The 121,896-nt window shown below is 40.5% G+C and overlaps 2 protein-coding genes across 4 annotated transcripts; one reads left to right on the top strand and one right to left on the bottom strand.

Annotated features, from left to right (window-relative positions):
• The first annotated feature begins 265 nt into the window (after positions 1-265).
• BRI3 (brain protein I3) lies at positions 266-25,673 on the top strand. Its single transcript, XM_073362132.1, has 3 exons — positions 266-719; positions 3,839-3,947; positions 25,281-25,673. Exons 1-3 carry the CDS (start codon positions 548-550, stop codon positions 25,411-25,413), a joined length of 414 nt encoding a protein of 137 aa, XP_073218233.1. The 5' UTR covers positions 266-547; the 3' UTR covers positions 25,414-25,673.
• A 5,618-nt stretch (positions 25,674-31,291) lies between these two features.
• BAIAP2L1 (BAR/IMD domain containing adaptor protein 2 like 1) lies at positions 31,292-100,445 on the bottom strand. Of its 3 annotated transcripts, XM_073362129.1 has the most exons (14): positions 100,111-100,445; positions 86,038-86,113; positions 72,825-72,911; positions 51,727-51,788; positions 51,563-51,634; positions 50,959-51,096; positions 47,729-47,881; positions 47,001-47,168; positions 46,128-46,245; positions 44,231-44,438; positions 43,799-43,876; positions 42,922-43,087; positions 32,967-33,007; positions 31,293-31,867 (listed from the first exon to the last, which is right to left on the bottom strand). In XM_073362129.1, the coding sequence occupies exons 1-14, from the start codon at positions 100,159-100,161 to the stop codon at positions 31,792-31,794; spliced, it is 1,494 nt and encodes a 497-aa protein (XP_073218230.1). In that variant the 5' UTR covers positions 100,162-100,445; the 3' UTR covers positions 31,293-31,791. The 3 variants fall into 3 exon arrangements, with proteins under 3 accessions (XP_073218231.1, XP_073218230.1, XP_073218232.1); XM_073362130.1 differs by lacking the exon at positions 72,825-72,911 and having other exon boundaries at positions 31,292-31,867; XM_073362131.1 differs by lacking the exon at positions 42,922-43,087 and having other exon boundaries at positions 31,779-31,867.
• Positions 100,446-121,896: the final 21,451 nt, after the last annotated feature.

Genomic DNA, 121,896 nt, shown 5'->3' with positions numbered 1-121,896 from the left:
CGCTAACCCCCAAAGGTCTCCGTGCCAACGCGCCCGCCTTCCTTCCCCTCAGGAGGCTGAGCCCCGCCTCCCACCCCCTGCTGCGGACCCAGCCTGGCCGCACGCGCGCAGCGGCTCGGGGCCGAACAGGTGGGTGCCGCGCGCGGGCGCGCGGGCTGCTCCTTTAAGGGCGGGTTTCCTGCGGCGGCCAGAGAGTCACCGCTGATCGCTGGCGAAGGAGGAGGGCGGGCGAGCGGGCGGGGAGAGAGAGAGAGAGAGTCGCGTCACGTGAGCTCAGTCTTGTGACTGGCCCGAGCGCTGGGAGCCGCCGCGGCAGCGGGCACGTTGCTGCTGCTGGTCCGCCTGGCTGGGGGCGCCTGGGCTCCGTTCCCCCCGCGGATGCGCTGGGTGCGGGGGCGGCTGGCTTGGCGGAGAGACCCTCGCTAGCGGCTCGCTTCCCCCCCCCTCCGGCCGGGGGGCGGCACAGGGAAAGTTGGGCGCCGGGGCGCTGCCTCTTCTCCCCCCCGCGGGGTCTCTGCGCTGCTCCCCCCCCCCGCCGCGCCCCAGCATGGACAACAAGCCTCTTCTGCAGGAGCGGCCCCCCGCCTACACCCCGGCCTCGCAGGGGGGCGACTTCGGACAGAGCAACTACGGGGCCATCCCCCCTCCTCAGCCGGGCTTCCAGCCTCCTCCGCCCTACCCCTACCCCAGCGCTGCTGCCGCCGCCGCCGCCCCTGCAGGTGGGTCGCGGTCCGGGCGAGGCCCGGAGCTGGGCGGTGGTGCCAAGGGCCCTGTTTTGAGTGTTAAGCGGCGTGCCCCTGGCTCCGGCCCGGGCAGGGTGGGGATGTGAGACGCAAAACAAACTTTGCGGAACTCTGCGAGGCGCAGCGCGCAAGCCCCGCCGCGGTGGGCTTGGTGTGTCGCTCCACTCCGGCGGGGGGTGTGTGTGTGTGTGTGTGTGTGTGTGGGGGGGTCTTTCTGGCGGCTGTTGCCGTGTGCGAGTGAAAAACTAACGTGGAAAGGGGAAATGGGTTACTAAAGCTTTGCAAGCAAATCCTCCCTCTTCCCTTCCTCTCCCCGCCAATGAAACGAGTCATGGTAAGCCCGGGAATTGCCGTGCAGAAGGCAAGTCTGCAGAAGCCTCTCTCTCGTTGGCTGGGCTTGCAAGTCGAACAAGCTCTTCTGTTGAAATCGAGTTAAATATCCTACATTGGCCGTGCCAATAGAAGGGCTGGTTGCTGGAGACACTACCTCTCTTGGAAAAAGTTTTGTGGCATGTCATACCAAAACCTAGCTGCTTGTGTATGAAACCATGGCATTGGGCTGTAGCAGGAGAAATTCACAGTCTCTTTGCTAAACGGTTGTGTGCCACTTCCCCGTAAAAACCGTATGTTTGCCCTCAGTGACTTGGTTAATACTCAAGCTGGAGTAGAAAACAGGTTGGTCAGGAGTACCAGATGTTATAAAAGCTGCTCTCTTCTTCCCACTTAAGACTGATTGTAGGGCACAATGTGTGTCCTTTTTTATTTACCTAGCTGTATTTGTGTTCTGCTGTCATTAACTGCTGAGATACTGTATTGCCATTATTTTGAAGAGGGATGGAATTATCAGGACTTCATACAAAGATGCACACATTAACACTTGGCATTTGACTTCCTCTTCCCAAAGCTACAATTTACCATGCACACATTCCCTCTGTTCCTCTGATTAAATGCGATGTTTTCTAATGTAAATGTCCCTGGAACTGAGTGTAACCCTTTCTGTTGACTATGAAATTTAGCATGACTTGGATCCAGTTAAAGAAACAAAACTAGACTACAGTATTGGCAATTTCTCAGTGGAAATTCTCCCTATCCCCACCCCCCCCAACATTTGAGGAAAAACTAGTGTGTCAAGTAGGTACTTAACCCCAGGTCCTGTAAAGACTCAAGCATATACTTCATGCATTGTGAGTAGTCCCAAGTGACTTCAATAGGTCTATTCACAGTGCATAAAGTTAAGTACGTGCCTTCAGGCCTGGGACCATAGACATTTGATTACCATTTACTCAGTCACAGCACGCTCACCCCCAAAAAACCCAAGAATTATTTTTGACTTTTTCTTTGCTAGTACACTTAATGGATTTCCTGTGATTCCGTAAATTAAATGTTTTTTGCCCTTATTCATTAAGAAACTCCCCAAAACATCACTACTTGGCTGGTGTAAGGCACCTCATCGTCTGATGTCATAATAGCCCAGTTTCTCTATATGGCAGGATATGTCATTGCATAGTCTCTTGCTAAACAACAAGCTTGTAATTGTTGTCGTTGCATTTCTGAGGCTTCTGTAGTAATGATTTGTAAAATAGTTTATGCTTTCTAAATATAGTTTTTAGAACATGCACAAGCTTGCTGGCTGGGTTGGGTCTTCCAAGCAATTTCATTTATCAGTTTTCAAGATTTCTCATCCATTTCCTTAGTTCTACCTCTTTCTCTCCACTCCTGCTATTGTATATTAGTCACAGTTTAACTAATGTGGAAGTTTTCAGCCTGGCAGCCAGAGAAACACTGCATCCTGTCTCCACCAGTTTGGATGCCTAAAACTAAAAATTGTGACCTTTTTGTTCAGTTAACTGTTTTTTCATCCTCTTCTCCAGTAACATTAAAACAAAATCTTTGAAGTTAATTATTAGCCTTATGTACATTTTAGACTGTGAAATTGTATTAGGTATTCAGGCCTATGAAACAATTTTGCAAAGACGTGCTAATTAGCATGTCCTCTTCAGAAGGATTTGTTTTAACTCTATCTCTGATTCAAGTTCTGGTATGTGTCCTCCCAAGTCCTGAGGAATACACCTTTGGGGCCACAGTCTTGTCTCATACAATGAATTTTTTTAAGTGTCTTATTCAGATTACAGTTCTGTTGCTTTGTTTATGTTAAGCAGATCTTGGGCCATATCTAGAGACTTCTGTTGACATAGTATGTTGGCCCCTGGATGCGGGGGCGGGGGTGGGAAGGAAGAGGAAAGAAGAGATGCTGTGCTGTTATAAACCCTTAGTGTAGGAGTGGGCAAACTTTTTGGCCTGAGGGCCACATCAGGGTTGTGAAACTGTATGGAGGGCCGGGTAGGGAAGACTGTGCCTCCCCAAACAGCCTGACCCCTATCCACCCCCTCCCACTTCCTGACCTCTTACTGCCTCCCTCAAACCTCTGATCCATCCAACCCTGCTCCCTGTCCCCTGACTGCCCCAACCCCCCCCCCCCCAACAGGCCCCCTGGGACTCCCTCGCCTATCCAACTGCCCCCTTACCATGCTGCTCAGAGCAGCAGGAGCTTGCAGCCACCCCGCCTGGCCGGAGCCAGCCATGATGCCGCGCTGCCTGGCAGGAATGGCAGGCCAGACCACAGGCAGTATAGCAAGCTGAGGCGGCGGGGGGGAATGATAGCAAGGGAGGGGCCGGGGGCTAGCCTCTCCAGCCAGGAGCTCAGGGGCCAGGCAGGACGGTCCCGCGGGCTGTAGTTTGCCCACCTCTGCCTTTGTGTATGCATGGTAAAGCCAGCAAAATTGTGCTTTTGCTTATATAGTTTGTTTTGTTGGGGAGGGGGTTAGTGGCTGGAATAAGCTATAAAGCACAGTTTTGCTGGTATAAGATATGTACACACCAAGAGCTCTTTGCCATTATAGTTATACTGTACCAGCAAAGTGCTTCTACTGTAGAATTGACCCTATGATACCAAGTGTCTTTCTGTTGTGGAAAATGAAATCTACCTTCCCAAGTTACCATTGTCTAAGGAATCATTGTGTCCTTTACCTGTTTTTTTTAAAAAAAAAAAAAACACTTTATGACGAAAGGTTCACTTGCATTTCTGTTTGTTCTAGGATATGCTGCACCACCACCACAGCATAACTATCCTAATATGTACACCATCATTCAACAGCCAGCTACCACCACCTCCGTTGTAGTGGTTGGAGGTTGCCCTGCCTGCAGGTACAGTTCTCTCCAGTTGTTTTTCAGCGTTTTAAAATAAATTACAGATCTCTGGCCTTGAAACCATAAACATCTTGGTTTTAAATATCAAAATGAAATTAGTTGAATATTTATATATAAAGTAGTGGTGGGATGTTGTCAGTCATCCCATTCAGCCGTAACACTGGAATGAAACTTACTGTGTTTGGTGATGACCATAGTCCCTTTTGTCACCTACCCTTGCCATAGAAAGGACTCCTACATGATATCCACATGTGGGATCCTAGTCAGCTCTGTTGATTTTTCCTTCTCTAGGTTGATGAAGAAAACCTGGGATTTTTCCTTCCCTTTTACTTACTTAAACTATGGCTGAAGTAATGGGCAGTGCTCTCTTGGCAGGGGTGGTTTCTTGTTTGTATTGGTACAATATTGATGATTCTAGGAGTGTGGAAGTCCGCTTGCTGCGGAAGAGTTGTCAGATTAAAAACATAGGGGGCTTGCAGCAAGGTGTTAATCCAAGATAGAGCCTGGGAGTCAGAAAAGATTAATTGCAAGTTCCTCCACTAATTAATAAGACCAAACGCCCTTTTTATTATTATTTATTATTAAACCACTGTTCTTCACTGAAGAGAAGTTAGGATGCTCTAAAGAAAAGGATAGAGAATACTGGACATATGCCACCATATACATTCATTATGCTTCCTCTCCTGGAATTCCGCATTCTGTTCTGGTCAGCCCAGCTCCAAAAGAATATGAGAGGGGGCATATTCACAACAGGTGATGAGATCAGATCATTTCTGAGGTAAATCCTGGGCTTTCTTTATGATCTTTATAACACTTGCAGCTGTGGGGTGCTGAGCTCCTTCAACTTCCACTGAAGTGCATGAGAGCTGTACTTACAGGATCTTGCCCAGGAGCAGCACCTTGCAGGATTGGGCCTTTATTCAGAGATCCATGCTTAGGAGATGGACCCATCAGAATAGCACAAGTGGTATCAAGCACTGTTGTGCTAGAGTAATGCTCTAATGAGTCTCAACACAGTAATGAGATGATATGAATGAAGCATCCTCTGGCCTTTGTGGAACGGAATTGTACTGTGAGGAGTCAGAGCCTGCCTTCTAAGTCTGACTTCTTCCTAGAAAGGTGGGTCCAAAAGATGGAGGCTCTTAGAATGCTGTGTAAGGGCTGATGCTGTTGAACTGCATCAGTTTAGAGTGAAATTGTAACAGCTAGATAAAGTCAGGCTAGATATTAAATGCACATCTTTAACAGTGAAGGTAACTAACCATTGGACTGCTTAGTTGGGAACGTACGTGGTGCATTCTCTGTCACTCCAAGTTCTTAAATCAAGATGGGAGGTCTTTTTAAAAAATGTTGTAACTTAACCAGAAAATAAAGCTTGATAGAATGTCACTTAGTAATTCCTCTGTCCTTTTCTGTATAGGAAGTCAGACAAGAATGATCATAATGGTCCCCTCATGCCTTAAAACCTGTAAATCTGAAAGGGAATTTCACATGAAAATAGTGAATCTTCTGCACTAGATTAAACATCAGTGGCCTCTTACAGATTTTTATACAGTTCTTGTTTCTCTTTCTGTTGGTAACTCGCTCAGCATGGTATAGAGGATTCCTTGAAAGCTTCAGATCTGAAAATGTAACCTCTAGCGGAAAATCCCTCTCTAGGCAGTGGAACTTACTTGAACACCATCCTTGTGCTGAGCATTGCTCAGACTTTTGGAGGTGATCACTGTTTGGTCCAGATGTGTGGTATACTGGTTGGTGCAGATTTGATAAAATGAAGCAGTCTGAGCCTTGCAGAAATCAGTGTTAAGTTTTTGCTTAAATAGAGTCCCTCTTCTAAAGTGCCTACTTGCCTCTCTGATGGACACATCCAATGTTCAGCATGCTGCTTTTCCACTGTCTGATTATTCTCTACAGAGGATAGGAGCAAGAAATTTTAGCTTAGTCTCCTCTGAGGTAGGATCCTGAGAGTCCCTTTCCTTCAACTCCTCAGGCTCTGTTTCAGCCCACAAAAATGATTGGGTTGAGAGGGAGAATATATTTACTCCAAGATACAATGATTACTCTACAGGGCCCTTTTTAGCTTCTGTAAGAGGCATACTCAATTGTAGGAAGTGAACCGTTGGGACCAGTAACTGTAGCCAGAGATAGGCTGATGCCATGTCAGCACCTTCTTGGCCTTTTTTTAATGAAGTGCTTGAACTGCTATAGTGTTCCTGGCATCAGAAGTGGTAAAAGCTGTGTAAGTGTCCTGAAAGGGCAGTAGAATACAAAACCTTAACTACTCCTGCTTTGACCAGCTGTGGGATTGATAGTCTTGTATTGGGATCTCTTCAGAAAAGAGGATGGTTGTGTGCAGGGAGAAGGAATGGAAGCTCAGTCCATTCTGGGAAGCATGGAACTTCCACCATGAGACATAAGTGATGCTCTCTTGTCTGAATCCTTTCTGCCTTTAGCTAATTTGGGAGAAGAGTTTTTAATCCTTCACTTTTCAAGGACTGCAGCAATGTTATTCCTAGTTCCTAGGCCTGAAAAATGTATTCACAGAGATGTTGTCTAAGCCAGTGGTTCTCAACTTTTCCAGACTACTGTACACCTTTCAGGAGGCTGATTTGTCTTGTGTACCCCAAATTTCACCTCCCTTAAACTACTAGCTTACAAAACAAGACCTAAAAATACAGAAGTGTCACAGCACACTTACTGAAAAATTGCTTGCTTTCTCATTTTTACCATATAAGTACAAAATCGTGACCCCCCCTCCCCCACACCGGTTGAGAAACACTGAGATAGCATATAGAGCAGTATAAACAAGTAATGGTCTTTATGAAATTTTAGTTTGTACGGACTTTACTTGTGCTTTTCATGTAACCTGTTGTAAAACTAGGCAAATACCTAGATGAGTTGACATACCCCCTGGAAGACCTCTGCGTACTCCCAGGGGTATGCATACCCCTTTTTGAGAACCACTGGTCTAAGTTGGTATGTCTTGGTCTTTCCTTGGTCCTTGAAGATGTTTGGCCCAGTTGCATCTTTTCGGTATCCTAAAGATAGCATAAATTGGCAACAACCAAGTACTGTAGCATATGATGGGTTGGAGAAAGAACCACAAAATCATGATGCTAAGATGAACTGTGCTTTAATACCCTTGGCTGTATTGTTTGACTCAGACTCTAGACAGGAGAAACTGCCACTGATTTTGTTATGTTTAGTACTTTTAGATTTTTCCCTGCAATAGCTGTGAATCTGAGTGTAAAACTGGTGTTAGAGGAGTGTAAATGTGCTCTGATTAATCCAGTAATCTAGTTAGGATGTGGCTTTGGATATTTCACCCATTTTTGATAGTGACTTTCTTAGGAAATCTCATAGTGGGCACACTAATCTTTGTGGGGTTTCCCAGATACTGAACTGTGTGTATTGTGATACACTTGGTACGCTGACTCTGTGCTTGTACTAGCACTACAAATTGGGTTATTGAGGCTCTAGAGACTAGCTTTAAATGCCCTCATTTTGCAGATTTAAGACCCACACTTAAGCATTTTAGCTGATTGTAACTTGTCTGAATGGGAGGGGATGTTGTATCCCATGTGTGTTCATATATTGCACTGTATAGGATGTGGGTAACTAATATAAAATGGTTTAAGGCAATTTTTTTAAAATAAACCATAAATTGTAAATATAAAACCCAAACTCCACAAAGCTAGCTTTCCTTTCATGACACTAAGTTGTGTTGCCGGAAAGGTCCTGCCATGTTAAGAGAGAGACAAAATTATTAATGTTTGTGGATTTGTCTTGCTTGCAGCTGGTGGGTAGGGGAACATAATTTATGATGAGGGTTCTCACTATCATGAGATGAACTAGCATCTTCAGGCATAGCTGTGGGATATAACTTTTTCATCACGGTGTGGGTGTATATGTGTAAATGCTGCTTATCCAAACAAAAGTTGCTCCTACCCAGAACATTGCACTGTCAGAAGCCAGACTTCAGCAAGATCAAATACATACAGTACTTGCCTGCCGTCTGGATATATTTTGAGATCGTATTCTACTTATTGCCACAAGTCTTACTATCCTGAGTGATTATCATAGCATGATGCATTAGCTGCAGGAAGGAAGGACTAAAGGCTGAAATTATGAAACATGGGTATCTAAAACTAGGCACCTCTCAATAAAAGTGCCCAGACCTTAGAGGTGATCAACATAAGTAGTGTACCCAACTGGCCATAATGTGGTGTGTGTTATACTTTTTAAAATCTGAAATACTGCCACCTTGTGATGGGGATACAGATGCTATTTGCAAACAGTGAGGTAACTCTTGTGCATTTCTTCTCTCACCTTGGCATGGTAGGTCATTCTTTAGTTAGATCTTCAGCAGGATCCAGTGCTTGTGAAGCAATGCAGAACCATTAGTTGCTCAGCAGTGACACTGCAATGCATTATGCTCGTTTCCTAATGCAATGATGGTAGTGCCTAGAGACCACCTTCCCCTTGTGTTAGGCACTGTGTAGGCATAACTGTCTCTCTTCTCCTGTCCTCCCCACCACAACCCCAATATCTAGAACATTAATGAATACTGAGCAGCATGTGTCGTTCTTGGGAATCTGTTGTCAATTAAATCATTTACTGCTTGCAATTGAAATAATGTTCAAGGGATACTGTCAATCTGGTCCTGCCTTTAAACCATTTTATATCCCCAAGAACCGCTTAAAGCTGCAAACTTCACCAATCTAGCTTCTTGCCATGCAGTCACTCATTGGCCCTAACTAAGAAATGCCTGTCTACGTTGCTCCTTGGACAGTGTGCTCCGCGGCATGGGTAGGCAGACAAGCAGTAGCTCTGTTTTGAACTAGCGCACAAAAAATAGCATTGTGGCAGCTTGGGCTAGCTGCCAGAGCACAAACCCACCTGATCCCCCTGGGTGTACGCTCAAGCAGCTAGCCTGGGCTGCCACCCATGCTCCTGCGATCACACCGCAATTTTTAGCGCACTAGCTCAAGCAGAGCTAGTGTGTGTCTCTGTCTGCTTGAAGTTAGAGGTACCTTCCCAGCTGCAGTATAGACATAGCCTTAAATACTCTTCAGTTTCTCTACTTTCTTGGTGCTGCAGTGTTTGGTTGGGACAAACTGAAGGGAATTTATTTCTTTTTAAAACAAATTTTAAGAAAACCAATGCAAGTAATTTTTCTTGGCCTAATGTTTGCAAATGCTTGTTTTTTAAATCTGGACCAGTAGGGGATTCTCTTGGTGGCGTAGAGCTGGGGTTGCCAGCTGTAAACTGCCACCTTGCATTCCTGGGTACAGTGACGGTGAAAGATGTGTGGCTAGAGTACTGCTGTAATCACTCACTACTTAGTGAAATGGCCACTTGGGAGCTGTTGCAATTGGGCAAAAATTTGTGCAGCCTTGAGGGCTGCTTTAGGATTGGGGGATGAGGTAAAGTGGTATTCAAACTGTATTAATCCTCTTCTTTGCTCCCCGACTCCCTGGCCTGTATAGGCTTGTCTGGACTGAAGGATATTGTCCCTTAGGTTTTGGCCCCTTTCACCCAAGGTTTCCCTTAGGTTCACCCAACCTTTCCCTTAGGTTTTGTTGCCCCTTTCACCCAAGTGCCTCCTTCCTGAGAGAAAGAATAATGAAATTGTACAAAATGGCATCTGATTATGAATAAACTCAAGATTCCAGGCTTTTCTGCACGTTTAACATCAGAAAGGACCCACTTTTGTGGCATATCTAAGGAAACTCTATGAATGAAGACTGTAAATGCGTCCCTTTTTCCCCTCAGCAAAAATGCATTTATTTAGATTTAACACAGACTTTCAAAAAAGTGAAAATAGCTATTAAGTAGAAAAATAGGAGCGTAAATTTTTTCTCACATCAGTCCTTTGCTACATTTTGTGGCAAATGTGAATTTCACGTATGCAGTGACTATGTTGACATTGGCAATAATCATGTTATTGCACCTTGTAGGAAGTGAAGTCCCTTTGGAATTCTATTTAAGATTGATGCTGTAACCAGGAACCCAGTAGGAATAGGAGCTGGTGACAGAAGTTGCTGCAAAAACAAGATCCAAATGTGATTGAAAACTAAGTAGCTCACTAAACTGTATTGCATAGCATGCAGTAAAAATGTGCTGTGTTGTGTACACAAATTGCAGAGACCAAATTCATCCCTGTTAAGGGTTAGCAGTGGTGCTCTGCTGTAGTTTGATGGCTGGAGAGGTTAGGACAAGGAACGCGCTAAAGCGTTATGTAAGCTCAAGTAAAAAACCTTGATATGGCAAATCTAGCAGTTGCCATAAACCTGTCATTTGGAGTTGCTGTTCATGACGCAGTTGTCCACCTGGATATTTAAAGTCTTTCCCAATCCTCTAAGAAAACTGCACCAAACACATGCCACTGGTAGAAGCAAGCCTGCTTTCTGAGTGTAGAAAAGAATACAAGGGGGATACTAGCACTCAGTAGGTTCACAAAAGACAGCTGAGCACAGATATTTCTGTATTTCCTGCTAGGATATTCATCCTCCTAGGACTATCTGGTTTGAGAGAAATAAATTTAAACAATTAGATCTCTTGCTAATAAAAATGATTTTCAGACATCTGTCTTGTTAATTGCATGAGTGCATCACTTAATAGGCATTTTATAAAATGCCTCAGAAATTTAGGTCCCAGCCTGTAGTGTGGATGAATTCTTCCTTTGTTCAGTCTGAGCTGATGGAGAAGTTGCTGCAATACATTTTATCCAGGTGTCTAATTGGTGCAGTGTGCACAGGCTTTACCACTGTGGTAATGGGAGCTTGTGGTAAGGAAGAACAGAGCTTTTCACCCACTGGATACGCCTATGAATCTTGCTCAGGACAAAAGTGACCAAAGATCAGCCAAGTTTGGCTGTACACAGGCTAGGTGAAATGAATAGCTAAATCTCAGGCCTGTTCCTAGCAGGCAGGTATCCATCTTGCAAAGATTGTGCTGTCTAATTGGCCCACTTATTGGCAGTCTCTGTTATGAGGCCAAGGAGTTACAGGGGTGGGGATTGACATTCTAGAGGTGGCCTATCTAGAAGGGGGCTCAGCTGTGTCAAAAATCACAATTTTTTGTTTTCAGTACTCGGGATATTCCCTAAAGTATGGGGAAGCCTAGGTAGCACTATCTGTTACAAACTCAGATATTTTGACTGATTAAAATATTCAGCCTAAAAGTGCCAAGTGTGTGTTAAATTGTAGTAACTTTTGTGTACTTGGTATCTTTGATCAGGGCAGCTCTGGCTCTTACAATGTGTTTAAGATGTTAATGTTCAGAGACTTTTCTTTCAAGCTAACATATTTATCAAAAGGTTAATCATTCTCCTCAACGAGCCTTTGAAACTAAATTACTTTTCCGAACCGAATGAGCAGGTGTAGTGTAGCTTAAATGTGAGACTCTGCTGTAGTATAAATCTTCCCTTTTTATTTTTAGACCCTAGGAGTGGTGTCGTTTTTTAAACCACATTAAAGCTGATTATGCTGTAGGACAAAAATTACTTTTGGCTGGATTAATCTTCAGATTGAGTACAGTAACTCTCTGTAATTTATTATCTAAGATGAAGAATAACTTACTGACTAAGGAACGGACTAAAATAGTGGTGTTCTGTAACTCCTTTTAAAAGTAGCTTCCCCTTCTAAACGTAGTAACAGGCTAAGAAAAGACAGTTTGCCTAGGCATGTTCCATCTCTGATTAGGAGATGACCTGAACTAATAAATGCCATGTCAAGTGTCCATGTAGTCAGAATATCACTACAGATAAGCTTCTGTTGTGGGAATTGATCCTGAAATAATTGTGTTATGAGGAAGTCCTCGCAGCATGGTGTGCTCCAGTATGTTCCCCAAGTGGTAAAGTGCCACATGCAACTGGCTTAATTTATAATCCATGTTTCTTCTTTGTCCCTGGCACTTATGTCTTGCTCTCTCACTGATTGGTTTGTCCCTGTGTCTGATGTCTGGCATGGATCAATGAATGTTTCATTTATTGGTAAAAGGTTGTACTGGGCATTTTGCGCTGCCAAAAAATGGCCTCCAAATAACTTTCATGTAGGGGAGAAGGGAGCTTAAAACAACTTTACTGACTGCATCAAGGACATCTGCTTAGTAGCAGAACTGGACTATAGGAGCTGATTCTTAAGAAGATTAATTGTAATAGCTTAGACTGCAGCCTTCAACTCTGAAGTTTGTAGCTGTTTAGGGCTGACCAGAAATACCCTGATTAGTCCTGCTTATGTATTGGTTTAATCGTAGTGTCTGGTTTTTAAGGCTAGCTCAGAATTAGGCTGCTTATTCCCTTTATAATTAAAGGTAATGGCACACAGGTCACAGAGGGGGTGGATGCATGAGTGAGTGGGGGGGGGGGGGGAGAGGGAGAATACATTTATAATTAGCAAAGTGTAGGGAACCAGGAAACTGACATTTCCTGTAATGAAACAGAAAATGCATATATAGGGGATGGGGACAATGAATGTGTGTGAAATCCAAAGATGGCATTAGTGTCATGCTAAGAATGCACAGTCAGGAAATGTCAGAACCTTAAACATAGTGTGTAATTTTTCAAAAGTCATTTTATTTATTGACTCCTATAATGGAGCTCAACATTCTGTTCTCCAGAGGATGCATGCTTGTCCCCTAAAATTGAAGCACCCCAATGCAACAGTCTTTCTAGACAATGTAGGGGCATATCATAGGCCATAAAGTTAGTGTGTGTGATAAGTTGCACAGTTAACCAGGAGGGAAATAGTGAACAGTTGTCTGACTTCCAGAAGTCCTGAGCCAGCTGCTGTTGACTTCAGGGTTGGTGAGTGCTTAGTACTTCTATAAATCTGGTCAGATCCATGTGTAAGTACACAAATATCTCTAACTTCAAGCACCTAGGCTTGCAGTTTTTGGCCCTCTATTTCTGTGTTCCCTCTTTCCCCTTCCCTGTAAGCTTTGTCCAAATAGCTGTGGGTTGCCTGTCTTAATATTTGACACATTAGCTGACTCTCCTCCCAAAAGATGTTCCTTCCAGCTTTGTGTATGTGACAATTACAACACTCTTTACTAGTTGTAATTAAGGAACTGGAACAGAATTGGATTACAGTAGTGGGAGTCAAAGGGCACTGGACCCATGGCAAAGATGTCGCAGTGAAAGGGCTAACATTGTACACAGACCTTTCCTCCTGTTACGTGTCAGGAGATGGATGTTAAACTCCACTCCTCCTTCCAAGAAACATGCTGTTGAGTTCCTAATCCCTAGTCATACAGTTTCTCTCAGCTGTGTCCTGTCTCATAGACACTGTTTCTTAAAGCTGACTGCTAATGGCCGTGCTAGTGTAGTCCTGATATTGGCATCTTAACTACAGCACTCCAACCTACTCACAGCCAGTCTGGCCAATGCTCAGATGTGTCAGTGTCTTGCTGTTGCTAATGCTGTTGGGACTGCAATGGTGGGAAATCTTAAGTCTTGTGTAGACAAGGCCCTTTATGTTTTAAAATAAACAAAAACAACCCTGCTGTGAAGTGCAGGAGGCTGCATTCTGCTGCTGTTGAGTAACGCCTTCCGTGACTTCAATTAGGCTGCAGCAGGCCAGTTCTGTAGCACTGTGCAAGTGCAGCAGTTGCATTTGTTAATTACTCCATTTTAAACTTCCTGCTTACAATAAAAGGGCAGTCTGTCCCTTTTACCCCCCTCCCCCCCCGTCTTGGGCAAAACCACAAGGTCTGAAGGGTTCTTTAGAGGGACTCTTTTTAGAGATGTCTGTTGTCCACCTGGAATGCACTCTTGGTGTGGATGTGCACTGGATGATTTTTTGCCCAGCAGCATCTGTTGGGGTTGTGCCTGTGCCCTAGGTATCATCTTATCCTCCCTCTTCTCCCCACCCCCTGCTCCCCAGTGGAATGAAGGGCAAAGAACAGGCCCAACCATTTTCCTCAGTTCCTCTGGGATTCTGTATTGGCGAAGGAATTGGACTCAGTAGTAGTGGGGAAGAAGGCTGGGTAGTGGAATCCATGTGGGTGACCTTATCTCTAAGAGCCACACTTGCTCTAAGGGAAGCAACTGTATTTACTTCTTCCAGTGATTGTTCACGCGGATTCCACCCTTGCTGACTTAACAAGCAGTTGTCTGTTTGCTTGGAGGTGGATAGTAGGAGTTCTGATTTACACAACGGCTGCAGGACAGCCTTACCAAAATGGCCATCTGATCTAGAAGCCTCTACCAAAGAACAGTGTCTTGTAAGTATGTAGACTGAGCTCCACAAGCTGTCCTACTAATTTCAGAAATAGGGATATTCTCAAATTGACTACAGAGGCTGCCTGAGCTCTAACTTGGCTAGCTCATAACATTCTTTTGATGATCTCTGTGAGAATATTGCCTGACCTTTTAACTCTATCAGCAGAGACCACAAACAGAGGCTCTCGGTTTACTCCTGAATGATTGTGCTGTTGGTGTAGTAAGGGCACTGTCCTATTACCTTTAACTGTATGAAGTTTGGCTTCCTCTGGAGTTGAATGAGGCTTGGGGAAGAAAAACTGGGAGATGAAAAAATTGGTTAATATGGAACTTGAGGCAATAACTTAGATCAGGCCTGACAGTGAACCACTCCTTATGAAACACAGTAAAAGGGGAGCTCTCCACCCCCTCACCCCAAGGGTCTGAATCTTTTTTTAACCTTCCAGCTGCTATAATGGCTACTAAAAAGGCAGCCTTTGTTAATAGGTGGGATAGGGAACAAGTTGCTAAGGGCTCAAAGGGCCTTTCAACCCTGTTAACACTGTACTGAGGTTCCAAGAAAGAAGGGGCTCCCAAACTGGAGAGGGGGTGGGGAAGCGAGGGACATGCTTGAGTCCCTTAAAGAATCTAGCCACTGTAGGGTGAAAAAACAGTGTGGCCTGGGGTAGGTGAGTAATGTGCAGATATCACTGCTAGATGGACCCTATGGAACTAATAAAGCCTAGATCGTTGCATAGACCAATATTGCTGCGGTTGGTGTCGAGAGACAAATGGTGCTGAGATGCCCAAACAGAAAACGGTTTTCTTTTAGCTTTGTAAGTCGGTTTCGTTGAGGCTTTCCTGCTTTAGAGCAGAATGTTCTGAACTTCAGCTGAACAGCTTCTTTTGGTAGACGGCAGCCAGCCAGCATCCAGGCTGTCAGATGCAACAATGCTGAGACTGGGTCTAGGATCTGACTGTTCTCTGAGGTTGTTGGACAGAGTAGGCAAAGTGATCGGGGGCTGTGTTGAGAGGTTAGCAGCCAGGGCTCCCAGGGATTGCCAAGGAGTCGGAGGTTGGTAGCCCAGGCTTGCTACTGGACTGGAGGGAGGATCGAGCCTTAGCTATGTCTGTCTGTCTTTGCACCAAAGCAAGCTTCCATGCAGTGCTTCTGAGTCTGCTTGGAAAAAGAGGGGCTGATGGAGCAGTGGTCAGGGATTTGCCCTTCATCTGAAAAAAAAGCACACATCATGCCCATTGAGGGGCATGTTGTAAATCTAGCTTCTGCCATAAAGGTGTGAGTCCTGCTACTCTGGGGTAAGGGCCGGGGCAGGATTCTAAACCTACTAACGAACTATGGAAAATTATAAAAAAAAAAAATAAAAAAAAAAGGAAAAATTAAAACCCAACTGGAAAACTAGGTGTAAACCTGCCCTCAGGGTCAGCAATTTAAAGGCCGCAGCAGCACAGCTGTAGCGCTTCAGTGAAGCCGTTACCTGTGCTGACCGGAGGACTCCTGTTGGCATAGGTATTCCACCTCCACGAGAGGCAGCAGCTATGTGGACGGGAGAAGCTCTCCTGTTGATGTAGTGCTGTCTACGCAGGGGGTGAGGTCGCTGTAACTACGGTGTGGATTTTTTTCACACCCCTGAGATTTAGCTCTACAGATGTAAGTTTGCAGTACAGACCTGGCAAATAGACCTTGCTGTACCTGCACTGCACTTTGTGCCCTTGGGTTGGGGCAGCCAAGCACCAGGTACTGCGGGTGCAGGTGTAGCCCCACCAGATGCTGCAGGCTAAAAGATTGGCGTGGCACATGTGCCCCAAGGGTGAATCTGTGGGCTACCACTTGAGGGACCACCTTTCCTTCTCACTCTGTTCCCAGGGAGGAAGTGCACTTAGGGGTGTGATGCTAGGAATGCCCCAAATAATTACTGCTAGCATTGCCTCTACTGTGGAAACTTTTTTACTGTGACTGGGTCAGTCAGCTCTTATGTCATGAGTGCTTTCCAGGTGCTGATGTTGAATAACTTAAATGTTCTTTTTTCAGCGTAGCAGCCGTGTTAGTCTGTATCCGCAAAAAGAAAAGGAGTACTTGTGGCACCTTAAAGACTAACAAATTTATTTGAGCATAAGCTTTCGTGAGCTACAAGTGGAAAAACACTAAAGGCATCCAATGAAGTGAGCTGTAGCTCACAAAAGCTTATGCTCAAATAAATCTGTTAGTCTCTAAGGTGCCACAAGTCCTCCTTTTTAAAATGTTCTTGACATTTTAGGTGTTAGGCACATTGTGCTGTCTAAATGCCCCTGGGTTGTAATGCAGTTTGTGAGGTGAGGGGGATGGCTTTTTCCTAAGCTATTCAAGAAACTAAACTTCAGTAGACCCTGTAGGCAACAGAAGAATTGCTTGTGGACTCTGCATTTTTTAGCTCCCCCTCCTCTTTCATTCCATTAGTTTAACTTATACAATAGGTGCTTGTGATTGCTCTTCATCATTAGTGAAACCACACAGTTCAGCACACTGGCTCCTTGCCTGTCAAATAATGCTTTGACACTACATCAAGGCCACTCCTTTTGGCTTTCTTTTGTGCAAGGGAGTCCAAGAGGACACACCTTGTTAAATCAAGTAAGTGCAGTTGCTAAACCTAGGTTATAATTTCAATCTATTTAGTGAAACTGTCCAATTTACTGTTGCCTAAATCTGAAAGTTCAAGGCTTTGGCTGAGATTTTCAGAAGTGATGTCATTTTTTTTTTTTTGGATGCTCGGAGAGAACACTCTGTATTAAAGCCAAGCACTAGAACTGAAAATCCTTATTCTCATTCTCTCTGCTGCCGACCTCAATAGAAAACTAGCTATAGAAAGAAAAGCACTAAACCAAAGACTGACTATAAACCAAAAAAGCACATCCAGTGTGGGAGAAAGTGCAACTTCAACGTGGCCCACCCAAGGGACGTGCATCTGGGCTGGGTGGAAAACGGCAACAGACAGGTCCCCACCCAGGCATTCCTATGGCAAGTTGATAATGGGGATAGGAACAGGAAGCCCGTTCTGAGCACCTGGATTTTTCTAATAGGTCAGTAGCAGAAACCATTGTTGTTAATCCATGCATCTTTGAGACTTATTCCTGTAATTTGTAAAGCCTGCACGTGGGTCTCTAAGATAATAGCCCTGTGTGTATTTGGGCTTTTTAATCAGCATTTCCCAAGCTGAAGTGCTGCTGATGAAAAACCTAATTGATTGCACATGCAAAACTATGAATCTTTTCTTCCGTGGTAATAAGTCTGTCTCTGTCGTCCCACAGTGGTGTGAATGCTGGCATGTAGCTTTATCACTTTTTTTTTTTTTTTGGTCAGAACCCTATGTGATCGATGTCCATAGTCATTTTTTGCATATGACTTGTAATCCTCTTCTTTTTGTAGAGTGTGTTGTGTTCCACATCCTCTTCCCAGAGCAGATCTGTGACCATTTTAGGGAGTGTGCAGACAGTTACAGGAAGCAGACGTACCAAAAGCTTTACAGTAGCATGAAGCAGTAGCTTATTTGAATGTAGCTGGCTTCACTGCTGACTGTACTAGCAGCTATGGAGTACTTGCAGGATCATGTTGCTGTTGGGATGGGGAGATTGCTGTGTGCTCTCTTTCAGGGCCCAGTGAAAGACTGAGCTGTGTTATGTATTGCAGGGAGACAGGACCTTTTTCTAGCTAGACTTTTCATTCAAGAAGTGATGCTTGAAATCAGCCTATCTTCATTGCACTCTTTCCTGGCTATTTCTGGCCTGTCTAGATAATGCTAATTATGTTCCTTAGTAAAATGCTCTGGGATTGATTGGATAAAATTTCCAAACATCATTTGTTCCCATTTTAAAGAGAAACTGAAGCACAGAGCCTGTGTCCAAGGTCACACTGATTGAGTGGCAGATCTAGAAATGGAAACCAGATTTCCTGGAGGCAGGACAGCATTCATGAGGTTGATTCCTACTAAAGAGCTATAGTAGAGCCTATTCCATAGTGCCCTTCGGGGCAACGGAAGGCTTTGGTGTCTGGCAGTATAGATCTGAATGTCACCAGCCATGAGGGGAAATGTGGTGGTTTTTTTTTTTTGGTTCGTTTGTTTTTTGTGTGGTGTGGCCTGGGCATTCTTGATTGCTTTCAGAGCTTCCAAACTGTGATGAGGACACCTTTATTAAACTCTGCTTTGTCTAGTGGAGATTCCATATCTCTTCTGTGAAGTAGGATGAGCTTTCATGGTGCGATAATACAGAGATTAGAGGTTGGACATAGGCAAGCTGAATTAAGTGGTTCCTAATTTGACTTGGTATATTCTATTGTTGATTAGAATGGTCTCTTGGTTTCCTTCAGAGGTAATAAAGGCTTGTGAGAGCTCCTTCAGCCTAGCTGTCTATGTATGACTTGTGCTCTACTTTCCAGTCTTCATACTTAATCTCTGTGTCTGATCTATGGCGTGCATCTGGGAGTGGGTTTGCTCGCCACTGGATTGCAAAGCTTTAGTGGTTGTAGTGTTTAGACTATCAAGTGTGGTGTGGTACTTTCCATAGCATCTTGCAAACTCGCTTGGTCTCTGAGCTTTTGGGGATGTGCCATCCTGGTTGGTCTAGTTTCCAAATGGGAGCAATGAACACTAATTTCTGTTTGGGACGGGGACAGATACTTGCCCTTCTCCCACTCCAAGCAGTTTAGGACCAGGATGAAGATGAATTGCAGCTGTGTGAATGGGGATGGGCAAACGTTTTGGCCTGAGGGCCACATCTGGGCATGGAAATGGTATGGCAGGCCATGAACGCTCATGAAATTGAGGGTGAGGGCTGTGGCTTGGGGTGCAGGCTCTGGGGTGGGGCTGCAGATGAGGGGTTTGGGGTGCAGGAGGGTGCTCTTGCCTGGGGCCGGGGGTTGGAGTGTGGGAGGAGGCACAAGCTCCAGGTGGCACTTACCTCAAGCAGGACTTGGAAGCAGCAGCATGTCTCCCCTCTGCCTTCTACCTGGAGGCATGACCAGAAACCTTTGCAAGCTGCCCCATCCGCAGGTGCTGCCTCCACAGCTCCTGGATACAGTGGCATGTCCCTCCTCGGGCTCCTACATGGAGGCGTGCTGTTGGCCAGGTGGCTCTGTGTGCTGCCCCATCTGCAGGCACCGTCTCTGCAGCTCCCATTGGCCATGGTTCCTGGCCAATGGGAGCTGCAGGGGTGGTGCTTGGGGTGGGAGCAGCATGCTACGCGCAGGACTGGAGGGGGGGATGTGTCACTGCTTCCAGGAACCACATGAAGCCACGGTACACAAAGAGCTGGGTAAGCCTCAGACCCCGCTCCCTGGCTGGAGTGCCAGAGTGGGGCAAACCCCAGAGCCCGCTCCCCAGCAGGAGCTCGAGGGCCAGATTAAAATGTCTGGCAGGTCATAATTTGCCCACCCCTGGGCTGGAGACTACTTGAACTAACCCTATGGTTTGTGGAGTGGGTATGAGGGCTTGAGCCTGTATCGTTAATTAACCAAACAAGTATTCAGTTTTCTAGGATGATCGTTTAAGTTCTAGTTCTAGATTGAACAGCAATACTTTAAACTATGATTGGAAGATGGAAGAGCCATTAGGTGCCTGTACAACATGGTGGATTAATGCTTAACCTTTGTCTGAAGATTCTAAATTGATTGTCTTTCCTTTTTGCATTGGAAGCTGGAGGAATATGCTGGCATGGTGTAGCTGACTTTTAGGCTTGAAGTGTGCTAGGATGGGCCAAAGGAAGATTAACGATACCCAGTAACAACCCAATCCCTGTTTTTCCCCTTTGGAATTTTGCTGCAGTTTAGAAAAGTGTAAATGCATTGGAAGGAAGCTTGGACACAAATTGCTCTTTGTGCCATTGGAAAATCTTCCCCTAAAGGAATTATGTACAAAACAACTGTTAATTTAAGAAAAATGACTTCAGTACTGCTTCTAACTGTGATATCTCCTTGTCATTTGACTTTCTTCCAGGCAGGAAGATCACATGTCTTAAATAGCAAATTTAGATTTGTTTTTTTGCAAAACCAAAGCAAATCTTGAAAAACATCCTTGTCAATCAGCTGACTACTTAGGAACTAAATACTGAAACCTCATGTGGTCATGTGCAATTTACTAAGAATATTTTCACTAGGACTGAATTGCCAGGACTGTAGGATTTGAAGAGTGGCAAGGTATAAAAATATTTAATAAAAATTTCAACGAAGTGCTTGTGTCCAGTGGCAGGATCAATTTAAAAATAACTTTGATTTAAAATTTGAAAAACATTTTAAATTAGAATTGCATGTTGCCAAATTGGATGTTGAGTACTCATTTCTTTAGTTTCCTGTGAGGTGGGAGGGTCCCAGAGTTTGGGCTGCAGTCCAAGCCAAAACATCTACACTGCAGTTCAACAGGCCTGAGCCTGAGTCAACTGCCACAGGCCAGCTGTGGGGTTTTAATTGCAGTGTAGACATTCCTAAGGGCACATCTGCACAGTGTCAGCTATGAAAGTTAAATTAAATCACTTAAGCCTCCTTGATAATCCCACCTTTCAGTACCTAAACAGGGGTTCAGGAGCCCAATTCTGGTGCTACTATTTTTGCATATTTTATCCTGTGTGTATTTGGAATTGAGAAAAGTTCACAATAACTAATACTGAATGGTTAATATTTCATTAACACTGAAGCAACTTGCTTTTGAGGTGACAGATTTTATGCCACTAAATTTTTTTAACAAAAGTACAATTTGTCCCTGATGCTATAAATATACATATGTTTAACTAAGCAGGTAAATAGTCCAATTTGAAATCAGTGGAACTATTCCTGTGAGTAAAGTTACATGTCTATTTGAGGCCTCAATGAGTCGGTAGTAAAGTTAAGAATGTATACAAGAAGTGTTTATCGTGTCAGAACTTTTAACTAGCTACATTTTTGTTTTATGTAGAATAGTCTGGTAAATTAAAATGAGGTCCTACTAATGGTACTGGTGTTTTTTTTAAAATTATAATGTAGAATAAAATTTATAACGAACTAAAGTTGCGATTAGCACACTTTCAAATTAACTTTACAAAGCCTCAACTTGAGTTAAAATTTAAAAAAAATATATTTTAAATCACTTCACTGTTACATATGCTAAACTGTGATATGTTTAAGGCTTTATTTACATATGTGAACCATAAGCCTCCCTAAAACAAAGAGGGAAAGAGCATCTGACTAAGCTTTCTGATACTGTGCAATTTCATTTTGTTTGGGAAGACCTTTTTATGGATGACAGCTGGACTGCTCACACTGGCCTGAAACTTTTGCATAAATTATCATCTTGGATGATGATTTTTTTTATAGCTGGTCACATAGGGTGGTGGACACTGGTGCCTTGTTAGCTATCAAAGCAACAGTTTAAAGCCAAACTGTAATGAAACTCTGCACTGAACAAATAAACACCTGGCACAAGCTGCTTTAAAATCAACATGTTACAGCAGAATTGTTTTGATAGTATCTGCTCTAAATGAATTATGCGCTTAGTCACATGCTGCTTTTTAATAATGCCCCTAATTATGCAAAGATTTAAGCATGTGCATAACTTTAGGCCCCACTACTCATGTGTATGTAAGTCTTTGCAAGCCTGGGGCCTACACTTGTTTCTCATTTTAGTTGCCCTGCATTGATTATGATTGTTCCTGAGCAGCGACTTGACCTCTTCTCGAGTATAACTGTTTACACTTTCTCTGGCTTTGTTATGGCAATGTCTAATCCATATCTTTAAATCAGTTCAGTTTGATTAAGAGTCTGGCATGCAGGCAAGCTTCCCACCCACATCCCCACTCTACCCCACTAATGTCACTTACCTCGAATTAGCCCTCATGGATCAATTGCACTAACCTTCTTTGGGGAGGAAAGAAGGTTGTATGGCTAAGGTATTGGACTGGGACTGGCGAGATGGAGGCTCAATTCTGTGGATCTGCCATGAATTTACTGTTTGACCTGGAGCAAGTTACTTAAGGGGAGATTTTTTTCAAAGACACAAATGGCGGTTAAGAACATAACTACCATTTTGTGACTGAAATCTCCCCCTTAATCTCTGCCTCAGTTCCTGATCTGTAAAATAGAGATCTGCCTCTTCCCACCCCTTGTCTGTGTATTGAGCCCTCTGGGCAGAACTCTCTATGCGTACATGGTCTGCCACAATGAGGCCCCCCCCGTAGGACATTCCTGACCAACACACGGGTCTGTTCTAGTCTTGCTTCTGAGATACTGTTGCGTAAGTGCAAAACATGTAATAAGTACACCCTATCCTGGAAACTGTGCTGCAGTGCCTATGAGAATTTTTTTCAGCTAGTGATGGTTAGGTTGAGGGATAGATGACAATACTTGACTCTAACAAAATCCAAATGTATGGATTTGATTGCCTCCATGCTGTTTGTCGCTTACTCGAAGCTCTGTAGAGGAGGAATCTTGCCCCTTTGTATAGTTCGTAGCACTGTAGGGCCCTGATCAGGTTGGCTGTTTGAGAGATGCTCCAGTAGTTTTAAAAGGAATTATTCTGGGGGAGTTTTAGGGCCTGTGTTATACAGGTCTGACTAGATGATCACAATGGTCCCTCCTGGCCTTGGAGTCCAGGAGTCTGTGGTTGGTTTATGGGTTCTATTGCAATATAAATATATTTAATTACACGCAAAGTATATTCAAAGAGTATTAAGGTTGCAAAGTCACGGGCTCATAAATTAGGAAATGCCAGAACTGAGGCTGCCTGTGCAAACTTAATCTGGTCTCTTTGTGCTCCTGCATTATGATAGATTTGTTAATTAGATGACAACTGTTTTTTCCACAGGACCCCTGCTTTATTCAGTGCAGAGGATGGACAGTGTTGAAATAATGAGCAGCTAGTCAATTTTTTTTCCCCCTCATTCAGTAGATGGCCCCATGCCTTGTTTACTGCACTCTACTCAAACCTGGCTCGGAAGACTGAATTATTAATTTCTTCATGAATTTTTTTCCATGGTGCTCACCCCTATGTTATCCAAGTACTTCATGAACTATTTTTCACAAATCTCTTAGATGAGGGGGTTTTTATCCCCATTTTATAGATAGATTACGGTCAAACATTTCGAGTAATTTTGGGTGAGACACCTAGAATTTGTTCTCTCCTCCCCTCTCCCCCCCCAGTGTACTTAACATTATAGAGCCAGGGTTCTCAACCTCTTTCTTTCTGAGGCCATCCCAACATGCTCTTAAACTCCATGGCCCACCTGTGCCCAAACTGTTTTTCTGCATATAAAAGCCAGGGCTAGCATTGGGGGGTAGCAAGCAGGGCAATTTCCCAGGGGCCCTGCAAAGTTAAGTTGATCAAGGTTTGGCTTCAGCCCCAGGTGGCAGGGCTTTGGTTTTCTGACCTGGGCCCCAGTGAGTCTAATACTGGCCCTGAAACCTGCTCGTGGTCCCTCAGGAGGGCCCAGACCCCTGGTTGAGAACCACTGTTATAGAGTCAGGCACAGCTCTCATTGGCTTGCAGCTGTGAGTGCTCAGCGTTTCTACAATTCAGACCGTAGGCTCTGAAGGCCAGCACTGTAAAAAGTTTGGCTTAAGTGACTTGCCCAGCATCACACAGGAATGCAATGGTAGAGAGAGAATCCAGGTCAGCATGCAACTTTAACCATCAGAATATTCTCTCTTTTCTTCTGTGATCACCTGCCTCCTTCACTGCATACCTTCCAACTTCCTCAGTAAATGAGGCAGGGAGTCTATGGACAACCACCTCCTTTATACAACTGATACATCCCCAGAGCAATGTTTCCTGTGCACTGAAGGAGGCTGGGGTCCTGTGGAAAAAAGTGTGTTGTAATTAGACTATTACAAGGCATACTGATAGGAAGCCCAAAATACAGTTACACAAACAGGAAATGCCAACATTAACCTTAACTTTAAATGCTTGATATTTTTTTTTCAACCTTACAGTTCTTTGTATACACAACTACATTCAACTCCCTAGCTCTGAAGCAAACTGAAAAAAAAACAAATTCCATTGTATTGCACCATTTTGACACGCACGGTTCATTACCAGGGTTGAAGCTCTAGATTCACCTCACAGACCTCTGCCAATTGAGCAAATGGAGTAACAGATAACAGTAGTAGCTTTGTGGAACAGCACTGGAGGGGGATAAGATACCTTGCCGGTGGCTTTTACAGATATTCACTAACAGCAGAGGAATGGTAAGACTTGGAAATCTTGGCTTCCATGGGGAGTGTGTTGTAGTGGGCATAGACTCTTCTGTCCATTTCTCCAAAGCTTGATCCCTTTTGTCCTGTCCCATCTTTTCCCCTCCTCTGGCTCCTTGTCCCAGTGTCCTTACCCATCCAGTCCAGTTTTCCCCCTGCATCCATGCTCCTTATCTATTCTTTCCCCACCCTGTTTTCCTCCTTGGCTCTCAATTCCACTCTCTCCTCTCCTTCAGTTCCCAGTCTACCATTTCCCTCCTTGGCTCCAAGCCCTGTCAGCCTCCAGTTCTCGTCTTCCCCAGGTTCCTTATCCCAGTCGTCTTCTACTTCTTCCCTCCCCCGGTCTGGCAATTGCAGGCATCCTGAAGGGCAAGGAAACAGCTGCTTAGGCCTAGGCTGGAGCATGCCCAGTGTGGACAGAATATTTGGGGACTGTCGCTGCAAAGGTCTAGCAAGTTTCTACTAACCACATGAAAACTGCAGGTTTTTTCCTTCTCTCCCCCCCCCCCCAAAGGTTGGTAACTTGGTCAAAATTGGGCAGATTTTCAAAAGGCTGGCAACAGGCACATCCTTAGCACAAAGGCAATCCAGTGTCAAATGTCAGGTTCCTGCTCCAAAACATGAGAATGCTATAGCTTCTCAAAGAAAAGGTCCTCCAGAATTTAACATGAGGGGAAAACTTATTTTTCCTTGTTCACAGGAACAGCTGAACCATTTTGGCTGAAATTTCCCAGAACAATTCAACCTCAAGCAGACACCTGACATGTAAAATTTCAGCCCAGAGAGTTAATTTGGCCAATTTATAAGCAACTGAAAACACTTCTTATAAACTGCGGGAAAACTTTAACAGGAAGAGCTGCCAGCTGTGCCTACAGTGTCAGCAGGCATTTTGTGACTTAACTCTTTTTCTTTCCTCCTACAGAGTTGGTGTATTGGAGGACACCTTCACCTGTCTTGGTGTCTTGTGTGCCATCGTATTCTTTCCCATTGGAATTCTGTTTTGTCTTGCTCTGAGGCAACGAAGATGTCCTAACTGTGGGGCAACTTTTGGTTAAGGGATCAACCTGAACAGGCTTATGGAGGCCACATCTATTGTAGTACTTGTTTCTAATGTAAATGTCATGTACAATCACTTTATTTGATTATGCTACAGACCTGTTTTGTAAAGTGTGATGAAATTATAGTCTTGCATGTGATAAACGTAATCGGTTTTATGAGCATGTGCATTGCAAAACATGAAAACCCCCCTTGTTTCCGTGTTGAATGGCATCTTTAAACTTAAATAAAACTGCTTCTCTTTTTGCAATCTTCACAATTTGTGGCAAGGCTGAATCTTGTATCAACCTATTCTTTCATGTCAGCTGGTTCTGTGTATGCACACTTTCAGCATGTACCTTTTTGTTTAAAAAAGGTTAATCACTAATGTCCTTGGTGTTAATAGGCAGATTAAAAACCATAAACTTTGTATGCATACAGTCATCATACTAGCTGCAGTGTTGTGAAATTCCAGAGGTTTAAAGTAAGAGAAATCTAGAAAGTAGCGATTCTAATCATAGAAGTGATCTATTGTTCTGGAGACTATTGGGGCAGCTTGGGACTGAGGACCAGTGCTGGTCAACGTTTTTTTTTTCAAATTTTTGAAAAGGGTGGAGGGAAAGACTAATACTCATGTCAACTTCTTGCATTTTTTGACCAACTATAAAGCTGGTCCAAACTTCTTGAAGTCTCAAATCATGTTTTTGGATTTTTGTTTGGACTAGCTCTGACTATATGCTCCACAGGATACAGAAGTACTAGAAACTTATTTCAGGAAGGGAAGGTATGTAGAGAGATACTAACCTGCACAAGTTGGAAAATTCTGGGGAAGTTCAAGACCCTATTTAAAAATATGCTGTTGTATTTTCTCACTTCAAAGACCTGAAGTCTCTCGGAATACTTTACAAGAAGTAGAAAAAAGATGAGACCACAAAATAGCAACTGAAGGACTACAAAAAAAATCTGTTAGATGTGAGTAACAGAACGGATATTCACAAATATGGAGGTGGAGATAATACAGCAGTAAATAGATCTATTAAGAATGGTATGCAACTAATGGCACTACTTTTTAGAAATACATAACCTAACCTGTCTAAATCACTAAGAAGACATTGTCAAAGTTTGGTATGGTACTCTTCCATAGAGACTCATGTTGATGAAATATACCCTAAAGCATTAAAGCTAATGAACTTGCTTGTACTACGGAAATCCCCCTCCCGACATACACAGGATGAGGTGCAGTACCAGAAGACATGAAGCAAGTGTAGCAATGACTATATATATAATTTACATTTTCTAAATAGGAAAAGGGGTAACTTACCTCTTCCTTATTGCAACAGAATGCACAAAAGAAAATTGGACATGACAATGCAGCCATGAAGATGTAAAAACTTGTCTGGCATGATCTGATCTATTTTAATCTCTGAAAAATGGTGATTTGAGCCAATATCAAATGCTTTCAAGTTACAATCTTGCAAATCTCATTGGCTTGCTAAGTGAGACTGGCAGCTGGACTGAAATAGCTGGGGTAGTAAATGTAAGGTAAAGTGGAAAAAGCATCAGGTTATTTAATAACCTCATTGATATGACTGATTTAAAATAAAAACTCTCAAAGTGCTTGATCCAATGTCCCTTGAAGTCCAATGGAAATGCTCCAACTAATTTCAGTAGTCATCTGAAGTTCAGTGGGGAGGAGTAAAAACAGACAGAAATAATACCAAGGAAACAAGACAGATTAGAAACATGAGTGGAAAGTAATGGATCAGATTAAATTTAAACTTGTATTTATCTCCTTTTTAGGGTATGGAAGAATAATCAAACAATTAAGGGGAAGATAAAACCTGTAAAGAAATGCTGCTTTTTGCTATGATCTTAAGTAGCATTGCAATTTTTGGGCTGCAGAGGCACATCATGGAGTCCCTCTGACAGCATCTTAATATTAAGTGTGAGTTCCTCATAGCTAAATATGCAGGTCCAGAAGTTGAGGATGAGCAATAAAATCAGAGCCAGACTCATTTTAATCTTTCCTGAATGTCAGATATACTTTGGCTAAGAAATGGGGGAAGAATTACAACTATAAAAAAATAAACACATTAAGAATCTCTAATAGAGGTACTTATACAATGAGGTCTCATGTAGAATAATGGGCTAAAATTAAACATCCCTCAACAGTTTGACAGAATAGACAGACCTCTTTCAGGCGCAGGTAGAGGACACAGCAACTCTGGACGCTAAGCTAGTGGGCTCTCTCAGCCCAGCAAAGAACTAAGACTACACCAAAATCTTCTAGACCCTTGTCTCAGGGCACAAATTTATTTGAACACAACTCAAAGTAATGTACAACAAAGCTACTTCTCTGACCAAACCGGCTGCAGGGTCTCTGGGGCTTTCCCCTTGCACCTCTCTGCCACGGAAAAAGGAGGATTCGCCCTTTGCTTTAAACCTCTGCTGAATCATGTGACAGGCAGGCACACCATAACCCTTTCCTGGTTGTTTCTTCCTGTCAGACACTGAACACCAGAGTTCACAATACTCTTGAAAGTAACTACAGAAAAATCTCGCATTAGTGGGAAAGGAGTTAATGGACCAGATATTAATAGAAGTCTTCTACAGTGATGTATTTTCCAAGGCAGCGGTGCTAATGTCTGAGTGTACTTCATCAAGCTGACTATATATGATAGAGCAACTAAAGCTACCCCTATTGTGTTGCTACTTGATAAATATGTAAGCTCTTTTAAAAAGTGGCTAATCAGTATTGTATTTTATTTGGTGTCTGAAATCAGTAAGCTCTGCAGGAGGCACATTCTCTTGCTTATTAACATACTGTCATTGTTCAGGCCCATGAAATATACTGTTGCATCCATAACTTTTTAAGACCACCAATTGAGTATTAAAACAGATCAGTGAAGATTACTTCCATTAAATTGGTTTCAGAGGAACAGCCGTGTTAGTCTGTATTCGCAAAAAGAAAAGGAGTACTTGTGGCACCTTAGAGACTAACCAATTTATTTGAGCATGAGCTTTCGTGAGCTACAGCTCACTTCATCAGATGTTTACCGTGGAAACTGCAGCAGACTTTATATACACACAGAAATCATGAAACAATACCTCCTCCCACCCCACTGTCCTGCTGGTAATAGCTTATCTAAAGTGATCAACAGGTGGGCCATTTCCAGCACAAATCCAGGTTTTCTCACCCTCCACCCCCCCCCCACAAATTCACTCTCCATTAAATTGTTTGGTTTTTTTCCTTTTCTTATATAATTTAACCATTTCTGAGAAACTGACTCTGGGAATAGACATGTTCACTATTTACAAAACTATACTTTATAAAAAGTACTCTGTACTCCAGGAATTCCAAAGTGTTTCATAATAACTAGATTCTGGTGGCAGTGATTATGCAAGCTCAAACAGTGTGTTTAATGCTAGCAGAGATGGCCTTTGCCAATACTCAGAGGCAGAGTGGGAGCATTGGTCAGGACATCCACGTTAGTCCCTTCTTTTTGAAAAATTACAGAAGCTATAACTACCCATTCACAGCCACCAGAGATGACGCAGGGCCATCTTTGTACAAAAATACATTCCGTGTTTGGCAAGAGCTTGATTCTTGCCTTCTAGATCACCTAGCAACCTTCTAGGTCACAGGTGAGTGTCACAGATAAAAGGATAAGGCTGCTTATTAACAAAGCTTTAAAAGGTTCATGTGGGCCAATGGTTTTTCAAGTGTGATGACATAAGTGGATTACCATATGGTTAGGAAGTCAGACTCTATGGTCTAATATTGCAGAATTTGGTGCAGTACAGCATCTTTAGATCTGCTGAAATATTTGCCAGTTGGCTACTATCCAACACAGTAAGTAACCTGAACAGACTGACCACTGATCCAGTTCAGTATGGCAGTTTGTGTTCTTCGTTTTACCTTTCTGCCTGTTCCCCTCGGACTTTTCAAATGATCATTACCTATTTGTTTCATAGTTAGATGGCTTTTTATACAAATCTCTTTCCAGATCACTGTACCTGACCTTTCCAAAGTAGAGCTGCCATAAATATAAAGGGAAAGGTAACCACCTTTCTGTATACAGTGCTATAAAATCCTTCCTGGCCAGAGGCAACATCCTGTTACCTGTAAAGGGTTAAGAAGCTCAGCTAACCTGCCTGGCACCTGACCCAAAGGATCAATAAGGGAACAAGATACTTTCAAAACTTGGGGGGAAGAGGGAAGGCTTTTGTTTGTGCTCTTTGTTTACGTGTTTGCTCTCTCTGGGACTGAGAGAGGCAAGAGAGAAATCCATCTTCTCCAACCCATCCTAATCCAAGTCTCCAATATTGCAACCAGTAGAGGTAAGCCAGGCAAGGTGGATTAGTTTATCTTTTATTTTATGTGAATCTTCCCCGTGTTAAGAGGGAGGTTTATTCCTGTTTTCTGTAACTTTAAGGTTTTGCCCAGAGGGGGATCCTCTGTGTTTTGAATCTGAATACCCTGTAAAGTATTTTCCATCCTGATTTTACAGAGGTGATTCTTCTACCTTTTCTTTAATTACAGTTCTTCTAAAAACCTGATTGATTTTTCATTGTTCTTAAGATCCAAGGGTTTGGGTCTGTGTTCACCTGTACAAATTGGTGAGGATTATTATCAAGCCTTCTCCAGGAAAGGGGGTGTAGGGCTTGGGGGGCTATTTTGGGGAAAGACATCTCCAAGTGGTCTCTGTCCCTGTTCTTTGTTTAAAACGCTTGGTGGTGGCAGTATACTGTTCAAGGACAAGGCAAAGTTTGTACCTTGGGGAAGTTTTTAACCTAAGATGGTAAGAATAAGCTTAGGGGGTCTTTCATGCTAGTCCCCACATCTGTACCCTAGAGTTCAGAGTGGGGAGGGAACCTTGATGAGTCAATATCCATGAGTACAAATTCAAAATCTTACATTTCTATAGGGCTTTTAATGCTTAAGGATTGCAAAGCACTTTACAAACTAGATACAAGAATACTTTACTTAACTCTGAAATTTTGGCTATTTACAGCATACAGAAACAATATATACCAATTTCTCCAAGGGAGTGACTAAACATGGTAGCCAAGTGATACAACAAGACTAACATAGGAACACAAAGCAAAATGTAATAAGTTTGAATTGGACCAGTACTCTCATGCAGATTTCCCTACTCTTGCAAAACGTACAATGGGATTTTAAGGACCAAAAATAGTCAAATCTGTTTTACTTATCTGGGAAATGGCACCTTGACAGTATGGTGCTGCTTAGAACTGTGGTGGATCACTGGGTCAACAGAGTTAGAGTGAAACAAACCACGCAGTAGGTGGCTACTGACTTTTCAGCACTAGGGTTTTTCCTTGGTCATTATTTACCAGAAATGAGAAGGCCCGACTCTGCCTCTTTTAGGAGATTAGACTTTGGAGCAGTAGGGTGAAAGGCACAGATGAGGATTTAAGGGTTCAAAGTATCAATATCACCATGATTAAAACTCAGTTTTCTGTGGTCAGACCACCAAGCCTGTAACATTATTAAATATAGCCATATAATAATACCCCTTTAAATACAATGTTCAGAACAATCCTGCAGTTGCAGGGGAATGGACAAGATAACTAAATTTCTTCCATTTTGAATTTCTGTGACTTGAAGGTGTACTGTCTATTTAGGTGTAGGCAACAAAATGTTTACTTATATTACTAGGATAGTACCATACTGCAAATGGGTGTGTTTTTCACACTTTAAATAGTTATTTCATGAGAACAATAATACTCCTTTTTCAGAGTAGAACATTACTGAACTAAAAGTCAGACTTTGTATAATTTTAGTAGCTTTATACTGATACTTCAGATAAATAATTTGCATTTTAACATCAAGCAAAGCATACTACATTTGTCTAAGCTCTTAGAGGATAAATATTTATTTATAACCTAAGGCATCTATCTTAAACAAAACAATGGAATACATAATCATTTTATACAGTCAAACTTATACTCTTATTATTAAGGCAACAGTTGCATTGTTCCTTTTATTAAAAAAATGCAGTTTTTTCTTTTATATATCTACTAAATCATATATGCAGACTTAAACACAAACTTATCTGTGGTATTTTCCATATAACAGAGCATTTTGATAAAATATTAAGTATGCAGGTAATTACAGTATTCAAACTTCCCCCAGACTTTCACAACTTTCTTCCTAAAAAAGGCATGTAGTGTAAAATCAAGCCAAAGTTCTCAAACATTTTAACCCAGAGCAATTATCTCATTGAGAATGCAGATGGATTGTTTTAAAATCAGAAATCCACTTCAATATTCTCCTAATGTACACTAGTTACATTTAAATAAACAGCCTTTGTAAATCATATTGCTAAACATAGTGTTTACAGGGAGTAAAAATATTTTCATGAATGATATATTCATCGAATTATTGGTGCTGATCTGTCATTTGTTACTGTTGGTCGGAGTTTCACAGTGGTAAAAGGATTTTCTCCGCTGTGAAAAGAAATATGAAATTACTACAGGTGTGAGGGCAAGACAAGGTGTATGGGTAGCATGACTAAAAAGTAACTCTCATAAGCTACCATTCAGTAAAACACTTAAGTATGTACTTGTGCTTATGTGTTTTACTGAATAGGGATGGATTTAAGTATATGCTTGAGTACTTGGTTGAATGGAGGCTATCGTATGCATGCACTTGTTTCAGGGAGTTATTTGGATTTTTTTCCCCAAGGTTGAATTTTTTAGAAAACACACTAGGAATTAAATGCTGCAGTAAAATGGTATTGTGCAACAATTTAAGACTAAAATTTACATTTCCTTCTCTGCACTGACCCTTACGTGAAGAATGAAATGAGTGTTTCAACTCCAAGACACTTTACAATTATTTTTAACTTAACTAGAATGAAAAATATTTTTATGGGTTCAATTTGAGGACTCTTAACAGAGCAAACTCTTTTTCATCTGTGTAGCCCAAGAAGCTTTCACTTTCTGTATTTGGGACTTTCTTAAAACTGGTTGAAGCAGGAGTGATGTTCTCATTGCTTTTTCTTTCCAATCTTTTGTTTCCTCTGTTTAACCCCAAACTAGGAGCTTGACCCTGCTACCTTTCATGTAAGGGGAAAAATCCCCTTGGCTTCACTGGGGCTAATTCCCCACAGAAGGACCAATCCCCTGTGCCGGGGGAGGGGGGGTAATATGGCTACACTGCAAAGGTTCTCAGGGTATGTCTACACTACCATTAAAAACCTGTGGCTGGCCTGTGCCAGCTGATGCAGGCTTGTGCTAAGGTGCTGTTTAATTGCAGTGCAGATGTTCAGACTTGTGCTGGAGCCCGGGCTCGAGGACCCTGTTATGTTGGAGGACCCCACAATGTTTTTAATTGCAGTGTAGACTTGCCCTCAGAAGGGATCATCAGCCTGCTCCTAAGTGAAAGCCTGATTTGTAATGTGTGCCATGCTATTTTACTGCTGCCCAGTAGGGGAAACTGCAAAATGGACATCTATTTTCCTTTTAAGATAACGACCAACTATTACTGCATTAGCCTGTTATTTTAACATTTGTTTTATTAAATTATAAGCTGAACAAAACATACCTTAGGAAAGGTGGTTTTATAATGCCATTTATAACCGGTTTCTGCAAAGGAAAAGAGAGGCTATTATCAGTGTTATACAATTTACCACATCAATTCTGAAAATTGTTTAGAAAGATATGCTATCTGCTTGCAGTTGTTTGATAGTCAAGAATAATTTTATATTTAAACAAATTAAGTATTCCCAACATTCACCATTCCACATTATCTGGCTGCACAATGAAATACTCAGTTAACAGGAAGGGACAATAGCAGTTCAAATGCAGAGGGGTACGGAGAAGAAAAAACAGTAAGACCAATGCTTGAATATCAAACTTAGAACATTAAATAAAAAAGTCAAATACATGATGGAGACCCGCAGAGATCTTCACCCTATTACCCTTCTATTGTTTTCAAATGTAAGGTCTGCACGGGTTACCTGCATATTATAGATCAAATCAGGAGTTATAAAAACACATTGGAACAAAAACAATTAATCAAGTAAAAGAAGATTCTAAAATAGGTTGGGAGAAATCTACTGATCTGACAGGTTAAGAATCCCAAGATGCTATATCTATCTATCGCAGCATATTACAATTCATTCCTCTAAATTTATGAGCCTCATTACTTGCAGCAGTCATTAACATAACACACAATTTGTAAAATGCTAGTGATTTCAATAAGACACCAATGCATGACTGGCTGGTCTGGACCTGCTCAGTTGTAAGAATACAAATGCATATTTTAAATGTTATTTCTATAAACAGGATGTAATCGATATATCTGCTTGATACATTGTGAAATCATGTAAAACATAAAGACATCACCCAATTTAACTGCAGGTTTGAAATTAAAAACAGTAGGGCACCAATTCTGATCTGTTTTATAGTGGTTGCACGCTAGTCTATCTGCATTTACTTCAGTGTAGCTACTGCAGAGTTACAATGGATTGAGTTCAAAATCAGACCCTTCCATTACACTTTTGCACTGAAAAAAATATAATTTTTACATGGATCTGTGCTTTCTCTACTATCTGTAGTAGTGTGAGACAATAAAAAGGAATAGCCATATCTTTACCATTTCATTACTATTCGTGGTCACATTTAAATATGAGACAAAAATATTACTGTATGGCTAAAATTATCTGGTACTGTACATTACTTTTCCTCCTGAAATCCATATTCAGTTGTGAAGTTCAGATAATTACCCAAAAGATGGCAGTGTTGCACTGCCATAATGTTACTACAATAGTCAGTTTTACAGCTGAGATAAGGAAAGCTATCATAGCGGTGACATTTCAGACACAAATCTGCAATGTTTTCTTGAGGCCATTAAACTTGTTCCCCTTTATACTGCCTATTAGGGAGAAAAATTATACTAAATCAACTGTATAAGTCAATGCATAAATCAGTTCAATAAATTTATACTGTAGAATAAACAATCATGTTGCTTGTAACAGTTGTCAACAGAAGAACGAAAGCAGTTCAAAGATGATGAAAAATTGCCATTACTAATATGAAAAATTACTGTTTTATATTTGAATATACACACACACTTGAATAAAATTATAGGAATACAGGATTGTCAACCAGTCCTCATTTGGTTTACACTAAGCATTTCCTTTGCATGGCTATTCTAGGTGTTTAATTTTTTAAGTATACAACAGTTAGAAAGAAAATTGGTTTGGTAAACAAGGGTCTATAAAACCTTAAACAGTTGTATCAACATAGTTAAATCTAGATGTATGGATTCTGATTTCACCAGTATGGGTGAAAAGGTATTTAGGGATCCATACTCATTTAGGCCCCAATTCAGCAAGGTACTTAGGCATATAACTAACTTTCTGTGCATGAGCAGTCCCATTGAAGTCAATGCGATTGCTCACACCCTTGAAGTGTTTAAATACCTTGGTGTATCATAGCCTGAATCATGGGTTGCTTGTTATGAAACAAACACGCCATGCCTCCCCTCCCATCAAAATGAAGTATTTTTAAAACCTGAACTGCTATACTAATCCTTTTAAATGTAATCGTTCTGTAAGGAATCTTTCTGCCCCATGAAGTGAAATATCAGAGGGGTAGCTGTGTTAGTCTGCATCCACAAAAACAATGAGAAGTCTGGTGGCACCTTAAAGACTAACAGATTTATTTGGGCATAAGCTTTCGTGGGTAAAAAACCCACTTCTTCAGATGCATGCAGTGAAAATTACAGATGCAGGCATAAATATACTGACACATGAAGAGAAGGGAGTTACCTTACAACTGGAGAACCAGTGCTGACAAGGCCAATTCAGTCAGGGTGGATGTGGTCCATTCCCAATAACTGAATAGGAGGTGTCAATACCAAGAGAGGGAAAATTGCTTTTGTAGTTTTGTAGTGTAGTTTTACTCACTCACTTAGCCACTCCCAGTCCCTATTCAAGCCCAAATTAATGGTCTTAAATTTGCAAATGAATTGTAGCTCTGCAGTTTCTCTTTGAAGTCTGTTTTTGAATTTTGTTTTGGTTGAAGTATGGCTACTTTTAAATCTGTTATAGAATGTCAAGGGAGATGGAAGTGTTCTCCTACTGGCTTTTGTATGTTACCATTCCTGATGTCTGATTTGTGTCCATTTATTTTTTTACATAGAGACTGTCCGTTTTGGACAATATACATGGCAGAGGGGCATTGCTGGCACATGATGGCATATATCACATTAGTAGATGTTCGGTGAATGAGCCCCTGATGGTGTGGCTTGTGGTTGGGTCCTCTGATGGTGTCACTAGAGTAGATTTGGAGACAGAGTAGGCAACAGGTTTGTTACAGGGATTGGTTCTTGGGTTAGTGTTTCTGTGGTGTGGTGTGTAGTTGCTGGTGAGTAGTTGCTTCAGGTTGGGGGGCTGTCTGTAAGCGAGCACTGGCTTGCCTCCCAAGGTCTGTGAGAGTTTTCATGAAGTGAAAGTAACTTTCATTGCCTCAGCTTTCAACCAAGAACACAGAAGCAAAACCCCAATACTTAAGCCACTAAGCTATCCACTCTTTGTAAGTCAAAATACTTCAATGAGTTAAACTGTGCTTCAGTATAAATTGCATACCGTTGTATATTGTTCCATTTGAACACTAACTGAATATTGCGGAACATTCTAGATCAGCCTGGTGTTACATGGAGCCAGTTTCTATGGCTTCACAGGGAAAGGGGTTTAAAAAAAAAAACTGCCACAGAAGTGGGAGGGACAGGCAGTAAGTGCTCTCCTTTTCCCTGAATATGTGCAAGCTCCTCAGTGTGAGCTCCACTTGGTCTGAGGTTTTGTGGGTTCTTTTAAGGGAAGGAGTTGGAGTAGGCAAGGGGTATAGAGCAGGCATGACTCTCCACAGCTGGCTTCCCTTCTAATGTAAGTGGCGGTGATTTCTCTCTACAACTCTATCCCTTCTGGAGTAGAAAAGGTTGGGGACAGCAAGTGGGCATTGCAGAAATGTTGCTGCCAGGCCTTAGGGGCACCCCAGACAGAAGTGATGAAGATCACATCCTCAGGAACTGTGGAACTCACTTTTCCCTATGTACATTTAGTATCTACAGAGCTTGCTTGTAGTGCCCCTCTCTCCTTTCTAAGAGGCTATAAACCCATCTTTTCCTCTGAGGGGAGCATGCAGCTCTAACTACCCAAGGGGAACATACCAGAATTTTACAGGTGATTTTGCTCTTCCTCTGGGTTTTTCCATGCAATGACAGCACAGGGGACACTATCGTTATGTTTAGTGATTTTTTAAAAAAAATCACCTAAAATGAATGGTCTCTAAAAGTCACCAGAGGTAAATTAACCATATGAAAAACTACACAGCACAATGCTGCTGAGACAACTTTACTGATGCAATAATTTAACAGAACTACAGTAAGTCACCTCCTTCCCTGTCATGGCAAAGAACTCACTGTACAGCTTGCTTAGCAACTTCCCCTGGGCTAATAAATCTTTTAAACTATTGCAAACGTGATTATCGTCAAAGGACACGTTGATCTAGTAGGACTCACCAGTTAGCCACAGAATAAATGAACCAATATATAATTCTGACATTATATAATTGTTAAAGCTCATTTATTCTTTATCCAAAAATGAAAACTGCAAATGTTTCATAATGTCAATGCTTTGTTCACATCATCATTTTGGAAGTTCCTAGATACTTTGTCAAATCTTTTTTCAAAACTTTCCCAGTATTTTTTTTAACACAGTACTGTACCATATTTGCTTTTTTTGGGGTCTCTGGTGCTTCCTGATTGCATATTTCCAGTTCCAAATGAGGTGTGTGTTGATTGATCAATTCATAATTTTGAGGTTCTACTGTAGTTGATTTACAAATTCACCCAAAGCTAGAATATAAATCTTATTATTTTGGAAATTGATTTTATGGAGTGTAAGAAGTTTTATTCTCACGGGAGCAAGTTACCCTAGAAACCCTGCATGGTAGTGAGGTCATACAGTTCTATGCAATAGAACTAATTACTTATCATTGTAAGTAAGTAAAACCACTTATTGAAGTTTGGCTTCAAACGTAGCTTAGAAAATGGTTTGCTCAGAGCACTCAATGAACAATCTGGATGTACTCTTTTAGTAAGAAGGCGTCAAGTATGTATGGGCCATAGAATTTATGAATGACTTTTCCTCCTTGAAATATATAGCAGCTAGTCACATCTTCTGTTCCAAATAAAGAAAACATCTGGCAGGTCAGCAACAACCAGCAGTGCAAGTATGCCGGTATGCTCTGGTACACCGTACCAGCAAGCTGTTTATAGCTGGTATGGAGTATTGGAAAGACACAGCAGCAGCCCCGCTGGAGAAGAGGGCTGGGGGACAGGGCTGGGAGTTCTGCTCCTTTCCCCGCTGGGAGGGGCAGCAGTGGCAGCCCGGCACTGCTCCGGCGGCTATACCGCCCGCCCCCAGCCTCGCCTCCCCAGCACTATCCTCTGGCGGGGCTGCTGCTGAGCCTGTAGTACACAGATGGAGAGACAGCTCCGTGGAAGGGCAGGGGGTGGGGTTAGGGGTTCTGCTCCTTTCCCCGCTGTGGTTCCTGGGAGAGCCCTGCCCCAGTGCAGCAGGAGGACAGGTAACATGGGATGGATCATGGGGAGGGGACGGGGAAAGCATGGGGGCCCTGGGCTGGGGGTGGGCCGGTGAGTCACACAGAGGGTCACGTGCAGAGGTCACACGCCCTCCTTAGTTGGTGACCCCACCCCATACCAGTAAGAAATGGATTTTACTTGCACCACTGGCAACAGCTGTTTACCACATCTAATAATAAATCCAAAAGCAAACAAAGAAATAGCATAACTGTCTACAGAGTTTAACAACAAATGCACTATGGCTATTGGAAGAACATTTACATGTACAATGTTCGGAGCTGTAGCCATGCTTAAGTGTATAAATTGTTTTGCTCATTGAAGCAGTGGCATTGGAACAATTGATAGTGGGAGTACTGAAAGCCACTGAAGAAAACTAAACCCTGTAGATGATGGAAACCACTTCAAGCCTGGGGGGTGCTGTAGCACCACCATCACTCCTACATTGAAGGAATGGTCATGCACCCCCAAAAAAGCAATGTTCAGCCCTAAAGGAACATGTAAGCCAGGAGAAAGGAGAAGTAATATTTGGATTTTTTTTTTTAAATAACTAATTCTGTTTCCCAGTCTGAAAATATTTTTGAAATGTAAACATTAAGATTACACTTAAATGCCTTGTGAGAAGTGACATATAAGCAAACAGATAATATGTTCAATTACTGTTTTCTATTTAAGGTTGTAGTTCTGGTGGATAGACTAGGATCTGTCCCCTATTTTATACCCACATAACAAATTAACATTTGAAAATCAATAAATACATAGGTAGGAGAGTCATGCACAAGTGGATATATATCACATTTTAAAATATTTTAAATATATAGGCTTTAAAATTCCCTTTTATTAATTGCATATCATAGGTCAGTATTTTAATGTCAAGATCAGTTTCAGTATGTGTACTGTAATGAGGCACCATTTGTTTTAAATTTTTCCCTTTATAAATCCATAAATACCATATAAAGGTGCTTATTCCAAGGTCTAGGCATCTTTGATACATAAAACACAAACCACATCAGAAAAACAAAACCAGCAGCAAATGCCACCATGTACTGGCAATAATCAGTTAGCCCTTTAACAGCAATTAAAAAAAAAATCCATACTCTCAAAAAAAAGCACTATTTTAGACCAAAGACTCCGCTGTTGCTGCCGTGACTATACTGCTATCTCGCTGAGAGCTAGCGCAAGAATGCATACGCAACCGGGGGAATCACTCCCCAGCTCATAGCATAGCCTTTGCAAGAGTCAGACATTTACTTTTCATGGGAAGTATTGAATTATTTATCAAACATTCTCATTTGGTAGTAAATCTTTGAGTTTCTGCATCTGCAAGTGATATATATTTTGGCTTGTCACTACAAGTAATTCTTCTTGTGCATGTATGGATATTCTTGTGGAACTCCAAAGCAAGACATCAAAGGGAAGCTCACTGCATTGGAAACTATATGCAGTAAGAGAGGACATTTCCAGGAGACCTAGCTAGCTGAACTTCTGGCAAATCTTTAGATTCTTTAAAGGAATCAGTCATATACTGTAGGTCATGTGTTTTATTTAAAAAAAAAATTATCAAAATTTGGATTAGCATGTTATGACAATTAATTCTTCAAAGAAATATTGTTTCTTCCTCAAGGAGAATTCAGATAAATTTTTCCCCTTCTGGGCTTGTCAAACTTCATTATTTCATATGTAAATGCTCCCTCCTTTATTTTATTTTTAAAGGAAATAACCCAACTTTCAGATACGTCATCATAACTTGTATTTATAACTGGTTAACGTGTTTTATTTAAATCTTTTTGCCTGAGTTCATATCTTCAAAATAACACTATAACATTTACTTAGTGTTTATTAAATCATTATTAAAACTAGCATTTACTAGTTCATAAATCTCCAGAAATATTGCTCATTCTCCACTTTTTGAGATACACGTGGACAGAGAACCACAAATATATATATGCAGACACAAATATATAGGCTAATCTATTTTGTCCAATCTAAAAAGGTGCCTACCACCATTATATCTAAGGACTTGCACATATCTAATTATATTAACAGATTAATTAAAAAAGGAGAGAGAGAGAGACCTCTTTGATAAAGATTATAGTTTTCTGATGCCACCTGAAAGTCACCGCTCTCAAGTACTATCATGTACATATTATTGATCACTAACTGAATATTTTAATATTAATCAAAAAGATGTAACAAACTTTCAGTTTCTGCTTTTCACTTTCCCAGCAGGATGTTCTGAGACTTCCATATTTCACATTGCCACAGTATGAGATTTACAAGGGCATTCTCATTACTACTATATATGCCAACAGATCACTTAGCAAGCACAAACATGACACCTAAAGTGCTAATTAAATTTACAATAGTTATAAAATATTTAATTCAGTCCTACTAGTTTTTTGTTTATTTCTGGTGCAGTAACTACATGTGAATTCTGTTTAGTTAGTCATTTGTGACAGAATGGTATGCAATATGGAATTTAAAGAAACTCACTCTGGAATTATACACTTATCAAGTCTGGCATCTTACTGTGGTACAGCATCTCAGTTTTAGCAGAGTTTCAACTACTGCCTTATGGACTGTTATATTAAAGCAGATTTTTTCTCCCCAAAGCATGTATTCTGTTTCAGGAATTTTGGAAACAATCTGCGCAAAATCATTTATCAGAGTTAGGTATACAGCAATCAGCATGCATCGTTTGTATTCAGATTTAATGGCTAAACTACCAGGCTTACAAATGAATAGGTAAAAAATGCAGTCCATTCAGTCGTGCGTGTTTGCAGGGTATGGGACTTAATGTGTGTGTCTAAATACTCGCCCTGGCCAGTGTAGCATTATTTTATAGACTATGAGCTATATTCTGCTGTCAGTTATACCCACCCAATACCATTTACTTATATGGGGTTGCACAGATCTTTCTGAAGGCAGAATGTGGCTCATTACTCTCAATTGCTTGGACTATTATAATTTTAAAATGGCGTAAGTGATGAGTTTTCCATCACCTTCCTTGAGATTTTATTCAAGTGTTTAATATCTTCCAGTGCTGGGAAGTTTTTTCAACATTCAGCCTCAATTTCACTTCCAAAAAATCATCATATTATTCCTAGGTATGCGCCTAAACAATTCCTCTCCCTTCTTAACGTTAGCTGAAAGACAAGGACTGAAATGGAAAAAAAGTGGTGTTTCCTAAAAAGGCTTGATCCAGTGTCAACAGAACTAAATAGAAAGCCTCCAACTGACTTCAGTGGCCATTGGATCAGGCCTCCAAGGACACACATTAACTTTGGCATTGTTATTTTTAGGCCTGTCTGCTATTGATTAGCAATTAAAATAAGATGTCAGTTTTTAACGTTTATTACATTGTTATTTTTTGAATGTATTAAAAACAATGGGTCTGTCTGTCTGTCTAATCTATCTATCCTTTTTACACATGCTAAGAAGCATCTCCACTTTCTGAACTGAAATAACAACACAGAATTGTTTACATTAAATGCTTATTTTGTATTAGCAACAATCTAAATAAAGAGTAACCAATTTGATAAAATGACAGGGATGCATGACAAAGAGAAACTGGGTATGTCTGTTTTAGAGAAAAGTAGATGAACTTGTAAATGTAGATTAGAGGATGTATTGTATAACAACAGTGAAAAGTAAAAATTACTTCAGGTGGTTAAAGGTAGTTTAATAAGTAGTAGCCTGAGCTTCCAAAGGAAAAGGTTTAAATTAGACTTCAGGAAAAATAATTCTTACAGTGGGGACAGTTTGGCAAAAAAAAAAAAAAAAAAAAAATTTGTTGAGAGCAATTGCTGAGACTTTGACACCAGGGGTGTGTGATGGGGGCAGATGTTGTTAATGTAAGCTGTGGGCTCAATCAGCCTCACCCGGCTACACCTGCAGTGTGCGTGTGGGGTGGGGGGAAATTAAAAAAGCTGAACCTGGCAGATCTCTGGCTTTCTCAACAAGAGAAGCCTGGCTGGAGTCAGGGAGGTGAGTGGGACTGCTGACAGACAGAGCCTCCGTGAAGGAAGGTAGAGCTGCTGCTGGGAGTCCAAGGCTCTTTGGAAGGAAAGTGAAAGGAAGGAAGTCTGCCCAGGATTCTTGGTACTGGTGAAGAGGCCTGCGGGGAGCAGGAAGACTCCTGCTGGGATAGGGATTGCCCTGTCAGGGGGGTAGAGCAAACTCTCCTGCAACAGAACCAGTTGGATGACAGACAGTTCTAACAAGCTCTGCAGTGAGCCTGTGGAAGAGATTTGGAGAGGGAGAAGCTGATACACTTTAATCCTGGGAAGAAGCTATGGCAAAGGCTCTCAACAGGGGAAGAGGGTAGGAAGTGGTCTAGGGATGGAGCAAGGGGTCTGTGTAGTCAGGCTGTGACTGTTTATTAAAAGGCACAGGACTGGAACCCAGGGGAGAAGGAGGGAGGGAGGGAGTGGGACTGTTGTCCCCACTACTAGCCTACTGAAGAAGGTGCACAGGTCAGGACTACTGAAACTTCTGGATACCAGTGGTCAGGGCTAGTGAGTCCAGAGTTGGACTGAAGGCCCAGTGTAAGGCTGATGGACTATTACTTGTTGGACTATTGGTTTATCCCATAAGGCGTGGAAATGTCTGTGATCTGGCTGGAGGGCTGAGTTGCAAGAAGTACCCCACCATGGGACTGCAATGGCTGTCAGCAGGGGGTGCTAAAGGAGGAGTGCTTGCTACACCATGCCCGGACAAAAAAGGTTTGCTGGCTGATGAGGCACATGTATACATGGTGTTCAAGAGTGAACAAGAGTAAACAGTACACTGAGCCTCTGAGGAGTTCAGTCAGATGGCCAGACAAATGATAAGGATGGAAAAGAACAGTTGGACCCATATAATTGATTAAATGTAGTGCCATTTTACTCACAGGAGTTGTGCTTTCTGGTCTGGCCACAGTAGTACCTTTGGAAGAATCTACTCTCATATCTGAAGTTGTGCCTCTTTGCAATGATCCCAGATAATCTGGTGGGGGGAGTACAACACCACCTTTCTCTGCTATATTTATAGAACTGATACTTCTGATTGGTGCAGCGCTAAAAGGGAAAAAAAAGCACATAATAGCTTAATTAAAACAACAACTGATACTGGTTTGGACCCCAGTCCAGCAAAGAACATAAAAACATGTGCCTAGTTTTTAATACACGAGTCGTTCCATTAACTTCGGTGGGACTACTTGCGCTTAAAGTGTTTTAATAGATATGGGTCTTTGGTGAAAGAAGATGGTGTGTAATCAAGGCATATGAGAAAGAACATATAATGTTCGAAAATATGTATAGTATAGATCATATTACTGAACAATAAAACTCTAGGAGAAATTAATTTAAGAAGAAAAAAAGTTTATTAGAAACTGAACACCTCAACAGAATGTGGTGGGTCTTTGTCTAGCCAGCAGAAAAAAGCAGGAGAGACTCATTTAATGGTTCCTACTGCATTTGGATTATGAGAGAGGAGAAAGGGGGATGGATTTAACTGAGTGGAGCCCAGGGGGAGAACAGGAAGTGACCAGAGTAGACCAACCCATCATGTGCACCAGGGAGGAGAGAGTGGGGAAGACAGGAGGATTTACACCGAGTGCATTCTGGAAGGATTTCTCTCTCTTTCATCAGTCGCCGACAAGCAGCACCCACCCTTCCACCTCTGGGAACAGAGCAGGACTAGGTAACTGGCTGTGTGCATCACTAGGACAAAGAGTTTCTGTAAAGTTTAAAGATCTTTAAGCAGTTCAACAAACCCCATAATATTACCTTCGCACTGGAACATGTACTGTTTCATCACTTGGTTCTTCTAGTAGCTTTGTGTATGATGATGGAAACCATCCTTTCCTGTAAAAAGGGAAAAAATGGACAACCTGATATATTTACTTGAGTATTTATACTTTTAAATTGATAGCACTGTATGGAAGAGCAGGCTCAACAAGGCTGGATGAAGACTTAGCTTTTATGTGTGGCTTTTGGTGATATTGTTTTCAGGGGATTTTGTATATATACTACTTTTTGTATGACAAATTTGCCTCCACAGTAACACTTTCCTGGTTGCTGAACACTTCTCTCAGAATTCCCAATCAATGACAGTGAGCAGGGAAGCAAAAAACGACTTGACAATTTAAATAGACAAAATAGAATAAAATGCATGTGTCCCTCTAATGCTGGAATCAGGTAATACATTGACTGACTTACACTTTAGTAAAGTCATGTTCCCCATAAAGCCATCCATCCTTTTCTTCAGCTATAAGAAGTGTGATGACATCTCCCTGTGCAAAGCTAAGTAATGTCTTGTTAGTTCCAGCAGTATGCGGAAAGATAGTTTTTACTTTCTGCCTTTTCATTATGTTCAGTCCTGTGGCAACAGAAGTTGAATGTGATAAACTGGCATCGTCTGAATTATCTGTTAAAAAAATCAATATAACAATAACCACAGGGTAACCGAGTGAAACAGGTACCTAAAAAGAGAAAAGCAGCAGCACCAAAATTTCCACCAAACAGCACTTCCAAACTGTCTATTGTCCTGTTACAGTAAAATCTTCACAACTGCCATTTGCAAATAATTAACATTACCACAATATTCCTTCTGCTAAGTATAGGAAATACTATGGCTAGTGCAATAACTCTAAATTAGTAAATGTAAAACATGTACAGAATATAATGACCATGACTGGTTTCCTCTAGTGACTGGATGTAGCTAAAGTATACATTGATAAGAAACCTTACATGCTATCATTTCCGGTTCCAGAAGATTTTAACTGTGTTCAGAAATTAAAGGCCTATAAAATCTGACTTTTCAGATGTAACAAGAACTCAGCTTCAGTTGAAGTCAGTGAAAGTTGCAGGTGTTTGACACCACTGAAAAATCAGGCCATTAATGTGATGACAGGGATGTCTCAAATCTTTGTCAATGACATAACTACCATACATAGTAAATGGTTTGTGTGTGTTTGACCAAAGCAGAAGAGCCAAGCATTATTTTGATTATCTTGGAGAATTTTGTGCATTCCTTAACTTAAGCTCTTGCCCTAGGTTTTTTTCTAACAAGCAGAATATAATCTGGAGGTAATGTTTTAACACCACTACAACATACCCTAATCTTGATGGGATTTCCCAAATCTTAATGGGACTTTCCATTTGAGCAGTGAGAAACAATGAAATAGTAGACCCATTTTCCCCTCACACTTGTTTTTCAAAACTACTTTTGGAACCCTTTTTAAACAATGCAATATTTGTTCATTTTTACTACTTGGATGCACTGAAATAATCACTCAGATTAAGAGAGAACAAGCTAAATTAGAATGCTAGCCATTTTCATTTGGCTTTACAAAATGGCACATCAATATGCCAAAAATGCAAAGTGACAGTCATGTGACTGACCAAATACTGTAGTTCATGAGGATGATATTAAAACACTTTCATCAGAGAATCTCAAGAGTTTTACAGCACTGCACTACTATTTTTCACCATTTTATAGTTGGGGAAGTTAAGGCAAAGGAAGGTTAAAGGTGGGATTTCCAAAGACTCTGTTAGCCTAAATCTACTCCCACTGAAGTGAAACATTAAGTGCTTTTGAAAATCCCACTTTGAGTCTTGATCACAATAAATCAGGAAGTAATTGGCAGAGATTGATAGAGCCCTACAAATCTGCGGATATCCACTTTATATCTGCAGATATCTGTATCCAGACCATGTTTGTGGATCATGGATCGGATGTGGATACAAATTTTGTATCTGTACATGGCTCTAGAGAGTACAACAGAATCTAGATCTCTTGACTTGTGCTTTTACCACAAAACATTCTTCCCCCTTCAGTATTTTAATTTTTCTTATTAGACAGCTACCTACTGCAATATCTTTTTACCAAGAATATCACTAAAATTTTGGAAAGACAATTTTTCCTTCCCCTAGGATTTTCCTGCTGGAACTCCAAAGATATATCGTATAGTGACTACTTTGGACAGCAAGACAGCAACACTAATTTTTGCTAGATAGCACAGTATGTCATTTGTATTTATTGTATATCAGTAGCAAAACAAAAGTGAAGCCCATTTTCTATATTAAAATAACATTTCAACAAGTAAAAACTCACCTGCTGAATTACTTAATCTTTCCGAAGGAACCTTTGGAACTGCTGGTGGATCGTTAAACATGTCAACTAAAGGACTAGTAAATGCTCTAACTGTAGGAGCAGGGGGCACTCTTCCAACCTACAGACACAAAGTTTTATTAAGATAATGTTATCATAGTAACAAAATGACAAGGACCTCTTAGATTACTTGCAGCACTGAATTCTAAAAGGTAATAGCCAAATATTCTTAAATTATACAAGCTTCAAATTTTGGAAGGTCCTTAGCTGCCCAACTTCTTTGATTGGAAAAAAATAAATTTGAAAGAGTCCTCTACCACTGGACCCACATGGGTGCAAGGACCTTCCCCCACAGAACCAGTTGCAGGACTGGGGCCTAGTTTCTAACGTAAGTATTCCATTCAGTTACATTCTGGTTGCTATATATTTCATCAGATATATAATCACCATTATCTTTTCAATCATTTGAAAATAGAAACTTAGGTTTCTTTTTAATTCAGAAAAAATACTCTCAAAGTAAATTATAGTACACATAGGTGTCCTCTGTTCCAAGTATATTATGACCGTTGTATGCTACCAATTTAGTTGAGAACTCAAGTGTTTCCAAAAATTATTTTCCCCACAAATAGGGGTCTGAACATGAGAGCCTATGGCTTCTTTTTCCTGGCAACCCAGAATTCACTGGAGTCAATGGGGCTTTGTGAAGATACAAGAATCTACCTGATGCATCTATTTACTGGACTGAGGTTCCAATTTGTAACTCATTCCAGAATCATAATTCTGGTTGTTTGTTATGGCTTTTGAGTCCAAATATTTTTGTACATGAAGAGATCAGGGAAATCAATCCAACCTTGAGAACTTGTAACCAATGCATACCATACTATTTCTCTCTGTCACTGGTGAAGGTTGTGGAGTTCCTGAGATTGGAGTGGAACCAGGCGTCTTCATATCTTCTATCATATTCATAACTTTTTCTGGCACTTTTGTGGCATCACTACACATTTCCTGCCATCCAGGCAACTTGGAGTTAAGTAAATCTGCACACTGTAACCAATAAAAAAAGTTACATAATATGTATGTCTTTTTTGGTTAAAACGTTTGAATTGTAAAGGGGCACATTCTGCCTTTAATTACATTAGTGCAAACTCATTTGAAGTATATGGGGTTGTACGTGTCTCAGCCTAATATAAATAGCCTCTTAGCCTAATATAAATACTCTTGTTAGGGAGTCTTTAGATACAAATTTAAAGTAATGCTATGTGATAGAAATAACTGCCCTACTTCAAGACTGAGATATTGGAATATTTATTCTGTCAATCCATAGATCTTTCAATAATATTTGGTTTCTGGTCATAATTTATTACAACAAGAGGTAATGGATTACTAACCGAAAATACTACATTGAAAACATTTTTCTATTAAATAAATAAAATTTTCATGAGCTACATAATGTATTTTATATTATCTTTATCATTTATGGACCTCATCATACACTAAGGAAATGAGTTTTGTCTCACCTCATTATGCTCTATGAGTTTTACCTCATCTGATTAGGCCCTATGACTGTTTGCATTCATGCTACCTAGATTTCCAACCACACTGACCTGTTTATGATAGAAGTGCATGTGCTGAGTTAAACTGCAGTGCTTGTCAACCAGAAAACAGAATCTTCTTTTTTCTTCAAGTAGAGCTTCTCTGCAACCTTCAGCAATAAATCTTTGAATATCACTCTGTCGAGAACTCACAGTTTTCAAATACTAAATAATAATAATTAATAAATTAATAATGAATTATGCATAGGCTACTCATGAGCTTGACTTTTCTTACACAACTCTACTTATCTAAGCATATCTTGTTCCTTTGTGGAATTATTTTAAGAAATCTAGTAACCTAAATTCCTGTATGTAAAGGAACATGAAACTTTTGCTTTAAACATCTTTTACATTTCAGATAATTATTTATCCTTAGTATGCCCACCAAAGTAGACAAAATTGACTGTTTGCCAGTAATCCTCCACGTATTAGAAGGCAAAAAAACCAAAATCCATACAGTGCAGTAGCAAAGGGAAAGAACTTCTAGCCTCTACACAGAACTGAAATAGGTCATAAGATTACTTCAGAGTAGCAGAAAGTGAGCAGAACAAATCAATTTGTGTATTTTTTTTTAAACTTCAGATGTTATCTATTATCTGACTTTTTTTTTTTTTTTTTAAATCCCACAGGTCCTGTCTTTGGGCTCCCATCAATATAGTCCATCAGTGATTCACAAATATTAACAAACTTATCCTCATAAAACCACTGTGAAGTATGGAACTATCACTACCTCAATTTATGGCTGGGGAACTGAGTCACAGACAGATTGAGACCTCACCAAGGTAATCAAGGAAGTCTATGTTGGAGGCGGGAATTAAACTTTGATCTTCTGAATCCCAGTCTAGTACCTTAACCACAAGACAATCCTTCCTCTACTGAATGTAGGTTATTGTACAAATAACTAGAAGCTGTAGCTAAACATTATGTTCAATATACTTGGCTAAAATTTCAACTATTTTATAAAGAAAAAACATTGAAAATAGGAGATAAAGAAAAAAATTAAAAGAATAAGTAACATGAAATGAAGACTGAAGTAAGTGCAAAGAAAACTGCAAATAAACAAGTATTTGTGTATATCTTTTACATACAAAACATTTACATTAAAATTTGTACCATTATTTGAAGCAACAGCACAATCTACGTGTTTACTTTAACAATGTTACTATTTTTTATTTTGCATCAAAATGGCAAGGCTTTTTATAGGATCCTAGGACAGGTACTACTAAGTGATAATATATTATGTTTAGCGTAACACCTTTCAGAATAAAGGTTTCCAAAGCACTTCAAAAACTCCAACTGATAGATCAACTACACACAGGTCTAACTTCACCCACTACTGTTACTACAGGCAACTGTTTTGGTACACAAAGGAGTTACAAAGTTTATCTTTTACAAAGATTACCAGGTGATCTTTAATGAACACAAATAGTCAGTCCTAAGTTTTACATCTCCCCTCGAAGATGGCAGCACGATGTCCCCCAGTAGCATACTGGAACCTCCTGCACCTACTCTGCCACTTGCTGACACCACCTGCTCCATTGGAATTTGTGTAAAGGGGGTGGGGGTTGGAGATAGAATGGCAGAGAGGGAGTTTGTCAGTGGAAGGAAGGGGAGGGGTGTGCGATGAAGTGAGGCGCCACTAGTCCTGATTTTCTGCTGGTAGATGGTCTTCTGCCAACAGCATCACTTAAAGCTGTCCCCCTGCAGCTTTATGTTATGCCAAGGCCAGGCAAAACAGAAGAACGGCCATTCTGGATCAGATCAACGGTCCATTTAGCCCAGTATCCTGTCTTTCGACAGTGGTCAATGCCAGATGCCCCAGAGGGAATGAACAGGTGATCACCAAGTGATCCATCCTGTCGCCTTTCACAGCTTCTGGAACAGAATCAGGGAGCTGTGACTGGCCCTCTGTCAACCCTCCCCGCACCCACCCACCCAGCCCCTCACTGTGTCTGAACTTGCTTTGGCAGAGTGAAGAATTCACCCTTGTATGTACTGGAATACATAATAAGTCACAATTAATTGTGGCTACAGGTAATAGTATTCAGATGTCCTACTATTTGAGGCTGATTATAAATCCAGTAGTCAGAAATCCAAATGCCATTACTACAACCCATAATTAATTGCTAGTACAAAAACAGAAGCTGCTACGTTAAAAACAAAATCCAGGGCTTGATTCTACAAAAGCGTAATGCAATCAGTGGGACTCCATGTAAGGAGTATAGGATTGGACCATAAACCTCAATGTCATTTTTTTTTATTACATATGCTAGTAATCTCCTTAACCCAAAATAACTTGGGAAAAATCAAAAGCAACAATCACTGCTTTGAAGTTCTTCTGTCTAACTGCTGCCAAATAACTAATATAGGAATTATTCTATATGACAGAGGTGGGCAAACTACGGTCTATGGGCCACATCCGGCCCACGGGACCCTCCTGCCTAGCCCCATAGCTCCTGGCCAGGGAGGTTAGTCGCCGGTCCCTCCCCTGCTGTTCCTCCCTCCCCCACAGCCTCAGTTCACTGTGCCGCCGGCGCAATGCTCTGGGCGGCGGGGCGGCGAGCTCTTGCCGGGCAGTGCAGCTGCAGAGCCTCGGCCTGACCTGGTGCTCTGTGCTGTGCGGTGGAGTGCCGGGCTGGAGCGCCGCCAGCCACCGGTGCTCCAGGAAGTGCAGTAAGGGGGCAGGGAGCGGTGGGGGGTTGAATAGAGGGCAGGGGAGTTTGGGGTGGTGGTCAGGGGGTGGGGGTGTGGATAGGGGTTGGGACGGTCAGAGAGTGGGCAACAGGGGGGTTGAATGGGGGCAGGGGTCCCGGTGGGGCAGTCAGGAAGGAGAGGAGTTGTTGGATGGGGCGACAGGGGGCAGTCACGGGCGGGGGTTCTGGGGGCGGTCAGGGAACAGTGGGGGTTGGATGGGGCAGGAGTCCCGGGGGGGGGGGCCGTCAGGGGGCGAGAAGCAGGGGGGGTTGGATAGGGGGTGGGGGTCGGGCCTGGCTGTTTGGGGAGGCACCAACCGGCCCTCCATACAGTTTCGGAAACCCAATGTGGCCCTCAGGCCAAAATGCTTGCCCACCCCTGCTATATGATAACTAAATATATTGCAGGCTTAGCAATCAAGGTCAGTTTGCACTAAAGTGGATTCAGGAAAACTTGAACTAACAGCTGTAAGTTTTCTATTGTTGACCAGTTTCCCTAAACTGGATAGAAGAGAAAAGCCAATAAGTAAGAGAAGTGAGTACACTAACCTCAAATTCTTTATTCTCATATTTCATTGCGTTTCTTCCACCTTGACTTTTCCTTTTGATTTTTTTCAGCTCAGCCTGAGATTTTTCCAATGAATCTAACTTGCTTCTGTGTTCTGTTTGGTATCGCTTTAAAGTTGCCTGCAATCAAAGCATTGAAGTATCTTGCAGTGCATGCAACAATACAACTATCAGAGCACTTATGCGGGCAGCTAAGAAATCCACTGTATTGTTATGATGATTAACATTAAAGCTACAAATGTATCAACTATTTTTCTTCATGTTGGAGAATCTAGTTCAAAACAAAATTCCACTGTTAATTCACTCTCAGGTTTTTCATTTACAATTAAAATAAATGAAAAATGTTACAGATTTTTTTTTTAAATTTAGGATGTAGATAATATTCTCTAATATATAGTTGTACATTACAAAATAACTTATAAAATAAACCAAAGAAGTTGAAAACGTCCCTCAGTAGTTAAAGATCAAATTCTATGTATGCTCCTTTTGTAAATTATCATTTTAAAAAGACACAAACAGTTGCTATGGCTACACACAATGCAAATAAATATATGATCTTTTCTGGTATTTAATTCAGTGTACTTACATTCATATATTTTACATCCAGTTCTGTTTTCTTCTCCAGTTCAGATATAATCTCTTTATGAAATTTTTTGAACTTTAAAAGTAAGCAAGTGATAATAGGGTTATTTAAAATTAAAGTAAAACTGTTTTTTTATTTCAAAAAGGTTAGAGTAAAAAAATACTTACACTTTCCTCTAGGCTGTCATTAAGTATCTTGTTTGTGCTTGAAATCTCTATAAGAACATGTCCTGTGGATAAACAAACACCCCTTTTTCTTGTTTCTTTACAGATGTTTGAAGTTGTCAACACACAGTAGACGTGGGATGATACTTTTATAACTAAGATTATAAAGTGAACTAAGAATTTAAGCAGGGCACCTTCTTGCAATTGTTAATCATAGCAATCTTATCCTGAACAAAATAATTTTATCTGGCCACAGTTTTACCAAGCAGCTTACACACACGACTTGAACAATCAATTATCTATGTGAAAGCAACACTGAACCTGTCTCCATGTTTTCTTGCCTACTGCCCTATATGCATGGAACTCCCTCCTTGGACTAGTCAGCAAAGCCACTGTCCTTTCGTCCTTCCTCCTTTAGACCCACTTCTATAACTGCTGTAACTACATGAAATCAGCCAACCAGGGCAAAATCCACAAAGGCATTCAAGAGAAAACAATCCCTCTCAAAAGAGAACAAAAATACAAACAACCCCCTCCCACAACAACCTCCAAAACAAAACAAACCTTTCTCCCCAGACTACATTTAAGGGATCTGGAACCATCAAGCTGCAGACATAGCTAGCCTATGTAAGTGTGTGAATGTATTGTTCATATCCCTATCTCCCTATCCTCCCTTCCTTATTGTTTGCCATGCTCAATTTACGTCTGTCTTAAATCAGGCTGAAGTAGAAACCATGTCTTTTGGGTTTGTAAAACACCTCGCACACGGAGCACAATGGAACCGGTGCTAAATAATGTAAAATATGGGGTGTACAATCTTTTCAGGGGGAAAGATGTGCATCTCCCCCTATTTCTTGGACTGCCCATGTCTGCCCCATCCCACCCAGTCTCCATCCGCTGCACGGATTGCTTCATGGGATTTGGAAAAAGGAGAGAGAAGAATGCTATGGAGATAGCTGAGCTCCAATCCTCCTGGAAGGAAAGAGATCCCCAGTTGGAGGATCCCCTTTGTGCCCAGATCTTGTGGGTGGGAGAGCTGGGCTATCGTTAAGGGGATTTTCATGTATCTGTTTTTCTGGGTCATTACATCCACCTGACAGAATGCTGTGATTGTTTCTCTGGGTATTCTCTGTTTGTAGTTAATACAGCGTGCAGGGGTAAATACCATGTGAAGTGAGAGTTGCTATAGTAACTGGTTATTTATATGCAATAGAAAAAGTAAATACAGTGCAGTTGCATAAAAGCACGTCTGGTAAGTAGATGGCATGAGCAAGTGAGCCTGTTATTTTAGGACTTCAGGAGTGGATGCACTCTCCTGTAGTATTCCTGTTAACAGAACTCCATCATCACAAAGATATTGTACATGTTAGACTGGTAATCCCAAACAAAAAACTAGATTAAACTGGAGAAAGCCTGGAGACATTTATCAATAACTTAAAGGGAAAAGAATATTGCTAAAAGAAACTTAAAAACAAGAAATTCAAATTTAAGGTTACACTTAAAACTAAATGTTTGAAAACATATAAATGAAAGGGGTGGGGGAAAAAAAGAACTGACAGTACATTTACTTTAAAGGGCATTTAAACTTGCCTGTGCTAACTTCTTTTAAGAACTTACTTCCACTCTCTCGGACAGCATGTGAATTTGCTGCCACAGCTAATGGCTGGTGGCGTTGTAAAGATTAATGCAGTAGACCTTGGAGCTCCAAGTACTGACAGCTATCCAACAACACTAGGTGCTGGCTCACTCTCTCATCACCCTTTTACACTCCCATCCTCTGGGTTTCCCCTCCCACCACAGTGTAAATGCTTAGTAAAACAACCCTTTCACCTGGTGTGTCAAGAATGGAAAACCTGACATGTGAATGTTGTTTTTCTTGTCTGAAACAGCACTCAGGCTGACTGTAAGCCCTCAGTTTTAGGGTCTGAATACTTAGTTAGAAACACATTTTTTCACCCTTATTACAACATGTATCTTGCCAAAATTTATCTTGAAATAAAAAATATTTTAAAAATTACATGTTAATTTAAAAGCTTGCACTAGTTTAGTTTACAAATTTATTTTCTTCATATTTGTATTGGTTACAAAATACACGAGTACATTTTTAAATTAATATTTTTAAAGATTAGTGACCATCTGTTGTATAACATTTTTTCCTCTTTTAAGCAAATTCAACCAAAGCAAATCCTTGTATTCTTCACTCCAGATATAAAACCAGTTTTCATGCTAGAATCCCCTCATTGCTTCCAGTAATCCAGCATCACTCATATGTATTGGCTCACCCATTTCATTTCCTGTTTCATGTTTTGAGTCAACATTTGGAGCAAAAACCCATAGTAAGTGCACTGTGATCTAAGAAGATGCGTGGCCAAATTATAGGCCAAAATCTACCTCAGATATAAATCTGGAGTACTTCCACTAACTTCAAAACTTGGCCCTGTGTTTTTAAAGGGTACTTTAAAAAGAATTTGGCATACTTTTAGATTAAAAACAATATCGATTAAAATAATTTGAAAGTCAATGGGAATTAGGTTCCTAAGTGCCTAAGTAACTTTTGATGACTTTGAGCAAAGCAGCACCTCAATACCTTTAAAAATTTAGGATTTATGGATATTTACATGGGGAAAAAATATGGACTCAAACTGCTCACATGTAGTTGCCCCATTTTCTTAGTATTGCAGATGAAAATTGGTAAAGTTAAAAGCCATTATATTTACAGAGCATGTGCCGAGTGCTCTACAGGAGACAGAGGAAGACATAATCCCTACCTCAAAAAATGTACAACAGTACCTTTTACCAGAGTATTTCAAACTGTTTCACAAAAAGGAAACAATCTTTTCCCCATTTTATAGGTGGGGGAACCGAGCCACCAAATGTAGTTGTACTCTGAAAATTGACAAGTCAGAATGGCACTACCGTGCTAATTTGTGAATTGTATGTGCTTGATGTACAATTACTTCTGATAACTCATCTTGGCTTTTGAGAATCAAGCTGGCCTCTTTCCATCTCATTCCCTTAGTAACACCTGTGCAATCCCATTCCCATCACATGGGTTTACAGAAGTGCAGTGAATCGGAACTCAGTAAACAATTCTCTTGATGAAACACAAAATGGAATAGAATCCCATTAACTTAATCTTAGCTGTGTTGGTTCTGCAAAGCTAGCATGAAAAACACTTATTTATTTCAGTAAAGCAAACAGATATGACTCTATGCACAAAAAGAAAAAAAATCTGAATCATTTGTACTTCGTTTTCAGAGTAGACCTGCACTTTAAAGAAACTTTCTTAGAAGAGACAAATGGAGCCTCACCTTAAGAGCCTATGGATAAACACACTCCTCTTTAGGGCTGGTCTACACACTGTTTTTGTACCATTAAACAAGCTGATTTAGTTAAAATGCAATCCCCTGGTGTGGTCACACATATTGATTTAAAAGTTTGTATATGATATTAGCTTATGTTAATTGTTCTTAATATGAGAATTAGTTTGACTGAAAGACAAAAATGGAACATTTTTAATACTAAAGAGCCTACCTATAAACAAATACTCATATTATGCAAACTATGTAAGCCACTTGAACACGCTTTGAAAATGTCCAATGCCTACACCAGAATTAATAAACACATTATATATGTTACTTGCTGAGGAGAACACTTAAGTATTATTTCTATTAAAGGCAGATTGTTCTGGAAACACCATTCTGGAAACACATATTTTCCAATATGTTGGGAGTGGTCTTCAAGTACCTAAATTATTTCATTCATCCATCTCCTGTTGTTTCATCCATGGTAGTTCTAGTGCCTTAAATATGAAGCACCTCACCATTTTTATTTCATTAGACATGTGAAGAAGAGGCTGTATCTAAGTCATAGGCTACAATGGGAGACAACAAAGTTAACAAGTATTTTTAGGTCCCATTTATATTAGGATCAGTCCCTTCTATAAATTACTCTTTGTCCAAGAGGAAGAATTTTATTGTGAAAGAAAGTTGAAAGTAAAGTCCTTTGAAGCCATTAGTCCCCCAAAATGTGGATAGGATAAAGGGTGCATCAAAGAAATATAACTAAACAAACAAATGTTATTACTAACTGTGTTAAGTTTGTCACCCTTTCAAAGGAAAGATTTATTGCATGAAGATGGTGTGACCAAAAGGACCACTGTATTCACATCCCACACACTAGTATAGCCACACGCACACACACTAGTATAGTATAGAGTATATAGTATATAATAGTATAATAGACTCAACTATAATTAATTTGCAAACTAGATACCATCAGATTAGGCCTGAATAAAGACCGGGAGTGGTTGGGTCATTACAAAATCTAAACTTCATTTCCTCATACTAATTTCTCCCTACTGTTACTCACATCTTCTTGTCAACTGTCTATAATGGACCACTCTCTTACCACTTCAAAAGTTATTTCTCCTCCCTTGGTATCCTGCTGTTAATTGATTTATCTCGTTAGACTGACCTAACACTTGGTAAAGCAACCCACATCCTTCCATGTATTTATACCTGCTCCTGTATCTTTTACTTCATACATCTGATGAAGTGGGTTCTAGCCCACGAAAGCTTATGCCCAAATAATTTGTTAAGTCTCTAAGGTGCCACAAGGACTCCTTGTTTTTTTCGCTTTATTTAAAGATTATATTTTGTGATGAAATCTCCAGAAATACTTCCAACCAAAATTGGCAACCCTAAATCCCATATGCCCAAGGGGAAACCCACTGAAGCAATAGAGTACATGTTAACAGACTCTACTGCAGAATGAGGGCCATAGTTTAGTTTATAATGGTGCCTGTCACAAGGGAGATGGCTCCTTAAGGGGAAATGGGCCCTTGTCATCCCCCTCCCCCCAACCTATTTGCCTCCACAGGTGGAGGAAATGAATTAATCATGTGACATATGGTCATGTGACAAAACCAGGCCTCTAGGAGTGAGAAAAAGAGAGGCCTGAGGCTGTGGATGATCAAAAGCAAGACAGGCAGAGAGCTAGAACAGAGGAGTGACCCCTTATGAAGGAGGGGCTAGTCCAGGCTAACCCTAGTTGGAAACTGGTACAAAGAAAGCTCCAGGGAACAGCAAGGCTCTTGCAGAGACCCTGAAAAACCAAGAGAGCGCCTGAAGACAAGGTTTGCCCCGTGACCTCTTTGAACCACAGAGAGTTGGAAAGGTAGGCAAAGGCTGGTGGAAGAATTCCAGGTAGGAGTGTCTAGGAATGGCTGCTTGAATTATTTTGAGACTCTGAGAATGGTCTGAATTGTTTTCAACTTTAATAAATCAGACCCCAAGAAGGAAAGTACTTACTAGACTTATGAAAGCTTTTTGTGAGCTCTTGATGAATCCAAGAGAGCAGAGGAAGGGAGGTTTCTGCAGAGCCATGGGGTTGAGGCAGGGGGGCACTCTAGAAATGACCGACTCTCTTACAGTGTCATTCTCATAATCAACAAAGTTTTGATTTTTATCAAAGTAAACTTAATAATGTGCTGAAGCACTTTCAGGAATTGCCCTTTAAGTCTCTTCAATGTTGGCAAAATTACAGTAAATTAAAATGGAGTCAAATACACAAGCCTTACTATCCTTTTCATTCAATGCAAACTGGTATAAAAATCCTATTGTATTGTAGCATAGGTTGTCTGGTTTGTTTGCAGTTGAACACATAATACAAGTAGGTGGCCTTCATTTTTTAAAGAATGCTGCAATAATTATTGGTTTAAAATATAAATCTCAAAATCCTGAAAGCATCCCTTTAACTGTAGAAGAGCTTTGTATTGAGCTGGTTCACAAATAATTTTCTCAAAATTTGCTCTCAAGTTACATTAGCCACCATGTTTCAAATAAGTATTTCTAAATTGAATTGTTTAACAAGTTATTAACTCTCAGACAATTCATCTCCTTTGAACTAGGGATAAATTCAGACATTTTTAATTTCATATACACTCTCTGATTTTTGAATTATTTTAATCAGCTGTGGGTTGCTTTAGTAAGGTAATTATTTTATTACAAAAAAATCTAAAACGTTTAAAATATTTGGAAATCTCATTGAATTTGGTTCAGAAGACAAGATCCACAACCTTCTTAAATCCATAAGGCCCTGGAAGCTGCCTGGGACTAAGCATATTGGCTCAATGTCCAGACAAAGCTACAGTATTCAACAGCAAGTCAAGCAGAATTGTAACAGCTACTGTTACTAGTTTTGTGGGTAGGGCTCCAGTGTTATTTGGAGGTGACAAGCTCCTGTTGCTATTCTTTTTTTCTTTCTACAGAGTTTCATTCTTGATTGAGATGAGTAAAAGGCTGATCCTCCACATTAAACCCCTCCCCCCACCAATAAATTCTTCTAGCAAAAGGGAGTAGTAATCTCTTTGTGCACACATACACCCCTTTTCATATGCCCGATTTGACCAAACTCTCAATATCTTGTACAAAAAACAGAAGTACAACTGTTTTTACAATTCTTAATTTTTATTATTTTTGCTGTCTTGAGGAATTTCTACACCTCTAAGAGTAGGTCTACACTGCAATTAACAACCCACAGCTGGCTTGTGCCATTTGGGTCAAGCTCATGAAGCTTGGGCTAACAGGCTGTTTAATTGAGATGTAGACATTCAGGCTTGAGCTCCAGCCTCAGCTCTGGGATCCTCCCACTGCACAGGGTCCTAGAGCCTGAACATCTACACCACAATTAAACAGCCCCTTAGCCTGAGCCCTGCAAGCCTGATGCAGCTGACATAGGCCAGCCAGGAGTGTCTAATGGCAGTGTAGACCTACCTTAAAAGACTGAAGGGGACTAGACTAAGGATAATGTCTTCACTGCAAAATTGACTTACCTACACTCTAGTTACTTCTCTTGAGGTAGCCTAGCTTGAGTAAGAGTGGCCACACAGCCAAATAACACTGGAGTTGCTGTGAATTCACTCATACCACACAGGTCTGATTGACTATACTGATTCTAACCACTACTCCTAGGAATTAGATTACACATTGCTCTAAGAGTTATGAATGCAGCCAAGGATTCCTGATACCCCAAATTCTTCTGCTGTCTCTCAAATTGTTGTGACACACACTTTACCAGTGGGCTATACATCTACTCTAAAGCCTGATCCCAACAGGGGACTACAACCTACTTCTTCTACCAGTTACTCCTATAGTTCAAGTGGAAGTGGCTGTAGATTTGAAGGTCCTGTGTACAAACCCTGATGACCATGTGGTGGTGGCTGGGGAACAGTATACAATGACAGAGTATCCTAATGTATCTGCCTAAAAGGGCAGAATTAAAGTTGCATAACTAACCTTAATTCTGGCTTTTCTTTAGTTCTGCGTGCTTTGACTTTGTAACTTTAATGCTCTCAACATTTAAGAGTATGACTACACAGCTGCTGGGAGCAAGTCCTGCAGCCTGGGTTGACAAGCTTTTGTTTGCAGGGTTTATGCTTGTGTAACACTGACAGACCCTGGTCATCAGTGGGCAGGATTGAATCTGGGACCTCTGGAGCTTAGTACATGAGCCTCTACTGCATGAGCTAAAAGCCAACTGGCTGTTACCTTAGGTTGTAGAGCAGACTCATTAATCTCTTTCTTTATGTGGTCTCGGTGCCACTAGATGTGACAGAACACCACACCCAGGAAGTGTGTGGGTTACACTAGCATGCTAAAAATAACAATGTAGATGTTCTGACTCAGGCTGTAAAGCATAGGGAGGAATGTGGGGTTCAGAGTCCAAGTTCCAGCCTGAGCCTGAACATTGAAACTACCTCTGCAAAGTTATTTCTAACACGCTAGCCTGAAATCTGCTAACATAAGTCCATCTACCTGGGCTGCGAAACTCACTCCCAGCAGCTGTGTTGACATACTCTAAATGGCCCAAGGAGTTGCTCATGACTTACCACCTGGGGAAGCTTATAGGGGGCTTAATACAGCTACATGTAACTAATAAAACTCAGTTGGTACTACATGACAGATCAATCAGAATATTTTACATAAGTTACAGATGAAAATCAATGCTGAAGAAAGGGTTGAATGTGCATTTTATGGATTTTTCTGTCTAACTTCATTAGGCCTGACCTACTAAGTGGTTTAAATAAAGAAAATGAAAGTTCTTAACTAATATGCTTTACATACAATATAATCATGATGAACTGCTTACAAATAGTCACTCCCACACAACTACTCGCAAGAGAAATAAAATATTTATAATGAAGACTTTACTAAACTTTCCATTTATCCAATTTAAGAACACTGTCCCCAAACCAATCTTACTACTTTTAAATATCAGTGAAAGATACTTGTTAACATTCAACATTCTGTACAACATTGTGTACACAACAATGTGTACAACATTCTGAAAAGGAAATGTTTTTATTTCCTTCTGTCAATTTTCTGTTAACTCAGCTTTTTGCCACTATGGTTTGATCTCTCAATCATTATTCAGACAAACTGCTTGATGGACTAACCACGCAGCAAGACCAGGCCTATGTTAGTTTCCACAGTATGTCTTTTAAAAGAAAAAATCAGTTTTACACTAATATTTTTTTATCTAATGTTAATCAACCAGATGTAAATGAACATTAAACTTGTTTTAAACAATTGGTAAGTTTGCATTAATTTTAATGTTAAAAAAAACAAACAAAGCAGGTGCACTATAAATAATGGATGAAAAATGGCAAACTTGTTTTCCACCTGTCACACCATTGCTAATAACTTTGATCAAAAATATGCCTGTAGCAGTCTTTAAAGTGTACAGGAAATAGTTTACATTAATACATGTGTATATAAAAGACTGACCTTTTATAAGGCCCTGAAAACATTATATGTAATGGCTTTGTTGAGCAATGTCTGAGTTCTAATCTTGTTGTGGCTGTAATGATTACACAAATCAGGCACAAATAGAAAATAAAGTTACAACACCACTATAGGTCTGAACATGCCTGCATGAAGCCATGCTGTTCTTTAGGCAGATAGTAAAGGAATACTAAACATGTGAGTTGGTCTTTACTCTTGCAAGAAGACTAGAACAGGCAAAGCATAGTTAATAGCTGGAACTGAAGGTTTCCGGTGCTTAAAAAATAAAACAGAAATGGTACCTATAAGCTATAATGTGGTTCTGTTCTGGGTGGTCTGGTCCAATTTTTAATATTGGAGCTCTCTGCCTATCTTATCAGTTTCTCAGTCCCAGCATTGTCAGAAACCTCTTAACTCTAAAATGAAGAAATTAATGAAACACAAATGATATTGTAAAATCTCAACTGGTAGAGTCCTAAAGAAGTTGCCTTCCATTAGTAATGGCCGACATCCACAATTTCTTGATTAGATCATATATTCCTCAGGCAAGAACAGTCTATATTTTGTGTCTTGTATAGGCCTTAAAATATTGTCATCTCTTTATTAATAAAACATATGGACAATCACATACATATATTCAGTGACCTTCTCCAGGGCTGGTGTTAGGGTTGCCCACCCTTCAGGATTGTCCTGGAGTCTCCAGGAATTAAAGATTACCCTTTAATTAAAGATTATGTAATGTGATGAAACCTCCAGGAATACATCCAGCCAAAATTGGCACCCTAGTTGGTGTCATCTAGGTCTCCTATTTTTACCCTATTACTCTCCCCTGCAAGAGAAGCTTCAATAGCACACAAATATAATGAAAGCTCAAATGTCATTCTATATGTATATGTAATTAGTTACTTACTCCCTTATGCATTAGCAGAATAATGTTGGAAGGAAACGCATACTATCAGATGTGGCCAACAATGGACATATGTACAGATCTGTGGGAGTGGCCCGCTGCATATGACACTCAATACCCCAATCTAAATATGTGACCACACCCTGTTTGGACAAGCCTCACAGTTCAAAGAGCTGCGAGAGGGAACAGAAGCCACAATGTGAAAACCTGCATCTAAATATACTAGACCTGGGCACTGGCCAGTCAGTGTGTTGTACATATATGCAAGCAAGGAACACACCAAAGGTTTGTTTGGCTCCTATGGTTTACATGCCAAGCAAACAAGATGCCTACAAGACTAACATATATAACACAATTATCCAGCACAGCCAGACACACTACAAGACAGCACCCGTTCAGTGTCTTTGCTGTTACCCACAAATCATGCCCAAGGCATCAGATTAATATACACCATTGCAGGTGTGTTAAGGTTTTTTGTTGTTTTACCTTCAAGGAGTCGTCACACATATGACAGGTTTCAGAGTAACAGCCGTGTTAGTCTGTATTCGCAAAAAGAAAAGGAGTACTTGTGGCACCTTAGAGAAAAGAAAAAGGAAAAAAGAAAAGGAGTACTTGTGGCACCTTAGAGACTGACCAATTTATTTGAGCATAAGCTTTCGTGAGCTACAGCGTAGCTACAGCATAGCTCACGAAAGCTTATGCTCAAATAAATTGGTCAGTCTCTAAGGTGCCACAAGTACTCCTTTTCTTTTCACACATATGGTTACAGATGCATTGTACTGTGGTCTGTACAGTCAGGGTTCATACATGAGTGCATGTACAGTAGGTGCTTGGATGTGGTGTGTATAGAAATGAGTCAGAAAGGGGTGAATATGCTAACTAGTACAGCCTAAGAAATCTGCATATCTTTAAATTAACCACCCTGACACTAAACAAAGGACAGTATACGGTGAGGCTACTCGTTACCCCACAGCACTCTCACTGGGGCCAGGAAAGCCCACTTTAGAGTGTGGATTGTAGGGGCTCTTAAGAAGTTGTTCAAGCTAGCACATTTTTCCAGTTATCTGTTTAACATTATAGAATAAAATCTTTAGCAGTCCATTACATGCCTTCTCATATTGAGTAGCAGTGCCAATTTCTTTTTGTGTTCTCTGCTATTAATACTCTCTTCCCTAACATCAGTGTCCCTGGAGTTGGTCTCAGTGGGCTGTCTTGAAGGACACAGTCTATCCCTTGGCTTTTTGTTTTTTTTTTTCTCATGGCTGTAGGAGTTACCAACATTATAAAATTCAAGTTTCATAATGGAAGTTTTAAAACTGAAGTTAAAACAATGCAGCTGTGTATGGAACAAACATAATTCTCCTGTAACCTTAAAAGAACCAGCTGTAGTAGCAGAAGCTTCTAAGCATGTGCACCCCTTGAAGTGCCCTCCCCACTATCACTTGTGGTGCCCATATTGCAGAACTTCTTGTGCTCTGTGTTTTAGGAAGGGAAGGATTACATAATCTGAAGGAAGAAGAGGGGTACTTTAGGCTTAAATTAGTGGTGGTTTGTCCTGCTTCGCTGCGGATGTTAGCCTGGAACATGAGGGCTGACGCTATTTCCTAGCTTCCAGTGCTAACTGCAGTGTATGATTCGCTGACTATTCACTGGCTGTATTCTATTACTTGTGATCTCATCCTGCTAGCAATGATTGTATGCAATGAGGGATCATGCATTTCTTTTGCTTTCTGGTCATTATTTGGTTGAAACGTTCCTAGTCTATCTATGCAGCAATTTTGGAGAAAACTTCTGAAATCTGAGAAATTGGCTGCTAGGATTTGAACAGTAGGCTCCTTGGGCCATCATTGGAGGATATACATGGGCACCATCTGCAGGCTCCTTTTGGGTGTGCTACCTTTAGTTGACAGAAATGTACACAGCTACCTCTATCTAAAGAGAAACATTCCAGTTCTGCGGTGGCATATAATGTAGGGACCTGTTAAGGTTCTTACAAAGCACATGCCTCATGTGAGCAATGCAAAACTTCAGCTCCTCTAGACAGCTAATCTTAAATAACTTTCTCTCAAACCTGTTCATGGATTTAATTTAAGTACATAAATCTGGTTAGTTGCTGAAATACAATCTGTCTGATTTTTTTTTTTTCCCACAGTTCCTGAATATGTGTAGCTCCCACTAGGTGCTCAGCATCTCTAAAACTCAGGGCAATGATTAGGTGACTAAATATGGACTTATTTGCTTACATTTAAAGATGCAGGTTTGAAAATTCTGCACATAACCCCTACGGCTACACAAACTTCCATCAATTTGTTATATACAAAATAAAAAAGGAGGAAGGGAAAGGCTCCAAGCAAAAATACCTATACTACTTTTTTGCCAGAATTGGTGTATTTATTAGGGCTGTCAATTAATCACCGTTAATTTACATGATTAACTCAAATTAATCGTGATTTTAAAAAAATAATCAGTTTTAATCACACTGTTCAACAGAATACCAATTGAAATGTATTGAATATTTTTGGAGGTTTTTCTACATTTTCAAATATTTTTATTTCAATTACAACACAGAATACAAAGTGTACAATGCCCACTTTATATTTTATTACAAATAGTTGCACTATAAAAATGAGAAACAAAAGAAATAGTATTTTTCAATTCACCTCATGCAATACTGTAATGCAATCTCTTTATCATGAAAGTGTAACTTACAAATGTAGATTTTTGTTACATAACTGCACTCAAAAACAAAAGGTTGATTTTCTCTTTTGGTGGTTCAGGTTCTGTAGGTTTCACATCAGAGTATTGGTCTTAAGGCTTCTGAAAGCATGCTCCACACCTCATCCCTCTAAGTTTGGAAGGCACTTCAGATTCTTAAACCTTCGGTCGAGTGCTGTAGCTATCTTTAGAAATTTCACATTGGTACCTTCTCTGCGTTTTGTCAAATCTGCAGTGAAAGTGTTCTAAAAATGAACAACGTGCTGGGTCATCATCTGAGACTGCTATAACATGAAATATACAGCAGAATGCAGATAAAACAGCAGGAGACATGCTATTTCTCTTCCAAGGAATTCAGTCACAAATTTAACACATTTTTTAACGTGCATCATCTGCATGGAAGCATGTCCTCTAGAATGGTGGTTGAAGCATGAAGGGACATATGAATCTAAGACATCTGGCACCTAAATATCTTGCAACATTGGCTACAACAGTGCCATGTGAACACCTGTTCTCACTTTCAGGTGACATTGTAAACAATAAGTGGGCAGCATTATCTCCTGCAAATGTAAACAAACTTGTTTGTCTCGGGGACTGACTGAACAAGAAGTAGGACTGAGTGGACTTGTAGGCTCTAAAGTTTTACATCGTTTTGTTTTTGAATGGAGTTACTACTTGTACATAAATTCTACATTTGTAAATTCAACTTTCAGTGATAAAGAGATTGTATTACAGTACTTGTATGAGCTGAATTGAAAAATACTATTTTCATAGCAAATATTTGTAATCAAAAATAAATATAAAGTGAGCACTGTACACTTTGTGTTCTGTGTTGTAACTGAAATCAATATATTTGAAAATTTAGAAAACATCCCAAAATTTTAAATAATGGTATTCTATTGTTTAACAGTGCGATTAATCATAAGATTCATTTTTAATTGCTTGACAGCCCTATTTATAAAAAAAAAAAATGTTTTTACATTCTGAATGACCAAGTAAAGTAGAACCCTCAAAAGGAAAAGAGAAAAAACCAAGCTGTGCTTCCATGTTTGGAAGACAAGATCTAGGAAGCCTGCATCTCTTCCCCCCCCACCCCTTGCATTATCTACTGTGGATTGGAAGTTATAAGCGGATACAGTATGATACCAGATCAGTCATGACAAGAGTGTTTTAAGTACAAAATGAAGAGCTTATCCTTACAGAAACAGAGGTCAGCCATGCGATGATGATGGGATATCTAACTGGTAGGTGGTGTATGGACACATACTTGTCTGGATGAAGTATTTTCTCTCTCTCTCCCTACACCTGCACACTATTGTTTGGCCAAAAATCTGACAACATTTGAGCCAAATAACCATAGAGGAATAAAAGTCTCTCGAAAACCCAGTAATTCATTCTCCATAATATGCCACTTACATCAACACATTTTTCTTTCTAAAGAAAATAATTATCCATAGCACTGTTTGTTTTTTGAAAAAACAGAGAACACAGTACAAATATTGGGTGACTCATATTAATGAGTCACCAATAGGGAATTTATTGACAATTATTTGTCACAATTTAATACAAAATGACACAATTTTTGGACTTTAAGATGAGTGCAAATGTGTAAACACAGTTGGTTTAACTTAATAAAAAAATTTTAAACTTGCTGTACAACCACTTTGAAACTCCAATTTCAAACACTTTGACAGTAAAACTTATTCTTTCAGACCCACTTTGTATCTCGTTTTCAAGATAGCTTCCTGTAGCTTCCTTAATTTTTTTTTAATTAAGAAAAATGTTAGTGGCTAGTTTAAATTTAACTTGAGTTAGGAGTGTTCCTTAATCTCTGTTTTACTAATCCTTTTTTAAAAAGAGCTGGTCCTATATAGTAACTCGTGCTACAGCAGCAGGTAGACTTTTGATTTTTTTTTTTTTTTTCCAGAAATTTCAGTTGACTGAGGTGCTGGAGTGCTTCAGTTTTTGTTGGCATCACTTCATTTGCCTGTCTGTCCACAACTCATTTTATTTCAAATAGTAAAATGCTTGTCATTATACAACAGAAGAGAAGTCCTGTGCTAGCAGGGAGATGAGGCCAGATAACCTATAGGCTTTTCTTTAGAGTCAATGAGCTAATAAAGAAAAGGGCACTCCGTGCTTAGCTTTCTAAGGCAGGTGAAACAGGATTACAGTTCAAAGGGTCTAATTATACCCTGGCTTAATGAGGCACAACTCCAGTAAAATCAATGAAGAAGCACCTACTTAAGCCAGGGCTGAATTTGGCCCAAATTGTGTAAGCAAACTGTTCTTTTTCTGCTTGGCTCTCTCACTAATGAGTGATACCTAAGCAGTGTATTCTGGTAGGTGTGGAGATAGTTAACTCTCCAGCTTTTTAGGTTAGAGCTCAAGTAACTGTCTTGCTTATTACTCAGGAAAGGAAAAAAGTAGTCATCTGTATGATGGAAATAATGGCAAGATAACATTTTGGGTAAATGTTTCAAGAAGCTAATGCCCTCCATTAAAGGTGTAAAATGGGAATTTTTCAAGGATAAACTTCATCCTTTGTTTTAACTAAGGATACCCCCTTTAGTGTGTGTTTTTTTACAAACAAAGAAAACCTGACAACTTATTTTCTAGTTTGTACTATTTCTAAAATTGTTGGATAGGAATTGCTTCTCTACATGCTCAAGATTCCTTGTAAGTAAAGTTCCTGATCGCTACAAGCGATGAGGCAGAACAAAGCCTATTAGAACTGACATGTATTTGGATTTTCAAGAACTTTCCTTTCAGTGTATCATTTTCATGTCTGACATCACAACAGACTACAATAAAAGTTTGAATTTACAATATTAGCAAATACAATCCTATTCACTTTTGAAAGATTAGTGAAACTATCAGAATCACACAATCTTCATTCGCTAATGATAAACACTTGTTGTGCTGTTTAACATCCCAGATTAGTTAGATCTGAGAAGAGATTTTTAAAAAAGATTGTAATCTGGATTTCACAGAAGTATCCAACTCACACTTTTTTAAACTATCTTACTAAAAATATTATTGCTTCTATTTCAACTGAAAATTATTGCAATAGTTATAATAAGCCAGAGGATCAAATAGTTCTATTTTTTTAAAAAACTCACTTGAATCAAACTAAGCTTCACTCTAAATATAAAAGCACCATATCTTTTCATCAATCTTCATACAAAACTTTCATTGGCTCAATGTGGGTTCTAGTCATGTAACAATGGAAGGTTATGGCCCTTAGTGCGAGCAGCCAAACTCTGAGGGAACTACAACTTGGAGATTGTAGAAGGCCAAGGAGTCTGAGGAATGTTCATTTAAATCATAAGTGTAAACAAGTATGTAATTTAATAACACAGTTCCAGAATCATTCATTGCTTCTTATAGTACTTTGCACAATTACCCCCAGGAAACAGTTTTAGCACATATAAGATATGCAAAGAGTTTGTTTTTAGTAAAATATTAAATGTGTCCCTCAGTATATCCACACACTTAACACTAATACAAATTACTATGTAAAACTGTCAATTCCAAGCAATATTCTTTATTGACCAGCCCAAATATTTACTATACCAAGCTTAATACTGAAGTATTTGGTTTTAAAAAACTAAAATGCAGCACAGTTGTGTAAAGGATAATTTCATGGTCTGAACAAGAGACCTGTCAGAGAAACAGCTGTTATGTTTCAGGAACAGAATGAACAAATGCTGCTGTGTCTTTTTTTTTTAAATACAGGTTTCAATTCTCAAAGCTTCTCTAAGTACTTGTAAAGTCACAATTTGAAGAGTTCATGTGACTTCTTTTTTTAATTCAACATTGCTTTCAAGAGTTGGTTCCTTTCTTCGTCTTACAGTATACCTCGAGGTATACTGGATATAGGTACAAATTCAGGTTAAATTTGCAAAAACTGCAGGATCTGGTCCGTACTGATCACCTTTAAGGCCTTGGTAATTAAACTGTAAAGTAAGAAGGCAGTGCATACTATTGTGGTGTTTCACTTCAACTGTTCTGAAGCAAATGAATCTGAGAGCTTCATATTGACTTGAGAAGTGCTAAAATATTCAGTATGAAGCCTCTATACCTTCTGTCCAGCTTTTCCCCAGATTCTGTATCGTTTTGTTCTCTCATCTCAAGAAAACAGCTGTTTTCTACCTCCAAGTTTGATTTCACTTACATTCTGTCTTTTGTTCTCATTTCTCTGTGTATTTTGTCCTCCCTAAATCTTCTGTAGTTTTGGTTATACTCTGTCACTAAATTTCTTTACTGTATACCCTTTACTGTAAGTCCAGTCTTCTGCACCATTCCAGGGAGCCTAACATTTTTCAGCTCAATGTGCAGTAGTGGTCAAAAAGGTTAACAGGAACTATTGGAAAAGGGACAGATACTAAGACAGCAAATATCATAATACCATTATGTAAATCCATGGTCCACCCACACCTAAAATAGAGTATCCAGTTCTGGTTGCCCCATATCAAAATGGATATAGCAGAACTAGAAAAGCCCATTTTATAACCATTTAAAACATTATCTGAAAGGCTTTATCTGCCAGTGCTTGAGTTTAGAATTCTATTTTATTCCTACATCATCTGATGACATTACTATCCCTTTAGATGCTAGGTGATGCCATAACCACAGAAGAAAAGCAAAACCACCTCCTCCCCCTCTGGAAGCAAACTTCCATTTACTAAGAGTTGGTAGTAGGACCAGGGCTGTTTCTTTATGACATGGGATCGTAAAAACATCCTTTTACATTCAAATACAAAATTTCAGTAGTTTTGGCCAAGATTTTTAGTAGTGACTAATTTTGGGTGTTTCAATATTTGGGTGCCCTACTGAAGACACTTTTATAAGTTTCTGATATTTTTGTTTAGAAAGCCCTGAGCACCTACCCTCTGAAAATCTGGCCCCTTTAAGGTGCCAAGTTGGGCTTCTGTACAGAGGCACCTAAAACCAAAATTTTAGAAGTGACTAAAGTTATTTTTATCCTATCTATTGGTGGTGAATGAGGCATATTTTGATAAATGTTGTTTATGTTGAAGACCAGCTCAAACAGAAATAAGTGGGAATTTTGCCATTCTCTAAGACAGAGAAGGCCTTACAGTATTTCCTTTAACACTTGAAAGTAAAATGTGCTGAATACCTCTCAGGCTGACATTTGGATGTAGCCAGCACATGCTGATAAAGTTACTGGAATTTTTTCCTTTACCTTTGCAGGTCACCTTTAGAACAGCTTTATTTGTTTAATAAACCACGCCAGTTCACCTCTAATCAAGTGAAACAAATTCTGAGAAACCAGTTCACAAACAGACACGCACGTTACCAAACCACAACACAATTAGTCACAATTGGCTTTCCTTGCCTGTGGAAGACAACAAAAGTTGTATGGTAGAGGTCCTGCAGGTCAAGAATAGAGTGTATTGGCAAATCTGTGAGGAAGCTCACAAGAGGCCTGGTTCTTCTCTGTATTACATCAGTGTAAGTCCAGAGTAGCTACTAAAATTGTGGAATTGCACAACATTTTTTTACAAAAGGGTAGATTACAGCAGAATTTGACCTCACTTTTTTATACATGTTCTCATATTTGCAATTATTGAAGAATGTGTCACAGTTAAAGGCTAAGATACCACATCACCTGAGACCCGCTTAAAAAAAAGTATACTCCTTTGTCTCTGAAAGGGTTCAGTGTTGTTTATAGGGCTTTTTAATAATGTGAGAACTATTTTTTCAGACTTCCTAAAAGTATTACAGTACTTCTTCCAGTGTTCTGACCTTTTGTATTCTACAACATGTACTTTATCAGACTTGAATTTTTTCCAGTTTGACTTCTATCTTCTCAATGAAAATAAAGATGATGTTGTATACCAACTATAAAGTGTTTGTGTGCAGTGTTCGGGGTTTGAATCTGGTGACTGTCAGAATGAACTTCTTAAACCCTACTTCCAATACACACATTTCATAATTACTTGGTTGGAATAGGCTATTAGTCCAACGATTAACATAATTTCAGTGTCAATAAGGAGCGCTCAAAACTCAGATCTTTTGTAGACTCTCCTCCACTAAAGAAAGGACTGCAAATAAATTTTGTAGTTAGCCCTAGAATACCTAGCAATGATATTTTTAAAAGGAGGAAAAGCCATTTGAAGTTCTGTAGAGGCACACTTTCTGTACCTTCTAATCAGTTCTTTAAAAGGAATAAAGTTAGCAAAGGCATAACTAAGTTTTTTTTTTATTAGCTACTGTCTTTTTATATGCTTTTTTACACAATTAATAGCATTTTTAAATTCTTGTGGTTTTGTACTATAGCACAGAAACTATAACAACTAGACTTACTTACAAAGCAAATAAAAGAAAACTACTATATCAGGAACTGTTTGCTTTTTACTGTTTGCTGTTCTGCCACTCCCTCAGTTTGAACATACAATGTGAAGAGTCACACAATGGTGGCTTCAGAACAAATCAAGAAAATATGAACAAACACAAAGAAACCAACATTCACTTCTCAAGAACAGCTTAACTCTTACCATCTTAGACCATAGAAATATTACAAAAAAAAATTCAGTTCCTCTCACCAGTTGGATCCTTGTACTAACAAGTAAAATCACAGGAGAAAGAGCTATGAGTTCCCTGTTTGTCTTCTATATATAGAACTTTAGAGAAGGAGACTCTTATTACAGCATAGTTTAAAAAAACAGACCAATTCTGTCACTAGTTTTCTGTATTGCTTAAAGGATATTGAGGTATCATAGTGCTTCTCTTACCACACACCTTCTCTGGCTTGATTCTGCAATGAAGTCATAATCCTTTGTTGAAAACAAACAGTTGTCATGGAAATATTTGTGGTGATGTATTCGTAGAATTAGTATTGACTTCACTGCTAGCAGAACAAGGAGAACACTGATAGGGTGTTTGGAATTTTAGCTCAAATGGCAGGAATCTTATGAAACTTATAATAATACTACCACAGATTTTAATATTTCCTGGAGTTTTAGGTCTCTTTCAAAGGCTGAACTTCAAAAAGAATATTGTTAATACCTATATAAGATTATGGAAGAAAGCTTAAAGTAGGGTTTAGATTTTCAAATATATGTTGCTCAGATGACTATCAAATCTTGTTCTTAATGTATCATGTGCTAACACACCCCCAATCTTGTTATCCAAAATCCAACATTCATATCTAATATGAAATTTTTTTCCCATTGCTATGTAACAGAGTACTACAAACTTTGAAAAATACATTTATGCACAACTATAGGTACACAAGACCAGGAAGAACTGTGACATTTATAAAAACATCATCTTATCTTTGGAGTTTAAAATTTAACACCTCTTTAAACAAATACCATTTTGCTAAGGTACGAAGTAAAAAAAAAATAGTACATCTAAAATTTAAATACAAGTCTCAAGTTTATGTAGACCCTTCCTTCTACCCACCATATACAATAAGATTAATGTATTGTGGCTAACCCTTTAGTTAGTCTTGATTTCCCTTATAAAATAAGTGAATACTCTTGGGGATTTCCTCTTTTTTTTTTTTTTTAAATTTAATTTTTCCTTACTGGTAATCTTTGTCCGTCATCCCTAATTCATTTCCTCCTGCTTCTGAACTTTTTTTAAGTTGCTCCTCTATAAGATATAGAGTCAGATAATAGCATGACCTAGCCTAGAAACAGACTTGAGAGGAACATTGAAATCTTCAACAATGTTTGGGTGAATAATCAGGTGACTCACAGGGAATTCATGTATCACAATACAGTAAAATTCTGGGATTTGTTCAGTCCTCTGTAATAAAAATCAGAGGGTCCTACAAAAGGCTTCCTGGTTAGCCTGATGTCAACTCTTTCAGAGGTGTATGTGCCTGCAAAAAGCAAGAGTGAAGAACTAGAGAAGGTAGTTTTTTGTTTTCCCATTTAAACTCATAACCAAGGAGGGAAGCAACATGAGTTGGCAAAAAAATTTAAGTGTACTTCCTTCAAAGAGTTATACTGAATTTAGCAACACAGAAAAGTGTTCAGCTTGTGAAATTTGAAATGGGACTGTGTGAAGACATTGAGGTGGATGGGCATTTTTCCTAGGACTGAAACTACCTGACACTGGTACAATCTAGTGCAGCAGTTTTCAAACTGTGGGTCGTGACTCCATCTTAATAGGGTCACCAAGGCTGGCTTAACTTGCTGGGGTCCAGGGCCAACGGATAAAGCTCCTGTTACAGGCCCCCCTGCCTGGGGCTGAAGCCCTTTGGCTTCAGCTTTGACTCCACCTGAAGCAGTGGGGCTCAGGCTTTGGCACCCCCACCCCGAGCAGTGGGGCTTAGGATAGTTCAGGCTTTGGTGTCCCCCCCATGGAGTTGTGTAGTAATTTTTGTTGTCGGAAGGGGGTTGCAGCGCAATGAAGTTTGAGAACCCCTGATCTAGTGCATTCCAAAGATACATTTTGCTCTTCAGAAGTATTTTTGTGAGCCCATCTGATAAGTCTCTGAGAGGGGTAATTTAGCAGTATCAAGGTGAAGGATTCTAGGCAGAGCAGTCACCCCAACTCTCCCTTCAGTAAGAGGCTTCTACAAGCTCCCTCATCCCAGCAGCTCCTTCCAGTGCCTAACTGTTAAAATCTAATTAGTTCAGTGAGCCCCCAGTTGGGAAGGAAAAGTATCCTAAGCTGTAATTTAATGAAATGTGATATACAGTTTTACTTACCCAATTCTTTAGAAACTGGAGATGCAGTTGCTATTTCTCCAATCTTTGCAACACCATCATAATATGCTCTTCCAGCCAGTATCATAGCTATAGGGAAAACAAGAGTACTCAGCTTGTGTGGCATTTAAAAAATTGAGTAAATTATGAATTACCATCCACCAGGAAAGGGTGGATATTTTCACAGTGCCTGCCTGGGGTTCAAATGGGTTGCACAAACTTGGCTTTCTAACTTTTGGGAATTATTCTAGGGTATTCTCCGAGTCCAGTCCAGCGCCTGTTGACATCAATGGAAAAATTCTGACTTCAACAGGGGCGGGATCAGCCCCCAGTAATAGTAAATGACTCACACCTATTAATAGGATATAGAATTCCCAGAAAGCATATGTTTTTAAATGACATAACATACCTGTACAACCAAAAAACACAGGTCCTTTCTTTCTTTAGATTCATATGCCCTCTTAGTTCTTATTAATATTAATGGACACATGGAAAAATTATACTCCATTGACTGGATTATTCAACTTGAATTGAAATGGATTTTAAAGTCTTATGAGTATGGAGCATTGCAGCTGACTGGCCTCATCACTCAGTAAATAGCAAAGCATGTTACCACACAGAAAACCTGCATTTAAAAGCAGTTATGGGGCTCTTGAACTTCAGGCTAGGAAAGAATTATAAAGGTTTGAAAATATGACAAATATCAAGAGTGAAGATAATTTTTAACCACTCCCTTGCAACTCCTAATGAAGAAGTAGTTTTAGAGGTCAAAAGCTATAACAAAATACTTGAAACTACATGGGAGAAGGCCTGTGATATTTCAGGTAAAGTACTTCTAAAGAAGCACAAAATGAAATTGAGTGGGGTGAAAGATCCTATAGAAGCAAACTCCAGTCCTCAGACAGTACTTTCAGATGTTTAATGTGATTTTTAACAGCTAGAAATAAGAACCACCAGCAACTCATGATCAGCAAGTTCTCTGACCACAATTTGAAATACTCTTGTGGATGTGAGTTTAGTACAGAGTAAATATTCTCTCCCTCCCCCCCCCCCATTTCTGTATTAAACTCTTGCATATTAAGATCATGGTAAACCCCTCTCAAGTCTTTGATTCTGGCATACTGGCCACAAAGTAGTTTTTAAAAGGATAGAAGTTCAAGAATGAAAATCTCTTGTCATGGGCATTCTATGAATCAAGCAGGAAAAGAGTCTATATATCCACACTTTATACTAGATATTGTTTACAACATACTAAAGATTGCCATAGACTGTCTTTGTTGTGCCATCCTACTTTAATAGGATATGTTTGGCTAAAAGGTGAGTGTGTGGCAAATTCCCAGTACATAACTATATTTGGCCTTTCCAGTTCTATGTAAAATTTAAAAAAAAAAAAAAAGCTTCACTAGACAACCCTATCAAGTGAGAGAGAGAATGGAATGAGCTAATTTGAAAACATCTTTCTGTAACTTCTCAATTTTTAGACTTCCAAAAATTGTATCAAAAGGGAGAAAAAGGCCTTCTCTTCATTTCTTAAGTGAAGAGCAGCTACGTAGATTCAGATATACCTGTCCCTTCTAAGCCCTGGTCTACACTAGGACTTTAGGTCGAATTTAGCAGCATTAAATCGATGTACACCTGCACCCGTCCACATGATGAAGCCCTTTATTTTGACTTAAAGGGCTCTTAACATCGATTTCCTTACTCCACCCCTGACAAGTGGATTAGAGCTTAAATCGGCCTTGCTGGCTCAAATTTGGGGTACTGTGGACACAATTCGACGGTATTGGCCTCTGGGAGCTATCCCAGAGTGCTCCATTGTGACCGCTCTGGACAGCATCTCAACTCAGATGCACTGGCCAGGTAGACAGGAAAAGAACCGCGAACTTTTAAATCTCATTTCCTGTTTGGCCAATGTGGCAAGCTGCAGGTGACCATGCAGAGCTCATCAGCAGAGGTGACCATGATGGAGTCCCAGAATCACAAAAGAGCTCCAGCATGGACCGAACAGGAGGTACGGGATCTGATCGCTGTATGGGGAGAGGAATCCATGCTATCAGAACTGCGTTCCAGTTTTCGAAATGCCAAAACCTTTGTCAAAATCTCCCAGGGCATGAAGGACAAAGGCCATAACAGGAACCCGAAGCAGTGCCACGTGAAACTGAAGGAGCTGAGGCAAGCCTACCAGAAAACCAGAGAGGCGAACGGCTGCTCTGGGTCAGAGCCCCAAACATGCTGCTTCTATGATGAGCTGCATGCCATTTTAGGGGGTTCAGCCACCACTACCCCAGCCATGTTGTTTGACTCCTTCAGTGGAGATGGAGGCAATACAGAAGCAGGTTTTGGGGATGAAGAAGATAGCTCACAGCAAGCAAGCAGGGAAACCGGTTTTCCCGACAGCCGGGAACTGTTTCTCACCCTGGACCTGGAGCCAGTACCTCCTGGACCCAGCAGGCAGAGAAGGGACCTCTGGTGAGTGTACCTTTTAAAATACTATACATGGTTTAAAAGCAAGCATGTGAAAGGATTACTTTGCCCTGGCATTCGCGGCTCTCCTGGATGTACTCCCAAAGCCTTTGCAAAAGGTTTCTGGGGAGGGCAGCCTTATTACGTCCTTCATGGTAGGACACTTTACCACTCCAGGCCAGTAACACGTACTCGGGAATCATTGTACAACAAAGCATTGCAGTGTATGTTTGCTGGCATTCAAACAACATCCGTTCTTTATCTCTGTGTTATCCTCAGGAGAGTGAGATATAATTCATGGTCACCTGGTTGAAATAGAGTGCTTTTCTTCAGGGGACACTCGGAGGAGCCCATTCCTGCTGGGCTGTTTGCCTGTGGCTAAACAGAAATGTTCCCTGCTGTTAGCCACAGGGAGGGTTGAGGGGGTAGCCACGCAGTGGGGGGAGGCAAAATGCGACCTTGTAACAAAAGCACATGTGCTATGTATGTAATGTTAACAGCAAGGTTTACCCTGAAAGAGTGTAGCCACTGTTTTATAAAATGTCTTTTTAAATACCACTGTCCCTTTTTTTTTTTCTCCACCAGCTGCATGTGTTTCAATGATCACAGGATCTTCTCCTTCCCAGAGGCTAGTGAAGCTTAGAAAGAAAAAAAAACGCACTCGAGATGAAATGTTCTCCGAGCTCATGCTGTCCTCCCACACTGACAGAGCACAGACAAATGTGTGGAGGCAAATAATGTCAGAGTGCAGGAAAGCACAAAATGACCGGGAGGAGAGGTGGCGGGCTGAAGAGAGTAAGTGGCAGGCTGAAGACAGGGCTGAAGCTCAAATGTGGCGGCAGCGTGATGAGAGGAGGCAGGATTCAATGCTGAGGCTGCTGGAGGACCAAACCAGTATGCTCCAGTGTATGGTTAAGCTGCAGCAAAGGCAGCTGGAGCACAGACTGCCACTACAGCCCCTGTGTAACCAACCACCCTCCTCCCCAAGTTCCATAGCCTCCACACCCAGACGCCCAAGAACACTGGGGGGGGGGGCTCTGGCCAACCAGCCACTCCGCCACAGAGGATTGCCCAAAAAACAGAAGGCTGGCATTCAATAAATTTTAAAGTTGTAAACTTTTAAAGTGCTGTGTGGCATTTTCCTTCCCTCCTCCACCACCCCTCCTGGACTACCTTGGTAGTCATCCCCCTATTTGTGTGATGAATGAATAAAGAATGCATGAATGTGAAGCAACAATGACTTTACTGCCTCTGCAAGCGGTGATCGAAGGGAGGAGGGGCAGGTGGTTAGGTTACAGGGAAGTAGAGTGAACCAAAGGGCGGGGGGTTTCATCAAGGAGAAACAAACAGAACTTTCACACCGTAGCCTGGCCAGTCATGAAACTGGTTTTCAAAGCTTCTCTGATGCGTACCGTGCTCTCCTGTGCTCTTCTAATCGCCCTGTTGTCTGGCTGCGCGTAATCAGCAGCCAGGCGATTTGCCTCAACCTCCCACCCTGCCATAAACGTCTTCCCCCTTACTCTCACAGATATTGTGGAGCACACAGCAAGCAGTAATAACAGTGGGAATATTGGTTTCACTGAGGTCTAAGCGAGTCAGTAAACTGCGCCAGCGTGCCTTTAAACATCCAAATGCACATTCTACCACTATTCTGCTCAACCTGAAGTTGAACAGCTCCTGACTACTGTCCAGGCTGCCTGTGTACAGCTTCATGAGCTATGGCATTAAGGGGTAGGCTGGGTCCCCAAGGATACATATAGGCATTTCAACATCCCCAACAGTTATTTTCTGGTCTGGGAAGAAAGTCCCTTCCTGCAGCTTTTGAAACAGACCAGAGTTCCTGAAGATGCGAGCGTCATGTACCTTTCCCGGCCATCCCATGTTGATGTTGGTGAAACATCCCTTGTGATCCACCAGAGCTTGCAGCACTATCGAAAAGTACCCCTTGCGGTTTATGTACTCGGCGGCTTGGTGCTCCAGTGCCAAGATAAGGATATGGGTTCCGTCTATAGCCCCACCACAGTTGGGGAATCCCATTGCAGCAAAGCCATCCACTATGACCTGCACATTTCCCAGGGTCACCACCCTTGATATCACCAGATCTTTGATTGCGTGGGCTACTTGCATCACAGCAGCCCCAACAGTAGATTTGCCCACTGCAAATTGATTCCCAACTGACCAGTAGCTGTCTGGTGTTGCAAGCTTCCACAGGACTATCGCCACTCGCTTCTCAACTGTGAGGGCTGCTCTCATCTTGGTATCCATGTGCCTCAGGGCAGGGGAAAGCAAGTCAAAGTTCCATGAAAGTGACCTTACACATGCAAAAGTTTCACAGCCACCGGGAATCATCCCGGACCCGCAACACTATGTGGTCCCACCAGTCTGTGCTTGTTTCCAAGCCCAGAATCAGCATTCCACAGCATGAACCTGCCCCATTAGCACCATGATGCATGCATTGGCAGGGCCCATGCTTTCAGAGAAATCTGTGTCCATGTCCTGATCACTCACGTGACCGTGCTGACGTCGCCTCCTCGCCTGGTATTGCTCTGCCAGGTTCTGGTGCTGCATATACTGCTGGATAATGCGTGTGGTGTTTAATGTGCTCCTAATTGGCAAAGTGAGCTGAGCGGCCTCCATGCTTGCCTTGGTATGGCATCCGCACAGAAAAAAGGTGCGGAACGATTGTCTGCCGTTGCTCTGACGGAGGGAGGGGCGACTGATGACACGGCTTACAGGGTTGGCTTCAGGGAGCTAAAATCAACAAAGGGGGTGACTTTACATCAAGGAGTATTTCAGGCAGGACTTCACGGAGGGTTCCAATAAGAAATGGTGCACCTAAGTTATTGTTCTTATTGGAACAAGGAGGTTAGCCTGGCCTCTGATTGATACATGACTCGATTTACCTCGCTGCACCTTCTCTATGAGTGACTGCAGTGTGACCTAGAGGAATGAGTCCCCTAGACAGGAGAGGGGGGGAAGCAAATGAGTACAAAACAAATCTGGTCTATTTCTTGTTTTGATCCACTCCATCTTTTACATCTTTGGCTGGCAGCAGACGGTGCAGAAGGACTGCATGCCATCCACATCTCATGTCTGCTCGGCAGAAGATGGTACAATACGACTGCTAGCCATCCTCATCTCTTGCCTGTCCAGCAGAAGATGGTACAGTACGACTGCTAGCAATCCATATCGCCTGCCTGCTCACCATAAGACGGTTCAATAGGACTGACTGCAGGACTAAAGAGAATGACCTGGTCAAGTCACTCCAAATTTAGTCCCTGCGCCCATGTCTGCCCAGGCGCTCCCAGCCGACGTGGCCAGGAGCACCTCGGACACGATGAGAACGGCTACCAGTCGTACTGCACTGTCTGCTGCCAGAAGGCAATGGGTTGCTGCTACTGTGTAGCAATGCCGTACCGCGTCTGCCAGCACCCAGGAGACATATGGTGACGGTTACCTGAGCGGGCTCCATGCTTGCCGTGGTATGGTGTCTGCACAGGTAACTCAGGAAAAAAGGTGCAAAACGATTGTCTGCCCTTGCTTTCACGGAGGGAGGGAGGGAAGGGGGGCCTGACGATATGTACTCAGAACCACCCGCGACAATGTTTTAGCCCCATCAGGCATTGGGATCTCAACCCAGAATTCCAATGGGCAGCGGAGACTGCGGGAACTGTGGGATAGCTATCCACAGTGCAACGCTCCAGAAGTCGACTCTAGCCTTGGTACTGTGGAAGCACTCCGCCGAGTTAATGCACTTCGAGCATTTTCTGTAGGGACACACACACTCGAATATATAAAACCGATTTCTAAAAAACCGACTTCTATAAATTCAACCTTATTCCATAGTGTAGACATACCCTAAGATTCGACAGAAAAGCTTAACCATCACCTATCAAAAAAATCAAACACTGTATCAGCTGGAAATACATAAAATTCATAGGGAAACAAAAGATCAGCATGAATTAAATCAGTAAACAAGGTGACCAATAATAGCTTTTCTTACTGACAACTCACAATGTGGTGCAATACTTTGAAGATGACACAACTGGTCTTCTAGGAACAAATTCTGCCCCCCCCCCCCCACATCTCCCTCTCCATGGCTGCAGAAGTTCCCAGATGTAGTGAAGATGTGCTGTGAAAGCTTTAGGGAAATCTACAAGAAAGCTATAATCCCGGAGTGCCAGTGTTGGGGAAAGGCTGATAGATCTGCTGCTGTGTGTTTTCAACAGCCAGTGATGCCCTGTGAAGTGGCATCACAAGCGTGACCAGGCACATGGAAAGATTACTTCTCCTCTTACCCTCACAGAACCTCCCTATAACTAAACCTGGCTACCCAGAGTTGCTATTTAGGAATGGAGAATAAAACGCAGTTACCTTAAACAGAAAGTTATTATGTAAATTATTCCAGACACCTAAATTGCTGTGACAGAATAGCACAAAAAACAGATGACAGTAAAAGCAAGGCACTCTTCTTAAAAGAACTAATCCCACATAATTTAAATCAGTGCCAAGAGAGGTCTGTAATTGCCCTATGATAAGTGAGCATGAATTACAAACTACCAGTGGAAAATGTTTACCATTTCACTGCTACTCAGTACGTCTGAAGCATCCAACTAATAATGTGTTTATCAAGAGTAGCTGAATGAACCAAACCATCCATCCTAAACCTTTTACTCATTTGAAGGGAGGTTCCATAGATACAATTCTGCACATTTTTAATACACAAATAATGAAACACCATCAAATAATCTCTTGTAATTTGTGCTCAGAGGACTTTCTTCAACCAGTTCTCTAAGTAGGATTTTCACGGAAAACCATTGTTTTACATATGGACTATTATGAAATCACATCAAGGTTATTGTTCTATTAACAGGCAATACAATGGCACCCTTAACTTCCAACAGTACTGACTACCAATATTAATGACAAGTGTAGTTGTGCCATTCCCCAGGATACAATCTGGAATGTTGGACAGCTGTGTCCCCTCAGTTCTCCAACCTGGGGTGCCTTTTACACTGTTTCGCTGCGAGAGCAACCACTCCTAGCCTGCTCACACAGCCTCCAACATGTGAACTACCCCCAGGTATGCTGCAAGAGTGCTTCAGCCAGCCAGCCACCCTTGAATTATACTGCAGAGTGACACCAGCAAATTCCCAATCCCAGACTTCCCCCAGAAATGTGTATCTTGTACTGTCCAGCTTTTTCCTTCTGAACAATACAAGCTCATATAAAGTCCGTCATTTCGTTTACAGAAAACGTTATCCATAAATCTTATCTCAAATTAAGTTTCCCAAACACTTCAATGCAAACACACACTAGTTTAAATAAAAAGTTTAACTACAGAAAGATTTTAAGTGATTACAAGTAATGAAACATAAAAGTCCAAATTGGGTACAAAAAAATAAAGGTAAAACACAAACCAATACTTGACAAGTTAAATGAATTCAAAGCAAAAGTCTCTCTCAACCCATGTTCATTTGCAGACTTCCTGGTGGGATGCTTTCCAGCCACAACCCATCCCCCAGTCCAGGGCTCCTTTCCTTGTCCTTCAGGCATTGTGGATGTCGTGGGCAGAGAGAAAGGAAGGTGAGAGGTGATTTGGGGCCCCTGTTCCTCATTTTTTATATCTTTTTCTCCTCTTTGATAATCGTCTCCAGCTGGGGTTCAGCAGATCTGGGGAGATGGGAACTTCCAGCTGTTCCATTGCCAAGCTGTAAATTTCTTGCTCACATCCTTCTTCCTGCCAGTGTGTCCACTTAACCAGGTGCCGGTCCATTTGATTATGCTAACATTCCATTTGGTTATGCTGATTATGCCAAGGCATCAGTTTGCCTATTGTCTCTAAGGAACTGGTTTGTGCCTGCTTTTCTAGACATGGAACATATCTCAGCAATATCATACATTAGAATCTTATAACTTTACGTACAATGTTGTCACATTTTACCAGGACAATGGTGTTCAGCAGACTGAGTTTTCAAATGATACCCCACAGGCATACTTTGTACAAAATTTATCATCCTCTTGTAGAAAGGATGAACATAAGGGTGCAGACTGTCACAACAATCTGCTAGACCTTTATATTTTACTCTTAATTTTTCTGTAGCACATGGACTGGTACTCATAGAGATTAATATATTACAAATATTAACCTGCAATCATCACATACTTCCAGCTCATATAATGTCACTAAGCATTTAGAAAATGTCTGAAGGATTCTCTATGGCCAGAATAATAATTAGGTTACCAAATATAGTTCCAGAACTATAATGCCACTGATGTTTTTCATTTTAACTGGTAAGGCATTCTGGAGTCTTTAAATTATAGGACTTGAAAAATCTTTCAAGAACTTAATCTTTCAGGTTAAGGAGATTTATGCTACTTAGAGTTGGAATGCTAGATAGTCAGATTTGGCATTATCATCTTTATTTTCAACTGGTGACACTAACACTTCTGAGACAATAAGTAAGATGCCTGAATTAGCCATACAGCATAATATCTACCAACATTTCAAGTTAATATTTCCACTTCCTTGGACAGATCTGAGGAAGATTTGTATGAAGTACTGTCTGCGTATAATTTGTCAATCAAGGATTTTGTCAAATAAAGAATTAGTTTCAGTCTCCAAAAAAATACCTATATCTATATGTGTTTAGATCTTATTTTACTCATGAACACACAGAAACTAGTCGGAACTAAGGTTCACTTGAAACTAGACTGAGACTATCAACTCATATCATACAGGTTACCCAACAGCTATTGGCTGCTAATTAGGTCCTTTTTAAAAACAGGAAACTCTACAAATCTACGGTATCCTATGGAAGAATGTGTCAAGTGATGGCCTGTTTGAACATCTATGTGACTACAATACTGTCCCATTATTGACTCTAGATGCCACAATGACTCTTTCTTTCTTCATATGTAAATTCTCCTACACAGGAATATGATGAGCCAGGAGGTCCCTACCAGTCCCAAATCCAGTCCCCTGCTATTGCAGGCAACTCCATCACATAATTCTGTTCACAAACTTATCATGCTTCATTTTAAAACTAATCAGTTTGTTTGCCAAACCGGTCCTATTAGAAGCCTGTTCAAGAACCTCACTTCTCTGATAGTTAAAATCTTTCTTCCAATTTCCGGTCTAAATTTATTCATGGCTGGTTTTTACATGTGTTCTTGTGCCGTCATTGTCCTTTAGCTTAATTAGGTCTTCTCCTATCTTGATTTTTACCCCTATTATGTATTTATAAAGAGCAATCATATCCCCTCTGACCCTTCATTTGCTAGTCTAAACAAGGCAAGCTCCTTGAAAACTCCTCTCCTTTGCAACTTGCTATGGAAAATGTAGATTCCCAGGACAAAGCATATCAGGATGCAACAGCAACCTGAAAGTGAGCATATACTATAAATTCTTCCAGGTTTGCAGTACTTACAGTGCACTAAAGCTGGACTCAAACCATTTCAATTCAGCTAGAGGGCTGTTATTGATATTTAGTAAATTCTGTCAATTAACATTTCTCACCTTTTCTTGGTCAGTGAATTCACAACTCCAAAACAAACCGCATCCTGCATGTTTGACATGATCACATTTGTTAGGCAACAGGCATTATAGAAATTTAAAAGGCGAAGCTGGAAAACTTTCATTGCTGTAAGACACAAGGACTGACCTAATGTACAAGAAAACTCCTGTTCTCTGAGAAGATGTGACAAAGTTTTAACTGTCTTGATTTTAAGACAATGTTTTGATTACTTTTATTGCATATTGGCTGGAAACAACACAACCGAGTTCAGGTTTTTCAGGAAACATTAAGCATAATAATAAAGTCACAGTGGTTTCAATTATTTCCTGTTAATGATTTCCATGTTACTATGTGCATTTGATTTAAATGGTAGGGCCAGTTTTGACGGATTGAACACTGAAGCAGCAAGATTCAGACTGGAGAAGGGCTAGCAGTGAACAACTGCTTACACATGTAGAAGTAGTTTATAACATACAAATCTGATTTCGCTGCACCTTCAGGGCTTCTGGATCAGACTTTTATGTCATGAGGTTAAGAAGAAATGGCAAGAATTGGTCATATTCTTACAAGTGGAAATGATGCACGTGCTTTGAGGAGCAGTTTGTTTTTGAAGGAGACAGAAAGTCATCTTCCTTTTATCTTTTTGTTGTAGTAAGCTTTTCATCCCCCAAGTACGATCCAAGCAGGCCATCTCCTTTGACCTCAGAATACTCTTGTTGGGGACACCAGGGAGAAGACACAGGGCAGTGAGCCAGCCAGCCAATCATAATTTTACTGCCAAAAGGTACGGTTGCTAATTTTGGTTGGACGTATTCCTGGAAGTTTCATCACATCACATTTAATTAATCTTTAATTCCTGGATACTCCAGGACAATCCTGGAGGGGTGGCAACCCTAGCTAAAAGTGAGGTCATTGCCTATCCCATAGTACATCAAGTTGTCCTTACATTGGCTAGTTGTCCTTGAGCCAAGCCCTGAAGGGGTTACAGGATCCCCTTCAGTTCCTGGTCTCACTCCCCTACACTACAACTTAATTTTTTGATAGGTAATGCCCATTACTTTCCAACTCTTGATGGAGTTGATCAGTACTTTTCACAGTCTGGGTCTGAGCCAATTTTCTTGCCCCATTACCAATCTCTTTATTTATGGCTTTCCATGAAAGCAAAACTATCCTGAGGGCTAGATTTGAGTCAACTGGACACATTACAAGCTGTGCTAAGCTCTGACCAGCTATAGATTCAACTTCTTTTCACCACATGGACTAGTGAGGCACTGGATCATCAAGCATCCTGAGGGCATGGGCTACAGAAGTAGCCCTGAGGCAAAAGCTTCCTGCTTCTTGCATGAAAATGAGAAACTTCTCACTGTGGTCCAGGTCCCTGCAGTCTCTCACTCCTTTCTAGGCCATCTTTCACAGGGGTTTAGTATTCAAACTTTCTGAATACATGCTGCCAAATTAGCCTCACTGACTGGACTACAGGATACAGAAGTCCAAGAGATCAGTATGGTGCTTGATCTAAATCCAATATTCTCAGACTGGAAGCCACAATTCTGTTTTCGAGCAATAACTTAAAATTTCTCCACCACTTTCTCCAGATATGATTGAATGATTTGGAGCAGACTGAGCATGTGAACAGGAGTTTGCCTTTTGTTAAATTATATCGCAATACAGGCAATCTAAATTATTTAATGTTCCTTTTTAAAAGTAAGGTTTTTCTGTGCTTGTACAGCTGGGTTGTTTTTAATGAGGAAAACATACTATATAATCTCTTCACCTGTTTAATGACTGGTAACTTGTAATTCAGAAAAGAAAGGGAGACTTATGTAACCCCACAGTGTCCACAAAAACGTTAATGAAACATTGTGTGTCGATTTAAAGTTTTACTCTTTGTCCGTTTAATTCTGATTTATGTGAGAAGTCATGATACATTTTACTGCGTAGGAACAGAATATTTACTCCTTGTTACAGCTCCATTTAAACCATTTACAGCTTACATAAAACAACAATTATCAGATCTCTATTGTTGGCTCCCATAATGTGCTAGTTGCTCATCAGCTGTTGTGATTAAACATTCATTCAAATTAAATTGAGGATACATACAAGACCTGGTACATCAACCTGCTCTTAAGAACACATTTCCTGGTACACAGTACATAACAGCAATGTACTTCTCCAGTTCTGCTGTACAAACCAGGTACATTTTATACCACTGTTACAAACAGATATTTTGTTAAAATGGATACTGGTAGAATTTGGCAGCAGTAAGAGTTTGAGCTGCATTTTCAAAGTGTTAGTGAGCAGTACACAATGAATCAAAATAGCAAGTACGAAAACCTTTTCAAAATGTTTAAATATTGTTGTCATATATGGTACTGCCTCCATTCAAGAAACTGCATAACCGACATAAAGCATTAGTTGACATGTTCATGAAGTCTAGCACTGTGACAAATGAAAAGGACAAGCAACAGACACCTTCAGCCTCTTGAATCAGGTCATATTATAGAGGGAGTCCACAGCTCTCTAATATGGTATCAAATTGTTCCATAGGTCCACGTAAAAGAAGTGGAGCAAACCACAAAGGGTCCCTCTAAGCAAATTCGCAGGGTCAAGAGAACACTCTTGTAAACCAATTCTTATACACATAGTTCCACTAAAGTCAATGGATATATGTCACTTGAGAAAAAGTTTGAGATAGGGTCCGAGGACACTAATTCACTTATTTCAATTTTAACTGATTTTAAAAGTGACACTGTCTAATTTTTTAAAATCTAGTCCAATCCTGCAAACCTTACTCATGCAAGTAGTTCCACTGAACTCATGGGGCTATTTGCATGGGAAATGAATACTTATGTGAATAAGAGTTGGCAGGAACAGGTCGTTTTTCCATGTATTTCTAAAGATACTTAAAATATCAAAAAACATCTAATTTTTTTAACCTTGATATTATTTTTACATTTCCACTAAGCCTGGATAATGAAAATTGATTAGTCTGTTTCACTTTATTTTTCATGCAGTAGTACTATGGTAAAATGTTTGGGATGCAAACACTGCAGCCTAAATCTTATTTTCACTGATTTAAAGAAAAATACAAAACCTAAAATTAATAGAAATTATGATTTTAACATGCAAAATTGAATTTAGGCTTATATATAGTTTCTAATATCTTGAAATATCATATAAATTTAAATAAAAAGTTATTAAATTTATAATTGAATTTAAAAATGAGCAAGACTTACCATTAACAGCTTTTTCATAATTTTTCCCCAGGTTTATTACATTCCGTAGCCCAGGATTGAACTGTTCCATAACATTCTGATGATCAGAAAAAAAGCCATATTATAACAAAGAAAACTCAGTGCTGGCAATAAGTACACAGAAAAGCTGATTTGAGTCACCACAGCATAAGCCAGCACTTGTCTACATTGCAAATAAAAACCTGTGGCTGGCCCGTGTCAGCTGAATTGAGCTTGTGGGACTTGGGCTAGGGGGCTATTCAACTGCAGTGTAGACATTCAGGCTTGGGCTGGAGTCCAAACTCTGGGACCCTGAGAGAGAAGAGCGTTGCAGAGTTTGGGCGTTAGCCAGAGCCTGAACAGCTACACTGCAATGAAACAACCGCCCTGGCCCTGTGAGCCCAAGACAGCTGATGCAGGCCAGTTGTGGGTTTTTAATTGCAGTGTAGACATACAGGTCCAGATTTTAATTTCAGGTGCAAGGCAGATATTGAAAATCTGCTACTGTGGATGTTAGATTAGGATATCGGTGCAAAATTAACCTCTGGACTAAGCAGTGTAACACTTCCAATTTCAATGTATTTGTGCTCACTTAAAACAGAGATGAATCTGACCTTTTCTCTAACCTTGGTAAGAGTGCTCATATATTCAAGACTAAAGTTTACACAGATCCTTCTTTAATGAGGGAGAGAGGGAGAAATAGGAGAGAAGGGAAATCCCTTTTCTCCACTACTACCTAAATATTTTAAGACAAGGAAAAAATACTGGCTACTATTCAGAATTTGGATATTCCTTCAAAAACAAAAAATACTTTTGAGTTTTCTGACTAGACAAGTGACTTGGATGACTTAACACCTTCCAATCAATAACAATATAGTGATGGGCCTGCTGAAAGGTTGTTTTTTGTGCGTGCGTGTGTTGCAGCATGGTATTTTGAAAGACCAGTTGACACATTCAATTTGAAAGCTCAATATACTGTATGGTGTCAGCCCAATTTGAGCGTTAGTACTTCCACCGAAAAGTAAAATGAGAATTACTGGCTTCCTTCAAGGCAAAATGAAACAAAAAAACTCCCACTACAGCTGCTTTTGAATATTGTTACAATTATCTTGGCTGGAGCAACTAAGACTAGAAATCCAAAAATCACATTACATGTCTGCCTTCATAACCACCAAATTCTATAACAGGTGAAGTGGCAGAGATTGTGAAACTGTCATTCACAATTCAGGAAAATAGCTGCATTGGTCCAATTTAGAAAAAGTAACCATCCATTGAGATCCAGTTTTAAACACTCCAAATTTTAGAAATGCCTCCCCTCTGTCGAAAAGTGGAAGGAGACAGCAGCATTTTCCTTCAGACCAAGATATTCAAAAGTGGCCACTGATTTTTCAGTTTCAAGAGCTGAGACACCTTGAAGAGGCCTGATTTTCAGAACATCCATCCTTGGAAAATCTGGCCCTTTTAAAAGTGTCTCAAATTGGGTAATAAAATGCATGCAATATTACTAATTACTTTTGAAAAAGTTGGGTACGGTGTTTAGCTACTTGGTAGGTTGCTTGAACGATAGTCTTATGGATTTATGTGGTTGTGGTTTAGCTGTAATTCAGATAATTACCCCATTTATGTTTAAAAAGAAAAGGTAAAGAAGCAAAAAGAGGAGTGGGTTGATCTTGCATTCCTTACTCTTGCTAAACTTCCAATGATGTAAACAGGACTATGCCTGAGCAAACACCACAGGACTGGCTACATTTATCATATTACTGGTCATTTTAAGCTAAGTAGCTTCAATATTATGACTGTTTTCCCCTTGTATGTTAAATACAATTCCCCTTTTAAAGGATTTTTCTCTTGATATCCACAAATACTGAGCAATTAATCTTCACAATATATACTTTTATTTGGAATATATATATAGTGCTAAATTATTTTGTGAATCACTGAGATTTTGCAATGTTTATAATTTCAAATTACCTCAAGCACTCTACAAGCACTTATTATGCCAAAGCAATGCTAGAATTCAAATATCAAAGGTGAAGGAAAATGAAATGGAGAGAAATATAAAATTATATTGTATTAGTTCTGCACTATCAAATTTAAATTGAACAGTTTTAAAATGTAAGCAGTTTCAATGTAAAATCTCCCATCTTTTTCAGATTTTTTGTTCGGTGATGGCTTATATAGGAAACCCAGAAGCTGGAAGCAGGGGCCGGGGGGCGGGGAGGGGGGATCTTATACTGGCAACAAATTCTATTAATTGTTTTAACTTCAATTTATACATATGTTACTGAAATCTGTTCTGCAAGTCCATTCTTTTCTGTATATAATCAACCTTTCCATTTTCTGACATATTTCCGTATATGGTACATCAAATACAAAAATAATAGAGGCTTTTACAAAAATAAGTATTACGGGTTCTGAGAGAACCTAGAAAAAAAGACCTTCTAATAAACTCTGAAATCTGCAAAGTAAATCTACAAATTCCACAGTGCTACATTATAAACCACCAGAAACAAACAAGGATCATTACATATTTGAGAACTTGCATAGTAATTGAATAAAGGAGTTTGACCTGAAGCACTGGCATCTTTTTAGATGTTATTCAAATAGATTTACTTTGAAAATCAAGGTGTTCAAAATAAACACCTTCTGTTTAACAGAAAGACCAGATGGCAATGAAAAAGTCTTAAACTTTTGTGTGCTGTACTGGTAATATACTAGCAAACGTATGTCTGTTTAGTATATGCATGGACCAAGAGAATGTGATAAGAACATTTTAAAATGTAAAAAATGTGGGAAGAAAAAAACCCAGATTGTCATCTTAAGGCTATTCAGACAACATAAAGAAAAAAAAGAAGCCTTTTTTACAAAGCATCAATCAACAATGAAACCTAGTTAATTTATAAAGTGAAGAATGAGTTAAAATTGGTTTCAAGTACAACCATCACTTCTGTTTTTCTTTTTCTAAAAGTGGAAGGAGAACAGCAGCATTTTCCTTCAGACCAAGATATTCTGTGCCACTGTAGTGCTTTAGTGAAGACACTACTATGCTGACAGGAGCACTTCTCCTGTTACTACAGTTAACCAACCTCCGTGAGAGGCAGTAGCTATGTCGACGGGAGAAGCTCTCCTGTTGACACAGTGCTGTCTAGACCAGGAGTTAGGTCAGTATAACTACATCGCTCGGGGTGTGGATTTTTCACACTCCTGAGCAACGTAGTTATATCAATATGTTTGTAGTCTCGATGTGGCCTTTGTTGGCACCAGCGGGAGTGTAAATTCTAATGTGCACCACCGCATCACACACTAACTGGCTTATGTGGACCCTCTGGCATGCACTAAAAATCCCCCAATGAAATGGGACTGCATTTAACATGCAAACAGTACTACCTTAATGTGCACTATAGATCTTTTAGTGCTTGCTCCATGGGCCAGTTAGCGTGCAACATGCACAAAGGATGGGAAAGGAAACAAATGAAGTGAAAAAACCCATGTAGGCCACGTCTGCTGGATCGGCGGGTAGTGCTCAATCTATTGGGGACTGATTTATCTTATCTAGCGTAGACGCGATAAATCGATCCCCGATCGCTCTGCCGTCGACTCCGGAACTCCACCACTACAAGAGGCGGAAGCGGAGTCGACGGGGGAGCCGTGGCCGTCAATCCTGTGCTGCAAGGACGCAAAGTAAGTGATTCTAAGTCTATCTAAGATACATCTACTTCAACTACGCTATTCTCATAGCTGAAGTTGCGTATCTTAGATCAATCCCCACCCCCAGTGTAGACCAGGCCCTAGTCTCCTACGTGCTAGTCTAGTGCCCTATGCTCTGGTACCACAATGCCTCTTATCTATTCATAAAAATACTTAACTAGAAGAGAACAACAGGCATATAACCATATAGAAGAGAACAACAGGCATATAACCATCTCATACAGCTCTCTGAGCTTTACGATGAATGGAAATTAAGAGGAAACACCTATTCAAAACAGCCATCAGGAAACATCTTTTTATGCAAAGTACAGCAAAAAGGCAAAACGACCTGCCATGAAAGAGTTTGAGAGAAATATATTGTGGTCATTCATGAAACAATTATATGGAGTTGTAATAGAGTCCACTGCTGGGCGCCTTCAACTCCTATTGAAGTTAATGGGAGTTGAATGTGCTTAGGACTCTCCAGAATTAAAAGGGAACTAACCTTGCATTTCCACACGTGTTCTCTCTCTCTGTAATATAAAACACTCACTCACTCACTCCTCAATTCCTGCTACTATTATAAACAGTTTTAACCTTCAAAACAAATGAGACCCATTGTGGGAGTTCTTTCCTGTAAATGCTCAGCTTTGCTTTTTATTTTGTAATGCACCTATTCAAAACAATAGCTCAGCAGGTATCAACACAGCTAAACAATACTCAGAGTCCCTGTAGCTTCAGGTTTACATCCTGCTGACACTTTAACCAACAAAAAAATCGATAGATTATACACAAACACACATGCTGTATATTTAGTAAACCTTACTATTCATATTATTACAGTGTTAGATATTCAGTCATAGCAAGACTGAGCCATACCTTAGTAGTTATTAAATATTTATATTGGGCTGATTACATGTACTATTTCATATTTAAAATAACTGCAAATTACATTTAGAAGAATCCTTTAATATAACAATTTTATGTTTGGAAATCCCCTTGAGATTTCTTTAATTGACTCAAATAGGAGTCATATATAAACATACATAAAACAAGTCATAGTGTACTGGGCTCAAAACATTTTTTTTTTTTCGTGATCATACTACATCTCTAAAACAAATAAAATTAGGCCTGTTCTCATCTTCATTAAGAGTCTCAACCTGTTCCATTGAAGGCAATGGGAGCTTTACCACTGATGTCAATGGGTGCAGAATCAAGTCCTAAACCCATTTTATATTGGTATAATTCCACTCTAATGAACAGAATTGCAGTGGTGTAAAACAAAATTAACAAAGTGAAAAAATTAAGATCCAAATGTTTATTCAAACCAGGTAAGATCTTATGATTGATTGTCAGTTTGCCAAACATTTACCATTTAAAGGAGAAACACATTAAAGCGATTGTCCATCAGTATGTTTCAAATATAAATTATTTTTCAGGAGGTTATGAACATGTGACCCAGGATGAAATCTAGGTCCAAATGAAGCATTAAGTAGGCACAACTCCATTGTAGTCAATACAGATACATATTTTACATTTAGGTGGAATTTGGCTCTTGGCACTCCAGATCTCAACCTGGGAGTGTCTTTTACCTTTTTAAACACATTTTTAAAACAAATTTACTTTAGGTTTCAGTAGTACAAGACAATTGGTTTGATGAAACACATTTAAGGTTCTTAAATTGATTTTAATTTGTTTTTAAAATGAATATGGCAGGCAGTCCATAATCTAGTCACTGGTCCTTTTTTCTTTTAAAGGAATTTAAAGTAACTATTGTCAAGATTCTTAACTATGCATATATAATTACATATTTACATGACAAACCATGACTGTCTACAAGAAAGTATTATTTAGTAATTCCATACATTACCAGAAGAACCTAACACTTCCCTAAGTAAACAGGATATTTTAAAAACTGCCTAATATGCACTTAGAATTATTGCTATAGCGTTCAGGACAGTTATATGCAGTTTTAAATCAAGGCTTAATAACAAACACCATTGAACTATAGGAACTATCACCCCATCAAGAGTTCTGGAAACCTCGTAAGCCACAAGAGCACATCGTGAGTGTCTTGTGCAGTCACAAGAACATAGAAATGGAATTATAACTTTCTAATTCAATGCTTTCTTCGTTATCATTTTGCATAGTATGCAATCAGATGATTCACGGGCAGTTTTTCTCTATATTGCTGCTAGCATGAAGTCACATTGACTGTAGTGGCCTTCCAACAAGTGAATGGCCTAGCAGTCTACCTGGGGTCACACAGTATCTACTCTCACTGCAGAGCCTCTTGATTCATAGGTACAACATCATTCCAGTAAATTATTAGGGTTGTGTGCTCTGAGGAAGGTTGTGACTGCCTTTAAATCACGAACTTCCACACCCTCAAGTTTCATCCTGCATGTGCCAGTGTATCATATACTCAAAAGCTATGTAATATGTAAAGAATAAGAGGGCAAGATTAAGTGTCAATCTTAACTTTGAAATTCTTTGCTTTTGTTGATTTGTGGCTTTAGGGTGGCGGTGTAATAACAATATTGATTAGTTTTGGGGTGTTCACTTTTTCTTTTTATATTGCTAAATTAACACACAAATAATACCCCAAAGAAACATGAATTTACAGTCTACCTTGTCAACTCCTCTTTTAGCCAATCTGATTATTTGGGTAAATATGTGTAAGAACTTCAAACAGAGTGAATAAATATGTATTTAAAGGGCATCCAATAGCATGGATAGTACTATTAATGCACGACAAGGGAGGCAAGGTGGGAAACAGACAAGCAAGAGAACCTTTAATTTTCCTTTTCTTTTCCAATCTCTTTCAGTTCCCCTTCAAGCTAGGATTTTTTTTTAAGGATGAAAGCCGATAACTGGTCCTGCTAGCCCTATGTCCTACCATTCCTCAGTTCCTGTAATCCTGTCACAATCCAGCATTTGTAACATTATAATTAACTTTCAGAGCTTCCTCCTGCAAACTTACTCAAGAAAATTATCCTATTAGCAATAGGCATACTTGTGTGAGTAAAGGGTTTGCTGATTTAGGGCCCATATTGGTAACTGTGATATCACAAATATTAGAGATTATGTAAGAGACAGGACAAGATAGAGTGTAGAGGAGAGAGCTTTTATTTATACACAAAGAACCTCATCTTCCTTCCAATAAAGTCAATGGTAATTTTGCCCAAATTTGGTATTTTTAAGCCCTCTAGTCACAGGTGCTGGAACTAGGGGTGCTGGGGGGTCCGGTAGTACCCCCTGTCTGACTTGAAGCGGTTTCCCTCATAAAAAGAGTTTACAGTTTAGTTCAGTGGCTCCCAGCACCCCCACTATACAAATGTTCCAGCACTCCTGCCCCTAGTGATCAAACAGAAAACACAACATGATTCCAACACAACTGGACTAATTGCAAGAAAAAAAGGTTGTAGGATCAGCCTGAAGTGTGAGAGTAACAAAACAAATGCGGCGGGGGAATAACCTTACAGAAACAGTTTGAGGGATTATAAACAGTCAATTTTTAAAACTGTTTTATGAAAACATACCTTGACAATGTATTATTATTATTATATATTATCTTGTATGAAACCTAGAAATCCTTCATTTGGGCTCAAAGCTGCAAATGCACATATGTAACTTGATTAACAAGTGTTTTTTGCAAGTCTGAGCACTTTGTCTGGTAAAATATAGTATGCAAAACTAAGATTATGGGCCAAATACTGCACTCATCTCTCAGCCAAAATTCTGATTTTAAAGAGTTTTTCCTGAGTAAGGATTACAGGATTTGACTCAGTATGATTAAATTCAGTGTGTTTAAATAAAGACACATGCAGAAATTCTAAGTATAGAGACTTTTAATATAGGTAGTTGCTGAGTTTGGAGAAGAGAGTTTCAAAATAAGTATGTACAGCTAATGTAGAGAAATAAAACGTTCTGCAACTAGCAATACACAGGTGTGTGTGATTTTTTTTAAAAAATTAAGAGTTGGACTGTCACTCATAGTTCATATACTTCTGCATGAGGCTCATTTATGGTTGTGTGTACACATTTTCACAAAATGGATTTTGTATCTTATAGATGTTGATTTATTACAAGCTTTAGCATATACTTATGATGTAAGTAAAATTTTAAAAAATTTTTGAAGAAAAATTTCACACCCCATACATGAATTTATACATAACTAATCAGCATCCAGACCTACAATTAAGCATGGCCCCATTTATGAAATTAGATCCACAAAGACTGACTCCTCTGCTGATTTGTAGCCTAGCTGGGGCTCAGGATCACCGCATGTGTGGACCTGTGTGAATCCGATTGCCAGACTGGGGCCCATGCCAATAACTTTACTCAAGTGCTTAAACATTTTTAGGCTTCAGCCCAGAGTGAGAATCACTATTCATAAAACACCAGCAGTAAAATACCCTATTATCAAAATGAGCTATATGAATTACTGGTCAAGTTATTGATTCTGCTAAAGAAAAAATAAATCTTAAACTCTTTACGGCAAAAGAGCTTTAAGGCATTGTGGATCATATTGCAATACAGTGTTATGTGTAAAAAGAAAAGGAGTACTTGTGGCACCTTAGAGACTAACCAATTTATTTGAGCATGAGCTTTCGTGAGCTACAGCTCACTTCATCAGATGCATGCCGTGGAAACTGCAGCAGACTTTATATATACACAGAGAATATGAAAAAATACCTCCTCCCACCCCACTGTCCTGCTGGTAATAGCTTATCTAAAGTGATCATCAGGTGGGCCATTTCCAGCACAAATCCAGGTTTTCTCACCCTCCACCCCCCCACACAAATTCACTCTCCTGCTGGTGATAGCCCATCCAAGGTGACAACTCTTTACACAATGTGCATGATAATAAAGTTGGGCCATTTCCTGCACAAATCCAGGTTCTCTCACCCCCCTCCCAAAAACCACACACACAAACTCACTATCCTGCTGGTAATAGCTTATCCAAAGTGACCATTCTCCCTACAATGTGCATAATTAAGGTGGGCCATTTCCAGCACAAATCCAGGTTTTCTCACATCCCCCCCACCCCCATACACACACAAACTCACTCTCCTGCTGGTAATAGCTCATCCAAACTGACCACTCTCCAAGTTTAAATCCAAGTTAAACCAGAACATCGGAGGGGGGGGGGTAGGAAAAAACAAGAGGAAATAGGCTACCTTGCATAATGACTTAGCCACTCCCAGTCTCTATTTAAGCCTAAATTAATAGTATCCAATTTGCAAATGAATTCCAATTCAGCAGTTTCTCGCTGGAGTCTGGATTTGAAGATTTTTTGTTTTAAGATAGCGACCTTCATGTCTGTGATTGCGTGACCAGAGAGATTGAAGTGTTCTCCGACTGGTTTATGAATGTTATAATTCTTGACATCTGATTTGTGTCCATTTATTCTTTTACGTAGAGACTGTCCAGTTTGACCAATGTACATGGCAGAGGGGCATTGCTGGCACATGATGGCATATATCACATTGGTGGATGTGCAGGTGAACGAGCCTCTGATAGTGTGGCTGATGTTATTAGGCCCTGTGATGGTGTCCCCTGAATAGATATGTGGGCACAATTGGCAACGGGCTTTGTTGCAAGGATAAGTTCCTGGGTTAGTGGTTCTGTTGTGTGGTATGTGGTTGTTGGTGAGTATTTGCTTCAGGTTGCGGGGCTGTCTGTAGGCAAGGACTGGCCTGTCTCCCAAGATTTGTGAGAGTGTTGGGTCATCCTTTAGGATAGGTTGTAGATCCTTAATAATGCGTTGGAGGGGTTTTAGTTGGGGGCTGAAGGTGACGGCTAGTAGCGTTCTGTTATTTTCTTTGTTAGGCCTGTCCTGTAGTAGGTAACTTCTGGGAACTCTTCTGGCTCTATCAATCTGTTTCTTTACTTCTGCAGGTGGGTATTGTAGTTGTAAGAAAGCTTGACAGAGATCTTGTAGGTGTTTGTCTCTGTCTGAGGGGTTGGAGCAAATGCGGTTGTATCGCAGAGCTTGGCTGTAGACGATGGATCGTGTGGTGTGGTCAGGGTGAAAGCTGGAGGCATGCAGGTAGGAATAGCGGTCAGTAGGTTTCCGGTATAGGGTGGTGTTTATGTGACCATTGTTTATTAGCACTGTAGTGTCCAGGAAGTGGATCTCTTGTGTGGACTGGACCAGGCTGAGGTTGGTGGTGGGATGGAAATTGTTGAAATCATGGTGGAATTCCTCAAGGGCTTCTTTTCCATGGGTCCAGATGATGAAGAGGTCATCAATATAGCGCAAGTAGAGTAGGGGCTTTAGGGGACGAGAGCTGAGGAAGCGTTGTTCTAAATCAGCCATAAAAATGTTGGCATACTGTGGGGCCATGCGGGTACCCATAGCAGTGCCGCTGATCTGAAGGTATACATTGTCCCCAAATGTGAAATAGTTATGGGTAAGGACAAAGTCACAAAGTTGAGCCGACGTGCACGGGCTGAAATTGTGGAAAAGCAGCATCACTTGCCCCATAACCTCAGCCATGCAGAACACAATGCCATCCAGAGCCTCAGAAACAACTCTGACATCATAATCAAAAAGGCTGACAAAGGAGGTGCTGTTGTCATCATGAATAGGTCAGAATATGAACAAGAGGCTGCTCGGCAGCTCTCCAACACGAGTTTCTACAAGCCATTACCCTATGATCCCACTGAGAGTTACCAAAAGCAACTACAGCATTTGCTGAAGAAACTTCCTGAAAAAGCACAAGATCAAATCCGCACAGACACACCCCTGGAACCCCGACCTGGGATATTCTATCTACTACCCAAGATCCATAAACCTGGAAATCCTGGGCACCCCATCATCTCAGGCATTGGCACCCTGACAGCAGGATTGTCTGGCTACGTAGACTCCCTCCTCAGGTCCTACGCTACCAGCACTCCCAGCTACCTTCGAGACACCACTGACTTCCTAAGGAAACTTCAATCCATCGGTGATCTTCCTGATAACACCATCCTGGCCACTATGGATGTAGAAGCCCTCTACACCAACATTCCACACAAAGATGGACTACAAGCCGTCAGGAACACTATCCCTGATAATGTCACGGCTAACCTGGTGGCTGAACTTTGTGACTTTGTCCTTACCCATAACTACTTCACATTTGGGGACAATGTATACCTTCAGATCAGCGGCACTGCTATGGGTACCCGCATGGCCCCACAGTATGCCAACATTTTTATGGCTGATTTAGAACAACGCTTCCTCAGCTCTCGTCCCCTAAAGCCCCTACTCTACTTGCGCTATATTGATGACCTCTTCATCATCTGGACCCATGGAAAAGAAGCCCTTGAGGAATTCCACCATGATTTCAACAATTTCCATCCCACCACCAACCTCAGCCTGGTCCAGTCCACACAAGAGATCCACTTCCTGGACACTACAGTGCTAATAAACAATGGTCACATAAGCACCACCCTATACCGGAAACCTACTGACCGCTATTCCTACCTGCAAGCCTCCAGCTTTCACCCTGACCACACCACACGATCCATCGTCTACAGCCAAGCTCTGCGATACAACCGCATTTGCTCCAACCCCTCAGACAGAGACAAACACCTACAAGATCTCTGTCAAGCTTTCTTACAACTACAATACCCACCTGCAGAAGTAAAGAAACAGATTGATAGAGCCAGAAGAGTTCCCAGAAGTTACCTACTACAGGACAGGCCTAACAAAGAAAATAACAGAACGCCACTAGCCGTCACCTTCAGCCCCCAACTAAAACCCCTCCAACGCATTATTAAGGATCTACAACCTATCCTAAAGGATGACCCAACACTCTCACAAATCTTGGGAGACAGGCCAGTCCTTGCCTACAGACAGCCCCGCAACCTGAAGCAAATACTCACCAACAACCACATACCACACAACAGAACCACTAACCCAGGAACTTATCCTTGCAACAAAGCCCGTTGCCAATTGTGCCCACATATCTATTCAGGGGACACCATCACAGGGCCTAATAACATCAGCCACACTATCAGAGGCTCGTTCACCTGCACATCCACCAATGTGATATATGCCATCATGTGCCAGCAATGCCCCTCTGCCATGTACATTGGTCAAACTGGACAGTCTCTACGTAAAAGAATAAATGGACACAAATCAGATGTCAAGAATTATAACATTCATAAACCAGTCGGAGAACACTTCAATCTCTCTGGTCACGCAATCACAGACATGAAGGTCGCTATCTTAAAACAAAAAATCTTCAAATCCAGACTCCAGCGAGAAACTGCTGAATTGGAATTCATTTGCAAATTGGATACTATTAATTTAGGCTTAAATAGAGACTGGGAGTGGCTAAGTCATTATGCAAGGTAGCCTATTTCCTCTTGTTTTTTCCTACCCCCCCCCTCCGATGTTCTGGTTTAACTTGGATTTAAACTTGGAGAGTGGTCAGTTTGGATGAGCTATTACCAGCAGGAGAGTGAGTTTGTGTGTGTATGGGGGTGGGGGGGATGTGAGAAAACCTGGATTTGTGCTGGAAATGGCCCACCTTAATTATGCACATTGTAGGGAGAATGGTCACTTTGGATAAGCTATTACCAGCAGGATAGTGAGTTTGTGTGTGTGGTTTTTGGGAGGGGGGTGAGAGAACCTGGATTTGTGCAGGAAATGGCCCAACTTTATTATCATGCACATTGTGTAAAGAGTTGTCACCTTGGATGGGCTATCACCAGCAGGAGAGTGAATTTGTGTGGGGGGGTGGAGGGTGAGAAAACCTGGATTTGTGCTGGAAATGGCCCACCTGATGATCACTTTAGATAAGCTATTACCAGCAGGACAGTGGGGTGGGAGGAGGTATTTTTTCATATTCTCTGTGTATATATAAAGTCTGCTGCAGTTTCCACGGCATGCATCTGATGAAGTGAGCTGTAGCTCACGAAAGCTCATGCTCAAATAAATTGGTTAGTCTCTAAGGTGCCACAAGTACTCCTTTTCTTTTTGCGAATACAGACTAACACGGCTGTTACTCTGAAACCAGTGTTATGTGTATAAGCATACATATAAACACACTTGCCATAAACTGGGTTAACAGTAGTCATATTGGGGTATGTATACCCCACAACCATAATGTTTTCATAGATTAAATAACAAAAGCAAAACCCAAAACAGTGCAAGAGTCATAAGCTTAGCTGAAAAAAGTGAACACTTATGGCACAAAATATTTTAATTAATGCTATACTGTTCTCCACGTGAAACTACAAGGAGTCAAACAAATATCCTTAGTGTTACCATAAAAGTTTTTTGAAATTTTTTGTTTTATTTAAACTCTCCCCCCCCCACTCTTCTTTTTGTGGCATGTGTAAACATCTCATGGAAAAAACTTGCTTAGTAGCAGCCTGATCAAGGTAAAAGATCCTGACAGTTTGGGAGTAGCATATGAAAGGACTATAATCATTATCCTGGGTATGCTGAGTTCTCCTATATTGTTTAGAAAGGAAGAATAATGCAAGTATGCTGTACATCAGTGGCTTTCAACCTTTCCAGACTACTGTACCCCTTTCAGGAGTCTGATTTGTCTTGTGTATCCCTAAGTTTCACTTCACTTAAAAACTACTTGCTTACAAAACCAGACATAAAAATACAAAAGTGTCACAGCACACTCTTATTGAAAAATTGCTTACTTTGTCATTTTTATCATAGAATTATAAAATACATTGATTGGAATATAAATATTGTACTCACATTTCAGTGTATAGTATATAGAGCACTATAAACCCATCATTGTCTGTATGCAATTTTAGTTTGTACTGACTCTGCTAGTGCTTTTTATGTAGCCTGTAGTAAAGCTAGGCAAATATCTAGATGAGTGGATGTACCCCCTGGAAGACTTCTACGTACCCCCAGGGGTAAGTGTACCCCTGATTGAGAACCAGTCAGTTTTATACTGATGTGTTTCTGAAGGGTGACCTTTACTGTGCCAGCTGTCCTCTCCCCTGAGGGAGGGGAGTACGTGTGCGCCCAGGCAGGGATACCCCAGCTGCTCTCTCCCCTGAGGGAGGGGAGTACGTGTGCGCCCAGGCAGGGATACCCCAGCTGCTCTCTCCCCTGAGGGAGGGGAGTACGTGTGCGCCCAGGCAGGGATACCCCAGCTGCTCTCTCCCCTGAGGGAGGGGAGTACGTGTGCGCCCAGGCAGGGATACCCCAGCTGCTCTCTCCCCTGAGGGAGGGGAGTACGTGTGCGCCCAGGCAGGGATACCCCAGCTGCTCTCTCCCCTGAGGGAGGGGAGTACGTGTGCGCCCAGGCAGGGGATGGTGCCCCAGCTGCCCTGGGAGGGGACTGCCCCTTGGACTGGGTTATGTCGCTGACTCCCTGAGCGCCCCCTTTCGCCGCGGCCCGGCCCGGCCCTACTCACCTTGTAGGTGCTCTCTGTCAGCTTGTTCACCTCACCGGGATCCCGAGACATCGTGCCCCCGGACGCGGCGGCAGCGCCTCAGGCAGCAGAGAAGGGGAAGGGGGCGGCTGCGGCCCCGGAGAATCCGGCAGAGAGGCCGAGGGGGCCGGCGGGAAAAACTTTCTCCTCAGGGAGCTGCTCCGCTGCCCCTCACTCGGGCCGGGGGGGGGGGGGGCAGCGCTCTCCGCCCGGCCGCCGCCCCAGAAAAGTCCCGCCAGAGACAGCTCCGCTGCCACCTTCGCCCAAACTGTCAAACTTGCAGAACCAGCCAGCCCAGCCCGGCAGCGCTCCCGGGGCGGAGCCAGCGAGGTGGGGCCGTCTGACGCGGCAGGGCCCGCTGGCGGGGCGGGGCCTTCCGGGAGCGGCGGTGGGTTGGGTAGGGTGGGGTGGGCGGCTCCGCGCTCTCACCTGAGCCGCAGCCCATCCCCTCGTGCTGGGCGAGCTTTGAGCTGCTGTGTGGTGCCGTGAGAAAAAGGGAAAGTCGCCCCAGGGCACGACGGGCACCACGCCAGCGAAGGGCTACGAACAACTCTGCCAGGCGAGCTCCCCTCGGGGGGACACGACACGGCAGGGCCACTCTCCCGCGTCGCTGCAGTAATTGAGCACCTCAGGAAGGTTAATGGGCTTATCCTCACAGCACTTGGGCGGTAGGGAAGGGTTATAGCCCCTGCCAGTTCTGCCCGTGGTACTGAGGCACAACGAGAGTGAGTTGCTGGCTCATAGTCACTCAGGCTGGGCATCAAACCCAGATCTCCTGAGTCCCTGTCCAGTACCTTACCCAGTCCAGCAGGGCCACGCCCCGCACGTCCCTGAGACCGGAGTTAAGTTTAGGGCTGTGCAAAGACTGCAATGGTACATAATACCCTCCTCCACCCATAGCTAAGGTAAAGGGCTCTGGAGTGGCAGCAATAAAGGGAGCTTTTTCAAAACAGAAAGGGGTGAGAGGGTTGGGGGTTCATTGCGGAAGCTTTCTGCAGAGTGAATGGGATTAAGACACTGGCATCCACTTTAGGCACATTTCTTCTTTAAACGGTTAAGCTTCACTCTCCACCCTGAGGTTATTCTTGAGGGCTAACTTGAGGGAGGAAGGTTTAGAACAGTCTACAAATATTTGCAGTGTGTAAACATCAAGGATGGAGAAGAATATTAGACTCATAAAAAGTAATTGGCAGGTTTGAGATGAAATTAAGATTAGGGCAGTACCAGGAAAATCTTCCTGATAGAGCAATATAAACTGTCTCAAAAGAGAAGTGACATAAACCCCATAACCTTGGACATTTAAAACTAGACTATATGAAACTGTAGTAAATGTACAATAGGGAACAAGGCAGCATTGGCAAGACATTGGACTGAATAACTTAATACTCCTATTTCTAGAATTTCTGGTCAGCTGGTTCCAATCAGCATAGCTCCACTGAAGTCAAACAAGATATGCCAATTTACACCAGTGGAAAAGCTGACACTATTGTTCTCTTTTTCCTTCTTCTTATCATTACATTAACACAATGGCAGACTCCTCAGTTCTACTTGTATTCAGGATTCTTGCATATTAGAGGTCATATGAATTGGGGGTGGTGGGGCTCATTGGTCTCAAGAGTGATTTTCATGTCCCTGAAACTTGCTCTGACCCTTCTATAGTCTAGACTGCAGACTCAGTCCCATTACGAGCCTCTCTTCCTACAAATGACTTTCTGAAAATGATATTCTCAATTAGAAAGAGTTTGTCTTCAAGCTTAACAGCTTGTTTTAATTAAGGAAAACTTGTTAATTCCCCCCCACACAAACACACACACCTCTATCTCTTTAAATGTTGGGCTTCCCCATCTGGTATTGTCTCCTAGTTTTTCATGCCACCTTGTTGCTGTGGTGAGATCACAAGAGGCAAACAACAAGACTTGGACTTAGAACAGAAAGACAAATGGACTCTGATGTGGGAGGAGACTGTTAGCTTTCAGGAGTTGTAAAACAAATTGTTCTCAAGGTGTTTATGCCTTTAATTCTTTAATTCTTCCTGCTGGGAAAGAGTGAGCTGTGAGAGCATTATCATGACTACAACTAACATAGCAGGAACAGAGGAAGGTTTATGGGGCATTTCCCACCCTTCCAAGCAAAGACTTCTCAAGCCTCTGGAATTTATTGTATTGATAGCATTTCTGTAACATACAGTTTACAATACTGTCCTGTTAACTGTTCTTAATAATTTTGGGTCCAATTCTGCAACCTTTACTCACACTGAGTGGTACAAGCAGTACATTCAAGACGTTCAATTAAAGTAACCTTTAATTTATGTGAATCTGTGTGAATGAGGGTGAAGAATCAGACCATTTATTTTTATACCTTTTTATAGCATCTTTCAGCCTGCTGGATTTCAAAATGCTTTGCAACTGGAGAACCACATTCTGCCTAACTGCTCCAGGGGTGTTCAAAGCAGGTGCACGGATGAAAGGGTGCAGAGAAACCCCTCATCTTGCATCCTGACACAGCAGCCAGGGGGTGCAAGTCACTGCAAAGGAGATGGAGAAGAGGTCATGGTTCCCTTTCCTTATATTGCATCAGCCATTGGAACTGGTATGTACGTGGGAGGAAATATGCTGTATCCCCTAAAAGCGTGTACCAGTGATTCCACTATCCTGGTACACTGGGGAGCTCCAGGAGGCTCTCTACAGTCAATGTGAGTCTGTACCTAATTAGCATCATAGCAGGAGAGAGCCCTGGTATATAAATTAGCTGTACACATAGGTCCTGATTCTCATTTACACTTAAGGCCCCTTTATACCACTCTGGCAGTGTAACAGGGACTTGAAACCTTTTGTGCAAATGAGAATCTGGCTCGCAGGGTTTACTTAACGTACCACTCAAGTGCAACCATTTTTAGGTTACATCTACATTCCAGCAGCAGATATGATTTTCAGGTCATATAGATATACCCATACTAGCTGTAATCTAGCCAGCTTGCTAAAAATAGAAGTGAGGATGGGCAGGTGTGGGCTTCAGCATTGGTTGCACAAGTGAGCAAATACCAGGGGGATCAAGCAAGCAGACTTCTGAAGCCCTTGTTGAAGCCCAAACTAATGTCTATTTTTAGCGAGGTAGCAGATTACAGCTAGCGAAAGTACATCTAGCTGCAAATCACAGCTGGGGCTGCAGTGTAGATGTACCCTTAGGGTGATAGACAGCAATAACATACAGCCACATTACACAACAACTTAAGGCATGAAGTATAGAATACTATGTTCAACCCCCCCCGCCCCACAAAACCCTGTAGGAGGGATTTAGATTGGAAGTATTAGAATAATAACATTAATTTATTTATATATGTTTACATTCAGTATGGGATTTTAAAATTTTATGATTCTCAGCACGACCTCATTAAATTCACTGGAGGATGAAGGCATTGCTATCTAGGACCAGAGCAATCAATTCTGGAAAGGCTTCTCTTGTGGTCCTTGTTGTGCTTACCCTCAACATTCATCAGTAGGTTGCATTGTTGTCCACTGATAAAAATGTCTCTGCATGTCACAGAGATTAAAGGGATAGTTTTGGGGAGCTGCACCCAAACTTCAGATGTTTATATGCGTACTTCTAAAAGATCCCTTTGCATTTTAAATTGTAAATTTAAAAATTGCATTTTAGTTGTAAATTTTTTCAAGGTTTTGTTGAAGACCATCTTTCTCATTTTCTTCCGTCAACATGGACAGTACTCTATTTTTAGCTTCTCCAGTCTTCAGATAACATATTTTTGCACTTGAATTTATAGTAAGAGAAGGTGCAAAATTTTACGTATTTTCTTTATTAAATATTTCAGAAATGTACAGAAGGAGGTAACTAAAGACTTAAATGTATTAGCAAATCACATTGCAGGGTGAACAGGTCAAAAAGGATCAAAAACATTTTAGAGATAAGGAATGCCACAAAGGGAATTGTAGATGGCAAGGGAGAATCCTTTAATTGGGGAAAACAATGTTGGTATTCATCCATCAAATAATTATACAACATAATGAAAGAATGAAAATAAACAGTTGAAACAGATAAAAATATAAAATATACTGAAAGTTAAATTTTGCAAGTCTGACTTATACTTCAAAGATAGAAACACAAAATGTTTCCTCCAATGTCTTGGAACCTTTGTCGAAGGCATAGTAATTTACAGAATCAATATGTTGAAATGTTACCTTTTATTGGGGAAAAAAAGGTGTGTACATTTTGACATCAGATATTCAAATAAAAATGGCAAATGTGGAAAAATATTTTCTGTTTCTTTTATGGAATTTTGTTTTTCATGGTGGTGAATATTACTACTTCAAATCTAGTTAACATTATTTGTACGTGCAGCATTTGGAAAAGGTTACAATATACCTCTTGTTCTGTTATTTGAGATTTTTAAATATCTACTGCCCTGCATAATAAATGGTAGTATTGTTCAGATTTAGTTTACCATAATTGTGTTTTAGCAAACAACATAAAAACCCGTACTTGAAATGTGGAAGTATGGTCTAATTGCATATTTGCAAATTCCCGAACATTGCTGGGTCAGAAAGTCCCACATTCACATGGAAGGCTCCTGATAGAAATAACAGTATCAGCTGAACTTGACAGCAAAGTTTCATTATAGTACAAACTTCTGTATAGAGATATAGAGTCTTTGATCTCATACTGGTTTTACATCATTGTAACTCCATTGACTAATTGAGTTACTCCTGATTTTAACTTGAGTGGGTGAGATCAGAATTGGTGAAATAAGTCTCCTTCAGCAAGTTACTTAAGCATGCTCTTAAATTTAAGCACCTGAGTAGTCCCATGGGACTTAAAATTAGGCATGTGCTTAAGTGTTTTTGCCAAATCAAGCAGAATGCTCATTGCCTTGCAGATTCAAGCTCTTAATGTCTACATTTTGCTTTGTACTCTGTTGCCTATATACAAATATCAAAATCCATCATACTGTTTTGAACATTCTGTCCCATATCTTTGTTTATTTAGGGTCGTGGTTCTCAACCTGGAGTACACATACCCCTGGGAGTACGCAGAGGTCTTCTGGGGGGTATGCCAACTCATGTAGATAGTTGCTTAGTTTTACAAGAGGCTATATAAAAAGCACTAGGAAAGTCAGTACAAACTAAAATGTCACACAATGACTTGTTTATACTGCTCTATATACTATACAGTGAAATGTAAATACAATATTTATATTCCAATTGATTTATTTTATAATTACATGTGGTAAAAATGAGAAAGTAAGCAATTTTTCAGTAAGAGTGTGCTGTGACACTTCTGTATTTTTATGTCTGATTTTGTAAGGAAGTAGTTTTTAAGTGAGGTTACGCAAGACAAATCAGACTCCTGAAAGGGGTACAGTTGTCTAGAAAGGTTGAGAGCCACTGATTTAGGGAACATTTTTCAAAAGTGGTCTCTGATTTTGGGTGCTACCGTTTTTGATCTAGCAACTCCACACACATCTTGGGTCTAATTTTTAGATGTTTGGAGTACACATAACTCCTATTGACTTTGAGTTAGGGGAATTAAGCCATTTTGAAACTCAGGCCCAAGGTGTCACCTAGAAACAGAAAAAGATGACATCCAAAATCAGAAGACTTTTTGAAAAAATTGTTTTGCTGAAATGCAGTATTCAGAATCTTTGTGTTATGTCATGAATATACTTACAATATGTTTTTACTATACAGTTATAACATCAGAGGTATTAGAAGGAAAGAAGCTACACCTCACTGTCTTAAAAATCTAACAATGTCTAATGCAGGTGCCTGTCTACTCTAGAGATGAGGACAGGTGGCATCACTAACCAAAAGAACACTTCATTTCAATCTTGTACCTTCAGCCTCTTTTTAAATTACATTATCTGAAAGATATCTCAGAGACATTATTTTATTTGTTTGAATGAAGTCTCCTCCATAATGTGCCTAATATTTGATGAATGCAAAGTATGGTCCAGAATCTCTGATTGGTTCAGTGTGGGCAAAGAGGACACACACACAGATCCAACTGTAGAATTGGGACCAAAGGACTGAACCAAAATGAACTGGGATATTCACTCCGCTCACAAGCCCAATCCCTCTTTTTATTATTTTAAATACATTTAGAGAATTCCCATGGAAATTGTAAATTTGAACAGACTTGCTACTGAAATACTGTATCCACAGAACAGGTATAGCTTGAGCAGCAATTGTGAAAGCTTTGTTGTGAATTTGTCAGCTTGTCACGGTTTTTAAGTGAAAGGGGGAAGTCTTAGAATTCATGTCTATTGAAAAAAATAAAATGTATCCTAATAAGGAAAAAATAAAATGTATAATGGAATTCCTAAAAATTAATTGAATTTAATACTTATGTTTTCTGAAAATGCCCTATGTCATTGACAAACAAATATACCTTTAAAAACTATTTAAGCATATTGTGATCTATTCATTTCCACTCATCATTAAATCTTCAACATGTGTTTTACACAGATAAATACAACTGTTAGTGATTACACAAATTGCTGTTAAGCAGTAGTGGCATATGCATGGTAGAGCCAGCTGTGGCTTATTTCATTCCCTATGGTCATTAGCAGGCATTTAGCTTAATTAAGAAAAAATGTACACAGCACTTTAATTTGTAATATGAAGTGATATTCAAAGTCTACAACCAGAATAACATTTTCCAATCTAGAATGTAAAGGGACTCTGTCAACCTCTGTTTTAAATACTGACTACTTTAAAAAAAAAGTTCTCTTTCCACCCTTTTGAACATTATATTTTGAATTTTAAAAAAAGCTTTAAAAGGTTTTCTCCTCCTCTGTTGACGCTTACAAGAATCTTTTCAGATAGTTTCTCCTCTACTGGCTGTACAGGGAAACAATGAAACTGACTATGTTCAAACTGCTGTTAAATGAACAAAGTAAATACACTTTTTGTAGGACTGACTGAGCATAATGAGTCTTATTCTACTCTCACATTAGTTTTATACCTTAGTTCAGAGGAGTTACTCCATTTTTAAACTGATACAGATGTGGGCAAAATTAGCCCCCATATGTCCCCTGATGTCATTCCCATGAGTGGGATTTTCATGGTGAGTGGAACATGGGGCAGTCTAACTGTGACCTACAGCTCAAGCCTGCAAGGTGTTGAGCAACATGGCCCTGATCCAGTAAAGCATTTAAACACAGGCTTAACTTCAAGCATATAGGTAGTTTCATTGGCTTCTTGGGAAAAGGAAAATTTCAAGCAGCTGCAGAATGCTTTTTATAATCACAGGTAATAGTGCTTCTTCTTCCCACATACCCTTTAAATGGGGACATGCTGTCATGACTTTGTAGCCTAGAAAGCTACATTTTTGTTCAGGTAAGACTCTTTGGTATATTTTTAGTCAGTTTTTGGATACCTGTGTTGTTGATATCTTAGTGGTCTTCCATAGCAAATTACTATGGCAATATAAAGAGGAATGGTAACCTACTGATTTCTCCATTATATCATCTTTTTTTTTCAGATTGGAAATGTGTTATCCTGAACATTGAGTGTGAGTTTTTCTCTAAGAGATATTTGTTGTACTTGCACAAGACACTTCAAGTAATTTAACTTGCCCAGGATTGAGGAACGTTGACAGGCCAAACTGGTGGCTGCTGCCACTAGCACTGCAGATCCTGAGCAGATCTGCTGGTAACTGAAAGTCTTACTTTTCCAGAAGTGTTAAACCAATACCTTATACAAGCACTGATTTCTTATCAATAGATGGATAGATTTTTGCTTCTTTTATTTTATCAGCTGTAACCACTAGATGGCAAGCATGCTATACATAACAGAACCAAATACGATTTTTATATAATGTTCAAAGTGCTTTACAAAATAAGAAGGTAGATACTTGTAGTAAGCAAATGGAGCAGCCATTATGTTGCTCACACACAGCCTTGGGCTTTTTTCCTTGAGAGAGGAAACCTTGTTAGGATGCTGATGTTATCACTTGTGTCTAAAAAGTGCCTTGGGATTTTTAACTTTCCCCTGGAGGTCAATCTTGGAAAGCAAGTCCAAGTTCTGGTTAGGGACTTGACCTTCCAGACTTCTAGTCTATTGACATTGTGAATGCTGCCGTATAGGCCATGCCAATAATATACTATTTAGAGTAAGTATATATTCATTTTTCCCTTTTGTAATCTATCAGATGGAGGATTAGCTATCCAACAACATGTTCTTTGTTTCAAAGGGATTAATTGTTGTTGCCTGAAGGAAAATGTAGAGTATTACAGATAAAGGTAGGATACACATTATGCTGCTCTTACTACTTCTAACTGTTTGGCTATTAAATTAGAGATATTATTATTAATTTATTAATTGTTTTGAAATGTAGTATGTTATAGGCTCCAATTAGGGAATGATTCCCCTATTATTCTAAGCACTGTACACATACTCACTGAAAAGACAGTACCTTGTAGTTATCTTCAAAGGACTCCACATACATTTGGGCTGTATTAATCTTAATTCTTATTTTAAAGTGGTATCAAAGAAACAATGAATATCAAGGTATTTGTTTTAGCATTTTCTACTTATAAAAGTAGCAAATCCTGTAAAATCTTTTTTTTGGGGGGGGGTTATTAAATACATTTCACAGTAAATGTATCACCTTGGTTTCACTTCAATAACAAAGCCTCAAGGAACCATTCAATGTCACTTTTTGCAATCAATGGGTCTGAAATAAGCCCTATCCGAAGTACTTCGGTGGACAGAAGTTTGAGTTTTAAAGTTCATTCAGAAAAGCCATGTGAAAAGATAAAAGCAAGGACTACCCTCATCCGAAAACATGCAGGCACAACATAGGATGCTGATGTGCACACACTTCAAACAGCTACACTGGCACCGGTGTCCCCAGCCAGAGGAACCCTGGAGTAGGGACATGGGAGCTTCAGCTCCACAGACAGCACAGCTAAGTGAAGCCTGCTCAGGACCAATACTGGGGCCCAGTGCTTTGCGGCCTTTAGTAAGAGGGATCCCAAGGTGCCTTGGGCATGCAAACCCCTCTGTAGTGGGGCCAACTCAACAGGATGTGGTTACCCAGAGGGTTTGGCCACAGCCTACAGGGAGATGCTGCAGCTCCAGCTCTTCTAGGAACCTCTCCTCTGTGCCAAGGGGCTGAACAAAGTAGCAGGAATGGCTGTGGAGCATGCTGTGGAGCATCCAGGTCCCTCTGGAGCCCACCAGACTATCCCAGGCACTGCCTAAACAAATTACATCTCATAACACAGAATATCATATATGAACACTGGATAGACTGAACATATTATATTATGATAGGTATTTTGTTTGGGCAGTGCCCACTAAATTTTTAAACCTAAATGTACATTTAGCAACTTTGATAAATCTCCTAACTTACTCACCTTACTCCCATTAACGTTTATGGGAGTTACATGTGTGTTTCAAAAGGGAAATATAAATTGAGTTCTGATAAATATCTACCAGTACAAGGTATGAATTCCAGTGACTAGATGGATTTAACATCTACTCTGCAAGTGTGTTTAGTGTTAAAATACTCTGGACCAAATTTTGCCATCAATGTTCAGGCAACAGTTCCCATTGCCTTAACTGGGGCTACACATGTTCATCACGATACAGGATTTGGCCCTGTGAAAAAAGTGAATGCTTTAGCTCTTGGTGAACTTTTAGGCTACACTCTGCCCACTGCTACATCCTTGCAACCTCATTGAAGTCAGTGGCAATAACCGAGGGCAGAATTTAACCCTTAATTTTTAAAAGGACTTATTCTGTATATTAACCATTAACTATCACTTTTCAAACATGAACTAATTAATCATCACAACACCCCCTCCTGTGATGTGAATAAGTATTACTTTAAAAAGACCATTTAAGTTGGAAAGACAAGCACCCAAAAGTTAGCAAATGCCAGAATGAAGGTCAATCATACAACTTTACTTTGTCTCCCTTGGCCATGTATATTATGATACAGTCTGTAATTACGTGACCCACTCCACAGGCCCCCAGGACTGCACACTGTAGTCATGGAAAGGTGTTCCTGAGCAAGGTTGTCCCTGGGTTTTAGTGGTACCAGGATCCGGGTGGATAACTTCCATCCTGTGCTCCCTCAAGATGAACGTGGCTTTTCTGAGTGTCTATGAGAAGTCCCTGTCAAAACTTCACCTGATTTTTACCTACTAAATCAAACAATAAGGCTACTTAAATAAGAACTGGCTCAAATTTGACTATGGAGTACACAATGATCCCACACGATCTGTACATTTTTTCTTTTTGTATTCCTTAAATCCTGATCAGATGCTACCACTTGCTTCTGATTTATTCAGAAATGTTTTAGAAACAGCAGATGGACCCTTGGTAAGCCCCAGACAGAACACCCCAAAAGGCTTTTTCTGAGAACATATTTTGTTGTTGAGCTCTACTAGCCAGGTTCTTGTTGCATTACACAATACCCAGTGAAACTACTTACTGAAAATGTTATGATCTCCTTCTGCATGTGGAAAGCAATGGAACAGGTTTCTACAAACAATACACTGAAACTTGTTTTGCTTCAGTCTTCAGAGGACAGCAGATAGCCAGGTCCCACATTTATCTTTTGTTCCTGTTATTTCTCTCTTAACACAAAATGTTGGAGAGTAAGAAACACAAAGTGTTAGGGCTAATTCTGCTCTCAGTTACATCAGTGCTAATCAGGAACAATTCCACTCAAGTCACTTTGAGTTCCCTTGGATTTACAGGAGCATTACTAAAAAAATTTGGGCCTAGTGCACCATGTTTTTTGCTTTTCCCTTTGAAACTGATCAGCTCTCTGAAGGATACTGTGGTCAAGCCTATCAGAAGAGAATGAAGATTAATTCTGTAAATCCTAGGAGCTGAATTCTTCCCTTGCATAACTTACCTGAAATCGTGAGAGTTACATCGTGGATGAAATTGTCCCTCTGTGTTTTGAGGAGACCCAACTTACTGTTTTCCCGTGTTGTCCATATAGAGACAGGTTTCAGAGTAACAGCCGTGTTAGTCTGTATTCGCAAAAAGAAAAGGAGTACTTGTGGCACCTTAGAGACTAACCAATTTATTTGAGCATAAGCTTTTGTGAGCTACAGCTCACTTCATCGGATGCATATAGAGACAATGATCTATACTACCATTTCAGTTAAAGGGATGGCTTAGAGGGCTATTCAAAATAACTAGACACCCTGGAACTCTATGTTCAAATCCAGCTTTTGGATCCAACTGCCGGAGGTATGTTGACTTCCATGCAGTTTACTAGGGCTCTGATCCCCAAAGCTCACTGAAGTGAATAGGAAGACTGCAATGGGCTTTGGAATAGACCCTATATGTGGATCTTCTGGATGATACTATAAATACTGAAACTCTTTTACATGTACTGTATAAGATTCATATCATCCACCACAACTGGGGTAGAACATAGCATCCATAATGGTGGATTTTCGTTTAAATATCATTATACATGAAAGTCAGGGCTGTTCTGTACATTCAAGGGAAACTCAGTGAGTGCCTTATTCTTTTAATTTGTCTTGAGCTTTCAATAACATCAAAAGCTATTTTAAGGGAAAACAAGTATCCAGAACTCTCTGCTACACTAATGGAACAGTATTCAGAGAACATCAATTGACATATATGTTCGCCTCCACTCATTCTGAAATGTCAACAGGCAGGTATGGAACATTCCACATTTTCATTACCTACTGAACATCAGTCAGTTGAGTATACTGTGTGGATAGATGGGATGTTTTTGTAAAGTCATTTTCCATTAGCATCAAACAAGGTACATATTTTTCCAGCTTAGATCATACATAAAGTCTTAAAAAGAACAGGAGTACTTGTGGCACCTTAGAGACTAACAAATTTATTTGAGCATAAGCTTTTGTGAGCTACAGTTCACTTCATAGGATGCATTCAGGCACGCATCCGATGAAGTGAGCTGTAGCTCACAAAAGCTTATGCTCAAATAAATTTGTTAGTCTCTAAGGTGCCACAAGTACTCCTGTTCTTTTTGTGAATACAGACTAACACGGCTGCTACTCTGAAACCTGACATAAAGTCATAGGAATTGTTCCCTGCCCACATCTTTACTATTATAGTGCTACCTAGCAACTAAAAGTAAAAAAGCATCTTATAGGGAAGAGTTGGGCCTGAGCTGCTAAATTCAGGTTTGAATTTGGATCTGAATTTTCCCAGAGTTCAGGGTTGTTTGGATGTGAAATTTTTGGTTTCAGAGTCATCTCTTCTCACATTATTTTACTAACAGAGCCAACTACAAATTGTGGGTACTCTGTCTAAAACATTCACAGAATAAAGCAACACTCAAAACAGAGAATGCTGTAAATGGAACAAAGTGTTACCATATTTATCCACTGAATATAAAAATGAAGGTCCAGGGCTTCCCCTTGGTGAGAAGACCAACAGAGGGAGTGAAAATGTAATGTCCCCAAGGTAGAGAGTTTCTTTTGATCAACCTACTGGAGGGCACCCTCCCCCTGCAAAATTAACACCTCCTAAAACTTGTGACTCCTCCAAAATCATTTTCACCTCTTTTCTGGGATTGCAGTGACCTTGCAGAAATGTAACATGACCTGAATAACTCAAATTCAATTATACATGATAATCTAGATTCAAAAATAGAGCACATCATTGTGTAGCTCTTACTTTTCTTAAATTGTGTGAAAATGTGCGTTTCAAGCTGCATGAACAGCAGAATAGGGCAGTTAGGTCTCCACAACGCTTAACACACCTATGATACTTACAATGGGGTGAAATAAGCCTGAGGTGGCATCTTTCCCACTACTATCTCTTGTTTTTATTTATTTAAGTCAGGCTCTTATGGTACTAGTCTCATTTTGATGCCTGCAGATTATTCATATAACTAGTTCCACATGCATCAACATGAGAATAAAATACGTGCACTCTAGAGAAAATAATTAAATGAATCACTAAAGCATAAAATGCCCAAGTTAAAATGCTTAAATATTCCATTTGATGCAGCTATATATGACAACGTAATTTTCATCAGCCCAAAATAAGGATTCAGAATCCTCTTAGTCAGGCTGCTCTGATTTTCATTGCCATTAAGAGCAATTGCACTGAAGAGAAGATACCAATGCAGTATTAATGCTACTGTCTGGGATGCTGCAATGTCCACTAGGTTTCTGAACATGCCCCTGTAGTTGAGAGAAGGTGTTATCCTTATAAAATTACTAATAATTACCCTGGTCAGTGAAGTAGCACTGTTGTGGCATGCACACCTTTCTGTAGAAATTGTACTGCCTTTTTATAAGGTATCTGCAGTAGGATAGGATCTTTAAATTATTGGCTGACCAGGTATCAGAGCAAAAACTTATTGAAAGATGTAGCTATGACAACCCAGCATAAGTACACTTGTTGGCAAAGAAGGAGATGAGCTAATAGCCAAGTACAAGCAGTTGTGAAGCAATTCATACACTTTTCCTATTCTATATGAATATGACAGCTATTGTGGGACTGAAAACTGTTTTTCTTTCCTCTAACACAGTGATTCTCAAACTGTGGGTTGGGACCCCAAAGTGGGACATGGCTTCATTTTAATGGGGTCGTCAGGGCTGGCATTAGACTTGCTGGGGTCTTGGGCCAAAGCCCCACTGCTGGGGACCAAAGCCAAAGCCCTTGGGCTTCAGCCCAGGCTGACAGGGCTCAGGTTACAGACCCCCTGCCTGGAGCTGAATCTCTTGGGCTTGGGCTTTGGCTTTGTCCCCCCCACCCCCCAGGTGGTAGGATTCTGGCAGGCTCAGGCTTCGGTCCCCGCTCCTGGGGTCATGTAGTAATTTTTATTGTTAGAAGGTGGTCGCGATGCAATGAAGTTTGAGAACCCCTGCTCTAACAGAAGGAACCGGCTTGAGAATGAGATGCCAAAAGATGCCAAAAGACCTAAGCCCCAGAGGCATATGGCATTGTGGTACTGGGGTGACCAGATAGCAACTGTGAAAAAACGGGACAGGGGGTGGGGGGTAATAGGAGCCTAGATAAGAAAAAGTCTCCAAAAACAGGACTGCACCTATAAAAATGGTACATCTGGTCACCCTATGTGGTACCCACCTCTTCAGACCCATATGCCTCTTTGTGTCCTTTCCTCCCACTTCTCAAAAACCTAATGGTGACATTTTGAAAATATGCTCCTTAACCTCTCTGTGCCTAAATTTAACCATATAAAAATGGGTACAGTAATATTTATTACGTAGTTGGCTGGGTGCTGCGAGGTTCATTAATTATTAAATGTGAAGTGCTTTGATATCCTCTAATAAGAGGTGCTACATAAGAGTAAAAGATTATTCTGATGCCAAGAAATTCAAAGAGAAAACTGGGACTCCTTTCTTAAGCCTACAACTTTGTACTGAAGATGGTTTTTGAAGCATCAGTTTGAATCTGAGTCACAACCTTAATATTATTTAAATAAATACATTTTTTCTATATATAATAGAATAAGTCAAAGGATTCTGGGGTCCTCATTGTCCTAATATTCAAAGTTCTCCCTGGAACTGGCCATGACTGAGAGATCACCAACTATGATGAAAATCTATGGTGACAGCTGTGTCCAACTGGAATTGCAACACTGTCCACAAAAGCAGGGAGACCGAGGCCTGGATCAGGACCTAAATGCAAAACTTATCTCTTTGAATTAACTTTCCTTTATGAACACAACCAACCAAAACATAAAATACACACAAATCATGTATCTTACTACTGCTAACTGGGAAGGAAGGGAGAGAGATTGTTATATCTTTCTAATTGTTAGGAGGCATTCATATACTGTGGTGGTGGGAGTCAGAGAAAAATTTAAAAATGTGACCGAGTTAACATAATGTTTATATCTATTCTGACAAGCTGGATTTTTATGCTTTGTCTCAAAGAGGAAAATGATAAATAGATTAAGCTACAGCACATTGTTGATTCACACTTCCTCTTATACCAGTTCTCTATATAATAGAGATTTTGAACAGATTCTACACTCCTTCAGTTTCACAGCTAGAATCAGTTTAGCAGATCCACACAAAGTGTGAGAAACTAATAAGCTTTTTTCATCTTTAAAGTAGCTTTTGCATCATTCTGTCCATTTCCCACCCAAAAAATTTCTCACCTTGACGCAAACAATGGGTTTTAGGTTAGAGAAATCTAATGTTAATTAACATTTGTGGTCATGGTGAATTGTGCAAATGTAACTTTAGTACTGAAGAAAATTGATATGCCAACATTGATCTAAAATATAAAAGATAAAGGCCTATATGAAGGATATCTTTTCCTTCAGAAAGAGGAAATCCTTTGATTTAACCTAGAAGTAAAATAAATGGACCTTTTGGCACCCAGAAAAGATAATCTTTATTTTTAAGTGTATAATAAAGGAAATAACAATGGATATAATTTGAACATAAATTGAAAAATGTATTTCAATACTTGTTGTAGGTTGGTAATATTTTCATATAACTAAAGATGTGTTGTAATAATAAAAAGTGGCGAAAGGAATGATTTCCCAGCCCTTTCCCAAGATGAAAACAATAGACAGATTACATTCCATCTAACTGTGAGGAGCTTTGACTTATGCACATACTTAATGTAATGCTCCTCAGGACGTGTTCAGGAGAATACCTGCACAGAACTTATGCAAAATCAGGCAGAGTGATAGAGAGTGGTAGAATGTCAAGCTCTAGACTACATTATCTCCTACTCTTCACATTATTTAAGTATAGTTTTTGTTTCCTCTTTTTTTTACAGGGGAAAAATGTAATAAGATCTTTGAAATTTCTTAAACAAGTATTTCTTTAATCTGGAAACAATATTCCAAGACTACTAACATATTTTGTTTAGTTACTTATTTATTCTTGCAGACATAGTCTTTTTATTGCTATGGTTGTATTCCAGGATTAGATGGATGGAGCATAGTGTGAATTCAGTGCAGTAGTCAGCTGAGGGTAGCTATAAAGTCAGCGCAAATACAAGGACACAGATGGCTACTTAAAGTATGGGCAAAGGGTACAATCCAGACTAATGATCAGCTGTGTCACCTCTGCCCTAATTATAAAGGGTAGCCTTTACAATGCTTTGCTGCTATAGCCTCCAACCAGACTGCTCACAAACAACTTCTAGCATGCAAGTCACTCACTCCCAGCTATGTCTGTGTGTGTGCAGCAGCCAGCCAGCCATACCTTGGCTCTTACCAGCTTTGGTTATACTGTAGGTTGATCCCAATATACTCCCACTCTTAGATTTTCTCCCCAGAAATAAATGTCCTGTATTGCCCAGCCCTTTCCTGGATAGTACAAGTTTATATGACATCTGTTATCTATGTGGAAGTTATCTATCTGCTTCTGTTTTCTCACCTCTTTGAGCTTCCTTTGTCTCCTCTTCCTGCTTGATGACTCTGTTTACTGCTTAAATGCAAATTAAGCAGAGCACATATTCCTTTGTTTAGGACAGACCTGTTTGCCAACCTCAGTTTCGAACATGTGTTAATAACACCATACAGTGGAATCTTTATCAGGGAGATACTGATCATCAAATTATGAGTTTTCAAAAGATACTTTACAAGGCATACTTTGTACAAAGATTATTACAGTAGTGTGCAGGGTGTGACTACACGGGTATGTTCTGTCACGCTCAGATCCTGAAAACACTTACATACACATTCCGCTTTACTACTGACTATTTAAGGTAGTAAATTTAAGCACATACATATACATTTGCAGGATTTGGGACAAAATGCAAAGTTCAGACCAACAATGAGAGGCAGCAAATCAAAGTGTAAGCAGCACAAGAAAAATAAAGAATAAATAGGGTGACCAGATGTCCCAATTTTATAGGGACAGTCCCAGTTTTGGGGTCTTTTTCTTATATAAGCTCCTATTACCCACCACCCCCTGTCCCGATTTTTCACATTTGCTGTCTGGTCACCCTAAGAATAAATGAAGTGTGCAGTAGATAGTAACAAGAATATGTACAATATGTTTATTTCCACTGTAAATGTTTATTTGTATGATTATTTTCTTGCTCTGCTTCTTCAGGTCTTCTTCTTGCTCTCATCATTGCACTTTTTTTATTCTATAAGCAGCAACCTGTGTGAATATGTATTATTATTACTCTGGTTGTGTGAATTAAGCAGGGCTAGATTAAGCAGGGCTAGATTTGGGAAGGGGTTTACAAACTGAACCTACAAGTTGGTGGGGTGGAATTGGAAATGAGCACACCCTTGGAGATTTAAAGGCTTGAAAGACAATGGAAAACCTCTCCTTCCTCACATTAAGGCCAAGCACCCCCTCCAACCTTGGATGACACAAGGGAAGCTGGCTTTGAACTGAACAACCTCAGGCCAGCTTTACCAGTCTTCCTCTAGAATGGGCTGAACTTCAGAAATCTACTCAACCATGAAGAACCCTACACTCAGTTTAAGTGGGTCTGAAGTTCAGTGTGAATATTTTATCCAGCTCCAGTTACTGGATATCAGGAATTTAAGAATATAACCTTTAGCACAGAGCAGAACTATACAAGTTCTCTTTTTTACATATTCTAATTACATAATACTAGATAGCTTATATAGCATCTGTCAACCTGATATCCGGATGAATCACTTTCTAAACAGGCTCCTGTAATGTTTATGGGTTTTTGCTGGGTTAATGCTTTTCATTGTTGTTGACCAGAGTGTAGGCATCTGTGCCACATCATGAAAGAATATTACCTATTCTGTGGGGCATATTTTGTCTAGGAAAATGGTATTTTGTATCACCATAGCTATTGGAAGCTTCAGTAAACATGTTTTAAAATGTGCTACCCATGTACAGAAGAGATGATTTAATGGTTCATTATTTTTTATAAATTCTGAAATGTATATTCTTCCTTTGATAAGATGCAAAGGTTCTGCACCACAACCAGCGTGTAGGTAGTTAACTCACTACTAATCCAGTCTTTTTCCCACACATGAACATAAAGACCTATTTGGATACTTTTCTAGGCCTCCTGATTGAGTGAAAGAGCCCCCACCTGTGTACAATTATTAGATAATGGTATGATCTGAATCCGGAAGCTTTATAAAGGAGTTTCCTCTGTAGTCAGTAGATGGTAGCTGTACCAAAAAATAATAATAATAATAATAATAAAAAAAATAAAATCTGTAGCTCTGTTGACCTTCATGCATAGGCTAAAAGAAGAATTTAGTCCCATGTCAGATGAAATATCTAAATGAATGATTTATTTGAGAGAGACAAAACTATTATGTGCCACAGACAGATAAAAGGAAGGACTTAGGGTCACCGAAGACTGCAGTGGCAGGGAATTGATTAATTGAAATATGTGTCTTTGCCTTATAGTTTTTTGGTTGCTTATATAACAACCCCACCATGGGTTGTCATCAGAGATTGAATTTATAACATTCAGCATCAAAAACAGAAACTTAAAGGAGTTACTCCATTCAGAGAGCGATATTACCTATTATATAGATCAGCCACTAGAGGGGGACATAACACATTTAGGATCTGACACTGACAACACCTATGCATGTTCTTAACTTTCTGCACCGTGAGTAGTCCTACTGACTTCCCCACAACCAATGTGCAGGGAGTTAATTCCCTACTTATCCATTCTATTTCATTGGAGCTACTCACCATGTGTAAAGCTGAGCACATGAGTAGGTCTTTGTGGGTTCTACTCGTTAGCCAGTGTGGTACCCTAAGACACACATATCATTCTCCTACACTGCATGTAGCACTTGTTTTGACAAGCATGAATCACAATTTGTACAGAATTACATTTGTGGTTCTTGGCTTATTGCAGGTAGAGAGAGAAGGAGAGTTTAGTTACTAATTTTATTTACTTAGAGCTGGTATGAAATGGTTGAAAATTTTCAGAACAGTGTTTCCCTTTTTTTGATTAATTCTAATTTTACTAAAGAAACAGAATTGTTGACAGTCCATATTTTCTTAAATAAGCACTAAAAGACACATTTTAAATAGATATTTTAGTTGGCGGCAACTTGAAGGGAAAAAAGTAAGAACTTAAAATGCATGGCCTAGGGGTTCTCACAACAAAATTTTTCGTGGCCTCAGAGTGCGGCCACCAACTCTTGCTGGTGGCTGCTCTAACAAATTTTCCTAAAATACTTAATTAACTTTAAGAAAAACAAATAAATATGCACATCCAAATCACTGTAATTTATTTATATAAGTTTTTTTTGCAGACTCAATTATAAAAATAATGTACAGTTGTATGTTGGTCCTCCTGATCCCCGCTGCCTCCTGAGCCCTGCTGCTTCCCCCCTCATTGTCCTGAGCTCCCTTCCATAGCCTCACACCCCAGGCTTACCCTGCTCCTTGCCTCTTGACTACAGCGCCGGGTAAAGCTGGCATCGTTGAAACCCAGCTGCCCTGGGCTGAAGCCCAGAGCCCCACGGCTGGAGCCGGGGTGGGGGTGGGGGTCTGAAGCCCGGAGTCTGCCACAAGAGCCCCAAGGCCAAAGTGGGGAAATGGGGTTAAACCTGCCCCAGAGCCCCTGGGTTCTGCAGGGAGGAGCCGCTGCTTTGCCCCTCCCCCATCTCTGCTCAGGAGGCTGTTGTGGTTGCAGGAAACCCCCCGGTGGCTGCATGAGGCCATAGTGGCCACATTTGAGAAACAATGGCCTAGATCATACTCCCTGCCCCCATTAAACCATCAAGAGGGGTGAAATAATCCTCATGAAGATCCTATCACAGAGACTTCTGCACTAAGAGGATAGAGCACTAAGGGGGTCTTCTCCCTCCTGAAAAAGGCCACAGGGCTCACCCTAAAACCTGGCAGATTACCAGGGATTCATGAGACCCCCACAGCCACCTGTGCATAAGTTGTGTGCCTCCATATTGCCTCTGGCACTCACTCTTCCCTCCCAGTTCCCTGGCAGTTCTGATTCAGTGGCTGGGACAATGGAGGGGACAGAGGACTCACTGGTAAAGATAATAATATATAGCTATAGGCTGACTTATCCATTCCAGGGAATCAGCTCTCAACAGGGCTAGAGGGGGCCAATGTGTACTCCCTTCAGTCTAATCCTGATCTCTGCCCAAACACTTTTTCCCCATAGCCTGTCCAGTATCCACCCCATCTCCTGGTACTGATCTGAGAGCTGTAGAGGGCCATCTGTGGGGTCCATAGCAGGAGAAAATCTACAGAGGTAGCTGATCTCCCTTTTCATGTAGGGCAGGGCAGACCAGTGTGTGGAAAGACACAGATTTCAGGGGCACAATCTGGGCCTATGGAAGCATCATGGAGATTATTACCTTACTGGAAAGCATACATACTGCTGTTGCTGGCACCCAGTGCCGAGAGGCTAAACAACAGCTGCAGTTGGTTTGCTACCCGGTGTGCTACACCCAATAATCACAACGGGGTGGAGAAGCAGAAAAGTTTATTTGCAGCTGCAAAAAGGTACAGGGAGAATAGAATCTCAAATCCTGTATGCAGAGCAGGAAGTTACACAGGCTTTTATACATCCTTTCCCCCAGCATACTTATCCAATAGCAAGCTGCCCTAAGTATCCATATAGCCAGCCAATCCAGTTCCCAGCTCGTTCCCTTGTTCTCTGTATCATTTGTTAAACCATACATAAAGCTGCTTTATTCAGCATTTTTCTTCCATATCTGCCCTGTTCGGCCTTGCTTAGTTTCAGGCAGTCTGACTCTGCAACATATTGTTGCAGATCCTTAGCATAACTGCTGTGAATGCCTCCAGGCGGGGGGGCCAAGGACACTTGGGCCTAGTACGCAGAGCTGCTGCGTGTGCCTCCAGGCAGGACGGGGGGGGCAAGGACACCTGGGCCTAGTGCGAGGGGGCTTCATCGACACTCATGGTCTTCCATCCCCTCGAGTTACCTAGTGGCCATGCCCCAGTGTCCCCAACACCCCGAAACAAAACGTCGGAAAGATTAAGGTAAATGGCATGGTAGAAGAGCTTATTCACACCAAAAAGTACCTTTAAAAAAATGGAAATCCAGCCCAAGCACTTCTAACTGAATGGATTGTAAACTTTGATAAAATATCCAATGGAAATTAGGAGAGCTAACAAGAAGTTAGGAGCAATTTGTTAACAAATTATCTTTGTATGCACATAAGAAGCAGAAGACCTTTAGGAGAGTTGGAAGTCCACAATCAAAGAAGATAAAACGATGGCAGAAGAGCTAAATGCCCCCTTTCCCAATCTGCTTTCTCTAGAGAGAATAATAGTTACACGGAGGGTTACTCTTCAGGTAGTGAGATTGAGACAACAGAAGTGAGAAACTAAGTGAAGAAATTAAATTGCAATAAATCCCCAAAAGCAGTTGGTGTTTTTGGGGAGTTTTAAAGAAATGAGCTATCAAAGTACTTGAACTAGCAAAAAATATATTTTATCATTAAAATTGCTACTGTACCAAAGGGCTGAAGGGGGGAGAACTTTGTAGTCATCTTTTAAAAAGATAATAATGTGATCCCAGGAATTATAGAACAGTGAGCCTTAGTTCAGTACCAGGAAAATAGTTGAGAAAACCATAAGAGATAAGAAAAAGGCACCTATATGTATAATAATGATGGACAAATCAGCATGGCTTCTCTACAGGTAAATCATGTCTGTTTAACCTCTAAGAATTGTTAAGAGGTTTAACAAACTAGAGGATAAAGGGGAACTGGTTGGTATAATTTACTTAGACTTTCAAAAACCATTTGATAAAGTCCCCCATATAAAGCTATTAGGAAACTAGATAGCCACTGAGTCAGTGTGAGACTTCTGTCATGGATTCACAG

This window comes from Lepidochelys kempii, chromosome 10, assembly GCF_965140265.1.
Source record: "Lepidochelys kempii isolate rLepKem1 chromosome 10, rLepKem1.hap2, whole genome shotgun sequence".
NCBI classification, from domain to species: domain Eukaryota; kingdom Metazoa; phylum Chordata; order Testudines; family Cheloniidae; genus Lepidochelys; species Lepidochelys kempii.
The sequence above is the reverse complement of the archived record's forward strand: the minus strand, read 5'-3'. Positions and strand labels throughout refer to the sequence as shown.

What these genes read in the sequence shown, in the direction of transcription:
- BAIAP2L1 (XM_073362129.1), bottom strand. Translation starts at nt 100,161, where the DNA reads ATGTCTCGGGATCCCGGTGAGGTGAACAAGCTGACAGAGAGCACCTAC. An exon ending in TTATGAAAAAGCTGTTAATG is followed by an intron (nt 72,912 to 86,037) that starts GTAAGTCTTGCT and finishes TTTTCCCTATAG; the next exon opens with CTATGATACTGGCTGGAAGA. An exon ending in GAACATGACTTTACTAAAGT is followed by an intron (nt 43,877 to 44,230) that starts GTAAGTCAGTCA and finishes CCCTTTTTACAG; the next exon opens with GAAAGGATGGTTTCCATCAT.
- BRI3 (XM_073362132.1), top strand. Translation starts at nt 548, where the DNA reads ATGGACAACAAGCCTCTTCTGCAGGAGCGGCCCCCCGCCTACACCCCG. An exon ending in CGCCGCCGCCGCCCCTGCAG is followed by an intron (nt 720 to 3,838) that starts GTGGGTCGCGGT and finishes TGTTTGTTCTAG; the next exon opens with GATATGCTGCACCACCACCA. An exon ending in GGAGGTTGCCCTGCCTGCAG is followed by an intron (nt 3,948 to 25,280) that starts GTACAGTTCTCT and finishes TTCCTCCTACAG; the next exon opens with AGTTGGTGTATTGGAGGACA.